The 144,179-nt window shown below is 45.3% G+C and overlaps 1 protein-coding gene across 2 annotated transcripts; it reads right to left on the reverse strand.

The window, feature by feature from the left end:
- Positions 1–6,655: 6,655 nt before the first annotated feature.
- LOC144672578 (beta-1,4 N-acetylgalactosaminyltransferase 1-like) lies at positions 6,656–92,751 on the reverse strand. 2 transcript variants are annotated; one of them, XM_078534379.1, is made up of 11 exons: positions 92,610–92,751; positions 59,201–59,416; positions 57,751–57,927; positions 56,282–56,388; positions 52,849–52,886; positions 45,723–45,903; positions 24,279–24,371; positions 20,879–21,066; positions 16,771–16,911; positions 9,561–9,798; positions 6,656–7,337 (listed from the first exon to the last, which is right to left on the reverse strand). In XM_078534379.1, the coding sequence occupies exons 1-11, from the start codon at positions 92,618–92,620 to the stop codon at positions 7,120–7,122; spliced, it is 1,608 nt and encodes a 535-aa protein (XP_078390505.1). In that variant the 5' UTR covers positions 92,621–92,751; the 3' UTR covers positions 6,656–7,119. The 2 variants fall into 2 exon arrangements, with proteins under 2 accessions (XP_078390505.1, XP_078390506.1); XM_078534380.1 differs by lacking the exon at positions 24,279–24,371.
- Positions 92,752–144,179: the final 51,428 nt, after the last annotated feature.

The raw sequence follows: 144,179 nt of genomic DNA on the forward strand, positions 1-144,179 counted from the left end.
AAGATCTCTGCATTTCTCAAATTCTGGCCACTTGCTTATCACCTCCCCTTCCCCCCGCGCCCATTCCTTTCTTCCTCATGTTTCCATCCAGCTTCCCCTTAAATGACTGCAAAGCACTTTGGGATGCAATGAGGTTCTTTTTCAAATGCAGCCATTTGTTGTAATCTGTATGGGTTTTAAGAAAGCATTTGACAAAGTGCCACATAAAAGGCTGGTTAACAAAATTGAGGCTCAAGGAATAGGAGAGCAAGTGTCAGCTTGGATAAAAAATTAGCCTAAGGACAGAAAACAGCAAGTCTTGGTAAATGGTTATGGGTAAATGGTTATTTTCAGACTGGAGGATGGTAGGCAGTGATGTTCCTTAAGGATCAGTGCTAGGACCACTACTTTGAAAAGACTTGTGTATTTGGAATATAGAGTATATTTCAAAAATTGCTGATGATATCAAACATGGAAGTGTGGCAAACAGTGAGGATGAGACCAAGAGGACAGAGGCTAGCAGAATGGGAAGACAAGTAGCAGATGGAATTTAATACAGAGAAGTGAGAGTTGATGCATTTTGACAGAATAGGGAGAGACAATATAGACTGAATGGCACAATTCTAAAGAATATGCAGGGACAGGGGGACCTGGTGGGTTCATGTGCATAGATCCTTGAGGGTGGCAGGATATATTGAGGGAGTAGTCACCACAGCATATGGGGTCTTGAGCCTCATAAATAGAGATATTGAGTACAGTTATGGTGAACCTTTATAAAGCTCTGGTTAGGCCACAACCACAGTATTGTGTCCAGTTCTGGTCGCCACACTTTAGGAAGGGTGCGAGGGTCCTTGAGACGGTGCAGAGGAGATTTACCAGAATGGTTCCAGGGATGGGGGGATTTTAGCTACAAGGTTAGGCTGGAGAAGCTGGGGTTGTTCTCCTTGGAGTAAAGGAGATTGAAGGGAGATTTGATTGAGGTGGACAAGATTATGACAGGTTTAGATAAGGTAGATAAAGAAAAGCTGTTCCCATTGTCATGCCCAGAAGACATGAAGGAAAATATATGTATATGTCTATATTGTCCTGACTGCTTTATAAAATTATTTTTAAAGAAAAACAAAGGCTTTACACTGACTGAAGCCTAACTACAGCGCACACAAAAAGAATTTCTAGCCTTCAGAAAACAGCAGGGACCTTGTTATCTCTAAAGAGGTACCAATACCCCCTGTGACTGCTGAAACCAAATTCTAAGGAAAAGCACAAAGACCCTTTACATTTCTAAGGCAGAGTTCTGGCCAACGGAGGTGATACGTCTGCGAGGACAAAGGAACCCTGAAATCTCTGTTAAACTTATTAACGGATGAAACATTAACCATCTCAAGAATCCACACCAGGAACATATATATTATATTTATGTAAGGAAGGGAAAGAGATGGGAGTTATGTTACATGCCCCCCGCCCCGGCCAAAGCTGCTGGAACCTGTAACATTGCCTTGTGGAGCTGAATGTAGGCAGTCAGCCCTTCCTCCAGCAACAGAACCAGAGCTCTGTCCAGGTTTAAATTGCCTGGCCCTCATTTACACTGTTTCTACTGGAACAGCTGAACTTCTGTACCAGTGCCTACTACAAACCTGATTCATCTCCACATGTTTCTCCCACTGTGGGAGTCAGCACTACTGGTAAAGTGGATTACCCCACAACAGTTTCAGCCCGCTAGACTCTGTGAAGGAATACACCATTGGACTTTTGATTCTTTGATTCTATAACAATAATTCTTGTTTTGTCTGTGGTCTTTGCCCTGTGCCTCTTTCCTTCCCTTATCCCTCCTTTATTGTGTGAATGTTTTTGAGTGTGTATAACATAAACTAACCCTCTGATTTTACCCTATCTCGAGTTTGCTGTGAGGTTATTAATAGAGGATTGCATCACTCCAAAAAAAAACTGAAGGGTTGGGGAAAACACACCACCACTTATAAAGGGAGAAATCAAAAATCAAAAACACCTTTCAGTTTACGGACAGGGAGTGGGTGGAGAAATCAGGGTTGTTTAAATTAAACCCCCTCCTGTCCATAACACCATTAACTGATGGTAGAAGGTCTAGAGACCACAGATTTAAGGTTTTGGGCAAGAGATACAAGGGAGGGGGGGTGGGATGTGAGGAAGAATGTTTTTTTTTTACACAGCGAGTGGTAGTGACCTGGAACTCGCTGCCCACGAGGAGGGTGGAAGTGGAGACAATGAATGATTTCAAAAGGAAATTGGATGGACAATTGAGAAAAATAAACTTGTAGGGCTAGGGGATAGAGTGGGGGAATGGGACTGACTGGGTTGCTCTATAGAGAGCCGGCAAGGACTCTAAGGGCCAAATATTCTGTGCCATAATGACTCTAGGAAATCAGATAATCTGTTTTTAGTGATATTGGCCAGCACATTGACAAAAACTCCCTGGACCTTTTCAAAATAGTACCATAGCATCTTTTACATCCACCTAAGAGGACAGACAAGGATTCAGTTTAGTGTCTCGTCTAAAAGAGAGCACCTCCAACAGTGCGGCACTCCGTCAGTCTTGCTCTGGTGTCAGTTTAGATTCTGTGCTCTGTCTCTGGAGTGGAACTTAACCCTAGAACTTTGTGACCCAGAGCCATAAGTGAGCCAACCCACTTATGTAAGCCAACTGAGCCACAGCTGACACTAGGGGAACAGAAGGCGGCCATGTGGCTTCTCAACACTGCTCAGCTTTTCAATTAGATCACAGCTGATCTGCAACTCAAGCCCATTTATCTATCTCTGGCCATTACCCTTTGATACCCTAACCTAATAAAAATCTATCACTCTCAAGTCTTGAAAGTTTCAATTGCTCAGCACCCACAGCCTTTTGGAGATCAAAGTTCCAGATTCCCTCAACCCTTTGTGTGAAGAAGTGCTTTTAGATTTCACCTCTGAATGGCCTGGTTCTAGTTTTACAGTTATACAGCCTTGTTCTGGACTCCCCTTCACCAGAGAAAATAAGTTTCTATCTGCTCAACAGAATCCTTTAACATTTTAAACACCTCAATGAGATCAGCCCTCATATTTCTAAACTCAAAAATAAAAATCAGAATCTATGCAACTGGGTCCTCATAATTTAACCCTTTAAGCCCTGGCATCATTCTGATGACTACGCACTGCACCACCCCCCTCCTAGTCAGATATGTCCTTTCAGAGGCATAGTGCCCAGAATCTATTGCAGAACTCCAGATGGGGTCAGACCAAGGCTCTATAAAACCAAAGCAACCCTTAGTATTCCACCCCTTGAGAGAAAGGTCAATATTCTGTTAACTTTTTTAATTGCTTTTTATACCTGTCCACTAACTTTTCGTGGTATAGAGGGACACCAAAATCTCTTTGGCTCCTCCATAGTTCCCAGTTTCCCACCAGTTAGAACATATTTGGATTTATCATTCTTGGATCCAAAGTGAATGATGTCATACTTACCCAACGCTGAACTTCACCTGCCACAGTTTTGCCCACTCACATGCCATTAATGCCCCTTTGTAACTCGCTGCTGCCTTCTACACAGCTTACCATGTCTCCGAACATGGTGTAGGTCATTCAGTGACAGGTCATTGAATCAACTGAAGCAGCAGAGGGTAGGAATTACCCAGCATATCGGTGAACGTGTTTAGGTGAAATTCTTGTGCTCACATTTTTAATAAAGTCATTACCATTATTTATTTTCAATTGTTACCCCTTAATAAGGAGCAAAGAAATCTTACTGCAGCTTGCTTAATGAGCTTGAAGGTAAGGGAATACTTTTCCACCGTCAGTACCAAACTTTCCTAGGTCACATGTGGGATGGAGAATTGTGTAGTAAGCTGCTCAATACTCTACTGAATGGCACAAGAGCACTCCCTACTGTGATCTTTCCATTTCTCACACCACTCTTCCCTGTGTCCTTGCTGAATATGATTGCCAAAATAGGGACAGCTTTCTGCTTTGGCTCACGGGGATTAGGAAGTAGTTTTTTTACGTTCATAGGACGTAGGTATTGTGCCAGTATTTATTGCCCATCCCCAATTGCCCTTGAGAAGGTGGTGGTGAGCTGCCTTCCTGAACCGCTGCAGTCCATGTGGTGTAGGTACACCCACAGTGCTGTTAGGGAGGGGAATTCCAGAATTTTGACCCAGCGACAGTGAAGGAACGGCGATATATTTCCAAGTCAGGATGGTGAGTGGCTTTGAGGGGAACTTGCAGGCGGTGGTGTTCCCATGTATCTGCTGCCCTTGTCCTTCTAGATGGTAGAAGTCATGGGTTTGGAAGGTGCTGTCGAAGGAGGCTTGGTGAGTTGCTGCAGTGCATCTTGTAGATGGTACACACTGCTGTTACTGTGCATCGGTGGTGGAGGGAGTGAATGTTTGTGGATGGGGTGCCAATCAAGCGGGCTGCTTTGTCCTGGATGGTGTCAAGCTTCTTGAGTGTTGTGGGAGCTGCACTCATCCAAGCAAGTGGAGAGTATTCCATCACACTCCTGACTTGTGCCTTGTAGATGGTGGACAGGCTTTGGGGAGTCAGGAGGTGAGTTACTTGCTGCAGGATTCCCAGCCTCTGACCTGCTCTTGTAGCCACAATATTTATATGGCTAGTCCAGTTCAGTTTCTGGTTAATGGTAACCCCCAGGATGTTGACAGTGGGGGATTCAGCGATGGTAAATGCCATTGAATGTCAAGGGACGATGGTTAGATTCTCTCTTGAAGATGGTCATTGCCTGGCATTTAAGTGATAAGTAACATTCATGCCACAGATCAGCCCAAGCCTTAATGTTGTCCAGGTCGTGCTACATGCAGACATAGATGGCTTCACTTTCTGAGGAGTTGCAAATTGTACTGAACATTACACAATCATCTGCAAAAATCCCCACTTCTGACCTTTGCGGTGACTGCCGAAAGCTCGTTTCATATAGAAGCCAGTAGAAAGGAGACTTTCATCTTATTAGTCTAAGCTGGATTTCAACCCAGATCCCAGGGGTGTGTGCTAAGCTATTACAACACCCAACATAGGTTGGCATATGCCATGTCTGTCACATCACACAGTTTTGCTCTGCAAGAACTATAGCAGGGGCATCCAGCCCACTTCTAGATCCACCAGTCACCTACTATTTGTTTTCTTACAACTGAGTTCTCATTGGCCTATTACTTGCATATCTTGGCCAATTGTAGCATGCTACCATATTAGTGCTGGCCTATCAAGTTCCAGCCCGTGGGTCAGAGGCCAATACTTTAGGTGGAACTTGATTAGGTCCAATCGGAGCAGGGCATTTAATAGCAGAGACCTGGTTATTGCCATTGGCGATGAATTATAGAACAGCTTTGGTCATATAAGTGGCAATAAACACAAAACCAACAGCATTTCTTTATACAGAAGCACATCTCCCTGTCCCTCAACAGCAAGGAAAAAAAACCTGGAAGAGTAAAATTAAACAAGAGAAATTTAACTAGCAACACAGGAGCCAACAAGATGAAGCTTTAATCCTTGTTTCCAAATGTCTCCATGGCTTTGGCCCTCCCTATCTTAGTAATCTCCTGCATCTCTACAACCCTCGAGAACTCGGTGCTTCACTAATTCTGGCCTCTTGAGCATCCTGATTTTAACTGTTCAACCACTGGTGGCCATGGCTTCAGATTCCTAGGCCCCAAGCAATGGAATTATCCCCCTCTGCCCACACACCGCTCTACCTCCTCTTTCTCTTTAAGACGGTCCTTAAAACCTACCTCTTTTCCCAAGCTTTTGGGCATCTGTCCCAATATCTCCTCACATGGTCTGATGTCAAATTCTTGTCTAATAATGCTCCTGTGAAGCACCTTGGAACACCCTAAAGGTGCTATATAAATACAAGCTATTGTTGTTTACCAACCATAGCCTGCAACCATCTCCCTCCTCCACCCTACTCCCAGTATACTTAGGGTATGACCCATGCCTACTCTGACATAGCTGGAGAAAGAAAAAATGACGTTTTCAGCAAAAAAGCTGAGTTAAAGCAGAGCTTGCAACTTGCCTTTGTAACTGAGGGTAAAAGACAGGTGAACAAGTCATAATCATTGGTAAATTGAATGTAAACAGCAAAACGAAAGTGGGTAAATAGGTACATTGCAAGCCTACTGAGGAGGACTGGAGACCTGCCTCTGGAGCAGGTGACAGGGTAGGCCAGTGTTGGTTAAAATTTCAAGATGCCAGCTGTACTCTGTTGTCCAGTCTCGAGTTCAGCCTTGACGCACTTGCAAGGCTTTTCAGACTTTCTATCCCAACAGCAAGAGGGCATGCTACAGCCGTTCCGGCCCATCTCTGCCATAAACGCCTTACAAAGCGCACTTACAGATGCACTGCCAAAGCCCTGTTGAATCATGTAACTATTTCACACCCAACACTCTTCTGTCTCGAGAGGTTTAACCCTGACCAAAAAACAGTCATGTTAAAGTGCAGCATTGACGTCAGCTGCCTTTGGGCTAGATTATTCGAAGGAATGACCTGATTTTAGGCTCAGTGAGTTAGTCACTTATTACAGGATGTTGAACCCTTGATTACAGTAGTAACTGGCCTTAATCACCGACACACTAAACAGTACGAAAAGGCAGCTTGATTATCAATTCACTGTAGTCGCCTAAGGAGCAAACGGGTCAAGATTATTGGGGTCAATTGTGTGGCTAGATTTGAACAAAGGAGGCAGACTTTTATTGCAGCTGAATCTGGGACAGGTAGAGTCTGGTTTGAGGTAACAAAGTGATTCACATGGCAGAATGTTACTGCTTCCCAGGGCTATTCCAAGTCTCTAAACCCAGAAAAGGTACTTGGGATGCAAATTCCTTTACAATTCAGCCTTTTAAAAGAGAATTCTCAGTTGCCTGGCTCTGGAATTCCATTTTTAGCAACCTTTATGGGTGGAGGATCATTTTAAATTCTAAACTCCCAGCTAATCTGAGAGTTCCCCATGAGGTGACTGTATGAGCAGCAGTTTCTGCTGTTATGTGAAATTCAGGCCCTAATCCTACACATTGAAGCATTTTACTTAACTCAATGAGTTCTCAGCTCTCTTAACTTTGGGCACGACATTATTTTTGGAGTTTCCTTCTTCCCCCTTTCTCAGTGCAGTCCTGTTTCTGTCCCTTAGTCCTTTATCATACACTTAAACCTGTTTTTCAAGTAAAAAAGCCCATGTTTCAGCCGGATGTTTGCCTCCGATGACTTGGGGTACCGGAATTCTTTGTAAGTTTTCTCGTTCTCATCGACGCTGCTCCAGGGCAGTTTGATCTTGGTGGCGTGGTCCACAGTGACATCGTCACAGGACCCAACGTGGAGAATGCCCAGGCCATCGATAAAAAACTCTGCCAAGAGAAAACACAAGATACAGCTGTTAGCCCAGCCTCAAGCCCAGCATCAGTAGAGTAACTCGCGTTGGGGGCGTGGGAAAGGCCAACTATTAAATAGTCTCTGGGCAGCAACAGGTCCCTCAAGGGGTCAGTGTGCCAATTTTACAAGGGCTGTCCTAAAGGTTGTTTGACAGGTTCAGCCGTTCCATTTTGTGGGCGCAGGAGTTAAAAATCAACCGGAAAAGGCCTTGGCCAGGATTTTACTTATGGTGGGCGGGCGCGGGGCCCATCGCCGCCCGTGATCGGCTGCATGCCGCCATTTTATGTGGGCCGGCCAATTAAGGCCCGCCCAATGTAACGCGCCGGTTCAGCGCTACCTGTGTGAGCGGGGGAGACGGAGGGAGAATCGGGGCCTGCACTTTTTCACGCATCTGCGTGAAAGAGCGCCGAAATCTCCCTGAGGCACGGAGCTGCCTCGGGGAGACTGAATAGATTATAAAACATTTCAATAAATGATGTGAAAATTGATTTAAACAGGTCCCCTCCTGTGACAGTGTCACATGAGTTGGGACATATTTGTGAAGGTGGGAAAATTAATTTATTGAAGTTATAAAAGATTCAGGGAACCTCATCCCGCCCGTGGATGAGGTTTCCTGAAAAACGCGAAGGCCGCTTGGGCTCTTCGCCTGCCCCCCGCCAACCTTAAGCCTAGACGGGCAGCATTCTGAGGTATTTTCGTTAATCCCTTAATGGACTTAATAGGCCGTAAATTTCCACGGGCACGCAGCTGACTCTGCCACGCGCCCGCCTAACGAAATATCACGATGACGGCGGGACGCACGGCCGATGTCATCGCGCGTCATTTTACGCATCGGCGTTTCGGGCCCACCCCCTCCCCCAACGCCGACCGGAAGATTCAGCCCCTTGTTTAGTTTATGACTAAGCAAGTTATTTTTTAATACCTTGAGCTTTTTTTTTGAAAAAAAGGATCTCAAAGTGACACTCTCCCTTTAACAGGTGCTGAGGGGAAGGCTGTCCCTTTAAGGGGAGGGCCAGTGGGTGGCAGGGAATCAGCCATGTTATCCACTCCTGATCATCATCTAGTGAACCCTGCTGGTGAGTGCATGCCAGAACAGGGCAGAATTGGCCTCAGCTGTAATTGCCCCAGTAAAATAACCTTTTGATACTCTAAAGACAGGCAGACGTGCATTTCTCTTGCATCTTTCATGATCCCAGACGTCCCAAACACATTTTACAGCCAATGAAGTATTTTAAAGTATACTGTAGTGCTGCAGCCAATCTGTGCACAGCAAGCTCCCACTAAACAGCAACAAAAAAGGTTGAAAGCTAAATGATGACCAGGACACCAGGGAGAACTCCCCTGAATAGTACTGTTGGGATCTTTTATGTACAGCTGAGGTAGATTGGTTTAAGATCTCATCTGATAGACAGCACCTCTCAACAGTACAGCACTCCCTTTTTTTTATATTTGTTCATGGGTGTCACTGGTGAGGCCAGTATTTATTGCCCATCCCTTGTGTTCAGAGGGCATTTAAGAGTCAACCAAGTTGATGTGGGTTTGAAGTCACATGTAGGCCAGACCAGGACATTAGTGATTTTTCGGGTATTTAATGACAATGAAATTTATTTAATTGAAAGTTCATCATCTGCCATGGTGGGATTTGAACCCAGGTTCCCCTCAGGGCATTAGCCCAGGTCTCTGGATTCCCAGTCCAGTGACAATTACCACTATGCCACCGCCTCCCCTCCCCTGAAGTATCAGCTCAGATTATGTTTGGGCTCACATATGACCACAGTATGCAAGACCTCTGGAACTGTATCCCAGCACACCTGGCCACATAAGGAGACACCAGGACAGGTGACCAAAAGCCTGGTCAAAGAGGTAGGTTTTAAGGAGCATCTTAAAAGAGGAGAGACGGAGAGGTTTAGGGAGGGAATTCCAGAGCGAAGGCACAGGTGCCGATAGTGGAATGAGCGAATATCGGGGATGCTCAAGGGGCCAGAACTGGAGGAACGCCAAGACTTGGGAGGGTTGTGGAGGAGGTTACAGAGATAGGGAGCGATTTGTGAAGGGTGAGAATTTTAAAACTGAAGCATTGCTAGATCAGGAGTGAATGTCAGTCAGCAAACACAAGCGGGATGGGTGAATGGGTTAAGACACAGGCAGTGGCTGGTTTCAATCTGCATTATCCATGTTCTATTAGCTCACTAGCTCACCTGAATGCGCCACCCTAGTCAGCCGGGGGTCAAACCCCACTCGCTGCACCTTGTCCGTGCGGGCCAGAAAGAAGTTGACCACGCCGTCTGTGACCACACAATTTGGAAAGCCCTGCAGGACGTGGTAGTGGCCCATGCGGGTGTGCAGGCAGTCGCCCTCCTCTCCTCCTCGCTCCACGCTAATTTGGTGACGGAAAGTGGTGGAAAACCCAGTTTTCTCTCGCACTGCCCCTCCAACCTGCAGTGGAACACAAGAGCTGCAGGCTAAAAGTCCAGACCGTTACAAAACTAAGCCAAAGGCCCAGTGCATAGAACGTGAAGCACGTCAACGTGAAAGAACAATGGATAGTTACAATAAAAACCCAAGTTACTATGATTAAGTTTACCTTTTCTAGTTGAGCAGTGATGCTAGGCTGCAAACGTTGCAAAATCAACACAATAAGACCAAGGAATCACGTGTGGCCCAGCTAGGAATACGTTTGCTGAAGCTGCCCTTAAACCTCGAAGGCATTCCGGACCAGCGACTCTTCATTGGGATTTTTTTTTTAAAACAAACGCCAATGCTTAAGGGTGGCATGCTACAGCTGGCAACCAATTGACTATGCCGCTGGGTGGCACTATGCTCCTCTGTGCTTCCTATTTTCCACAAGCTTTGCTTGTCCCACAGAACTTCACAGGGTGAAGAAGCGGGCATTGAGAGGGGGAGGGTAAGGAGTTTCGAGGAAAGCCGGTGGGGGGAAGGGTTGAAGAGGTGAGCTTTTAAGTGCTTTTGAAGACAGGGAGAGACACAGCGAAGGCAAAGTAGTGTTGACGGAGGTGTTAGAGGCTAGGAGTGTAACTACTGAAGGAACAGGAAAGAGGCAGCAGTTGAGAGTCAGAGGCACCAAGAATATAGCTGGGATGTAGGCCTAGAGAATATATCGCAAACCTGGTGGGCCAAAGTTGTGGAAGAGTTTGCAATGAATTTGGGCTGGGACCATGGAAGGCAATGGAGTGTGGCACAGGTTATGGGCATGCACAACTTAGTACAGGAGGGCTTAAGCAACAAAGTCTTAGATAGCTGGATGTTTTGGGTCAAGAGGGGTTGGCACAGATACAATGGGTTGACTGGCCTCTTTCTGTGTTGTTTATGATTCTACCATTCAAAGGGCATTTGAGAAATGACTCTTGAGGTAATGAAGACATGGATTAATGTTTCGACAATGCAGTGGGACCATGAGTGGCAATACATGGAGAAGGTGGGAAAGATCAACCATGTTGAAAATAGCAGAAAGGTCAAGGGGGCAAGATGGGGCAATGAGCCACAGCTACAGCTGCATGGTTGTCATGGATTACCAGTCAGGAGCTGGATGACGGGGCAACAATGATGTCAATAATGTCTTCAAGCACATTTGGAGGGAAAGAGCAAGTTAGAACTAGGGCTGTTGTTTGATAAAATGGGCAGGCTGAGGGTGCTTTTTTTTTTAACTGGGGCGATGAAGATGCTGAATTTGAAAAAGGGTTATCCAGAGGACATGGAGAGGCTGCTACTGTATCATGGGAACAAAAAGCAGAGGTTGGATAATCAGGAGTTAATTTGGAGGATTGGAAAGAGTTCAAGAAAACAGTGGGCCTCATGAAGGAGTTGAGTTTGATGCAGGCTACACAATATATAGTGAGAAACTACAGCTTTTAAAAGAGGAGTGAGTAGGTTGGGAGGAGTCAAGGGTAGAAAATAAAGGGGATGGAGGAGGCAGTTGAGCTAATGGTCTCAATTTTGGAACTCAACATTAATATGCTACTCTCATTTCGTATAGGATGAGGATGGAGGATGTATGGAAGCTCAGAGAATGTAGCTTATTATCGAGAGTGTTTGGTTGCTCTTGTCCTCCAGGACCACCCTGGCCAATAGGAGAATTTAGCTCACGGAAGGTGACACTGCTGGAGGTGGTTAAGCCAGATCTGACAACAGACAACCAGCTGGTACTACAGCCTGCGGCCTGAGCTCTGGTGCGTTGACAAGGATGTCAAAAGTAGAGGCAGCAAGTTGTGGAAAAGAGGTGTTAGTGCAGATAATAGGCCAGAGAACTAGGGGCAGTTTCGCCATTGGTGGAATGAATGCTGTAGAGCATTTGAAGAAAGCAGAGAGACGCAAGGTACAGTGGTAAGAAACAAAAAACATGAGGTCGGAGGAGGGATGGCAAAATAGCAATTTAATTAACAGGCTCAATTGTTAGATGGTTGATACTATCTTTTGAAGTCCATAATCCTGAGTGCTCCCTAGGGCTAAAGTGAGGGTCATCTCAGAATGACTGGGCAGGGTTCTAGAAGGGGAGGAGAGCAGCCAGTCATAGAGCTGCATCTGGAAGCCAAGGATACAGGAAAGGAAAAGCCTGAAGTTCTGTAACAGGTTAGGAAGCAGGTTTACAAGTCGGACTTCAGGGTAGTAATCTCTGGATTACTCCCCCAGGCACATAATAGAATTGGGAAGATTAGAAGGCTCAAATGGATAGAACTGGAGCATTTATTATTACATTTATTTACAGAGTTACACATTACAAGCATACACCTCCTAATCCAACAAACACAGTTTCAGTCTGTATCTGTGCACTCATCTGAATCCTCATTTAATGCCATCACCTGCATACAATTAAATACAATTAATATGCAATTAACAGATTCCTTTCTCACTTTTTAAAGAAATAAAAAGTTAATATTTGCAACTAAAATTTTAAAACAAATTAGATCAAAAACCTCCATATTCTCTACAAAGCATTACATTGGGATATATCCCTCCTCTAGGACCCCTAACAATTTCTTCATATACAGGTCTCCAAGGTAAGGAAGCCAAAACTGTAAACTGTACTCCAGGTGTGGTCCCACCAAGCCCAGTACAATTGTAGAAAGATCTTTTCACTCTCAGATGCCAATCCTTCTCCAATAAAAGGCTAACATTTCATTTGCCTTCCCAATTTCTAGCTGTAACTACATGTCGACTTTCTGTGATTCATGTACAAGGACAGCCAAATCGCTCAGAATGCCAATATTTTCCATTCTCTCGTCTTTTAACCAAGGAAGGGGAGAGCAGGGAAAACGAAACAAAAACAACTTGAGAGCAACTTTTGGAAATAGGAGTGGTAAATGTACAAATAAAAGTTGGTGTTGAAAGGATTCCATCCAGAGGGAATAAAAGGAAGTCAGGTATGAAAGATAAACAAAATCGGTTTATGATATTTTTAGGAAGGATAAGTAAGAAAGGATGAGGAGGAATGGGCACATTAGTGAAGGAGGGTATATCTGCTCTAGGAGAGAACTTGCCTTCACAGAGGTTCAGTATGAGGCTAAAAAAAATCAAATACATGTCCAAAAAATAATTGTTCAATTTGTGGGTGCACTACAGACTCCCTAAGTGAGGGAGGGAAAATGCGTCGACAGATCAGAGACGCAACGAGGAGTAACAAGATTGTTGTTGGAGATTTTAATTAGCTGCTCATTGATTGGGACAGGGAATTAATCGGGGGGGGGAGTGGAGGAAGGAATGGAACTCCTGCAATGTATGTGGACTCCTTCCTCAAGCAGTATGTCTATACGTTTATTATGGGAAAGGGATTGATCTTGCTCTGGGTGAAATATACAAGTTAAATGTGGGTAAGTAGATCGAAAAGGAGATAATTTTATGCATCAGAATGCCATGGGGAAATAGAGATTAGAAACAGGCTAAAACTGAGGAGCTCATCGGAGGCCCTATTGTGATAAATATAGAAAATGAGAAAACAGGTCAAGAAAGTAACCAAGGAAAGAAGAGAGGATAAGGAGAGAACCTCAAAGTATTAAAAAGAACAGAAAATAGTTGAACGTGAGGTAGGACCCCTGAGGGGGGAGGAGAGTGAATTAGTTGAGGATAAGTGGAAATTGGCAGGATATTTAACAAGTCCTTCACTTCAGTATGTGTAAAAGAGAAGGATATTGGGAGGAAGGGGAATCCTAAACCAGATGAAAACAAGATGACAGACGTTATAATAAAGAAGAGGAGAGTACGAGAGAAGTTTGTGAAGCTAATGGAATATATCCAAGGATCCTGAGGCAAATAGTGGAAGCCCGGGAAATGATATTTCAGGATTCTGTTGAGAGTGGATGTGTGGTGGAGAACTGGAGGATGACCAATATAATATCCAACTTCAGAAAGGGAGACAGAACAAACCCACATCATTGCAGACCAGTTTAAAATTAGCGGTCGGCAAAAACGTATCTATAATTAAACATAAAATGACTAAATACCTAGACGTAGAGAAAAGAATTAGAAGCAGCAAACACAAATTTCCACAAGGAAGATCGTGCTCGACAAATCCAGTAGATTCTTTGAGGAGGTGACAGGCGGGGAACATACAGATAATGTCGTGCACAGGAACTTTCAGAAAGTCTTCAACAAGGTACCACACAGGGAGACAATTGAGAATATGAAGAGATATGGAATTAGGGAGACAGTTAGCAAATTGGATTTATGAACTGGATAGAAGGGTAGAAGGGATGAAACAGAGAGTAGGAGTTAAGGGCAGTTTCTTAGGCTAGTTTACAGGGATAGCAGCAGTACACAGGGTTCTGTTCTGGAATTGTTTCAGTTCACTGGGTACATCAGTCACTTGGAAAAATGGCTAGAGAGAGGGGTGTTCAAATACACAGACAATATAGAAATATGAGCTACAGGAAATAATTCAAAGGACTGAAGGAAGCTGCAAGGGAATATAGATAAGATTATGGAATGGGAGAAAGCTGGCTGGTGTAGAAGAACAGAGATTTGGAGGTTCAGGTCGGCAAGAGATTAAACGCTCAAGTAGATAAGAACAAAAAAAATTAATATAGGTATTTTAAAAGCAAGAGATGTAGAATATAAAACGCAAGATGCAATGGTGAATCTATATAAATCTCAGACCACAGTTAGAGCACTGTGTGGCATTCTGGACTTTTAAAAAAATATTCATTCATGGGATGTGGGCGTCGCTGGCTAGGCCAGCATTTATTGCCCATCCCTAATTGCCCCTTGAGAAGGTGGTGGTGAGCTGCCTTCTTGAACCGCTGCAGTCCATGTGGTGTACGTACACCCACAGTGCTGTTAGGGAGGGAGTTCCAGGATTTTGACCCAGCGACAGTGAAGGAATGGCGATATATTTCCAAGTCAGGATGGTGAGTGGCTTGGAGGGGAACTTGCAGGTGGTGGTGTTCCCATGTATCTGCTGCCCCTGTCCTTCTAGATGGTAGAGATCGTGGGTTTGGAAGATGCTGTCTAACGAGCCTTGGTTGGGCTCTGCACAATAGGAAGATAGCTGAGGCAATAGAGAAGGTACATCATAGATGCTGCCAAGTATGAGGGAAATGCATATTGGAAGACAGACTTTGAAAACTGGGGCTGTTTCTTTAGAACAGAGCAAATTATTTGAGGATTGATAGGCACGTTTAAAAATATGAAGGGATGGGACGGAGTAAGTAGAAGCAGACAATTCTCAATGATTGAGAGGCTCTTGAATAAGGATTATTAGAGTAAAAGCAAAAGATTTAGAACCAAGAGGAAGAGAAACATTTTTCCACAGGAGTGCGAGGCTGTGTAACTCACCACCTGAAATAATAACTGAAGCAAAGACCATGCCAACATTTAAGAGTAGGTTAACTAGGGAATAGGGACATGGGATTAGGACTGCTCCTTGTGGGGAGGATTAGCACCAACACAACTGGTTAATCTGAACAGCCGGCTCCTATGTAATTCTATGCACGAGGTAAAATTGGTGAGGGCGTGAGAAACAGCCTTGCCGGCGAATGAGGCTTTCAAGGTAACTAAGTCTTGTTTAAAAGTGAGAATGAAAGGAGGCTGTGTGTCTGAGTAAAGGCATTTATATGAAAGTTGGGGAAGCAAGGTCGAGGGAGGGCAGAACAGAAGATATTTTTGTAACAAGAGAGGATGTTCAAGAGCGAGACTTTCAAATCGGCGATGGGTATGAGAACAGAGAAAGATTGAGGCATGGAGGAGCCACCACACTGATAAATGGTAGCATTGCTGGGGAACATGTTGGAAACATAGCCCAGCAGGGTGGTTTCTGAGGAGAGAGGAGTCGTCATTGATGGCGAGCCAGGTCACAGGTAGCAAGGATGAGACATGTTACAGGGGCAAACCAAAAAGGAACGGACAGGGGGTTTGCTGTGATGGGGATGGGAGGGTCAGAAGCATCAAAGGGATAGAGAGAGAAAGGGGTGGGAGGTTAACCTTTGAGGACCACAGCGCCTGGAGAGAGGTAGAAGGGAAGCTGCCTTTCTTCAGAGATACTCAATGGTAAATCCGGTGATCTTGTGCTTCTAGTGGAGAGCCACATTTGAAAAGCTGGAAAATCAACTGGGTGCTGCATTCCTGCCACTGACTGTTACACCCTTCAGTTCTATCTCCCCACTGAGAGCTTGTTGAATTTATCCTTTAGCATCCAACAGAAAGAAAGTCATTTATTTGCAGCTCTGAGCTTTGAAATGCTTCAGAAAGCTTGGGCCATAACTTCAAACTATTCTTGTCGCGTGTGGGGACCATGTGACGTGATCACTCATACACGTTGAAACCAAGCCACGATGATCTCCAGGGAGTTGGAAAGCAAGAGAACATGAGCGAGAAGACGCCAAGTTAGGACTGTAAAAGGCAAACGGTTGGCATGTATAACTAGCATTAGGATTCTATTACTGGATACAGTGAGGAAAAAGTCAGTAAGGTGACGAAGATCTCTCTGAGCAAACTTTAATATTATTATTTAATATAAAATGAACTTAGGTGGCAAATCAAAGCAGTGTTACACAGGCCTTTACTCTGTTCCAGTGATAGGATTCTTCCTACCCTGTCTAATTGGTATTTTACCCACATGATTGCACCCTCCATTAATTATGACAATAGGTATCTGTATCCAGGGAGTTTTTGTTAATGGAGCATTGGTTATGTGTGGTCCTAAACCATGCAGGTTAGAAGGGTCCCAGATGGACAGGAAATGGGAGGTCACCAGTAGATGCCACCTGGGTGACAAGACTTAGGACTTCACCAACAGTGCAATTGTGGGTGCATGAGACACGCGGTTTTGAAAGTGGAAGTCTACCAAAGGTGTAGTGATATAGAGCTACATGATCCAAATAACGTGATTTTACTATTAAAGGAAACAGAGCTCTGAACATTTTTTGCTAAGCTGCACTGTTGACAGTGCAGTCATCTTACCAAATCCAGGGTTGTTTTCTCCAAAATATTCACCAGCTTCTCAACCTTGGTGTTTGCGGTAAAAATGAAGTCATCATCGACCCAGAGGAGATATTTCGTTGTGACTTGGGAAATAGCCAGGTTCCGCCCAGCAAACCAACCCTGCAGAGATCAGAAATCCAGTTAGTTCCGAACAAACTCGTACCACCTAGAAATAAGACTCTTTATTACATCCCCTCTATCATGGAAAGGTTTGTTTTCAGGAGTTCCATTTCATTCCCCCCCTCCTCACTTATTTTGAATACTGGTTTAGCAATCAGTAACAGAAAGCTCGCCTGGTGGGAGTTGAAGGATATATTTTGGTTACTAGCGAGGAGTGGATCATTTTTATAGGGGGTCAGTCTGGTTGATTTGATGGGCTCGTCAAGCCTCCCTCTGACTGGCTTAAATTTCCTTTGATGCCTTTCTCTCAAATGTCAATTCAGCTCGGGTAGATTCGCTCATAGCGATTATAAATCGCTTTGCTTTTGACAGCCCTGTTCAGGGATGATGGCTGCCAAGGGAGCTGGTTTACAGAATATCACTAAGGAAATAATGCACGAGGAATGAGATCATTGTCTTGGTGAAGCCAAATACGGGCACTTAAAAGGAAGCAGGGTCTTGGGTCCTGCGGGCAGGGGGCGGGCCCGTTTGCCGGCGCGTAAAATGACGCACGGTGACGTCGGGCGGGCGTCCCGACATCACGGCGCGTCATTCCGCTTTTTAGTTCGGCGGGCGCGCACCGGAGTCGGCTGTATACCCACCGAACTGTCAAAGGCCTATTAAGGCCATTTAAATATCAATTAAAATACTTAACGGAGCTGCCCGTCCAACCTTAAGGTTGGCAGGCGGGCGAAGAGCCCAGGCGGCCTTCGCATTTTTCATGTAATCTCATCCATGGGTGGAGTAAGGTTTCCTGAAGTGTTTAAAAATTCAATAAAAATTTTCATTTAAGTTCACTGACATGTCCCAGCTCATGTGACACTATCACATGAGGGGACATGTCGTAAAAATGATTCTTTTTTCTTTATTTAAATTATTGATAATGAAACTAATCTCCCTGAGGCAGCTCCGTGCCTCAGGGAGATTTCTACACTCTTTCACGCGCTAGACCTGACTCTCCCTCCTCCCCCACCGCCCGCACAGGGAGCGCTCAGCGCTTCCGGGTGCACGTCACGCTGGGCGGGCCTTAATTAGCCCACCCACGTAAAATGGCAATGCCTGCCTGCGCCCGCTCCTGCTCAGCCTGCCCCCCCAACCCCCGGATGGGGAGAAAATTCTCCCCCCTAGAGACAGAAACTCATTTGCTCTCTTTTGTTCTTAACATCCAATACCATCAGGATAGGGAGAATGTTAGAACCCAGAAACTGAAAGCCCAATAAATGAGGACACATACATAATCATATGATAATCTCCAAGCGTTATCTACAACAATAACTTGCATTTATATAGCACCTTTAACGTAATAAGACATCCCAAGCCACTTCACAGGAGTGATCATCACACAATATTTGACTCGAGTCATATAAGGAGATATCAGAAGTGGTGACCAAAGGCTTGGTCAAAGTACTAGGTTTTAAGGGACATCTTAAAGGAAGAGAGAAAGGCAGGGGAGAGTCAGGGAGGGAATTCCAGAGGTGAGGACCTGGGCAGCTGAAGACATGGCCACCAATGGTGATTCAGTGAAAGTCAAGGAATGCGCAAGGAGCCAGAATTGGAGGGATTTTGTGGCAGTAAACCAGCCAATCACTTTACAGGCTCAGAGATTGACTAGAACTCCTCCCTCTGGTTCAGATGGAGGATCAGGCTTAGCTTTAGCATTCAAACAATTTATTTAACAAATCCAATTATGGATGGCATACATTTCCTACATTACAACAGTGACTAACTTCAGAAAGTACTTCATTGGCTGTAAAGCTCTTTTGAGGTATCTGGAAGAAAGTGCTATAAAAAATCCAAGTCTATCTTTTCATGGCTGTTCACAGAACTACAGATTTTGGGCTCTGGGATCCCTTGTGAAACTTGAGGTAGTTAGCTGTTAAGTTGGGGCACAAAAACAGAATAGGAAACACTGGGCTTTCTATTTGTATAATCCTTTAAAAGATTGTGCAAAAACAGCAGCATGTTAAAAATGAAACAAGCTGATTTGAATGCTTTCTCCCCCTCCCCAGTGATCCCCACCCAGCAACATCCCTCCTGCCATCACTCACTCTCTAGCCTGGGATCCAGCAACGATACTGGGCCCCGGGTGGGTGTAGTACTGACAGCAGCCACTCCTCCCTTGATGGCACTGCTGTTCAATAGAGCTGCTGGCCTCTGATTGGTTGACAGCTTTCATCAGGTGGGACTTATGCTCCTGGGGTCTTTGACCCTGGGGAATTCCCGCCGCTGCCCAGTTAAGTGCCTTCTCTAAAAGGGGTGACGTGGGGCTCTCCCGCTGACAGGCGAGACACCCAAGTCTACATTAAATACCGCCTAGTGTGTCCAGTTATGGGCACCACACTTTGGGAAGGATGTCAAAATTTTGGAGAGGGTACAGAGAGATTTACTAGAACAGTTCTGGGGATGAGGACTTACAGTTATGTGGGTAGACAGGGGAAGCTGGGTTTATTCTGCTTATCGCACAGAAGGTTAGGAGCAGATTTGATAGAAGTGCTTAAAATCATGAAGGGTTTAGATAGAGTGAATAAAGAGAAACGGTTTCCAATGGCTGTTAATCAGGGGATACAGATTTAAGGGGATTGGTAAAACAATAAAAAAGCATCATTAGGATAAACCTTCTTCTGCAACAAGTGGTTGTACGTTGGATTGCACTGCCTGATAGGGTGGTTGAAACAGATCTAACAGTCGCTTTCAAAAGGGAGTTGGACAAATACTTGAAGGGAAATAAATTGCAGGGATACAGGGAAAAAGCAAGGGAATACAATTAACTGGATTGCTGATTGACGGAGCCAGTGCACACTCGATGGGCTGACTGGTCTCCTCCTATGCGATGCTATTTTATGATTCTAGGCATGTGCAGATTTAGAACACTTCCGCACAGGAATGCCTTAAAGACACCTTCCAACTTAATGGTTAAACGCCTCAGTTTCGCAAATATTGTGCACGAGTCCCACCAGTAAATGAGCTGGTGATAATTGTACCTTATCTTGGGAAAGGGAATAGATTTTGACATCAGGGATTGCACAGAAAGCCTTTATACTGCCACTCCAATTTTTTTTAAGCTTATTTCTCAATTAATGAAAATGAAAGTTCAATAAACAAAAGCCACATACATAATCTCAAAGAATTGTGCTATTTATGGGAGAAGGATGAAATGAATCGCATTAAAAATTCAGAGATCCAGTTGCATGGAACAGTACTGTCTGGTTCAAACATAGCTATAGAATCTAGAACAATGCAGTTAACGGGTCTGTTTCTGGATGGATATGCTCAGAGCTGCCAATTTTGGGCTCTGTTAGTATTGGATTTTGAGCTTGAGCATATATCGGGCCTGACATTTTGTGAAGATCCCACCAGTCTTGCATTATAATTCTGGTGAAACTGAGGCACTAATTTCTCATTCCCACCATAGGGAAAACAGTGGAACACCGTTCTCAGCTTTCTTATAATATTAATAATATGCTTCCATTGTAAACGCATCTTATTCCCCTACATCTTTTTTCTTACACTTCACACCATCTCGGATCCTTCTCCTTCCTCCCATGCATCACTTCTCCCCCTAAGTTGGCAGGGTGGAAATTTGCCTCCCATCCTGCAACTGACCATTGGGAGTCAACATGACTTAGCTTCTGGTGTGTGGCTCCCTTGTGTGGGGACACTGAGATCAGGGAACTCAACTCATGGGGAATCGCAAGCACAAAAGTCATGCCTTGTGCTCTGTGCTACGGGTTGCTATTACCTCGATGCGTTGCACTGCAGAATCCATATAGACCTTTATTCTCCATTGCAATTCGTCAAAAACAGAAAGAGATACTGAGTTATTCATAAGTTACTCACTATCTCCCTCTGTTACCACATGTTACCACACAGCTACCGATTATCTTGTTTGGTTCTTTCCTCATTTAGAAAAAGAGAAACCATACTACACCTTCCCAAATGGCATGAAGTATTGCTCAATGAACGCTCCTTCAATCTTTTGTGGTTTGTCGCTGTCATCTGCGATTACAATGGTGACATTGGGGTAATACTTCCTAACGCTCGATATCAGCTCCCTCAGTTTGTCATATCTCAGAAACGTTTTGGTTGCTATAGTTACCAAGGCACTGATGTTATAGCCTAAAACACAGAACAGGTTGTGGTCAGCTTCCCTTTATATCTAGTGACTTATTTATACATATTGCACTCTCATCATCATGGGGCAGTAAATACTCCTGATCTGCCCCACAATCCTGAACATAGGAACAGAAAGAGGCCATTCAGTCCCTTGGGCCTGTTCCGCCATCCAATTCAATCATGACTAATTTGGACCATCTTTTCCTATCTAGTTGTTCTATGTGTCGATTGAGGTGTTCTGAAAATGTCCCTTAAAGAGGAAGTTGCACCTACAAATATTCGGTAATAAATGCAGGAGGTTTTACATCGCATTACTCAGTTTACACTGGGAAGACCATATTAGCCATTGCTGCAGGCTGTACCAACAGTCTGGCCTCTGTTGCCCTTGGCCTCGTCATGCGCTTCCCTGCATGGTACGTGTGCGATTGAGAACACTCAGTACAGAAAACCTGCATCCATCACTACCCAAATTGGCTTTGCAAGTGTGTCAGCTTAGCTTGGTTGGTAGCACTCCTGCCTCTGCCCGGGCGCAACATCGAAGCAGGCACGCCCAGTGCAGTACCGAGCGAGTGCCGCACTGTCAGAAGTGCCCCGTTTTGGGTGGGATGCTAAACAGAGGACCTGTCTGCCCTTTCAGGTGGCCATAAAAGATCCCATGGCACGAGATCGAAGAAGAGCAGGGGAGCTATCCCTGGCATCCTGGCCAATATTTACCCCTCAATCCACATCACAAGAACACATTATCAGTGTTCATATTGCTGTTTGTGGGATCTTACTGTGCACAAATTGGCTGCCGTGTTTCCCACATTGCAACAGTGACCACACTACAAAAATACTTCATTGGCTGTAAAGTACTTGGGACATCCACATCCTGAAGTTAGAGTCTTTCTTTCTAAGTTAAGCCCTATCCCATGATTTGGCACATAGCCACTGTGAGAGGTGCTGCCCTTCAGATGGATTGTTAAACTGCCTGTCCAGATCGAGCTTTAAAGAGAAGGTTGTAGGGTTTATATCCGTGAAGGATGAGATCAAATTAAAAATCCGGAGGAACTAAATGCGACACATCAGACATCATAAAATCTCCCAACATCTATTTATATAATGTATTGATGATTTGCCTCCAATGGCGGTCACTTTAAATTGGCTACTGCAAGTGCATTCTGGGTCAAAATCCTGGAACTCCCTCCCTAACAGCACTGTGGGTGTACCTACACCACATGGACTGCAGCGGTTCAAGAAGGCAGCTCACCACCACCTTCTCAAGGGGCAATAAATGCTGACCTTGCTCGCGATGCCCACAATCCAAGAACAAATTAAAAAAACAAATATTCTGAGAAATTCTCTCAGCTGTCTGTTCCACAGAAGTGGGAAAAGATGGAGGGATGTCTCTGTCATGCACACAGACGCTACTTTAGGTAAATTCAATGGAAATAAAAATCGGGAAAAGATGTAAAACAGGCTGCTGACTTGCTATTGCCCATTTTACACAATCGCAGAGCGCCAAAATCCACCCCCATGTTGTTTTTAAGTACTGCGGCAAATAGTGACGATGTCATTAAATTTGACTGTTTTACAGCAGATTTTGCATGTCAAGTGAAATACTGTGATTTATCTACAATCAGAAGGGGCCTACATTGTCCATTCATCCAACCCGCATTTTCAGGATACTATCGTTGGACATATTCCTGGAAGTTTGATCACATGACTTCCCACCTTTAACTGCCCAGCTCAGTCAAAGAGCACTTTTCTTACCATCTCCATGGTTTCTAGTAACTAATAAACAAAAGTGCTCAAAGAAAATGGGAAGGGGGGCGGAAATCAATTTTACTTCAATGCCCCAATGAATTTTCTCCTGGGCTTGTGCTCCTAGTGGTATCCTAGAAATGAATCTTCAATTCCTGGAGACTCCCTGGAGGGTTGGCAACCCTATAAATCGGTAGCAAAGAGTTGATTTCTTTTCACAGGATCCCGTTTCATAGGAAATTTGCAACATGTTTATTTAGCACAGTTGACCTACAAGATTTTTCTTCTGGTCAGCGAGTGTCTGGTGAGCACCTTGCTTTCTTGCATAAGAGCCCCCAAATCAAAGTTCTGAAACACCCACAGGGTCGAGTTTCCTGCATTGACTGGGAATGTTAACTTGGCTCAGGGAGGGGTAACACCTTTTGCCTCTGATTCAGAATGGTCGTGGGCTCCAGCCCTGTAGATCAGCACGTATTCTTGGCTGATGGCAAGTACTGTCTTTTAGGTGAGGCACCAAACTAAAAGGTCCTATCTTCCGGACCAGGTGGAGATTAAGGATCAAAGGAGTCGTCCTGGTGTCTCAGCCAACATTTCTCCTTCAACCAGCACCACCAAACAAAAAAAAAAAACAAGCAAACAGTGGTCAATCATCTTACTGCCGCTCGTGGGATCTTGCTATGCACAACGTGGCTGCCGAACGTGCCTGCGCAATGACAGTCGGTACCATTTGTCATACGAAGATTTTTGCAATGTTTCGGAGAGGCTTGGTACATTGCCACACAAAGGCAACCTTTCCCCTCGCCCGCAGGGACACCCGCTCCGCTGATCCCAGTGCGGAGTGGGTAAAGTGGGCAGAGGGTCCACTGGCACAGGATGCTTAGCAGCTGGTTACAGAAGGACTCTGGCAGGGGCCCGTCTGCCCAGAGGGCACATTGGCACTAGATGGCTGGAGGGTAACACACAGCAGCGAGTAGGGGGTCTGACACAGTGCGTGAGAAAGTTGGGGGCGGGGTAAGGGTAGGGGTGGGGAATAAAAAAGGTCTTCACAGGCCGCAACAGTGAGAACAAACATTGCAATGTTTCCTTTTTGTGCGCTTGTGTAAAATTGGCGCAGTTGCGTACGTGAAAAATCGGCATCATCCCATTAAGAAACCGTTTAACTCCATTTACGCCTTGCTGTACTTCCCACCCTGGGACACTGAACCATTGCAGCCTCTAGAACAGAGCCAACTGAAAGAAAAAGCACAGAATTCTACTGCAGGAATTCCAGAAAACACAAACACGCACACCCTTGCAAAACTACAGTAAAAATATTGGGGATCTCAGGTCATTTAGACACGGGGTTAAATGCTATACTTCACGCTCACTCCCGTTAAAGAGACAGCTCTAGTCTATGGAAGGTGCTTGTGGCTGGCCCAGTTGGTGGGATTTATATCGGAGATCTTCATTAATCCTGGATTAATAGCACTGACCTGGCTGGTCTCCGGAGCTGTATAGTTTTGGGATGGTGGCATGTCGGATTTTGATGACAAAAAAAGCCTGGTGTCCGTCTGTTTCGAGCTGCACTGGAAGATGTAAAATACACATACTGAGACCGGCAGGAGTTAACATGTTACATACTGGACGGCCATGGGAGCTGTTCTGTAGGCTCCACAACCCTCATAACCAGCCAGTCCTGAAATCGCACTTCTAACACTTGTTTATCCAAATGATTTACTTATTTATTTCTTTCTCATTTTTACCTCTGATCCTAGCTGGGGGTCGTGGGTTCCATAGCAACCGGTCGCCCTCTAGTTCTGTAGCCAAGTAGGGATTCTTCACACGTGACCCTGTACTATTCGCAGCCAGAAGAGGGGTGTCCCTAGACAAGGGTCAACAGTGGGAACCCTGATGGCCCTGACCCATGTCCCCGCCACGCCCTGCAACATCAGATTCTAGAGGTGGGCCAATTGATTACCACCTTTCCCACATCGTCTGCAATCCAGTTACTTTCCAAAGGGGAGGTCAGCTGAGCTCTTCCACCCAGGTGGTTTTCCCGGGGACTCTCCCGATCTGCTCCCATAATTTTGGGTGGCAGCTCGGCAAAACCCCCTGGAGAATCGGGCTCCAATTGGTTGCTTGAGCAGAGTCTCAGAGCATCTTCTGTCAAAGTTAGCCCCATCCCCAAATAAGGCACCAAGGCAGCCATCTTTTCAGATTTAAGGCTGCATACCATGACACCGCTATTCCCAGCCACAACAGAGATGTTTGGGTAATTCCCCCCACCCCCCGACAATCCCACCTGGAGACTGTACCGCTGTAAGTGGCGGGGTTCGATTTTACGCACATCGTTTGTATTATGGGACTATCCTTCACGGACTGCATTTTGCTGCGAGAATAATCCTGCTTTTATCGGGAGGCTTTGCTGTAGTTTGCTGCAGGTCACAGACACTCCAGCTGGGATTTTACAGGCTCCCCCCTCCCCACCTCCGGAAGCGGGCTGGGAAGTGGGCGGAAAACTGGATGGGATGGTGAGGGGTGCCATGTCTGCCGTCTTTCCACCACCACTGGGATTTTACCAGCAGTAGGGCAGGTGGCCAATGACATGTCAGCCTTTGGGCTAATTCAGGTCCTTAAGTGGCCTCTTCCCACCACCACTACTTTGCCAGTAGCAAGTTGGCACCTTGCCATGTGGGGAGACCACCAGGTATAGCCTGGCAGCTGCCTTATAGGCCCTTGATTTGGGGGTGGGGGGGGCATCCCTCTTTGGATGCCCCCCCCCAGCAGCAAGTGCCAGCTCTGCTGGAAGTGCCAGAAGACACCCCCTCACAACTCCCTCAGCACAGGGCCTGCTTGAGAGGCCCCGGTGAGTCCTGGCCCCACTTACCTGCACTCCCGGCCTTCTCCGTCAATGCCACTCCGGAGCCTGCTGCAGTCCCAGCAGTGGGCACCTCTCCCTCTAAATGGCTGGCAGCTCTTGGGGGGGTGGGAGATCCTTTCACAGGGGGAGCCATGAATAGGGGCAATTCTAAAGCTACTACCTTACAGCACATTGGGGGGTTGGGGGGAGGGGTGGGTTGGGGGAATTAGCGCATAGTTGAAAGCCTTCTTTGAACAGTAGAAAGGATCCCAGTATCTCAAGACTCTCCTTATAACAATAACATCCCACCCCTGGCATCCTCCTGATGAACTGACGCTGTAACCTTTCTCTATGCTTTCATGCCCTTTCCATCGTGAGGTACCACAAACTGCGTACAGCACTCTGACTGTGGACTAGCCACTGCCTCGTACAATTCTATCATTTCTTCCATGTTCTTGTACTCTTGTGCAAAATTCAGTCTTCCACAACTGGCAGAGGTGCGATTGCCCCAGACTTCCCGGTCGGTGAGCGGGGACACAGCCACCCTATAAAATCCAGGCCTCTGTTTGCCACAAGTCCTGCTCTAACCCCACTGGCTGACATTGCAACTCGCAGGTGCACACAGAGGTGTCAATACTCCATAAGCCGAAAGAGGATTTACAAGAAATTGGCAGCACTGTGGCCCTCCAGCGTACGGCATCGCAGAACAGATTGGTTTTTGCACCTGTCATTGCCAGTCTCAGTCTCTCTCTGTCAGAGAAAGGCATGGAACAAAGCCCAGGCCTATACCCTGGAGAGGAGATACTGAAAACAGAGGCTGAGCCACCCTGGTCTACTCTAATGAGCTCTGATAGCAGGGCCTAACCATAGCCTGACAGCAACCGTCTGCTCACCCTCACAACCAGTGTGGAGAATCGTAAAAGAGGGAAGATAGCGAGAGATAAGTGAAACAAAAGAAAGATCCAGCATCATTTTGTACTGAAGATCATAGATGCAAGGAACCATTTGCCAGATCCTGGACAATTCGGGAGTGGTCAGTCCACAAACACAAAACATCAGTTCACAAAAGTGTACACAAGCATTCTTAAATTTAGTAAATGCTGAGTGACTGATGCAACTCTGGTCTTCAGTCAGATAGAACCGTTCTTCCCCACCAGTGTGCGACTGGATGCTTAGGATCAAACGTGCACAGGCATACAAAATATTTGTAATATGTAGTGGCTTTGCACCTCATGTACTCTGTTTGTAGGGAGGGCACATTCCCTCGCAGAACACCATGGATGCCCAAGATGTTGACCTTGCATGGGCTTGCGTTCATTCATTAGCAGTGTAGCACAACCTTAATGTCTTGTATACACCGTCTCTCAGATTTGGCACATGACCCAGCATGCGGATGACAAAATTCCACCAAGTCAAATACGGTACATGACACAATAAACCAGTATACTCTTCTCTGCACCCCCCCGCCACCCCAAAACCACCCAGTCATTTCCCTAACTTCCCTAAGCATCTACCTTACAGCACATTGGGGAGGGGGGTTGGGAGAATAGTTGAAAGCCTTCTTTGAATAGTAGAAAGGATCCTGGTATCTCAATACTCTCCTCATAACGATAATTTCCCACCCCTGGCATCTTCCTGATGAACTGACGCTGTAGCCTTTCTCTATGCTTTAATGCCCTTTCCATCGTGAGGTACCACAAACTGCGTACAGCACTCTGACTGTGGACGAGCCACTGTCTCGTACAATTCTATCGTTTTTTCCATGTTCTTGTACTCTGTGTTACTCTTTATAAAACTCAACATGCTATTGCCCTTTTTTTTTTAATGGGTGTACTGATATACAAGTTAGCCTGCTCTGCCATTCAATAAGATTGTGGCTGATCCCCAACTTCAACTCCACTTTCCTGCCAAATCCCCGTATTCCATGATTCCCTTAAGAGTCCAAAAATCTATTTATCTCAGCCTTGAATATAGTCAATGGCGCAGCATCCACAACTCTCCCAGTAATAGACTAAGTGAGTTCCACAACTTTCTGAGTGAAGAAATTCCCCCTTTATTTCAGTCCTAGGTGATCGGCCTCTTATCCTGAGACTGTGCCCCCGTGTTCTAGATTCCCCAGCCAGGGGAAACAATCTCTCAGCATCCACCCTGTCAAACCCCTTCAGAGTCTTGTACCTTTCGATGAGATCACCTCTCATTGTTCTGAACTCCAGAGAATATAAAGCCAGTTTACTCAGCCTCTCATCATAGGACAACTGCACTGCCAATTTCAAGGAATTATGCCTTTGTGCTCCTACATTCTCATCAGCATTTTCCATTGAGTGTATACTTCCATTCCTTGGTTTTCTTCTACTATTCTCCATTAAACTGCATCTGCCATCTGTCTACCCATTTTTTCTAATCTGGCTGATCTCTCCTGCAGTCTTTTGCAGTCCTCAAGTGTTTAGAAAATCTTCCACTTGTATGTTGTTAGCAATGTTCTATTCCGCTCCCTTAGCCCAAGTCCAAACTCATCTCAGATACATATGAGAAAATGAACCCTCCACTGACCCATCAGACATATCACTGCAATCCAATCACTCCATGACTAAGTGGAGATGGTAGAGGCAATGGATGGGGTGAAAACAGGATATACTTGAAAGGCTGGCTATGCTTTGAGTGGATAAGTTGCCTGACCCAGAGAGTTTGCATTCCAGGTTGCTAAGGGCACTGGGGATGGAGATAACAGAAGGGCTTGCCATAAACTTCCATTTTTCCCTTGGTATGGTGGGAGGTGCCAGAGAATTGGAGAGTTGCAAACGTTATTCAAATAAGGACATTCCTAGTGACTACAGGCTAGTTAGTTTAACATCAGCGGTGGGCAACTTTTTGTAAACAATAATCAGCTAAAATAAATCAACAGGTTAACCCAAGAGGTTTGAATTAATTAAGGAGAGCCAGCACAAATTTGTAAAAAGGCAGATCATATTTGACTAATCTAATTGATTTTTTGATGAAGTAACAGTGAGGGTTGATGAATAGCATGTGGTGGATGTTAAGAAAGTGTTTGACAAAATACCACATAAAAGGCTGGTTAATGAAATTGAGCCTTACGGAATAGGAGAGTCAGTGTCAGCTTAGATAACAAATTGGCTTAAGGAAAAGAAACAGGGAGTCATATTAAATGGTTGTTTCTCAGACTGCAGGATGGTAGACAGTAGTGTTCTCCGAGGGTCAGGGCTGGGATCAATGTATTCAATAATCCAAGTAATTTATATATATCAAAAATAGCAGAGTAAAATTTGCCAGTGATACCAAACCTGGAGGAGGGCAATAGCGATAATACTACAAATCGCCTGCAACAGGACATAGATGGGCTAGCAGAATGGGAATGGCAGCTGGAATTTAATATAAAGTGTGAGGTGATGCATTTTGGCAGAAGGGATAGGGAGAGGCAATATAGACCGAATGGCACAATTCTAAAGAGTGTGCAGGGGCAGAGGGACCTGAGGGTACAGGGGCAGAGGGACCTGAGGGTACAGGGGCAGAGGGACCTGAGGGTACAGGGGCAGAGGGACCTGAGGGTGCAATGTGCATAGATCATTGAAGGTGCAGGACATATTGAAGGAGTAGTTAGCATGTGGAGTCTTGAACTTCATAAATAGAGGCATTGAGTACAAAAGCAGGGAAGTTATGCTGAACCTGTGTAAAATGTTGGTTAGGGTACAACTAGAGTATTGTGTCCAGTTCTGGCCGCCACACTTTAGGAAGGGTGTGAGGGTCCTTGAGACGGTGCAGAGGAGATTTACCAGAATGGTTCCAGGGATGGGGGGATTTTAGCTACAAGGTTAGGCTGGAGAAGCTGGGGTTGTTCTCCTCGGAGCAAAGGAGATTGAGGGGAGATTTGATAGAGGTGTACACGATTGTGACAGGTTTAGATAAGGTGGATAAAGAAAAGTGGTTTCCCATTAGCTGATGGTCCAAGAACTAGGGGGACACAGGTTTAAGGTTTTGAGCAAGAGATGTAGGGGGAAGGTAAGGAAGATTTTTTTTTTAAAAACACAGCAAGTGGTAGTGACCTGGAACTTGCAGAGCTATGGAGATAGAGAGGGGGGAATGGGACTGACTGGATTGCTCTACAGAGAGCCAGCATGGACTCAGCAGGATAAATTGCTTCCCTCTGTGCCAAAATGACTATGTTATGACTAAGTAATACCCAGTAATTATCTTCTTCCCATCTGTGCTGTTGCATTTCATGTCATCCCAAATCTCTCTAACAAGATTCCTGTGGTGCTTTTTAATCAAACAGCTTCTGAAAACCCGGGTTCACCCCAGCTACTGCCTGTCTACCCAATCGGATCACCTCCGCAAAGCAATGCTCCTGAAATGTGTCAGCAGTTGGTGGAAGTTTTTTTTAATTCATTCATGTGTGCCCATCCCTAATTGCCCTTGTTCAGAGGGCATTTAAGAGTGTGGCAGGAGTCACATGTAGGCCAGGCCAGGTAAGGACAGCAGATTTCCTTCCCTAAAAGACATCTGTGAACCAGATGGGTTTTTACGACAATCGACAATTTTTATTGTTTCAAATTCCACCATCTGCTGTGGTGGGATTCAAACCCGAATCCCCAGAGCATTACCCTGGGCCTCTGGAGTAATGGTCCAGTGACAATACCACTACGCCACCGCCTCCCATCTTTTTTTTTTAAACACAGCAAGCGGTAGTGTCCTGGAACTTGCAGAGCTACGGAGATAGAGCGGGGGGAATGGGACTGACTGGATTGCTCTACAGAGAGCCAGCATGGACTCAACAGGATAAATGGCCTCCTTCTGTGCCAAAATGACTATTTTGTACATCCCAATGCACAAAGTCAACATGGTTTTACGAAAGGGAAGTTGCGCTTGACAAATTTATTAGCGTTGTTTGAGGATGTAACTAGTTGTGTAGATAAAAGGGGAACCAGTGGGTGTAGTATTCCTAGTGCAAATCTAGGACGATTCCACCCCAAGTGCGGTAGCGAGTGGGAAAAAGAATGTTTTACCCGTTGGCCACAATGTTACACTGTATCATTCCAATCCCGCCTCATTAATCATGCATTCCCACTGGCAGGCGGCCTCTGACTTGCTTGCCACACCATCACCTCGCCGCTTTCTCATGCCAGGCACCATATTTAAACCACAGCCGCGCACACCCCTCTCAGTGCTCCCAGCCCAGGACTGCTGCACAGAAGACATGGCCCCGAAAGGCAAGAATAGTGCAGCCCCCCCGATTCAGTGACACATCCCTGGGACGCCTTCTGGATACCATCGATGCCCGCTGCGATGTCCTCTACCCCCGCTCTGGCCGCAGGAGGTCCAGTGTCACCACTCCGGCTTGGGAGGTGGTGGCAGAGGTGGTCAGTGCCAACGCTGCACAGAAGAGGTTGGCCATCCAATACAGATAGAGGATGAATGGTCTCATCCGTGCAGCCAGGGTAAGGCAACCATCTTATCACTCTAAACTCACCCACTCACAAGCCCATCACACACTCACTGGCATCTCACTCACTGCCAGCTCAAGGGACATCACCACTCACTCTCTCACACACACCCTCACATCTCCATCTGGCCTCATCTCCTCTGGAGGCTGCCTCCTCAGCCCTCACCATCCTGAGGCCACTTGTATAGATCAACATGTGCCCCCCACACACACCCTGGGATACCCTCCTTCCCCAGTACAGCCCTCGCCCTGCAGCTTCTTCCCTTGCCTGAGGCCACTTCTCCCCCTTCCCCAAGCAAGCCCTAGCCCTGCAGCCATTGAAAAGCCACCCCCGCCTTACGGCTGGTCTGGTAGGTAGAGACCTGGCCGTGTACCCCCCTAAAAGTGATGTGGAGCTGCCTGTGAAGCCTGGCGCTGATGACTGCGAGTGCTGCCCGAAGCAAGGCAGGGAAACAAACCTCGAAGTCCCGAGTGAAGTGCAGCTCACCAGGTGCACGTCGCTTATGTACAGTTGTGAAACACGTCAATGTGATTGTGCTCAGATGATCTAGCGAGGGGGGGATGATTCCGGTGAGCTGGGGTTATAATGATATGCAGATGTATTACAATGAGATTCCCGGCGTTCGATAGCAGGAAACACAGCCCGCCATTGACGGGCAGAGCGGATGACTGCAAACTGGTTTCACGACCTCCTGAAACCAATTTTTGGCCTTCTCGCCAAATTGTTCACTCACGTCCGCCAAACACGCCCGCCACTAACAGGCATGGAAAATTCCGCTCTTGGTCTTCCAAAAGGCATTTGATAAGATGCCACATAAAAGATTAATACGCAAGATGAGGGCTCATGGAATTGGGGTAATAATGGCAAGAGGATTGGTTAAGGGACAGGACGCAGAGAGGAGGGATAAACAAGGGATTTTCAAACTGGCAAACTGTAACCAGTGGAATGCCTCAAGGATCAGTACTGAGACCTCAGCTATTTACAATCTATATTAATGACAGACATAGAGACTGAGAGTAATGTATCCAAGTTTACTGACAACACAAAGCTTGGTGGGAAGGTAAGTTGTGAGGACTAAGAAGAGGAGAAATTTCTTCAGTCAAAGGGTTGTGAATCTTTGAAATTACTGGACCACACCTGGAATACTGTGTACAGTTTTGGTCTTCATATTTAAGGAAGGATATGCTTGAATTGGAGGCAGTACAATGAAGATTCACTAGATTGGTCCCTGGGATGAGGGGGTTGTCCTGTGGAAAGGCTGAGCAAATTGGGCTTATATTTTGAGAAGTTTAGAAGAATGAGAGGTGATCTGACTGTAAAATACAAGATTCTGAAGGGGTTTGACAGGGTAGATACTGAGAAGTTGTTTCCCCCTGACTGGGGAATCTAGAACATGGGGGCACGGTCTCAGGATAAGGGGCCGATCATTTAGGACTGAGATGAGGAGAAATTTCTTCACTCAAAGAGCTGGGAATCTTTGGAATTCTCTACCCCAGAGGGTTGTGGATGCTCCATCATTGAATATATTTAAGGCTGGGATAGACAGATTTTTGGTTTCTCAGGGAATTGAGGGATTATTGGGAATGGGCATGAAAGTGAAGTTGAGACAGAGGACGCTAACAACTAAACGCCACCTAGCTGGCTAGGACTGACGGGTCTTAGTCCAACAGAAAGACGTCTAAAGATTCCACAGACTTTGCATGAGCGTTGGTGTGGCTAACCAGGAACTTGAAGACTACAGAACATGTGTTTTTTTTTAATTTAATTCATGTAATCTCAATTAATCCATCTATGAGACATAGTGGTCCCTATTTTAACTCACTCAAAACCCATTCACTTCCAGAGAGTTAAAACTGGGCCCAGTGTACCCTTTCTGGTGAGGTGGATTCAAGTCCACAAGCTAACATCTAATGTAGTTGGTGTGAAATTCAAAAATACTTGCTGCAGGATAGACCTCCACAGGTGTTGCCTGCCCTTCCAAGTGTTTCCAGTGGTTCTGGATTTCTGGCAGCATCTCGCTTGATACCGATTGAGGAAGCAGTCCTTGATACATTCCGAAGAGCATTATTGACATGCATTACCTTTATTCCAACTTATCTTGGGTATTGTGTGTTACTTTGCTTGGGCCTTTTAAAATCTGCGTGTCTTTCTGTTGCATTGGTGGAGGTGTAACTGGGAGTTAGATTAACTAGGGGAGCTAAGAGTTATCATAGTAGTAATTTGTAAACCTATGGTATGTGCTTAAATCATTTTTTTCTATTTAATAAAAGGTTTAATTTAGTTTTGTAAGAAACCTGTAAGACTTGGTGGCCGCTTTTTTACTGAATTCAAAGCCTGATACTCGAAATAAATACAAATTGCAAAACAGTTGTGGTGGCTGCTTCAGGTTTCCCTCTGGGATTCGGGCAGCTTAGCATTTACCATCCGCCTGCCGTAACAATAGTGATATCATCTAGCTATTCGCCCACCATGTAGGAGTTGCTCTGATCATTCACCCTACTGGAAGCCAGTAAATGTGCGATAATGATCAGTAATATTAGGGCATCAAGTTTTCTCTATGGGCACAACCTGCAAGTTGAACCTGAAAACGCACCCAATGCCACCTCAATTATGCCCAAGCATCCTCCAATCTCATTACAATATGCCCAAATTATAATGGACAGAAATCCCAGAAATAATTGGGGTCCAAGGAAAGCTCACACCATATCTTGCTCCCTTGAATCTTCAAACTTAAGTTTCGCATCTTGTGACAGACTAATTTAAACAGCACTAATTTCTCCTCTTACCACCCAACCACAAACAGAAAAGGTTGTTTTGATTTGCTTCCCCAACCCCTCGGTTTTGGTGTGATTCCAGTTCTATTAATAACCCCACAGCAAACTTGAGATTGGAAGGGCTGAATTTTCCGCGGAGCGGGCGGGCGAGCATCCTGATGTCATCGCGCACCCGCGCGATATTTTGCTCGGCGGGCGCGCACAGGAGTCAGCAGCGCCCCCGTCGACAATTAACAGGCCTATGAAGGCCATTAGATAATTAAATGGAAATTTTCGCTGCCCGTCCAACCTTACAGTTGGCGGGCAGGCGAATCAGTTTGGTGGCCTTTGGATTTTTTAATGAAACCTCATCCGCGGGCAGGATGAGGTTTCCAACAGGAATTTTAAAAATATTTTAAATGTTGAAATGTCATTTATAACATGTCCCTGCTCATGTGACAGAGAGGACGTGTTTTTAACATTTGTAAGTTTTTTATTTTTGATTTTAAAAATCTTCAGCTCCCTGAGGCAGCTCTGTGCCTCAGGGAGCTTTAAGTGCGCAAACTTCCACGCTCGCACTCCTCCCGCCCCCACCCCGGCAACGCTCAGTGTTGTAGCGCTGGCCGTTAATTGGCCAACCAGCGTGAAATTGATGTCGGGGCCCGATTGCGGGCGGCGGTCAGCTTTGCGACCGCTCCCAGGCCCACCCTCCAGGCCCACCCGATGAGGTAAAAATCCTGCCCAAAGGGTTAGTTTATTTGCACGAACAAAATGCAGGAGTAGCAACATTGCCTCCTTTTCAGTATCCATATTTTACCGTATGAATGCAAAGCAAGATTTACAGTGCAGAGACCATAGAGAAACAAAACATTGTTTCACGTGGGTCCCAGAGTCCAGAATCAAAGTCCAATGAGGTATTCCTTCGCGGAGGTCAGTAGGCTGAAAACCGATGCTGGATAATTCACTTTTCTGGTTGTGTTGACTTCACACGATAAGACTGATTCATCCCTGCATGCCTGTCTTTTAGGTAGTGGTACAGAATTTCCAGCAGCGTAGATAGGGCCAGGTGTCCAACCTGGGTCAGAGCTCCTTGCCTGTGAAGCAACTAGTCAGGTGGTAAAAAAGCAGACTGAGACTTTGCAGTTCAGCAAGGCAATATTACTGGTTCCACAAGCCAGAGGTCCATGTCACATGGCTGCCACCCTCTCCACACCATATTTGACAATGGACGTGTATCCCTCATCTGGGTCCCCAAGATTGTTCAATCTCTCAACCACTAAGAATTGAAAGGAAGGTTGCGGAGCCCTTTGTCTTAGCAGACGAGCAGACTCCTGTTAATCAGCCTGGGTTATGAAATGCAGGTGACCTTTGTATAGCTCTCTTTGAATTTGGTCCGTGCAGCCCACAGTGGGGTTGTCAGTGGCTCTTCAGGGATAACGAGGTGAGAGTTTCCCCCGATACTGCCAAGTAGCTTCTTTTGTTTGGGGTCACAGACAGACATAGATTCAGCCATTTTAGGTCTTTGTCCAGTTTGAAATTCTGAAAGATAGCAATGAGCATACCTCTGTATATTTTCTAAAAAAAAAAATTATACAGCATGAGGTCTTAGTCCCGTACACTTCATTTAATCCTTATTCTTGCCCATCAGGCACAAAAACTTTAGGAACCTGCAATGGAGAGCTTTTCCAATGGATATTGCTTCCTGCAGCACCTGAAAATCTGGTCCCAACATTAAGAGGCCCCCGAAAAAGTTCAATTTAAGAACTAGTGTTTGAGAATCAGGGCAGGGGCGCGAGTCGTTGACCAAAAGAGAATGGTGATCATAATGCCTTCACTTTCAGGCCATAGTCCGCGCCATCTTTATTTGATGGGGGAACAATGGTTCTCGGGAGACAAAGGCCATCATGCAACATGGTGTGGACACCAAGCAACCAGTTCCAGACAGGGTAGAGCAGAGGTGGAACGAATCAAAAATACCACAAAGAAATACTTCATATGGCTAGACAACTTTACAAATGCATCCCCCAAGGTTCCCAGAGTAACTGTCCACTGCCTGCCCCATGACTTCACCTGAAAGAGACCTCAGCAACAATCAAGGTGGCAAAGCCATAGCACAGCAAGATGCCAATAAAGAATTAGCAATGGAGGCTTGTGCATCAGACACCAAACCCAAGTGTCAACCGAGGTGTAGACGGCTGCGCCATTTTTTTTAAAAACAGAAAGCACATGTACGAATGTACAGTATACAGATTTCCAAATCTTACCTGTTGCTATCTTATACTTGGCCACTGTTATATCTGAACTAATGATAAATATTCAGCACAATTCTCCAGCCAAATTCAGGGCATTTCTTTCCTCTTGTGCAGGGTACGCGTATTGCCAACTCAAATTGGCACATTGTTGCCCACTGGTGCTTTGTTGCAGGTGTGTGGCACCTAACCTACCACTTGAGAGGTTCTCTTGTGTATACAACACATACGCAGGGTCACCACGAGGTTACACTGGTTACCAACCGTAGAGCTCCGCCCTCTCACATCTGGCTCGGGCTAGCCACATCTGGGTGTTGCTCGTCTGCGTTTAGCCATCTCTTTTCAGCCTGGATCAATAGGCACCCATGGGGTGGGGATGGTCATCTGTCCCATTTCTTGTGTCCCTCCTCTCCCTCGCTCCTTGCAGATCTGCAGCTCCTAGACTGAACAGCTAGCTCTTTTCACTCCACAGCACCCAATTCTACTGCAATGTTGCTGAGTTAACACTCATGCTTGTTTGTTTCTCCCAGTGTGACTTCAGCTGCTCAGCTGTCTCTTGGTTCCTCTTTGCAGCTGGTTATGAGTAATGTTCCTTTCCAAGAGCCGGCTTGCTGTGTGCAAGATAAAGCCGCCTTTTTGGAGCCACAAACTGAAAATAATAGATCTCTGGCCCAAATGCATGTAAACTTTATTCTCCCTCCTGTCCTTTTCCCAGCTCCCACCACTTACCCCACCCCTAATACGCATATTCATGAAGTTGCCCTTCCCACAGCCATCCAATCCTTGATCAAGTCCCATCACCGCCCATTCGCCAATGGCAGCCTAATCCCTCCCCTGATAATATGCCCTCACTCCACGAAATTCCCTGTGCTCCCACACAAAAGCAGCCCCCTCCCTTGCCCAGTGCTGCCACACACCAAGGTACCTCTTACTCTTCTCTGCCACCTTCGTCTGGTCTCTCGGGCTTTCTAAAAAGTAAAACCTAAAATCGCCTACATTGTTCAACTAACTTTTCATAGCGATCAAAGCCATTTCATCCAATAATCGTACAAATTGAGCCTGCAGGATCACAAGCATTTGAGCCATACTCAGTCCGATCCAATCACTACAAATCAGTTTTATCTTACTATTGTACACTGCATGCAACAGGATAGGCACTAGTTAATATATTAAGTTTCATCTATATAGCATGTACCATCACACACTTTTTATAATGATTTTGTGTCATTATTAGTCATAAGCAAATTTATTCTACCACACTTAGGACTAATTTCCGGCTTTAGTTACCCCAAGCCCTCTTTTCCATTATTGAGATCTGCCAGGTTAACAGTAAATGATAAAAGCACTGAATTTGGTGCAAATAGTAACATTTTAATCAACGCTTCTATCAAGTGCAATCATTTACATTTTCCACCTCTCACACTCAGCTGTTTCCAGACGTAGGGCAATCTTAAAATGCGATCTCCAACATTCACCTCAAACAAACTGTGACAACTCCTTGCTTGAAAGAACACAAACTCTTTAACAAGGTTTGACTTTCCTTATAAAATAGCAGGTTCCCAAACTTAACACGTGCAGCACCATATGCAATCAATTATAGATGGATAGATAGAACGACCAGTGCTCATATAGCGCCTTCAACATCCCAAGGTGCTTCACAGGAGCATCATCCAACAAATTTGACACATAGCCACATAAGGAGATATCAGGACAGGTGACCAAAAATTTGGTCAAAGAGGTAGATTTTAAGGAGCATCTAAAAAGGACAGAAGCGGACAGGTTTAGGGAGGGAATTCCAGAGCTCAAGGCCTAGGCAGTTGAAGACATGTCTGAATCGTCCCATATAAAACATGCTTTTACATATATACAGAATGTGTCTAATACAAGTATGTGTGTGTGAGAAATTTATTATTTCCCAGAAATCCAATTGGTGAAGGATAGAACTGGAGCCAATCTTTGCGCACCTTTCTAAGCATTTATTTAGAGATACACATTCCAAATATACACCTCCTTATTCAACAGCCACAGTTTCAGCCTATTCTTATTTATGTGAACACAAATGAACCCCAGTTAATGCCCACCATCTACAAACAATTAATATACAAGTAGCAGATTTCCTTCTCTCTCTTTAGATAGAGTTTGTGTACGCTACCAACATTTTGAAACACATTTAAGGCCTCCATATTCTGTACAAAACATTACATTGCAAGATGCCCTTTCTCTAGGGCCGCAAAACAATTTCTTTGTACATGCATTTTTGTAAAACAGTTAATAACAACAACTGATATTTATATGGTACCTTTAATGTAATGAAACATCCAAAGGTGATTCACAGGAGCGATTATAAAACAAAATGACTCTGAGCCACATAAGGAGATATTAGGTCAGGTGACCAAACGCTTGGTCAAAGAGGTCGGTTTTAAGGAGTGTCTTAAAGGAGAAAAGTGAGGTAGAGAGGCGGAGAGGGGTAGGGAGGGAATTCCAGAGCTTGGGGTCCAGGCAGCTGAAGGCACATGAAGAAGCGATTGTAATTGGGAATGTACAAGAAGCCAGAATTAAACGAATGCAGAGATCTGAGGGCTGTGGTGTTGAAGGAGATTACAGGGATAGGGAGGGACAAGACCAAGGAGGGATCTCAAAACAAGGATGGAAATTTTAAAACCAAAACATGCTTGAGCAGGAACCAATGTAGGTCAGCGAGCACAGGGATGATAGGAGAACAGGACTTGCTACGAGTTAAGACACAGGCAGCAGAGTTTTGGATAACCCAGTTTATGGAGGGTAGAATGTGGGAGTCCAGTCAGGAAGTACTGGAATTGTCAAGTTTAGAGGGGATGAAGGCACGACTGAGGGTTTCAGCAGCAGGTGAGCTGAGACCAGGGTGAAGGCAAGCAACGTTACAGGAGGTGGAAATAGTCAATCTTCGCGATGGCACAAATAGGTCGGAAGCTCATCTTTGGATCGAGCATGGACACCAAAGTTGCGAAAAAACTGGCTTAATTTCCAACAATTTCTAGGGAGAGGGATGGAGTTGGTAGTTAGGGAATGGAGTTTGGAGTGGGGGTTGAAAACAATGGCTTCAGTCTTCCCAGTATTTAATTGGAGGAAATTTCTGCTCATCCAGGACTGGATGTCGGATAAGCAGTCTGATAATTTAGCACCAGCGGAGGAGTTGAGAGAGGTGGGGGTGAGGTCGAGCTGGGTGTCATCAGCGTACATGTGAAAACTAACACTGTGCTTTCGGATGGTGTCACTGAGGGACAGCATGTAGATGAGAAATAGGAGGGGACCAAGGATAGATCCTTGGGGGAACACCAGAGGTAACGGTGCAGGAGCAGGAAGAGAAGCCATTTCCAGTGATTCTCTGGCTCCGATTAGATGGATAAGAATGGAACCAGGTGAGAGCAGGTCCCACCCAGCTGGACGACAGTGGAGAGGTGTTGGAGGAGGATGGTGTGGTCAAACCGTGTCAAAGGCTGCAGACAGGTCGAGAAGGACGAGGAGGGAAAGTTTACCTGTGTCACAGTCACACAGGATGTCATTTGTGACTTTGATAAGAGACTGTTTCAGTATCAGGGGCAGAAACCTGATTGGAGGGATTCAAACACGGAGTTCCGGGAAAGGTGGAAAGGATATGGGGGGTGACAACATGTTCAAGGGCTTTGGAGAGGAAAGGGGGGTTGGAGATGGGACAGTAATTTGCAAGGATGGTTGGGGGGGTGGGGGGAGGTGGGGGGAGACCAGGAGTGGAACTTGAGTGGTCAGCAGTTTAGTGGGAATAGGGTTGAGGGAACAGGAGGGGGTCTCATGGACAAGATGAGCTTGGAGGGGGCATGAGGGGAGATAGGAAAGAAATTAGAGAAAGACTGAGTTGAGGGATAGGGCAGGGGGAGTATGATTGGAAGTTTGGCCAGTGGGCTAGTGGAAGGGAGTGACATGGCAGAGCCATCTCAGATCACCTCAGTTTGACAGACAAAGGAATCCAGGAGTTCCTCACACTTGTTGCTCAAGGTAAAGGCAGACTCGCATCCAGCCATTTAATTTTAGAGATTTCCTTTCTCTCCTGCACTTGTTTCAAAACAACATCAATCCATAACCTTATCTCCCTCACACTTTCTTGTAGTGTATACATTCTCCCACAATGAACGATTATCTAAATAACATTCAATGGGTATACTACCCACCTTGTACAGAATCTTATTTAAAATATTTGACAAAGAGAATCCCATGTCTACTGCCTCTGCAAGGGCCAGCATTTCAGCAGCTGAAGTACTTTTAACAACCCTTTTTATTTTCTTAGCTTCCCAATCTAAAAGGACAACATTTCCCATTTTCACCCATTTGAAATATTATGAAACAAGCTGCACTAAAATATCCATCAGGAAGATTAGAGTGAGAAACATCCCTAAAAATAAAATGTGACTAGTTTTGTGTTCTTTGGGTCACCTGAGGATGGGAACTTAAGTATGCATTTCTCCAGATTTAACTTCCTTAATGTTTGAATGCCCTTAAAGCATTCTCTACTATAGGGTATTTCATTGTAGTACTTAACTCCAATATATCAAAAACTAACTGGTCTACTCTGAGTGCCCAAGCAGTTCAACTGACAAATCAATGCTTCACAATTGCTCTGTCTTTCTTTAGCTATAACATCATCTTTCTGTGACCCACACAATAACCTGGATGGAAGTAACACTCTCGAAATAGGATTCTTGATTTAAAGTTATCTCAGGCCTATTTTGCTTAATATCTCAGCCAATATATTTTTTTAAAATTCCACAAGTCTGATTCCCAATTAAGCTCTTCTTTAATCTTAACACATTCCTAAAAATCCACAACCATTGGAAAACATCAATATCATGAAGATTCCTGAAAATTTTCCTTTACGATACCAATGAAATATTGTGCAACTGCTTTTATTGTCACCAAAACAGATCTTGCCAGTTTATTGGTAGCCAACAAAACTTCGTAGTCATGAGCACTTCTGCTTCTAGTTCTGTGGCCTTCATTTCGTTATCGAATCTTTTAAAGCTGCAGCCTCTACTTCCACTTTAACGTCTATCTGGATTGCTACTGCAGGAATCTCCTCATACTTTCGGAGGTTCTTTCTCTGGTACATGATCCTTTTCTGACCCGGGTCACTTCCGGACTTGTACATACACTGCACTTATTCTCCACCCTTTCACCCCTTTTTACCAATCCATGGACCTCCCTTCCTGGCCATCATCCTGAACATTCAACCAATGTTTAAATTTGCCAGTAGCTTTTCCTGCATGTCTCAGTTGTCACATTCCTCTATTCATTCGACCCTTCTGGGATATGTCCCCCCCCCATACCCACTCTGGGCAATGGGCCTGTGGATGTGATAGCTCTGTCCCACGTCTCATGAACACTCATATTATCACTATCCAGCCCTTGATCTTCCATATTCTGTTCCTCAGGACCTTCAACACAAAACACATGAGCATCTGAGGTACAAAGTGCCCCAATTACTTCCATCAACTGCTCAGAGTCAAGGTTTTTGTAATTAATTCTGATTAATGGTGAGGAATGAATCTCAACAGCTTGATTGCCATGTTTGGTAAGTACCGTCTCACCATCATGACCTATTATCTCAACCGGGCTTTTCCATTCCTTATGATCCTCTCTTTCATAATACACCAGAGATCCTGAATTAAATTCTGTCTCGAATGGCCTGGCATGGTGCCTCAGTGCTCTCCACAGTTTCTTGGCGATCTCAGCCTTGATCAAAGCCCTTCTTCCTTACATGTATTCAAATGTGTGCCAAATGTAGAACCTTCTAGAGCCAGGAAGACGATCACACAGCATAGAAGGCAATTTGGGATTTGTCAATTTGTCAACCTGCAGTTTGGCTGATCTGCTAAGATTTTATTGATCACCACATGATTCCTTTCACAGTGTCCATTTCTGAGAGGACTTTCAGCTGCAGTGTTCATGTCCATGATGTTCATGCTTCCCACATCTCTGAACTTGTAATTGGCAAATTCCCCTCCATTATCAGCCAGAAAATTAGCTGGTGGCACAAGCCTGGTCTCTGTCCATTTCTCCATTATTTTGTCTATATTGACCATTTTGTCCTTACTATACATCATCGTAGAAGGACTGAATCTGCTTGCCAGGTCTAGAAAATGAAGAATGGAAATATTTCTGTCTTTACCCCAATGCCTTTAGATCCATGGAAACCACCTCGTTAAAATTGTGTGGAAATGGAAGGCTTACAATAGGATGGGGCGAGGTCCTACAATACTTTTTGCAGATGTCATACTTTTCACTAATCTCTATTAGCCTGTATACTCCAACTATACCTGCATCCTTTAGCAGGATTTTTAACCCTTTACAAGTAGCATGAGCAAATTGTCTATGTAACATTATAGCAATTTGCTTTTTGCTAACTGATTCTGGTCACCTGATGTCACGATTACTTTTCTAAGACTCTCATGAGAAACATCAGGTTTTGTTAAGAGGATATGATATCATGACTGGGTGTACTGCAGATCCACTGGCTTGCCAAAAATAATTGCTTTCTCACGCTCCATCTCAAGTTGCATTTGTGCAATTTTTCACTGAAGCTTTACTCAACAGTGTAGCCCACTGCAGACTGCAGCAGTATTGATAAAATGGCTTACTCCAGCTATTTGGCAAGGAATTACAACTCTCTTTGGTGACTTCAGTATGTTGTCATCACCAAACCCTAAGGCAAGTAGAATTTTTATATCCCATAACCTTCCATTAATCCTCTCTACTTCATGAATCAAGATAACCTGTTGACCAATCCGTTGAAGAACAGGCACATGGTACTACACAGTTAAACAAGTCTGTGGCTAACACATTCACCACAGGGGTAAAATTCCTTGTGACAAGTACAATTCAGATTCATCATTATCTTCGTCCTCTTCCTCAGAATTCTCTTCATCATATGTCACTTCGAGGACCCTCTCACTTTGGGCAGTTCACTGCATTAATCACACCTGAAGCACCTATTCCCTGATCCTTGGGCACTCCTGGAATTCATCACCACATTATTGCTGTTACAATTCTGTCTTCTGTTGTAATAGCCAGATCTGCTAAAGGTGCTTTCGTTCTCATTCTGCCTGTCTTTAATCCTTCCGATGTATTAATGCCTGCATCTGGACTATGTCAAAATCTGGCAATCATTGAGTCTTCCATTCTTTGTGCCGCCACAGAAATGTCTCATTTGCTTCACTAAGGCTAAAGTAAATAACTGCTTCCCCCAGGACCTTTAAGGCAACAGACATCTGAGCTAACAGGGTCTCCCTCTCGGAGAGCTGAACACCGATTAGACCTAGTTGCCTGTCCATGCGAGACACGTTAGCACAATCCAGTAATTTAAAAGCTAATACCAACCCTCGGATCCCCAAATTGAATTGTCAATCTTTTGTAAAATCTGTTAAAGTCCATGACATCATCTTCTATGTAATTACCGGCTATTTTCCAAAATCTATTAAATTCTGACTATTCCTCATAGGCATTTGGCAAATCATCTTTCTTGTAAATTCGATTCAAGGACTCTAATAGAATGTACAAATCTTCATCTCTATCCAACTGACAGGCATCCAGCTCACAAAATAACTTACTTCTGATAGGAAGTGACAATGCCAAGGTCATGCCTTGTTTCTTCTTTGGTGGAAATGTAACCTGTGTCCACATATTCACTCCATTCTTCCATTGATCACACGGTTCAGACTCTGAGAACATCGGAGGGAAATCAGACCCCAACAATTTACAAAACAAAAACAGAATTACCTGGAAAAACTCAGCAGGTCTGGCAGCATCGGTGGAGAAGAAAAGAGTTGACGTTTCGAGTCCTCATGACCCTTCGGCAGAACAACAATTTACACTTGCTTTCGGCCATTTTCCACAATGGCCACTAGGATTTTAGCTGTCAGAAGAAAGATTTCTTAGTTTCCAACATTCACCTTTAGACAACCATTCGTTGCTACCATGTTTTTTTCCCCGAAAGCCAGGTGGCGAAGGATAGAACTGGTGCCAATCTTTACACACTTTTATAAGCATTTATTTACAGAGATACACATTCCAAACATGCACCTCCTAACCCAAGAACCAAAGCTTTAGTCTGATGGAACACAAGTAAACCCCCCATTAATGCCCACTGCCTGCACACAAGGAAACACAATTAAATACAATTAACACCACTTGCATTTCCTTGGCTCAAATTCCTTATGCATAAAGTGGTGATAAATCACAAACCAACAGGTAGGAATGTACCAATAAAACATGACGAAAGCAGCCAGATAACCTTCCAATAAGGAACTATGAAGGACACACAAAAACAAGTCACCACGCACAAACAATGAGTAGAACCTATCAATAAAGGAATGGAGTTTCAAACTAATCACTTCAAATATCTTTTGCAAATCCTTTTGGTCACCATTTAGGAGTCTCCACCGACCTTATTGGTGGAAATGTCATAACATAAAGTAATTGAAACATGACCAAATTTACTAGAGGTAATGAAACTTACCCAAATAACAACTGATAACAGTATTTGTCTGCAATGATGTTTTTCAGTGGGGACTGGTGATTATGCGAGAAGCCACAATCTGGAATCCAATAACCCCCGTCATTGTCAGCTGAGGAGACTCAAGGCAGCAGGCTACAGTTGCGCACTCATTTGTGCAGACAGCTTTCAGAAGTTTTTTTTAAGACTGACAGAGGGCTATTCACAATGTGGGCCATGATGTGCTTTTTTTTTTACAACCTTTCTCCTCCACTCTTATGCAACAGTGCAAAATCATTGAGAAACTTCCCCAACTGTTCTTGAGTGCAGTGAAAGTAGCTGGAATTGCATTTTCTTTTGGTATAAATGATCCTTCCTAAACTAGGTCAGGTGTATAAGATGGCCACTAATAAATCCAACAGGAAATTCAGGAAGAACTCTTACTCAAGGGTGTCGTTTGAAAATAGGAATTTGCTTCTGCAAGGAGTAGTTTGAGGTGAATAGCATAGATACACTGAAGGGGAAGCGAGATAAGCAGACGAGGGAGAGAGGAACTGAAGGATATGCAGATTGGGTTAGAAGTAGTAGAAACAGAGGCAGCTAGTGTGGAGCATGAATAATAACATGGACCACATGAACTTGTTTCTGGACTGTAAATTGTATAAGGTAAAGCACAGACTCTCCAACTGTTCTTGAAGTAATTTAGAAAGCAGAGACAAATCTAACACGCACCCATAACAGCTCAGACATTGTACCTTAAAAGCATTAAAAAGAAGAGAAAGATAGTCCCTTTTTACTTGTTATCTAACCTTGATATGCTGGCCTCTCTCTGAGGGCAAGAACCAAGGACTTATAAGCCATGATGATCTTCTATTTGACCTCAGAATCTGCCCACTTAAATCACTTCCCCACCTAATCAGCTCCCTTTAGGGGCAGGCCATATTAAACACAGCAGTTGTATCACAACCATGCTCCAGACTATAGTTTACTTGTATGTCACAGCAGGTAAACTAAGATACTGATAATCTCACTGGTCCTACATCCTTCCCTATGCTTTTATCTGCATAGCATCATAACTTAGCTCCCCCGTCATGTTACTGTGTGATCTAGATAATGTACCTGTATCAGCCGTGTTCGGGTTGAAGACAGTGTTGGTGTAAGTGACAAACTGGAGCTGACGGTTCAGGTTGTCCACTTGAGAGCTCGAGAGAGACAGGTGCATCTCCCCTTCACCTTTGAGCTTGACCCCATCGACCTCTGCCGCCACATCGAAGGTTCCCAAATTCGCTGTTAGATTGACCTAGAAAACAAGAGACCGACTGAATAAAGCGGATGCTGAGGCAAAGTGCATCTCAACGGCCTGCATGCCACGTCCCAGACTGGCACCCCGTGGGGTTAACTCCTGTGATTTGCCACAAGTTGAGCTCCTGGTCTTCACCGTGCCCCAGAGGAGGGGCTGAGACCCTTTCCCAGGGTCTTCTGTGAGCCTCTTGGAGATTCAAAGCAGTGACAATGGAAAGCTGGGAGGCCACATCCCCTCTCAAGCCGAGAACGATGCGAGGCAGGGTACCCAAGCAAAGGGAGAAGGGTAAAAAGTAGCTGTGTTTTGAGTCTGCCTGGGAGGGGTGGGGAGGTACGAGAGAATCGGGGTGCAGCAAATGTGACACCCTTATTCAACAAAGGGTATAAGGACTGTCCTAGTAACTACAAGCTAGTTAATTTAACATCAGTGATGGGTAAGGTTTTAGAAACAATACTCAGGGGGGAAAAAAAATCAATAGCTACTTGGAGAGGTTTGAGTTGATTAAGGAGAGCCAGCATGGATTTGTAAAAGCCAGATCGTGTTTGACTAACTTAATTGAGTTTTTGATGAAGTAACAGAGAAGGTTGATGAATGGAATACGATGGTTGTTGTCTATATGGATTTTAAGAAAAGTGTTTGACAAAGTGACACATAAAAGGCCGTTTAACAAAAGTGGGGCTCATGGAACAGGAGGGTCAGAGTCAACTTGGATAAAAAAAATTGGCTTCAGGACAGAAAACAACAAGTCGTGGTAGATGGTTGTTTTGCAGACTGGAGGAGGATGGTATACAGTGCCATTCCCCAAAGGTCAGCATTAGGACCACTGTTTTTTAACGTATATAAATTACTTGGATATTGGAGGCATGACAAACAGTGAGGATGATATCAACCGACTGCAACAGGAGGTAGACAGACCAGTAGCATGGGCAGAACGGGCAGATGGAATTTAATACAGAGAAGTGTGAGGTGATGCAGTTTGGCAGAAGGGATAAGAGGCAATATATAGTTAACAGACCAGTTTCTAAAGAGTGTGTAGGGACAGAAGAGCCTGGGGGTTTATGTGCATTGATCTTTGAAGAGGGCAGGACATATTGGGAGAGTGGTTAGTAAAGCATTTGGAATCTTGGGTTTTATAGAGGCGTTGAGGACAAAAGCTGGGGAGTTATGCTGAACATTTCTAAAGCCCCAGTTGGGCTACAACTAGAGTATCATGTCCTGTTGTGGCCACCACACTTTAGGAAGGATGTGAGGGTCCTTGAGAGGGTGCAGAGATTTACCAGAGTGGACCCAGGGATGGGGGGATTTTAGCTACAAGGTTAGGTTGGAGAAGCTGGGATTGTTCTCCTTGGAGCAAGGGAAATTGAGGGGAGATTTGATAGAGGAGTACAAGACAGGTTCAGATAAAGGTGGACAAAGAAAAGCTGTTCCCTTTGGCTGATGGTACAGGGACTACGCGATCCAGATTTAAGGTTTTGGGCAAGCGATGCGGGGGAATTTGAGCAAGACTTTTTTTTTAAAAAAACAGAGCAAGCGGTAATGACCTGGAACTTGCTGCCTACGAGGCTGGTGGAAGCAGAGATGTTCAATGTCTTAAAAGGAAATTGGATGAGCACTTAAGGGAAATAAACTTGCAAGGATATGGGGATAGAGTGGGGGGAATGGGACTGACTGGACTGCTCTACAGAGAGCTGGTATGGACTCAATGGGCTGAATGGCCTCATTCTGTGCCGTAATGGCTTTGTGACTTAAGGGAATCAAAGAGCCCCTCACCTCAAAAACGTCTCATATCCATTGGGCAAGAATGAGCGATTGGCTGAATCAGGGATTTGTCTGACTAATGTCATGAGGACATAAGAAATAGAAGCAGGAGGAGACCGTTCCAGCCCCTCGAGCCTACTACACTATTCAATATGATCATGGCTGATCTTCTGCCTCAACTCCACTTTCCCGCCCGCTCCCCATATCCCTTGATTCCCTGACACCCCAAAAATCTGTCCATCTTATCCTTGAGTATATTTGATGGAGCATCTGGGGTAGAGAAGTCCAAAGATTCAGAAAAGCTACGAGATTGAACAAAGTCAATAAACTCTCAGTAAAGAAAAGCTTTGTGCTTGGTTTTGACTTCAAATGGCTTGGATTCCGTTAACAAATAGAATCTTCGTTTGTGGAATATCACCTCATAATTTAACTGGCACAATTTCACACAAATCCAGCAGTATAACTACAACACAATTTAAAAAACCTCCTCAGGCCGCCTTCACTATTTAACATTTGGAAAATAGTTTGCTTATTTCACAGCCTTCCTAACAGCACTGTGGGTGTACCTACACCACATGGACTGCAGTGGTTCAAGAAGGCAGCTCACCACCACCTTCTCAAGGGGCAATTAGGGATGGGCAATAAATGCTGGCCCAGCCAGCGATGCCCACATCCTGTGAATGAATAAGTTTTTTAAAAAAAAACAGCGAACGCGGCAATTCAAAGAAACCTGTGCGGTTTGGGGTGCCTCATAAACACGTGATAAGATGAGAAATAAAGGTAAACTGTTTTTCTGGTTAGAACAGAGGCAAGTGTGCCACGAATTCTTCACAAGCAGTATAAAACTTAATGGAACTTCGCTGCACAGAACTCGGTGTTGCTAGACACAACTCACTGCCACCAGTTGAAGTCAGTGCTGTTAGGGGTTAATCGCACTGAACAGCTATCAGTCTCAAATGGGTACGTGCCAGTGCAGGTGTGGTGAGGCTAGCAGGGAGTAGAGGGCAAGTGAGAATTAGTAAAGTCAAGGGTGATTTATTCTAGAAGAACATAAAGGACGAACCACCAATGCAACATTTTTTTTTATATATACCTTGGGGGAAAAAAATAAAGTCACTGACTGAGATTTAAGCATTGAAATTACTGTTGCTGATATTGAGGCAATATCATTGCCACAACTTACATTTATGTAGCAACCTTTAATGTAGTAAAACATCCCAAAGACGCTTCACAGGGTCTGTGGACACCGAACCGCATAAGGAGATAGTGGATCAGATGACCATAGAGGTAGGGTTTAAGGACAGCCTTAAAGGATGAAAGTAAGGCAGAGAGGTGTAGGGAGGGAATTCCAGAGCTTGGGGTCTAGATAACTGAAGACACGGCCACTGATGGTGGCGCGATTAAATTAGAGGGTGCGTCACAAAACTATAATAATTTTCATATTATTATTGTGGTTTATTGCAAAGTAGGTTTATGAGCGTGAGTGTAGATGGTTCTGTCTGTGTGATTTAATTAAATAGAGTCAAATAGGCTGCAAACTCGAAATGATCAAAAGTAGTTAAGGATGAAAGACATTCGAAATGCTAAAAATTATCAAAAGAAGTTAAGGGTAAAACACATTTGAAATGCTAATGGGTAAACATGGATGAGGTCTTAGCATGCAGGGTGTGAAGGAAATTTGCATCTTCAGATAGTGAAGGAGTTGTTTGGGTTTCAAAGGGATGGTCGTGTGTTTACAGCTAACAAGATAAATAGGGCGAGAAGGAGAAACGAGGTGATGGAGGAATTTGAACACAAGGATGCAAATTCTAAAGTGGAGGTGTTGCCAGATCAGGAGCTCGTGTAGGTAAGTGAGTACAGAGGTGATGGGTGAGCAGAACCTGGTACAAATTCGGATAAGGGGAGCAGAGATTTAGATGCTCTCAAGTTTACAAAGAAGTGGGCTGCTCCTCTCTCTGCTCTTATCATGAAAGCACGAGCCCAATTGTAATAGAGCCCTCACGTGGCCTGTTTTCAGTCAAACATATCACCCTAATCCTTTCCTTCCACTGCCTGATTAACAGCTGGATTATCAGGAATATCGAGGATATTATTAGCAGTGAAAAACATCTGTAGCCACTCCACATACATACCAAAAGACTCTCAGTCCCAGCTATATTTTCCCAGTTGCCCAATAATACCTGTTGATGCAGCCATCTTTGAAGGTCAGCCCACCCACGTGTATACACAGCCTTTTCACGAATACCGGATATTTAAAACAATTTCTCAAGCAAAAAAAAATCTCAGTTCCTCTACTGGTTTGCTGGCAGCTTCTCCAACTCAAATTTGTTCGGCTAGAGAACCAATCTCGCCTCGTTGCCAGACTGTGATACCTTTGTAGGACAGAAAAGAGATTGCGTGCAGCACAAGTTCAAAGTACCCAAATAAAACTAATTTACACACATAAACGGCCACAAGAGGATGCTATTACTACTGCATACAATTGTAGAACAGCACCAGGTCGATCAAAGGTCAGTCGAGACCCATACGATCTGAAGCACAGGAAACATCCAATGGAAATTCGCAGGGCATGGTAGCCAAGTCGCGTCGATTGGAGCTCTGATTAACGTGGAGATTGACACACAGACATCAGTCAGCGTGGTTCCTGAATTGCTACACTGTCAAAAGTTGAGTCAGGATCAACCGGAGAGATGACACATAGAATTACAAAGTTGTGGAGGAGCAAAAATACCCACAACGAGAAGTGTGTTGGTTCCGTTCACGTACGAGGAGCAATGTGCAAAATTGCCCATCGTTGTAGGGAAGGGTGAAAAAACCAGCCTTATGAGGAAGAAACTGGCTAGCAGCACTCAAGTTAAATTGGAACGAGCTTTATCACATCAAAGCAAAATTCACAACACAAGACAACAAAGTACTCTCAGAGGTTTAGTGAAACCAGCAAACCGATTCAAGGATATGAGGCCAACGTATGAGTTCGGAGGAACACAGGCCAGTTCATTGCAGGCCTCGCCCAGCACCCTATGCTCCAAAACAGAAAGCAGAGCAAGAACTGAAAAGGCTCGAGACTGAGAACATTGGCCCAGATCTTCTGGTCTCCGGGTCGACCCAAGATGTGCGTTGGGACCCCGCGGAAGTCCTGATGCATTGACCGGCGAAGGAATTACCCGAGAAGTTGGAACTCCGATCGGCAATTCCCCTGCTGCCCAGGATCTTCCATGAAAGTCTCCAATTCCGATCTAGAGTCCAATGTACTTAACTGAATAGTTACCCAGAAAATGTCAAGAGAGAAAAATCCTAGTCTAGCTCTTGGGTAATTACAAAACTGACCATCCCAATCACTCATACTGACGCCCCCCCAACCCGACTACCCCTTCAACCCCCGAACAACCCCCTGACCCACCACTCAACTACCCTTCCAAATCAACTATCCCCGACCTGACCACTCCTCCCGACCCGACTACCCACCTACCCGCTTATGCACGCCCATCCTACCCATTCACCCACTCAACCATTCGCCAGCATTCTCACTGGACATTTAAACTTATCTGATGACAGCTAGTGCAGTAAAGAGGGGGTGCGTCCTGCCTTCCCCCCCGACTCTATAGTTCTCAGGGGGACGCTGCGCTCCACATTCCTGAAGAAGCCGGGCTCAAGAGGACCCGGCCAGGAACGTGGAGCTGTGCCAGGGTGCAGAGAAGTAGCCGGAATGGCAACCTGACGGTGACTGCCGCTTCATGGAAGATACAGGCCAATATGTCTACAGTCGAACAGAGTAATTGGGCTAGTCCCATAATGGTGGTGTAAAATATGTGGGGATTATAAGGCAATTGTAAATCAGGTACTGGAACATAATCCTGTCATAATTTTAAAGGCCTCTATTAGGTGACCCCTCAGCCTTCTCGTTTCTGAAGTGTTCCAGCTTGTTCAATATTCCCTGATAGGCATCACCTCAGTGACCGATTGTAAAGTCTCGGGTGGCTCTGATTTGCACCAGTGGATTTGATGGGCAGAGTGGGGCACAGGGCAGGACTCCATGGTGCTGGAGCCCTATTCACTGCTTTTATACTGCAAGACAGAAAGGCAGCCACTGATTTATCGGAGCCCGTCAGCAACTTTAAGAGCCATGAATAGCTTATTTCACAGCTTACGTTCTACTGGCCGTTGTGTGTGTTCTGCTTCGGGGGGCCCCGTTCAGTAACGTTTGTGGAGAGGTGCAGAAAGCAACAGAATGGCTAAATTTCCCGAGGTCCAAGGAGTCATAGACTGAGTGGCCAGATGTCCCCCACTCTTCAATCCTCTCACCCGTGTATTCCATGCCCTATAATGTCAAACCACCACCGAGTGACATTCCCGATACCCAAAAAGAAAAAAAATGAATCCCCCTTTACCCCTTCCACCATTTTCCTGCTTGAATTGCTGCCCAAACAAAAACAAACTAGGCTTGCATTTATATAGTGCCTTTCACATCTTCAGGATACCCTGAAGGGCTATCCATCCAATGAAGTGTTTTTGAGGTGTAGTCACTGCTGTAATATTGAAAATGCGACAGCCAATTTGCGCACAGCAAGCTCCCACAAACAGCAACATGAGATTGACCAGATAACCTGTTGTTTGTGACGTTGGTTTTGGGGTAAATATCGGCCAGGACACCGGGGAGAACTTCCCTGCTCTTCTTCAAAATAGTGCCACGGGATCCTTTACATCTACTTGAGCCGACAGATGGGGCCTTGGTTTAATGTCTAACCTGAAAGGCAGCACTTGTGACAGCACAGCACCCCCCATAGTACCGCAGTGGAGAGCCAGCCTTGATTTTTTACACCCAATTTAAACAAGAAATGCTGATGACATGAGTTGGGAGGGTGGGGAGAGGGGAAAGTGCTTAGAAGAAGCAATGGTGCTGGGGAGCAGATTGATCTCACAAGCCTACAGTGGACGTTATAAGATTGCTGAAGCAGCTTAGGTTAGTAATGGGTTAACACCACACAGGGGCTATTTTGCCCCTCAAATAGCACAGGTCAAGTAGGTTGCATACATATAGCCCTCTGTTATCGCATTACAGTATTCAACTGTTAAGACTTACAAAGAAACAAGTGACGGAACCTATTTTAATAAACAGTAGCCTCTGTGCAGAGTCAAATGAGAATATGTTCGACTATTTCGAGTGATTGGTTGTAAATATCTTACCCGATACAGTTTCCTAGATTGGGCTTGTAAACTTAAACCTGTAAAAAGGGAAGTGCAAAAATGTTAAGAGTAAAGTCGCATCTTGCTCCACATTCATTTCTTAAACATCTGTCCTTGGGAAGTGGGCAACGCTTGGGCTAGGCCACATTTATTGCCCATTCCTAGTTGAGGGCATCGAGAGCCAATCGTGTTGGTATGGGATTGGAGTCGTGTGTAGGCCAGACCGGGTAAGGATGGCAGCTTTCCTTCCCTGAAGGACATCGGTGAACCAGTTGGGTTTTTCTAAACAGTCCAACAGCCTCGAGACCACTTTTCCTGATTCCAGGAAAAGTCAATCAAATTCAAAATTCACAACCTGTTGTGGTGGGGTTCAAACTCTCAACCTCTTGGCACAAATCACAAGAAAATTACAGACAATAAAAACCACTCAACTCGTTTTATAGTCAAGTACCCGAACCACCATGAGCAATAAACATGCTGGTATTGTGCTAAAATTTGTGGAATTCATCAAATTATTTATTTCAAAAGGATCACGAGTATAATAACAACCTGAATTATTAGGCTCGAAACATTCGCTGCTCCCAAGCGATTAGTGAGTTTGATGCTTGTTAGTATTTCTCAGTTAGTCTTTAACACTCATGAAATTTTGTATCAGATCTCCAATCTCTATTAAACTGAATTCCACCTATTTCAGTAAAACATACCTTATCTTATACATCCGTGGCTCAGTGGTAACACTCTTGCCTCTGAGCCAGAAGGTTGTAGGTTCAAATCCCACTGCAGGACTTGAGTGCAAAATCTACACTGACGCTGCTGAGGGAGTGCTGCACAGTTGGATTGGCCGTCTTTCAGATAAGCTGTTAAACCTAGGTCCCCATCTGCCTTTGTATAAGATCCCATGGCACTATATTGAAGTAGGGCAGGAGAGTTCTCCCTGGCATCCTGGCCAATATTTATCCTTTGACCAATATCATGGAAAACAGATGACTTGGTCATAAGACCATAAGACATAGGAGCAGAAATTAGGCCATTTGGCCCATCGAGTCTGCTCTGCCATTCAATCATGGACCCTCTCCAGGGCCAGCACATCCTTCCTGAGATACGGGGTCCAAAATTGCTCACAATATTCTAAATGTGGTCTGACCAGAGCCTTATAAAGCCTCAGCAGCACATCCCTGCTTTTATATTCTAGTCCTCTCGAAATAAATGCCAACATTGCATTTGCCTTCCTAACTACCACATCAACCTGCAAGTTAACCTTAAGAGAATCCTGGACTAGGACTCCCAAGTCCCTTTGCACTCCAGATTTCTGAATTCTCTCCCCATTTAGAAAATAGTCTGTGCCTCTATTCTTCCTACCAAAGTGCATGACCTCACACTTGCCCACGTTGTATTCCATCTGCCACTTCTTTGCCCATTCTCCTAACCTGTCCAAATCCTTCTGCAGCCTCCCCGCCTCCTCAATACTACCTGTCCCTCCACCTATCTTTGTATCATCTGCAAACTTAGCCAGGATGCCCTCAGTTCCCTCATCTAGATCATTAATGTATAAAGTGAAAAGTTGCGGTCCCAACACTGACCCCTGCGGAACTCCACTAGTCACCGGCCGCCATCCTGAGAAGGACCCCCTTATCCCCACTCTCTGCCTCCTGCCAGACAGCCAATCTTCTATCCAAGCTAGTACCTTGCCTCTAACACCATGGGCTCTTATCTTACTGAGCAGCCTCCTGTGCGGCACCTTGTCAAAGGCCTTCTGGAAGTCCAAGTAGATAACATCCATTGGCTCTCCTTTGTCTAACCTACTCGTTACCTCCTCAAAGAATTCTAACAGATTTGTCAGGCATGAGCTCCCCTTGATGAAACCATGCTGACTTTGCCCTATTTTACCATGCACTTCCAAGTCATTATCACGTTTCAGTTTGTGGGAGCTTGCTGTGCACAAATTGGCTGCCGCATTTCCTACATTACAACAGTGACCACACTTCAAAAATAGTTCATCGGGCTGTAGAGCACTTTGGGACGGCCTTTGATCGTGAAAGGCGCTACAACAATGCAGGTTCTTTCTTTACATTTATCACAAAAATGGGAGAAGCGTACTCAGCTACAGCTCCAGGTGTTTTTAAATGGGAACAAAAACAAAAATACCTGGAAAAACTCAGCAGGTCTGACAGCATCTGCGGAGAGGAACACAGTTAACGTTTCGAGTCCGTATGACTCTTCAACAGAACTAGAAGAAGAGTCATTTGGACTCGAAACGTTAACTGTATCCCTCTCCGCAGATGCTGTCAGACCTGCTGAGTTTTTCCAGGTATTTTTGTTTTTGTTCTAGATTTCCAGCACCCGCACATTTTTGCTTTTATCTTAGTTTTTAAATGGGATCTGTCTTGTATATAACTCTTCATGGCAGGCTCCACAAGAAAGCTGTGCACTTTAACACATGCTCTATGGAATGGCACTAATCCAGTTCATTAAATAAATAATAGGGACTCCTGGGAAATGGCACAAACCTTCTCTAGTTATTAGGCGTGCAAGGAACAGGAGGGGGCCATTCAGCCCCTTGAGCCTGTTACACAGGAACAGGAGGGGGCCATTCAGCCCTTTGAGCCTGTTACACAGGAACTGGAGGGGGCCATTCAGCCCTTTGAGCCTGTTACACAGGAACAGGAGGGGGCCATTCAGCCCTTTGAGCCTGTTACACAGGAACAGGAGGGGGCCATTCAGCCCTTTGAGCCTGTTACACAGGAACAGGAGGCCATTCAGCCCCTTGAGCCTGTTACATAGGAACAGGAAGCAGTTCATTCAGCCCCTCGAGCCTGTTACACAGGAACAGGAGGCCATTCAGCCCCTTGAGCCTGTTACATAGGAACAGGAGGGGGCCATTCAGCCCTTTGAGCCTGTTACACAGGAACAGGAAGCAGCTCATTCAGCCCCTCGAGCCTGTTACACAGGAACAGGAGGCCGTTCAGCCCCTCGAGCCTGTTACATAGGAACCGGAAGAAGCTCATTCAGCCCCTTGAGCCTGTTACACAGGAACAGGAGGCCATTCAGCCCCTTGAGCCTGTTACATAGGAACAGGAGGCCATTCAGCCCCTTGAACCCATTACGCAGGAACGGGAAGAAGCCCATTCAGCCCCTTGAGCCTGTTACGTGGGAACAGAAAGAGGCACTACAGTTCTCTCGAGGCTGTTACACGGGAACAGGTGGAGGCCATTCAACCCCTTGGGCAGGTTATACAGGAACAGCAGGCGGCCATTCAGCCCCTCACACATATTCCATCATTCAGTAAGAACGTGACTGATGTGCACCTTAACTCCATTCATCCACTCAGTTCCATATACTTCAATACTCCTACCCAACAAAAATCTAGCAATCACAATCTCGAAGGTTATTATATATATATATATCTTTGTAACAGTCCGCATTAGTTCCTGACCTGGGATCACGATGGTTTTTAGGGGCCGCACTTGCAGCCCTTGCGTGGGGTACTCCAAAGGTGTGTTGGCTTTGGCAATGATCATCACATCAGCAGGGGAATGTGACCTGTGCAGAGATCAGAGAAAGCAACAGAGCAGGAGGCATTCAGAAAAAGAAAATTAACTTTATTTGTTGAATAATCCCAATCGAGGTGTAGCTGCAGACAAATTAAACACAAAAGGCCTGTTGGTGTTCGAGTGATCCAGTGTTACATCTCTACAACAAAGATGGGCGCAGCAGAGAACAACTGTGCATCGCTAAGATTACATGCACACCGCTATTTGAAAGTTGTGATAACCACTTCCGGTTCTCCGCTGAAACAGAAACGGAAAATGCTGGAAAAACTCAGCAGGTCTGGCAGCGTCTGTGGAGAGAAAGACAGAGTTAACGTTTCGAGTCCGTGTGACTCTTCTTCAGAGGAAGAGGACCCTTCTCTGAAGAAGAGTCATACAGACTCGAAACGTTAACTCTGTTTCTCTCTTCACAGGCGCTGCCAGACCTGCTGAGTTTTTCCAGCATTTTCTGTTTTTGTTTCAGATTTCCAGCATCCGCAGTGTTTTGCTTTTATTTCAGTTCTTCGCTACTGGACTGCCCCTGGTGGTGGGTAAAGTTGGGATGGTGCATTGCTTGGAATACTCCATTGCTTGGCTATATGGATCACTCCACCATTGGCGGCCACGCCCTCAGTTGCCAATTCCCCTAAGTCCTGTAATTCCCTCCCTAAACCTCTCCGCCTCGCTATGTCTCTCTCCTTCTTTAAAACGCTTCTTAAAACCTGCCTCTAGCTAAGCTTCTGGTCATCAGATCGAATATCCAAGTTGCTGTTATTGTGCGGCCAGTATGCCCACGGCCATGTAGGCTGGCAGCCTAGGCAACATTGACATGGTCACCTCTGGATGCCCTGGGGAGAAACCTGTTTCTCGATGCTTCCAAAATCAGTAGTGGGGCGGTCAACCAGGAGGTAAAGAAGTGGGGGCGTCATCGGCAACAGTTTGAGAGACTGCTGTGGTGTCGGGAGGAGCACTCCTACTTCACCCAGCAACACATTCAGTGAAATATACTTTTTGAAACCTACTTCTTTTTATTTTTGAGGGTAGCCTCTAGCAGTTCTATTAAAGGACCCCCAGTTAGATCACACGTCAATTTGGTTATCCTGAACACAGCAGGCCTGGCGCTCAACAGGTCCTGAAATAGGCGTTAACTCCATATTGATACTGGCTAGGGGCCTAGTGCCCGTCTCAGGCACAAGCCCTGGATGCCTATGCTGGAGCCTCTGTCAATATGGCAAGTCGGAATGGGCACTTTTGGTGTGGAACGAGCTTGTGCTGGCTGCCAGCCAGGACAGATGTTTACACACCCAATGCGTGCCTGGAAAACAGGTGTGGCATCAATGAATTCCGAGGCATTGGCACTTTCAGGACCATGTACCTCTGTAAAAAATGCTGGTACTCCTGCTCCCTTCTTTTCTTCAACTCCTCCCGTTCGACTTCTTTGAAGACCTGTTCAAACTGATGGACAGAAACCTGATGGAAAAGATGCTTGGTGAATGGCAGGTTTATCAAGGGCTCCTCTTTCTCACATCGGCAGCCATTCTTTGGAAGTAGCCTAAGGATAAAGAATTCTACATTACCAAAATTCGCTGGTGACTCAAAGGTAGGACACATCAGATTTCACATATTGGATACCTCATAACTCAAATTTTGGCTACCACTATCAGCTTGCGAAACCCAAGCTGCTCAAGGGCTCAAAATTAATTAGGGCAATCATTCGGAAATTTAATAATTTACATCTCTTCCGCAGTTACTGGAAGAAGGTTCTGTTCTGTTCTAATAGATCGCGTTGGTCCAATGAAAGACATTGAACATTTTCCCAGTGAGACGAAATGCTGAATTTCTGAATGCTATAAGGGTCCTAAGGGAAATGAGTTTTGGGACAGATGTGACCCAGTTCGACAATAGCTTCAACCTCAACCTCCCCTTGCTTTTTCTTTCCAATCACTTCAATTTTTTAAATATATTCTGGATGATTTATTAGGAAAGGATGGAAAATCATTGATATTTATATCCTTTCAAGACTAAAGTAAGAGCTGCCCTAACAGATATACAAGACACCATAAACTGATGCATGTGAGATAGAGGATGAGATGGAAGAAAATCAATCACAATATTTCTTTCCTCCTTCTACCCCAGCAGTACAGGAGCCAATATATCCAGAGGAATACCTATCTCGTTTTATATCCTTTCTTATAATCATCCATCCCATTGCCAACCAGATTTATCCAACTCCTTCTTGAAAGTGGGAATCATCACAGCCTTACTGGCTTTATGGGGTGGATTATACACAGAGGGCAGGATCCCCACAGCCCAGCATAACAGTCGGGGGGGTGAGCCCGCCTCCACTTAGCTGGCTCGCCCTGCTCTCATTTTTCGGGCGATGGCCCTTTAATTAGTATGAGGCGGGACTTCCATCCATCTCCAGGGGGACGTCCCACTTCAGAGTTTCCTGCCAATCAGACCTTACATCCTAATTCGGCCTGCTTGTGCTGTCGGCCTTGGGCAACCCAAGTCAGTTGCTCCAAATGATATCACCAGCTGTACTAGGTGTTTAAGGAAAACTAGGCATAACAAGACAGAAAGGAATAAGCTCACTTGCTGGACCTCCAAGGATCAAAGGGAAGATTAATTCTTTCAATGATTTGTAAGGTGCAAAACTGATTTCGTTTTTTTTTAAAACTAAAACATCTGGACAATAGATGATCAGAATCAAAGGTCAGTACTGTCAAGGAGGCTCTTGCTGGTGCATGAGTTACAGTGGAGCAAAGGCTGACCCACTAAAGGTACATAGCATCTATCACTGAAGCAGGGAAGAGGGGACTCACCCAGCCACTATCTCTTTCACTTTGAAGGATATGTGGGCATATTTCTCAGAAGGCTCCCAAAGTCCACGCTCCAGAATGTTCTCTGATATCCCAGGAATTCGATACGTCACATCCACCACGCGGTAAGGTTTCAGCGACCAGAAACAAAGGAAGAAAACTCCCAGAGGCAAAGTCACAAGCAAAAGGCAGCAAAGGGGCTTCCTGACTGGACGCATGCTAGGAGCAAGGGGAAAAAAAAAGTAATTCTTTTTATATTTTTAATGAGCTATTTCTTTGAAATGTCTTTACAAGTCAGTTAGCAAATTCTCTGGAGTTCACCTAACAATTGAATTTTGCATTGCAATGTCACCATTGGGCAGTTATTCAGTGAAAGTTGTGTAGGTTATTGAGGGGAAATGATAAAGAGCTCCATCAGTAACTCATTTGGCCCAGGGCAGTACTAAACTACTCAGGCCAGGCAGATACCAGGATTGATTCCCATTCTGTTCACGTTCAGTCATTAAGGGAAGAAGCATAGCGCAATTGACCTCATCACTCTTCACCATTTTGCTCACTTCTGCTAATATCTCTTTGTGACTCAACGTCAAGTTTGGTTTGATAGTCGCTCCTGTGAAGCGCTTTGGGATATTTTACTGCATTATATAAATGAAAATTGTAGCAGAATTCATTGCCGCAGCACCCCAGACTCTCAGTCTTAAACAGTGCCCGGGAAAGGAAGAGAAGTAGAAATCGAAGGGTGCTCCGATTTAAATGAAGCTGGGATTGGTTTCCTCAGAGAAGGCGGAGGAGAGATTTGGTAGAGGGGTTCAAAATCGTCTGGACAGAGTAGGTAGGGAGAAACTGTTCCCATTGGTGTAAGGCTCGAGAACCAGGGGGCACAGATTTAAGGGGATTAGTGAAAGAACCAAAGGCAACATGAGGAAAAACTTTTCCACCCAGCGAGCAGTTAGGATCTGGAACGCACTGCCTGAGAGTGTGGCAGAGGCAGATTCAATCAAGGCTTTCAAAAGGGAATTGGATCATTACCTGAAGGGGAAAAAAAATTGCAGGGCCTCAGGGAAAGGCAGGGGAGTGGAACTAGCAGAGTTGCTCTCACAGAGAGCTGGCATGGACACGATAGACTGAATGGCCTCCTTCTGTGCTGTAACCATTCTATGATTCTGATATGTTCTTACCAATGCAGGATCTGTGACACAGGAGAGAATAGGCACTCCACTGCAGTACCACCTCTGACTATCTCTATTTGTTTGGCTCTCAGTGGTGATTGTTGAAATAAATATGAAAGGAGCAGACAACTAGGTAGGTAGACCAGGCTTACATTACATTCATCATGCTCACAAAAGAACGTTTTCAGTAATTGCTATCTGCCTACTACACCTACAGTTTATGGGTGACAGGTCTTACAAAATAAAGCACATACAAAAACCACGATTGACAAATACTCATTTTTGAAAGCAGACCTGATGCTTGGATCATGAACTTTGTCAAGTACAGATGTACGAACGCACAACTGAGGAAACCACAAGTATGTTGCTCAAGTAGCTCATAACCAGTATAACCCGAGTGCCTGGGTCAATCGAGCTGCGACAAGTGCATTTCACCCAGAAATTGCATATTGCACAATGTTCAGCACCATTCGTAACTCCTCAGGTACTAATTAGTCCATGCCCGTGTGCGGCAAGACCTAGCCAACATTCAGGTTTGAGCTCATAAGTGGCAAGTAACATTTGTGCCACACAAGTGCCAGGTAATGACCTCATCTCCAACAAGAGAGAATCTAGCCATCACCCCTTGACATGCAATGGCATTACCATTGCTGAATCTTTTTTTAAAAATATTCGTTCATGGGATGTGGGCATCGCTGGCTGGGACAGCATTTATTACCCATCCCTAATTGCCCTTGAGAAGATGGTGGTGAGCTGCCTTCTTGAACCGCTGCAGTCCATGTGGTGTAGGTACACCCACAGTGCTGTTAGGGAGAGAGTTCCAGGATTTTGACCCAGCTACAGTGAAGGAACGGTGCCATAATTCCAAGTCAGGGTGGTGAGTGGCTTGGAGGGGAACTTCCATGTAGTGGTGTTCCCATGTGTCTGCTGCCCTTGTCCTTGGAGATGGTAGAGGTCGTGGGTTTGGAAGGTGCTGTCGAAGGAGCCTGCAGTGCATCTTGTAGATGGTACACACTGCTGCTACTGTGCGTCAGTGGTGCAGGGAGCGAATGTTTGTGGATAGGGTGTCAATCAAGTGGGCTGCTTTGTCCTGGATGGTGTGGAGCTTCTTGAGTGTTGTTGGAGCTGCACTCATCCAGGCAAGTGGGGAGTATTCCATCACACTCCTGACTTGTGCCTTGTTGACAAGCTTTGGGGAGTCAGGAGATGAGTTACTCGCCACAGGATTCCTAGCCTCTGACCAGCTCTTGTAGTCACAGTATTTATATGGCTGGTCCAGTTCAATTTCTGGTCAATGATAACCCCAGGATGTTGATAGTGGGGGACTCAGCGATGGTAATGCCATTGAATATCAAGGGACAATGGTTAGGTTCTCTCTTGTTGGAGATGGTCATTGTCTGGCACTTGTGTGGTACAAATGTTACTTGCCACTTATCAGCCCAAACCTGGATATTGTCCAGGTCTTGCTGCAATTGGACATGGACTGCTTCAGTATCTGAGGAGTCGTGAATGGTGCTCAACACTCTGCAATCAACAGTGAACATCCCCTCTTCTGAGCTTATGATGGAAGGAAGGTCATTGATGAAGCAGCTGAAGATGGTTGGGCCGAGGACACTACCCTGAGGAACTCCTGCAGTGATGTCCTGGAGCTGAGATGATTGACCTCCAACAACCACAACCATCTTCCTTTGTGCTGGGTATGACTCCAACCAGTGGCGTGTTTTCCCCCCCCGATTCACATTGACTCCAGTTTTGCTAAGGTTTCTTGAAGTTATACTCGGTCAAATGCTGCCTTGATATCAAGGGCAGTCACTCTCACCCACTATCAACATCCTGGGGGGTTACCATTGACCAGAAACTGAACTGGACTAGCCATATAAATACTGTGGCTACAAGAGCAGGTCAGAGGCTAGGAATCCTGCAGCGAGTAACTCATCCCCTGACTCCCCAAAGCCTATCCACCATCAACAAGGCACAAGTCAGGAGTGTGATGGAATACTCCCCACTTGCCTGGATGAGTGCAGCTCCAACAACACTCAGGAAGCTCGACACCATCCAAGAGAGCAGCTCACTTGATTGGAACCCCTTCCACCACCTTCAACATTCATTCCCTCCACCTCCTCTGCACAGTGGCAGCAGTGTGTGTACCATCTACAAGATGCACTGCAGCAACTCACCAAGGCTCCTTCAACAGCGCCTCAGCTCCTATGTTATGGATAATATAACCAGGTCTTCAATCCTTGGTGGATAGTTCCACTCAGCCCGCCACCACACTTGTCTGAACTAGTTCATTGTCTTCCTTAGTCCACTAGTGTTGCCACTTAACTGAGAGATGAGAGAAAAACCTTCCAAACTTTCCAATACTATCTCTTAAAGAGGCTTTGTGATGAAGCCCGTAGGGATAACTAAATTGTATCTCCTTTTCTCCCTCCCTCACCCAAAGGCTCTGACTGCTGCTATATTCATTAGTAATAAATAGCCCCACAGTTACCAGTAACCTTTTGGTTACTTGACCAAGTGTCCAAATTTTATGTGTCAGCCTACACAATGAGCAATCCACAACTGCAGCACAATTAATTGCACAATGATGGTTAGGCCTCAAGCAATGTTTTGTATTCATTTTTAATTGTTAAGCTTCAAATGTTCAAAAAAAAAATTGAGGATCAGGACAATTTAGCTAACAGCTGTCAAAACAGGTTTACAAATGCGATACTGTGGGGAAGGACTGGCTGTTCTTAAAGCAGCTTTATCTGGTTTCGCATTCAGGGTCACGTGACAAATTTGCATCCTAAATTGTCACTCTGATTCATCAGTGCCAGTCAAATTAGCTTTCCTAGTTTGTCGGTCCTCCAGCAGACCAGGCACCAGATGGTGGTCTGGCTATTCAGAATTGGAGCCAAGGGAATAAACTGCAATATCCCATTCTGCCTCATGCAGCATAGCTCCTGTTGACAGGAAGAGCAAAGGTGATTTTTAAGTGGTAGCTGGGATCCATGCAAGGGCTCATTCAGCACCAGGGATTGAACGTGGGCTCTGTTCAATATGGTTGAGGTAGAGGGCGAGGGTTGCCAACTCTGATGGGACTTGTGCCTGGAGATGGCATGAGCTACCAACCTCCAACCACCCTGCCCCCATTCTCCCGTCATTGGTCACCTTTTTTATTCCATCAACGATATTATTACTAGCAAATGTTAAAAAAAAAAAAAATATATGTCTCTTTCTCTTCAGGGTTGCTCACAGCAGTATCTTAGAGATTAATCTTCAACTTCTGCAGACTGCAGGACAATCCTGGAGGATTGGCAACTAGGCCTCAAGAAAAAAACTGACAAAATTCTGAAAAATAAAAGAATGTTATTTTTTAAACTAAATTTTAAATAAAAAAATGTCCCAGTTCCCCAGCAGCCTATAGATTGGCAGCTCAGTAGAAAGGGGAATAGGCCATTGGTCTCTTCAAGCCTGCTCCGCCATTCAATAAGATCAGGTCTGATTGTGGCCTTGACACCACTTTCTTGTCTGGCCCTCGATTCACTTGCCAATCAAAAATTTAACATTGTGGAAGAGAATTCCAAAGACTAACAACCCTTAGAGAAGAAATTCCTCCTCTTCTCCGTCTTAAACGGAAGGACCCCTTATTTTTAAACTGTGCCCCCCTAGTTCTAGATTCCCTCACAAGGGGAAACATTAGCTCACTATCTACCTTGTCAAGCCCGCTCAGAATATTATATGCTTCAATAGATCACCTCTCATTCTTCTGAACTCCAATGGATACAGGCCCAACCTGCTCAAACTTTCCTCATAAGACAAACCCCTTCATCTCAGGAATCAGCCCAGTGAACCTTTTCTGAACTGCTTCCGATGTAAGTCTCTCCCTTGTTAAGTAAGGAGACCAAAACTGTACACGGTGTTCCAGGCGTGGTCTCACCAATATCCTGTACAGTTGTAGCAAGACTTCCCTACTTTTGTACTCCGTTCCCCTTTAAATAAAGACCAACATTCCATTTGCCTTCCTAATTACTTGCTGTGCCTGTATGCTATCTTTGTGAGATTCATGTAGGACACCCACTCTGTACTGCTGCATTCTGCAGTCTCTCTCCATTTAAATAATCTGCTTTTCTATTCTTCCTTCCACAACCTCACATTTCCCCGCATTACACTCCATCTGCCAAATTTCTAACAACTTACTTAACCTATCTATATCCCTTTGCAGACCCTTTGTATCCTCCTCACAATTTGCTTTCCTATCTACATTTGTATCATCAGCAAATCTGGGTACCATACAGTTGGTCCATTCATCCAAGTCATTACTATAGATCACAAACAGTTGAGGCCCCAGCACTGATTCCCTGTGGCACTCTATTAGTTACAGTTTGCCAACCTGAAAATGACCCATTTATCCTGACCCTGCTTCCTGCTAGTTAGCCAACCCTCGATCCATGTTAACATATTACCACCAGCGCCATGAGTTCTTATCTTGTGCAGAGTAACCTTTTATGTTGCACCTTATTAAATGTCTTTTGGAAATCCAAATACGCTACATCTACTCGCCCCCCTTTAACCATTCTGCTCATTACATCAAGGAATTCCAATCAATTTGTCAATCACGATTTCGCTTTCAACCATGCTGATTCCGCCTGATTGTATTATTATTTTCTAAATGTCCTACTACCTACTTAATCCAATGACAGATATTAGACTAACTGACCGATAGTTTCCTGCTTTTGTCTCCCTCCTTTCTTGGCGGTGTTGCATTTATGGTTTTCCAATCCACTGGGACCTTCCGAGAATCTAGGAAATTTGGAAGACTGCAACCAACCAGCATCTGCTGTGCGCTAGAACCAGCCACCCTGATTTTAAGGGGCGGGGGCACCTGAGTTTTCAGTGTGTGAATGATCCCATGACTGGATACTTGGCCTGGGGAACAATCCCACCCATTGGACCTGCAAGCCAATCAAGGGCAACCAGAAAATCTAGATTCAACCAGTAAGTATGACAACTTAGATGGCACCCGGGAACTTGGCACCTAGCTAAATGAGAGAGAAGGGCAAAAGAGGGAGAAAATGGGACTGGGGTCGGGGGGAGGAACCCAGCTGTATTCTGATAAATCTGACATGCAAGTACAGCACCTAACAGTTTTAAAACGGGAGTTCCTGCAATGGTTCCGTTGTTAAGTGCACTTGTACCAGGTTCAATCCCTGGTCTATGCTGAAATGGTGGTTCTCAGCTGAGTCAGCAGATAGAATAGTACAATTGGCCTCAGGTTCCCAGCCTCCACCCATCACAGCCCACTTACTCCTGTTGGAATCGTTAGACAAGTGCAGGGTCGAGCGAGGCGCTAATGTCTTCAGGGGTCGGCTATTCTACCAACATTCAGAGCCTGAAATTGCAGAGTGGGCAAGGGCACAAAGCAGGTGGCAATGCACAATATACTAACCCAGAACTGGCACCCACCTCCGCTGGGAAATTACGATTGGAGGTCAGAGGCTGTTGCACAGATAAATCCACTTCCCTATCACCACATTTGGGAGAGGCTTTGGGGGCGTATCTAGAGGCACACTTGGGCTAGTGCAATACTAATAGACCCAGTTGGACCAGTGTAAGGAAGGCCTCAATAAAAATGGCCCTTACTGCTTCTTCAGACAACGTCTGGCAACTTTTTTCCTTTTTCTGTTCCTTCATGAGTCCTTTTTGGGTCTTGACTCTCAGGTCAGAGTGCTGCTCCAAGTTCCATTGGTAGAATGGGCAACCAGTGTCTCTGATGCACTCCTACAGGTGCACGCCATCCACCTCTCTTACAGAAATGACCTATTCGCTGAAATATAGGCCAGGATCAATGTGTGTATCTGCAAAAAGCCAGGATGCCAGCTCTGGTGGTGGAGAGGGTTTACTCCCCAGCGTCAGAGCCTCATTGCCTGGACTATAGGAAGGATGTGATTGCACTGGAGGGGGTGCAGAGGAGATTCACCAGGATGTTGCCTGGGATGAAACATTTAAGTTATGAAGAGAGGTTGGATAGACTTGGGTTGCTTTCGTTGGAGCAGAGAAGACTGAGGGGGCGACCTGATCAAGGTGTACAAGATTATGAGGGGCATGGTCAGGGTGGATAGGGAGCAGCTGTTCCCCTTAGTTGAAGGGTCAGTCACAAGGGGACATAAATTCAAGGTGAGGGGCAGGAGGTTTAGGGGGGATGTGAGGAAAAACTTTTTTACCCAGAGGGTGGTGACGGTCTGGAATGCGCTGCCTGGGAGGGTGGTGGAGGAAGGTTGCCTCACATCCTTTAAGAAGTACCTGGATGAGCACTTGGCACGTCATAACATTCAAGGCTATGGGCCAAGTGCTGGTAAATGGGATTAGGTAGGTAGGTCAGGTGTTTCTCACGTGTCGGTGCAGACTCGATGGGCCGAAGGGCCTCTTCTGCACTGTGTGATTCTGTGACTCACGTGTGAAGAATGGCTGGGACGAGGTACCAGAGTGCAATGTTGGTTTCACCTGGGGTTGGCTTCACTGGATTGGCTGCTGCTACTATTAAGTTCCACCAATTGGCTTCATCAAGGATTGACTTCATCTGGTGTTGGCTTCAATTCATATTGGCTTCAACCAGTGTTATTGTCATGTACAGTTGATGATAGCTCCTGTTGGCTTCATCTGGAGCTAGCTATACCTCCTGTTAGTTTCACCTCATGTTAGTTACCTTGAACATTGGCTGCCCTTGATATCAGTTACACGTAACACTGACTGCAACTACTGTTCATTTCAATTAGTTTTGGCTTCACCTTGTGTTAGTTTCACCGGAATTTGGCTTCTCCTATCATAGGCTTCATTAGTTTCACCTAGAGTCAGATTCACCTGGCATTAGCTCCAACCAGCATCGTCACCACATCCTGGTGACCTCACGAAGCACTGGCTTCACCCAGAGTTAGCTTTACCTAGTGATAGTTTCAGTTACCTCTAACATTACCTATTGTCATATGCACCCGGTGTCACCCTCCACAAACTTGGCATCTTTCAAAACTCTGCTGTATGCATCCCAACTCTCACCAAGCCCCCTTCACCCATCACCCGTGCTCACTGACCTACACTGGTTCTTGGTTAAGCAATGTCTTAAAATTCTCATCTTTGTTTTCAAACCCCTCAATGTCCTCGCCCCTCCCTATCTCAGTGATCTCCTCCAGCCCCGCACCCCTCCGAGATCTCTGCGCTCCTCTAATTCTGGTCGCTTGAGCATCACCAATTTTGATCGCTCCAACATTGGCGGCCGTGCCTTCACCTGCCTAGACCCTAAGCTCTCGAATTTTGACCAAGCTTTTGGACATCTGCCCTAATACCTCATGTGGCTGGGTGTCATATTTTGATGCATCACACCCACGTGAAACACCTTAGGACGTTTTATGTTAAAGGCACTACATAAATGCAAGATGGCTTCGCCCAGCATTAGCTCACTTCCACTTAGCCAAGTCCCAACTTAAATTTATCTAGTGGTGATTTTCCCTGGTATTAGCTTCATGTGGTCTGAACTTCAAAGAGTGATATCTCCCAATGGGGAACTTTATATTGCCCATTTATCAATTATTAATTTTCTCACAGCCGCCACAATTGTTTTGCATTCGTGGTTTATAACATAATCTGAACACCTCCCCGAAATAGGTTTTATGGAATCACTCCCAGCCGCCTGTTGGTTTTTACGAAGGAGAATGTAACAAGGTATGGAATGAGAAAAGGTAATCAAATGAACTCCATTGGCTGGACAAAACTGTCCTCCCGTTTGATATACTTGTGCGATACCCTTGATTCATCTCCACTACTAACAGTCACTGACTTGTAATCATCGCCACTTCACCACAGTGAAGACCAGTGGACTCACTTTCGGGATGTCCCCAAAGCATCCCTGAAGAGATCAAACATACATGTCACCTCCCTGGCTTGTGACTGACTAAAATGGAGAAGATTCACTCAGGAGGAGGACACCGAACACATCAAGTAGCTTCGTTGGGAATGTGCAGGGGTAAAGTCGAGGCGTTGGAGGGAGTGCACAAGCCTCCTGTTATGACGCGGCAGATGATGTGTGCTGGGTGGATCAAATTCATGAGGGAAACTTGATCACACGGTCACAATGGTTTTGCAATTTGTATTTATTTCGAGATGCGTGCCCTGAATTCAGTAGTAATGAGTACACCAAGACTCTCAAGATTTTTCACAAAATAAATTAAACATTTATTAACAAAAGAAAAGATTTCAAACACATACATAGGTCTACAAATTACTACTATAATAGCTCCTAAAACCCCTAATTAATCTGGCTCCCAGTTACACCCCTGTTAAGGCAACAGTAAAAAAAAAAAATAGATTTAACAGATCCAGGCAAGTCAACACATACTCTGGACAATAGAATTCAAAGTGGCTTTTCCCAGCTTCAGTTTCTGTAGACAGTAGCTTAATACACAAATACTGGAGACTTTTCACACTTCTGGTAGATCTTATAATGCCTCTCCTCTAACACATAGCTTCATTCTTCTTTATACATGTTTCTCCCTTTTAATGCAAATTCCATTGTTCCCATTTGTCAGTGGAACTTTGCCTTTCTCGTGATATAAATATTTTCATAGTGCTAATATTATCAGTAACCTTTGGGAAAAATAAACACACTGCTTGGCCTAGCTTATCTGGCCAGGTGTAACATCTTACCATCTCTTTGAAATTCAAACTCCCCTGATTTATCTAAAAATGCTAATTCTCCTCACCTCACATTCTAAAACTACAGCCATGTTTACGTATTTAGCATTTCAAACCTAGCTTCTTTTGATGAGTCAAAGCCTCCAGACCAGCTGTCTCCAACTCAATTAAATCCCACACACAGACAAACTATCCAAACCCCACTATTAACTTATCTTCACAATAAATCACAATAATGTTATGAGAATTATTATACATTCGTAACATCTCCAAGCAACTCATCTACCCAACCCTTCAAGCATCACTTGCCCCACATGTGGCAGAGTCTGCAGATCACGTATTGGATTTATCAGCCATCTCAGAACCCATTGTACCAGAATGGAAGCAAGTCATCCTCAATCCTGAGGAACTGCCTGGGACAGAAGAGAAAATACAGCTCGAAACATCCCCTCCGCACACAACCCGCATTTGGAAGGAGACTGTCTATGACAGTATTGTTGGTTGTCATTTCACACCCTCCATTGCACAGTTGCAATTTACAGCTCCTCCATACCACTTTCTTGGTTCTTGTGTCACGAATGCTGAACTGGTTTTAAAATGTCCCTTTAACTTCAAGTAAAACCGATCATTCTGAAAAAAGAGGGGTTGCAAATTCCTGGTAAACAGCTCAGTTCAGAGAAATGCCTATGTGATCTCAGGTTGCCATGGGGAGAGAAACTCAAATAGAAGCCCATTGAGATGTTGAGTGGCAGTTTTTAAATCACCTTTCACAGGAGCCCGCAGGACAGAGCAAAAGCTGCTACTGCGGAGAAGCAGGGAAAACTGGAGCAAGCCAGATGCTTTTAAAAATTCAGTTTCTGTTCAAAAGAAAGGAAACAAAAGAGCTCTTGAGGATTTAGGGAACGGGGTTCATCAAAGTGTGCCTTGCTGGTGATAATCAGATCTGGAAAACACAGGCAGAGTGGAGCAATTATCAAAAGGACGTTGGAAGTTTTGACCAGGCATGTTGGGGAGAGGTGAACCTTTGCTGGACAGCTGTGAATGACTTTGAGACCTTCTTTCAATGCTACATATATGTTAGAAGCATGGTGTAGAGTAAAAACTTTTTGGAAGGCATATTTTGGTTACATTAGTTAACACGTAATATACCTTTTTTAATTTGATATATCAGTTGCCTGTTATTTGGGTGGGGGGGTGGTGGGAGCAGGGAAAAGAAGAGAGGCAGCATCCAGTGTACCAGCTTCCAGACCCTGGCACTGTCTCTCTGGGCATGCAAGAGCTGATGGCCACCATTAGGTCAGCCATTCCACTGGTCAGCCAGGCCAGAGATCTAGGGCCCAGTGGAACGGTGACAGGGGAACTCATGCTGCCCAAGAACCTTGCTTCCGAGGCAAGCAGTGCCCGCCAGATCTCCAGCTGGCACCCTCACAGCACCAGCCAGGAGGTGGTGACACAAACTGTCCGGGAACAAGTTCCTGAGATACATCCAACAGCAACTCCCTTATCAGGAGCAAGCAGTCATGGTCACATGACACATTGGGTCTCATGATCTTTTATAGCCCCAGATGAGCAGCCAATTCTGATTGGAGACATTCCTGGAGGTTCAAGTCATGTGATACCTGGTCATATTACAATTGCAGCCATTTACAAATGCTACTGCACTCACTTTATAAAAATTGGGAACCCTGCAGTTGTGGTTTTGTTCACAGTTTCTTTCTTTGTAAATCTGTAGCAACTGGAGATGTTTTGACATTCGTACAAGTCAGCCCAAGTCATCCTGTAGTTCAACTGCTTTCACAAGGACCTCCCACCTAACTGCTTCCTTGCTTCACTCCAAAGAGGAGTCATTAAAACCTTTCCGCAGTAATCGTTTGAGACTAGAATCGAAAAACATGAAAACGGTGCGGCTTTAAATATTGGGCTGCTTTCCCATTGTGGCCCAACTTTGGATCGATTCCTTTGTCCTTCAAAACGATTTCTAATTTGCCTGAAAATGCAGTAGTTATTGTAAAATGGAAGGGAAGATCAGCTCATTTCATAAACCAGTTAGAGGATTAACATTTGTTTGAAACCAGATGTCTCAAAAATCACACAACTTCTCAAGAACTTCCGCAGTTCTCCCCCTCACGAGGGAAAAAGAACTTGTCCTCTTTCCTCCTTTGCAATTTAGAGAAGTACCTTCCATGACACCCTGTGCTGGCAATGCTGCTGCATTTGCGAGTGCTTCATGAAATATTACCATCAGGTAATGTGGGAACGGACTCCAAAAGAGATTCCTGATCCTCCCACTTTGAATGCTTCCCATACTGTCTGCACATTTTTCTTCCTTCCCCCCCCAGCCCCACTACCCAACCACTTCCAAAGCAAAATATGCTTTTAATGCAGACCAGCATTGCTTTACCACAAGCTGAAGGGAGAAGCCTTTTTATGTTTGCACCCAATTTCTCCGAAGTCTAAAAATACACTGAACGATCCTGTCCTTTATAGCGCAAGTTGAGAACTTCTTGTTATACTCTTTCAGAATAAGGCACCTCACGTCCAAACTGCAAGCTTTCATATGGTATTTAACATACGTGACACTTGCTGCCAGTCTGAATAATTTTACTATTCAGTTGTTTCAGCTTCTGGTAAACTGAAAACCATTTCCCAAAAGTGACAGATATATCAGCTATGTAGGACTAAACACACATACACAAAGGTCATTTTCCACTCTAAAGTGTTTGAAAGACGTGCAGCAATAGTCTCATTTGTCCTATTATTATGGTATAAATCAAGTTAGCCATGGTTAATCCATTCAGTGCTAGGGCAACTACAGGGGATGGGGTGGGGGGATCTATTTCCCTATTTCAAGCATCTGTTCCAACTGAGAAAAATAATGTGCTAATTGAAGATCATTAATTAAAAGTTCCTGCGATTTCAGAACTAAAGCATTCTCAGTGTTGCTTTTGATCATTTCAAAACATTAAGTGCGCAGTTTCCTCAACCTAGTAGAAACTTTGGACGGAATTTATTACCACAGCCTTGACTGAAATAACTCAAAAGTGCTGAATCGCTCCAGGGTAAACATCTGTTTCTGGCGCCTTTCCTGAGGTTTTGCTGTGGTATGCCCTTTGTTGTTAAAGGATGTAACATGAAGGGTTTGCTCCCCACGTTTATGTCTTGCACGTTCTGCATGCATGACAATAGCTTTTCTCCCTTCACAGTTAATGGAAATCATCTTCTTCTTAGGCAGTTCCTTCCGGATCGAGGATGACTTGTTTCCACCCCGGTTTGATGGGTTCTGAGGTGGCTGATTAGTCCAACGTGCGATCTGCAGACTCTGCCACATGTGAGGCAGGTGCTACTTGGAAGGATTGGGCTGATGAGTTGATGGGAGGTTTGAGCGCTCCTTCCGGTGCCTCGACTTCACCTCTGACGAACCCTCTCAATGTGTTCGGTGCCTTCCCGAGTGAACCTTCTCCATTTTGGGCGGTCAGAAGCCAGGGAGTCCCATGAGTCGATGGGGGTGCTTTGCGGACATCCATATTAAACGGTAGTGGCTGATAACGCAATATATATTCAGCCACAAATTCATCGATTTTGCAAAGCCAACTTTTATACGCGGGATGATCCTTACTCCAGTCTTCATTTTAAGTGCAATAGTTTTTTTTTTAAAGCAGTACCTTCAGAGCTACTAAGTTGTGAAGGGACGCCATGAATTCACCATTAAAGACTGCATTAGTGAAGTTGCCATTGCTCAGAAACAGGTTTAGTTTCTATGAGAAAGTGAAATTTCACTGACTTTACGATAGCTTTGCCATTATTCACTGTGCGTTCACCGGGCTGGTACTGCAAATGTCATATCAATGAAACAATGAAGAGATTTCCTCCACGGTTGCTTAGCTTGCTTTCAGCAGCATCAGTGTCCAGAAGATCAATCTTAACATTATAGGTTGCCAACGTGCAAAAAAACCTAAGGCAACCTTATAAAAGCAGACAGTAATTGCTCTGCAGTACTCTCACTGCAGGGAGATAATTTTTATTCCGTTCCAGAAATTGCAGATACTTCTGGCTCAGGTCCCTACAAAGACCCATTCGCAATATAGATCCTCCTGTCACCACATCAGACCCAGATTTCCTCTCCATCCTTCTGTGTGCTGGAACTGATCCAGCCACCCGCACTTGGCACGAGCACTCAGCACACCCAGCCACCCGTGCACAGCTGGCTATGTCCACTCTGCACACCCCAGCATGACTGGCAATATCCACATGGCAAGCCTAGATACTGGCACATCACAATACGGCCATACGCACACCTGGCACACCTATACACGTGCGCTTGGCACATCCAGGCGCACAGTCAGCATGCCCAGGCACCAGTTCCAGCTCGAGCAGAGCCCCCCCGCCACCTCCCAACCTAATAAACTTTCCACTCCCAGCGGCAAAGCTCAGGATACAAACCTTCGATGTCGGGAGACTCTGGTCGATACGGGGAGGGTTGGTAATCCTAGGATAGGAGAAAGGGAGGCCAACATAGGCACCTACGGGAAACAACGTGATGAAATCCACGATACCAAGGGTCGGGGGAGCAAGCTATTGTCTGCACTAACATAGAATCAGAGGAGGTTTACAACACAGAAAGAGGCCACTCGGCCCATCGTGTCTGCGTCGGCTGAAAAACGAGCCACCCAGCCCCATCCCACTTTCCAGCATTCGGTCCATAGCGCTGCAGCGAACGGCATTTGAGGTGCACACCCAGACACCTTTTAAATGGGTTGCGGGTTTCTGCCTCAACTACCCTTTCAGGCAGTGGGTTCCAGACCCCCCACAACCCTCTGAGTGAAAATATTTTTCCTCATCTCCCCTCTAATCTTTCTACTGATCACTTTAAATCTATTCCCCCTAGTCACTGACCTCTCTGATAAATTAAATCCCATCCACTCTATCCAGGCTCCTCACAATCTTGTACATCTCAATCAAATCTCCCCTCAGCCTCCTCTGTTCCAAGGAGAGCAACCCCAGCCTATCCAATCTCTCCTCATAGCTGCAATTTTCCAGTCCTGACAACATCCTCGTAAATCTCCTCTCTACCCTCTCTAATGCGATTACATCCTTTCTATAATGAGGTGACTTTGATTTCAAAGCCTGTATTCTTTTTTGAGACAGTCCCTAACTGAAAGAGAAACTAAAACTTCAGGTTCCTGGAAAAGGTGAGTCATATTGTTGGGTTCCTGGCTGCGATAGATTTCTGGGAGATTAGACTGTGACCTCAGGTTGCTAAGGAAGCAGAAGCATATTGCGAGATTTGTGCGTTTCTCCCCAGAGATCACATTTCAGCTGAACCTACAGACAGGCTGAAAAGGTGTGTGAGAGACAGCTGAAAAGTATGAAACCTGAAGACTGGGGCAGAATTGTTCGCTTGGCGTGAGGGCGCGTGCCCAACATGCTCGAGTGTAAAATAGCGCGCGATGACATCCGGTAAGCGTGTCAGGAAGATCTAATAATTCTCATAATGCTAATGGAATTTATTGTTAAGTAGAGTAATAGTGGAGCCTGTGTCTACATCTGTGTGTGCATGAGTGCGTGAGAGCGCGTGAGAGCGCGTGAGAGTGCGTGAGCGAGTGCATGCGTGTGTGCATGAGATTTAATTGAATTAAAGGCAGTGGGCCGGGAGGCTTTGATGATTTAGGAGATAAGCTAGGTTTGAAATGTTAAGTAGGTGGACACCGGGGTAAAGGCAACATTTGCATTTTTAGATAAACCAGACTAGATTGTTTTCAAAGGAGGGGTGAAATGTGTCACCTAGCCAGGTGAAGTTCAGAAACAGAGGGGGGGAGATTTTCCCCTCGTCGGGTGGGCCTGGGAACAGCCTCGGGACCGACCTCGATTTCACGTTGGCTGGCCAATTAGCAGCGAAAGACGCACTGAGAGCCTCAGCACTGCTGGGGCGGGAGGAGCGCGAGCGCTGAAGTGTGCGCATGCATGGGGGACCGCGCGCTGACAGCTCCCTGAAGGCACAGTGCTGCCTCAGGGAGCTGACGGATTTTAAATACAAAAATAAACTTTTTACATATGAGATAAACATGCCCCCACATGCCCACATGTGTTTCAGTCACATGAAGAGAGGCGTGTAAAAAAGGATGTTAAAAAATTTTTTCTTAGTAAGCGTGGGAAACCTCATCCCGCCCATGGAAGAGGTTTCGTTAAAAATGCAAAGGCCGCCTGGCCTATTCGCCCACCTGCCAACTGAACGGTTGAGCGGGCAGCGAGAAATGCAACTTAATTACTTAAGAGCCTTAATAGGCTTCTTAATCGTCAGCGGGCGTGCTGCTGCCTCTCATGCACACCCGCCAACCAAAAGGTTGCGAGAGTGCGTGATGACATCAGGTGAGCGTCCCAACATCATCATGCACTATTTCACTCCAGTTCGTGTCGGGGGTGCGCCCGCTCACAGGATAAAAAATTCTGCCCAGTCTGTTTATTTTTCCCCAAAGATTACTGATAAAATTTGTACTATGAGAGATTTTTATTATCAGAGAGGTAAAGTCCAAAGACATAGCGAAACAATGGGAATTTGCATTTAAAGGGGAAAATAAGTATAAAGAAGAGAAGGCTGTGTGTAAGGGGAGGCATTCTAAGATCTAAACAAGCATGAAAAGCCTCGAGCATCTAAGCCTCAAGCTGCTGTCTACAAAGAACGGGAGTTAAGGAAACTCAGTGAATTGCATTGTTCAGGGTACCGTGTTTCTTCGCCTGAGCCTTTTAAAATCTATGTGTCTTACTGTTGCCTTAACGAAAGTACAACTGGGAGTTAGATTAATTAAGAGATTTAGAAGTTATCATAGTAGTAATTTGTAGATCTATTTATGTATTAAAAATCATTTCTTCTATAATAAAGGTTTAATTTAGTTTTGTAAGAAACCTGTAAGACTTGGTGGTCTTATTACCACTCAATTCAAGGCACGCGCCTCGAAACGTATATGAATTGCAAAACAAGTTGTGGCAGTTGTTTCAAGTTTCCCTTTGGGATTTGAGCATCTCAGTATTGACCATCAGCTGTGCCATAACAGAGCACCCCGACGTCATCATGCACTCGCACGGTATTACGGTCGGCGAGCGCATGCTAAACTCGGAAGTGCACCCTCTGACAATTAGGAGGGCTATTAAGCCCATTAACAGCGCAATTAACTGGAATTTTTCACTGCCCGTCCAACGTTATGGTTGGCGAGTGGGCGAATCGGCCTTTGCATTTTTCAGGAAACCTCGTCCAAGGGCAGGATGAGGTTTCCGTCATTAAATTTAAAAATAACTGCACAGAATTTTTATAATGTCTATGCTCAGGTGCCTGCTTGTGTTGCATGGACATTTTTTTTTTACTGGATCTAAAAATCTTTATTTGATGCTTTTGCAGTCTTCAGCTCCCTGAGGCAGCTCTCTGCCTTCAGGGAGCAGTGAGCGCTCCACGTCCTCCCGCCCCCAACCCAGGCAGCGCTGATCATATCAGCACGCGCTTCACGCTGGCCGCTAATTGGCCCGCCAGCGAAAAATGGTGATCGGGGGCCGATTGTGGGTGGCCCGCCCTTTCCCAGCCGCTCCCAAGCCCGCCCACCGATCTCAAAATTCTGGCCTGGGTGTAGCAGCGGGGATAGTGAAATCGAGTTACTGCCCTGTGCTTCAGTTACTTTACCAGAGCTGGCCATGCGGTATACTGAGGTGCTACTGCACAGTCAGACGAAGGGGACTCTGGAGAGTTCCACAGCGTCAGGGCTGTCATGAGCTGTGTTCAGGAGGTTCTGCAGAGCTGAGCCCTTTTGATGACAGCCGTCTCTGTGGAACTTGGATGGAATAAAGCTGCAGTCGGAGGCGACTCAATGGCCAAACCCCTGTAAGAAGAAAAAGAGCTGAACTCTACCTGAGGAAGACAGAGTTTTGACGGGCTTTGTGGCTACACATGATGCCATATGTGCAAAGGGGACTGTCGTTCCGGCTATCTGAAGTGTAACTGATGGTTACTCTTGAATACAATTTGCCTGTTAATTCATGTTTAATTTATATTAATTTTGGTTTGATTATTAAAGCTATAAAAAGTGAAATCTTGTCCATTGGTTTCTTCCATTCGGGTCGTTTGGGAAGTTCGGTTCTTTTAGTTTAATCGGTCTCCACAGGGATCATAACAATATAGTATTAGGAGAGAGAGTCAGCTGGTTCCTGTCCACTTAGACTTTATTGTTATAAAGTAGAAGGTCACACTTTTTAAACAAAAAATTGAAGGGATAGAACCATAGAGAAGTTAGAACCATAGAAACAGCACAGGAGGCCATTCGGCCCATCTTGTCCATGCCAGCCCGAGGACGCCCAGGTGCCCTTTCCAATCCCGCCTTCCCGCACCCGGCCCATAGCCCTGCAGCTTAACAGAACCATAGGAAAATGTTGATGTTGGTATCACTGGCAAGGCCGGTTGTTGCCCTATACTAATTGCCCCTTGAGAAGGTGGTGGTGAGCTGCCTTCTTGAACCGCTGCAGTCCATGTGGTGTAGGTACACCCACAGTGCTGTTGGGGGCTTTCATATCGTTATTTGGGAATATAGGGAAGTTCTCCCCGGTGTCCTGCCCAATATTTATTCCTCGACCATCGCCAAACAAAAAAAAACGTCATTATCAGGTCATTAACTCGTTGATTTTTCGGCGGGGGGGGGGGGGTCTTGCAGTGTGCAAATTGACTGCCTCATTTGTTAACTGCCTCATTACAGTGGTTACGCTTTAAAAAAATGTTAATGTCTGAAGTGCTTTGGGGCATCCGGAGATTGTAAAAGGCAAGTTTTTCATTCATAGATCAAATTCCTGAACAGCAATCTAACGGCCAAGCCACAGTTGCTCATGGGTGTCACTGATTGCACGCAGCACCTTCAAAAGGCAGCAGTGCCACAATGACCCAATCTCACTGCTATCTTGCTGTGCTGCCAAAGTTAAACGAATGACCAGCTCTGTGGACACGTCACATATGTTCAGAAGGCTCCCTGGCTGATAATAAAGCTTTTGCTGCCTAAAACATCTGCTTCAAAAGTAAAAAAATGCTACACAATTATGACCTTAATAATCAGAGAGAGAGAGAGAGAGAGCAGTGCGGGCAAATGACCATGACTGCAGGTCTTCAGGTGGGAGAAGAGTTCCACGATTGCCACTTTTTTTCCTTAAGTAACTTGGCACTCTGTGACACATCTTCCATCTCAGTGTTTTAATCGTCCATCCACTCCTACTCCATCTCAAGCAGTGAAGTTCTCCCCAGTGTCCTGGACAAAATTTATGCCTCAACTGACATCACAGATACAGATTATCTGATCATTGTCATATTGCTGTCTGTGGCATATTGCCGTGCACTAATTGGCAGCAGTGTTTCCTACACTTCAAAAGTAATTGACTAGCTGCAAAGCACTTTTGGAGATCCAGCAGTCATGAACGGTGCTGTAGAAGTGCAAATCTCATCCTTTTAAAATTAACTGATGCTGTTTGTTGCCTTGCGATAGTGGATAAGGACAGCTGATGAGGGCTCTAACCGCACAGGATCAGCCCCAGAGAATGTGGAAGCTTAGCTACCTCCATTAGCGAGGATGCCTGCTGGACTAAGGTCAGGGGAATACAGGGGATGGCTGCAAGAACTGTAGGCTGTGTATTTTCACAGGTCACCATGGGCCATTGTTTGCACTGGCTCCAAACCATTTTGCCAATATAACAACTGTGCCCATACATTGAAGGTAATCCACTTTGGGGCATCTTGAGGAAGCGATTTGTAAATGTAAACTCACTCTTTCTCCTTGCTTAGGTTCTCCTGCACAGTGCCCATGCCACTTAGATTCAGAAGGATCATTCTCTTGCTGCTCAAAAATTGACATCAACAAAGAGGTTTGGACAACGAAGCAGTTTCCTGATATTGGTTTCTCATCTACCACCAAACTGGGTAAAGCTGCCTTCAATGCCTACTTATATCTTTGACCCATAGCAGCAGTGGCAGCTGTACTCAGAGATGGTGCCACGGTTACAGAGACCCGACTTAGAGAGGCACTGCTGCAGATGCCACTAGTGCTGCCACATGTCCAACGAAAGGCTGCAAGGCAGGCAGACATTGTTCAATGTCACCTGTCAGGTGGGAGATGGCACTGACAAACTGTTCACTGGGCTCCTCCAGACGACTCGTGCTATCTTCTCTAAAATGGTCAGAGCTGCCAGTGATTGGTCAATACATGAAGTGTTTCCAGCATCCACTGCCTCCATGCCCGCACCCCCCGCCAGGGCCTCCATGCCCGCACCCCCCGCCAGGGCCTCCATGCCCGCCGCCCCCCGCCAGGGCCTCCATGCCCGCCGCCCCCCGCCAGGGCCTCCATGCCCGCCGCCCCCCGCCAGGGCCTCCATGCCCGCCGCCCCCCGCCAGGGCCTCCATGCCCGCCGCCCCCCGCCAGGGCCTCCATGCCCGCCGCCCCCCGCCAGGGCCTCCATGCCCGCCGCCCCCCGCCAGGGCCTCCATGCCCGCCGCCCCCCGCCAGGGCCTCCATGCCCGCCGCCCCCCGCCAGGGCCTCCATGCCCGCCGCCCCCCGCCAGGGCCTCCATGCCCCCCGCCAGGGCCTCCATGCCCGCCGCCCCCCGCCAGGGCCTCCATGCCCGCCGCCCCCCGCCAGGGCCTCCATGCCCGCCGCCCCCCGCCAGGGCCTCCATGCCCGCCGCCCCCCGCCAGGGCCTCCATGCCCGCCGCCCCCCGCCAGGGCCTCCATGCCCGCCGCCCCCCGCCAGGGCCTCCACCTCTTGCAGCTGAGGAGAACATTTAAAAGCCTGGGTCTAAATGCTCTTAGTCATTTGCAGGAAGAAGCAAGTTACATTTATCCTGCTCCTCCTCATCACTCCTGCCCCATTCCTGTAAGTGACCTCTGACTCGCCCTGTATTTTATCCTCCTCCTCCATAAAAATACATCCAACATGGTGTGTCGCTCTATGCCTGACGTTTGAGATGGCAATTGCGCCGGGAAGTCTGGTACTGAGTGTCCTTCTGCTGTATCCCTGACATCCCCTTGTTTGATAAAGGGACTTGAATCAATACATAAATAGCATGTGCTCACCCACATTCATTGATAACATTGTGCCCAAGTTTTTGTGTTGCAGTCATACATGTCAAGGAAAGTTAATAATTATCAGCAGAGAAAAAGTAACGGAGAAACTTAAAATGCAACAAATCCCCAGGACCTGATGGCCTACCTACTACAGTCTAAAAAGGTAGCTGCAGAAGTAATGTATGCACTGGTTTCGATTTTCCAAAATTCCCTAGATTCTCGAACAGTTCCAGTGGATTAGAAGTTAGCAAATGTAACACCGTTATTCAAGAAAGGGAGAGAGAAAACAGGGAACTATAGGCCTGACATCAGTTGTCAGAAAAATGCTGGAATCTATTATTAACGAAGTCTTAACAATGCAATTAGAAAATCATAGTATTATCAGGCAGAGTCAACATGGTTTTACAAAAGGGAGATTGTATTTGACCATTTTATTTGCGATTTTTGACTATGTAACTAGTATGGTAGATTACATATGATTTATGGTGCAGAATCTGCCATTCGGCCCATCCAGTCCATGCCAGTGTTTATACTCCATTCGAGCTGCCTCCCATCTTTCCTCATCTAAATCTTCCACCGTAATCCTCTATTCCCTTTTCCCTCATATACTTGTCTAGCTTCCCCTTAAATATATCCATATTATTCACTACAACCACTCCCTGTGGTAGTGAGTTCCACATTCTCACCACTCTCTGGATAAAGAAGTTTCCTCTGAATTCCTTATTGGATTTCTTGGTGACTATCTTATACTGATGGCCGCTAGTTCTGCTCTTTCCCACAAGAGGAAACATTCTCTCTGTATCCACTCGATCAAAACCTTTCAGAATTTTGAAGACCTCCATTAGGTCACCCCTCAATCTTCTGTTTCCAAGAGAAAAGAGACCCAGCCTGTCAACCCTTTCCCGATACGTAAACCCACACATTTCTGGGATCATCCTTGTAAATCTTCTCTGCACTCTCTCCAGTGCCTCTAAATCCTTTTTATAATATGGCAACCAGAACTGCACACAAGACTGTGTGTGGTCTGACCAAGGTTCAGTACAGGTTTATCATAACTTCCCCGCTTTTTAAGAGGGATAGAAATAAAACCTAGTGTGTGATTTGCTTCTTTTATGGCCATGCTAACCTGTGGCGCAACTTTTAGTGATCGGTGTATTTGTACTCTGAGATCCCTTTGCTCCTCTACCCCATCTAGACTCACACCTTCCAAGTAATAAGTGACTTCTCTACTCTTCCTACAAAAATGTACTACCTCATATTCATCTGTGTTGAACTTCATTTGTCAATTATTTGCCCACTCTCCTGTAATTTGTTGCAGCCTTCCTCAGAATTGACTATCTCCCCCAATTTGGTGTCATCTGCAAATTTAGAATTGTATCTTTGCTTCCACAGTCCAAATCGTTAATGTAAATTGTGAACAGCAGCGATCCCAGTACTGATCCTTGTGGATCACCACTTCCCACCTTTTACCACTCTGAATAACTACCCTTCACTCCCACTCTCTGCTTTCTGTCTTGAAGCCAGTGAGCAATCCATTCTGCCACTTGTCCCCCTGACTCCACATTCTCTGGCCTTATCCATTAGTCTGTTATAGTGCACCTTATTGAAGACCTTTTGAAAATCCAGGTAAATTACATCTACAACATAACCATTGTTTACTCTCTGTTACCTCCTCAAAAATTTCAAAAAGGTTAGTCAAGCAAGCTTTTCCCTTTTGAAATCCATGCTGACTATTCGTTGTTATACCTCCAATTTCCAGATGTTCTTCTATTCTCTCCTTTAGTAAGGATTCCATTAATTTCCCTACCATTGATGTTAAGCTGACTGGTCTATAATTCCCTGGGCATGTTCTGCCCCCCTTCTTAAATATAGGAATTGCATCAGCTATCTGCCAGTCCTCTGACACTACACCTTTTTCTAACGAATTATTAAATATGAATAGTAATGCCTCTGCTATCTCTTCCCCAGATTCTTTTAAAATACATGGATGCAGTCCATCTGGACCAGGGGCCTCTTGGGAGTTTATTCAATACATCCTTTGTTTAAAAATTGTATTTCAATCGTAAATTCTATCTGTTCCATTTCCCTGGTAAATACCAAAGCAAAATAATTATTTAATATTTCTGATATTTCTCTCTTGATACCTGTGCTATTATTCTGTCTATCCCTTAATGATCATATTCCCATCACAGCCTTCCATTTTTTATTGATGTGCCTGTAAAACATTTTACTATTTTGTTTTATATACCTTGATAATTTAATTTCATGGCTCCTCTTTGCCTTCCCAATTGTTTTTTTGACTTCTCTCCAAATCTCTTTCTATTCTTTCTCAGGCTGTACTCTGCTGCCTGTGTATTTAATGTATGCCTCTTTCCTAACTCTCATCTGTTCCCTTATGTCTTTATTCACCCATGGAGTCTCGCTAGTATATAGTTTGTTCTTTCCTTTTAATGGAATATATTTTTCCTGCACTCTTTAGAGCATTGTTTTAAATGTTGTTCTAAATCATTGTTTGTCAATATTGTTGTCCATTTTATTTCCCCCAAGTTCTATTCTCAGCCCCTCAAAACTAGCGTTTCTCCAATCTTAACTTGGTTTTCATCTTATGCCTCTCTCCATCCTCACCTAAAAGCATATTATATTATGGTCACTCCCTACTTTTACTTCTCTTATTTGCTCTGGTTCATTCCCCATTACTAGATCCAATAGCCAATCTTCCCGTTGCAAATACTCTGTCTAGTAGTACTCCATCAAGCTGGGCTTCACGCTGCTTACTTCATGTGTAAGCAAAACCTCCTGGATTCATACTAGCTGGAATTCGAAAAAGCTTAAGTCAAGCCCTGTTGACTAGGGAACCAGTTCTAACTAGCCACCTAACTAACAAACGACGCAACTGCCCCTAACTGGCAAGTTGTTTACCACTGACCAAGGCTGAAAGAAACTACAAATTAAAGTTAAATTTTAAATACAAAACTTGACCAGATTTTAGAAATAGGTCAACCTTATATTCCCTCACTCAAATTCCGAGTTAATTGAGTCCTCTGTCTGGTAGTACTCCAAGAAGCTAGATTTTGTGCTACTGAAGAGAAGCCAGTACATGGCATGTGCTTGGATTTCCACAAGGCATTGGGTGACAGTGTAAAATGGGCAAATTTGAATTAACTGCGCGTTATACATTTCTTTCGATTCTCCGCTCCAATGGCTCGCAAGATTGGGGTGGTGTATAAAGGGGCAGCTAATTCGATACCGCACATTTTCTTCTATCACTCAATGTTAAATTGCCCTATCTGAAATTCCTTTCTTAGCTGTCCGAGCAGTGTGAACTGGTCATTCATGCGTTTCCTTCTTGATGAACTGCTTCCTGTTAATCCAGATATGCAAATATTCAAAGAAAAAATTCCCTCAGTCCAAAACCCATTAATCTGACAGCCAACCAATGTTGAAACACATGACTTCTAAGTTATGGCTCATCAGAGTAAATCTCCCTTCCATGGCCCACCCTCATATCTCATTATTCAGCACCCACCTCTTCCCTGCTTCAAAGCCTTTATGTCTCTCTTGCTTAGTGGGCTCCCTCTTTGTTCCTTCATCTACTGACATTGCCAGCCTCACTATCTTCTCTGACCTCAAATGGAACATCCACATTGCCTCCATTGCTGAAGTTGCATACAAAAAAAAATCCCTCTTTTGTGCCTAAGATTTCCTGTCCTTTCAACAGCCCTTAACTCTCTAGACAGCCCAATTCTGAGGAAAGCATAAATACTGTTCCCATATCTGAAAGGGGATCTACTATTACCTGTCTCTAAGCCTTGTACAGGGTTAAAGGAACAGCCATCTGATGTGTTCCTTCTCTAGCCTCCAATCTCTATTACTACTGTGTACAGTTTTGGTCTCCTTACTTAAGAAAGGATATAATTGCATGAGAAGGTTCACTCGGCTGATTCCTGGGTTATCTTATGAGAAGGAGTTGGACAGGCTGGACCTATATCCATTGGAGTTTAGAAGAATGAGATACGATCATATTGGAACATATAAGATCCTGAGGGGACTTGACAGGGTGGATGTTGTCCCTTGTGGGGGAGTCTAGAACTAAGGGATAAAGTTTAAAAATTAGGGGTTGCCCTTTTAAGACAGAGATGAGGAGAAATTTTCTCTCTCAGAAGGCTATTAGTCTATGGAATTCTCTTCCCCAGAGGGCAATGGAGGCAAGGTCATTGAATTAATTCAGGGGTGAGTTAGATAGATTTTTGATTGACAAGGGAGTTGAGGGTTATGGTGGGCAGGGGGCAGACAGGGATGTGCAGTTGAGGTTACAATCGGATTAGCCATGATCTTATCGAGTGGCGGAGCAGGCTCGAGAGGCCGAATGGCTACTCCTGCTCCTGATTCTTGTGTTCTCCCTTCTTTTGTGTCTCTCTCCATCTTGTCCACACAAGTACGGTCAATGCTTTTGTAAACTTCCCCCTTGTTCTGCTTCAGCTCCAAATACCCCATCCTACACACAATTACATTTGCAATACAGAAACAGGCCACTTGGACTAAGAGGTCTATGTTAGTATTTATGCTCCACACAAGCCTCCTCCCACCACCCCTTCTTCATCTAACGCCAACTTATTTCCCGTCTCTCTGCACCCTCAGTGATAAAATCATGTCACATCGTACCATCTCAATCTCTAATTCTTTCCCGGGACTGCAATCCGTGGAAGTCTTCACCTTCCTGCAGTCTCCATTTCCAACTACCACGTACTGTTGTTTTAAAAATCCAAGCTTGGTCCTCCCAACCACTACTACCTCATCATCTCTCCTAACTCTTATTGATCCTTGGCACTGGCCTCGGCCCTTTCACTGATGCTTTTCAACAGGCCAAAAATTGTTTTAACGTCCCTGCTTATCCCAAGAACAAAGGAACATATTGTTCAACAGCAAACAAGTGGATCACACATTTTACTGATGTATCCACTTCGTATTACTCATTGTCTATTCAATGTGCAGGCTGCGCACAGAAACAGGAACAGAAAGCAGCATTATGCAAATCGGACGTGAAGAATTGATAATGCGCAAATTCCATATTTTGACGATTTTGAGGTTCTTGCTGGCTAAGTGTTTTCGAATCATAGCATGGTTGGAGCACAGAAAGCGGCCATTCGGCCCACCATCTCTATGCAAGAGCAAATGAGCTAGTCCCACTCCCTGCCCTTTCCCTGTAGCCTTGCAATTTTTTTCCCCCTCTTCAGATGAATTATCCAATTCCCTTTTGAAAGACACTATTAAATCTAACACACTCCCAGGCAGCGCATGCCAGATCCTAACCACTTGCCACCCACTTTTATTCCATCTCTTTTTTGTCATGCATGTCCTTGCTTGTCAGTGAGCTAGACATGTCTCCTCGTAAATAATGTGAACGGATTTCTTGCAAGCTGTCATTTCCCTTTAAATCACAAGAGAGTTTAGTGCTTCGATTTCAATCCTTTTTTAAAAAAAAAGAACCTCATGTCACCCACTCTTTTAAACTAATAACAGCCTCTACTGTATACTCGAGCTCATTAATTAGACAGATGAATTGCCCGGTGCTTTCATCCTTATGCAGACTCTCGTTTTGACTCCAAATAATGGGAAAATGAGGAAACTTCTCTTGAAGCAAGAACTTGTGAGCCTCCTTTCCACCATTCAGTAAGAGCCTGGCTGATCGTCCTTCACAATTCCATTTTCTTGCTCAATCCCCACATCCCTTGATGTCCAAAACAACCAAAACAATCTCATTCTCAAATATACTCATCGACTGAGCATCCAGAGACCTCTGCATTGGAGAATTCAAAAGATTTTGCAGCGAATTTCTCCACACCTCTGTCTCTTATCCCGAGACTAATTACCCCTAGTCTTAGACCCTCCCAACCAGGGGAAACAGCCTCTTAGCATCTACTCTGTCAAGCCCTCTCAAAATTTTATATGTTTCAACCTGTGCATCACTGGGCTGTCCTGTCTCTGGAAAACTGTAGGTTTCTCCTCTTCCCCTCTCAATAAATCAGGGAAATTCCAGACCTGCCACAAAGCAGGTTTGTTCCATTTCAGGAAAGAGTACAGTAAAAAGAGAAGAAAAATCAAACAGTCTGAGCCTAAAAGTCCTTCAATTTACAGCAGTGTAATTAGTATTCAGATTATAAGTCTCTTTTAATCATGAACTATATTATCATACACTATATTAACGTGCAGATTGGATAGTGGATCTTTGACATCACTGCGAGTTTTCTCCCCATATAATGCTATTAGGGTCTGTCGCTCTGAAGAGGGGTCATACGGACTCAAAACGTTAACTTTATTTTTTTCCTCTCCCCACAGATGCTGCCAGACCTGCTGAGTTTTTCCAGCATTTTCTGTTTTTATTTCAGATTTCCAGCATCCGCAGTATTTTGCTTTTATACTGCTATCTGTTCTCGGTTACATCATCACTGTGGCGACGCCCATTTAACACATGGAAAATATCGTGAACTGAGCTTAACAAGCCGAGGGAATGGGACACTTTCCCACTGTCAGTATCAAACACTCCCAGGTCAGGTGCAGCATTGCTGTGAAGCTGATCCTTTATGATGCACCTTAGCTCATTTCACCAAGAGCCCCCAACCCTCAGCAAACAGAGCGAGCTTACATGCCATCAATCCTCAGCAGATCCAAACCCAGGACCTAGACGTGAGAAAAGAGTTTGCGAGAGCACTGCACCAACCAACCCCATCACGATGGAGAAAGGTTTCTTCGTTACAGTGTGCGTAACTAATTCATGAACCCAATTCCACGGTGAGTGTTTTCGATTCCGCCGCACACCATGTTTTATAAAACCACAGACTGAGATTTTGGGAAGTTCATGAATACAAACTATATCCCAGCACGGAGGTGGATTGACTAAGGCACAGACGGCACAGATATGAGTCAGTTCTTTAGGTCCTATCTATAAACACTGGGGTGTATATTGCTGGAAGAATAACAGTGAGTTACTGATACAAACCATTCTTAATGTGCCAATCAGCCAGCAAGTTCAGGGGAACAAGAGAGATGTTGTGAGTCACAAATCTCCAGAATTTGTCGGCCAATTTACACCCCTCTGTCTTCTGCCTCACACAAGTGGCATCTTGCTCTTAGTCTCTCTGTTATTTTTAAGAACTTTGCTGGAATTGTACATCGACTGCCCTTTAAACCCACTGCAGAAAATCAAGTCTGGTAATTAACAGCGTAAGTAACTCTTTAACAAAGCAATAATTGTCCATGCAATGCCAAACAACCTCTCTGGACAGGAAAGGCACAATTTATACAGTTCAATCTCATTCCTGTACATAGTAAATTGTTCTTAGAAGTGCAAGAAATTTCTCTGTCATCCCTCTGCCTCTTTCACAATCTTCAATTCTCATTGGTTAAGGAGAGAGACTGCTGGTCCTGTCATTCACCGAGGTTCCAGATGACCCCTTGCCTTTGCCACACTATTATTAACTCACACTTAAAAGTAAGCTGTGCCACAAAACATTTACAAGCTGAAGGGTGCAAATAAAAAGAGAGTCCACCTATTGAGATCCCCCACTCAAGCAGGAGTGAGCCATCTGTCCAACAAGGCTAATACCATGTGTGATAACAGAGGTTTATTTTATCAATTTTAATCTAGGTTATTACATGCAGAGGGCATTTTGGTACACGATAAATGAGAAAATTTGACCTTTTGTAAAGTGGCTTTCACCTCTCCCTAAAAGATTCTGTTCACCATCTTGAAAATCCCATGAAGTAGGAATCGAGCTAGAAATTCTAATCAGGTGCAGCCTCAACAACTTGACATTTTAACATTTAAAAATATAACTGTTAACTTCGACAGCCATACGGATTTTAAAAAATTAAAATAATTTGACACGGAGCGCAAAAATTCTGGTTCACTAACACTTCTGACACTCTTCATTCCCCAATAATGCACAGAAATGTTATTAATACAATTTTGCAGCCTACCATTAATAAGGCGGTCCTAACCATTTCAACTGCTGAATTTTCAATGCTTTTTTTTTTATAAATAGTTTCACTGCCAGTCAATCATAGGGCTGAGATTGTGACTTGCCTTGTGGCTAATGATCAACATATAGTCTTGCACTGTTTACTAAGGTTGCTCCTAGGGGAGTTGACTGAACAGGTTAGAATCATAGGCTCAGAGAATGGTTACAGCACAAAAAGAGGCCATTCCGCCCATCCACCTGTGCTGGCTCTCTGCAAGAGCAATGCAGCTAACCCCACACCTCCACTCTTTCCACAATGCCCTCCAATATTTATTCCCTTCAGATGCTTATCCAATTCCATTTTGAAAGCCACAATTGAAACTGCCTCCAACAACCAAATTATGCAAGTTAGAGACCATTGGCTAACAACATTTTTTGGATATTTCCTATGGCCAGCTGAGTAGTATAAATATATTTTATACACGGATAAAAAATATGCAGTACTGTACAAATAAGAACAGCACTAAAGGGTGCACAGAATGAGAAGAGGCAATTCTACTGAAGCTCACCCCTTCCACTGCCAATGTAGAACCTGCCCAATCCATTTATCACCTGTTGGAGAATTTTATATAAATACTATATGACCCACAAATGCAATGAAGAAAAACTGCAGCAATTATATTCATCATATCTCCCACTATTCAACCTTGACCAGAAAATTTCTGTAGAAGCCTCTAGCAGCACAGAAACCATTGCACCTCCTGGACTAAATTATCTCAACCTCTCTATCCCAAGAACCTTCAACACAATTCCCAACAAGGATTTTATCTGAAATCAGATTTCCAGTATCCAAAGGGTTTTATCCAGCTCCTTTTTTAAAGGAAGCAATCAGCTTCGACTATATACAAACTATTTGTCGGATCTCACTGCACCTATTCAATGCTAACTTCTCAAATATTTTCCTTTTATTTATTACATTGTCTCTCATCTCACTTTTAGCTAATTCAGGCTTTGCCTCGTCCCCAATAACCTTTTTTGTGAACGCTGAAGTGAAGGACTTGTTCGGTCTCCTTGTTAATTCCCATTTATCCTTGGATAATTCACTCTCCCCTCCCCTCAGGGATCCCACTTCACGTTCAACAATTCTCTGACTAATATCTATAGATTGCTTCACCGTTCTTTTTAACATTTGAGATTCTATCCTCATCCACTCTCCGAATTTTCCTTGAGCCTTTCTTAACTCCTTTATTTTCTCATTCCCTTATTTTTAACCTTTTTGTTACACGATTACACCTATATATGCCGTCTTGTTGAAGTTTAGTTTGTTTCTAATCCCTTTATTCATCCATGGAATTTTAAGCATGAAATAACCACCTTTTCAGACACAAAAACGAACTTATCTACAATGTTGTTCTCCCATTTTTACCAAATCCCCCTGTTGATTTACAGCTCGAAGTGCCAATTTTGCTTTCAAACCTAGCCAACTCACTTCTCATCTTTGTCAAATCCACCCGCCCTATTCCAATCTGGTCCCTTTGCTTTCTTATTAACTTGTTCCCTTTCTGTTCGGATATTAAACGTTATAGCTGTTACTCTCAAGGTGCTCACCCACATTTAACACACAGTACTGATAACCCAGAACTAAACCTCTTGCCTCGCAAGCATATGAACATACTGCTTGAGGAAAGAGCCCAACACATTGCTGGAATTCCATTCCTGCCCTTCCGGCTCCCCCATTTACTAGCACCCCGTCCCAATCAACAAGCAGGTAATTAAAAATCTCCGTTAACAACAATTTTGTTATTCCTACTCACCTCCCTGATCAATTTACATATTTCCCCTCAGTTAGGAAGTCTGTGGTACAATCCACTAATCGAACAATTCTTTTTTGTATTTCATTTCTAACCTTACTCTGAACCTTTTAGGAACATGGTTCTCTCAGACACCAGGCATGCCCCCTCCTTCATCAAAGTTCCAGTGTCAGTCGTGGCTCAGTGGACAGCATTCTCGCCTTAGAAGGTTCTGGGTTCAAATCCCACTCCAGACATTTGAGTACAAAAACCTAGGATGCAACTCCAATGCAGTACCAAGGAAACACTGCACTGTTGGAGGTGCCATCGTTCAGATGAGTCTCTCTGCTTTCTGAAGTGGATGTAAAAGATCCCAAAGCATTATTTTGAATAGCGGGGGAGTTCTCCCTGGTGTCCCTGGCCAATACCTTCCTCAACCAACATCAGGTTTAGTTCTCATTTGCAATGCAGACAAACCACACGATTCGTCAAAACCAGTACAGGGATCAACATCACAAAAATAGATCGCTGTTTGTGGCAGCTTGTTGAGCACAAACATGTCGCTGTGTTTCCTACATTACAACAGCGACTACACTTCCAAAGTACTTCATTAGCTGTAAATGCTTTGAGGCATCTCAAGGTCAAAAAAGGTGCTACCTAAATGCAAGCCTCTCCTCCTTTCCCCACTCCTCCTCTCTTAACCATTCTGTCCCTCCTAAAAGCATTACTGAACTAATGCATTTCTCTTCCAACCCTTCCTCATTTGCAGACGACTCTCTGTTCAGAAAATACAAGTTTAATGGCACTATGACATAATCAAAATCTAAGCCTTAACTGAACATCCTGAATGACTCGTTTAGTGAATGCTGTGTTCATAAGGCGAGGGTGCGAATATTGGGGGCGGGCGTGGAACACTTTCCCATTTCAGTGTCAGCGACAAGAGGTCAGATATGACGTAGTTAGGTGTTGTGTTAAAATTCCTTCTGATCTGTTCCAACAATGTATCAAAGTCTCAGCCTCCGGTCACCACACTTTAGGAAGGATGTGAGGGTCCTTGAGAGGGTGCAGAGGAGATTGACCAGAATGGTTCCAGGGATGGGAGATTTTAGCTACAAGGTTAGGCTGGAGAAGCTGGGGTTGTTCTCCTTGGAGTAAAGGAGATTGAGGGGAGATTTGATAGAGGTGTACAAGGTTATGACAGGTTTAGATGAGGTAGATAAATAAAAGCTGTTTCCATTAGCTGATGGTACAAGGACTAGGGGACATGGATTTAAGGTTCTGGGCAAGAGAGGTAAGGGAGATTTTTTTTTTTACACAGCGAGCAGTAATGGCCTGGAACTCATGAGGGTGGTGGAAGCAGAGACAATGAATGATTTCAAAAGGAAATTAGATGGGCACCTGAGGGAAATAAACTGGCAGGGTTATTACTCCAACAGCAGATGTTGCCCCCTCGTGCTGTCTGCTCAGCAACAAGCACTGAAAAGAAAAATATCCAGAGAAAAAAACACAAAGTAGAAGATTCCTAATAATTTCTAGCTCGTGTCCATACCCTAATACGCACCAAGTCCCATTCACCTGTCACTCCTGTGTTCGCTGACCTACATTAGCCCCCAGTCCAGTACGCCTTGCTTTTAAAATTCTCATCCTTGTTTTCCAATCCATCCATGGCGTTACTCCTGCCTATGTCCATAAACTCCTCCAGCCCTCCAAAATCTCTGCACTCCTCCAATTCCAGCATCCCTGATTTTAGTTACTCCACCATTGGTAACCATGCTTTCAGCTACCAAGGCCCTTTTGGAATTCCCTCCCTAAATCAATCTACCTCACTTTCCTCCTTTTAAGATGCTGTGGTGGTCATGAAAGGCGCTATATAAATACAAGTTTTTTTTTTAAAAAAAAAACCTACCTTATGTGATCTGGTGTCAAATTCTGTGTGATAACTGCTGTGAAGCACGTTGACGCGTTTAAGGTGCTGTATAAATGCAAGTTACGTTGGAAAGAGTTTTTTTCCCACCCCCACCCCCTCTGGAAGCACTTCGCCGTTTACAGCCTTTGCAGTTCTGACCAATGTTACATTCCAGCAAAGAGCTTAATGAAAATCACAAGCATCTCTTTAACTTCCCATTCTCAACATGCTGCCATCATGTTACCACGTGATGATATTGCAGACCACACAGTCTATCAGCATCCACCCCTCACCCCCCTATCAAACTCATTACTAATTTAAATATTGACATATCTGAGCTGTGCAAGGGTTTAAAATGATCATCGCTCTTTCTGCATAAGCAATAAATGCACAACGTTGTGGAATGCGATCCGATCCACTGAAGCTTAAATATATATATATATATATACACACACACACTCCGGCATTGCAATCTCACAATAGATCAGCAATCACATAAGGAACATTCTGCATTTGGGGTGAAGGCTGTGGACCGATTTGTACCCTCCCAGTATCACTGAATGAAACGTCCAATGCTGGGATTACCCCCCACCCCCCAAGGATATAATGGTTGCAAAGCCACACACAAAAATGCAGTCGAATTTTAAAAAAATTTCTATTGTCCCACCGTACAAATCATTTTGCAAGAAAATTAACAACGGGAAAAGAGGGGGGGGGGGGGGGCGGATTTCAAAAGGCTTCTTTGGTCTCAAGGATGGCATTTAAAAAATGAAAAGGAACAGAGGAGGTGACAGACCTGCTGTTTACAAACAGCTGGCGAATGCAATCGCTCTGGACTTGTCCTACCTGTTAAGCATTTAAATGCATGTCTTTCCCCCCTTCTCTCTCATTAAATGGACGGATGCATTCCACATTCTGATTTCTCCACAGCTTCCCAAATCTTTCCCGGTCAGTGATCGTGCGGCTGCTGCCGAGAGCTACAATTCACTCCCTCCAGTGGGATGGTTGCAGAATAGCAGAGAAAGGGGAGGGGAGAGGAGGAGAGAGAGAGAGAGGGAGCAATGCAATCACATCGCCCAATAATACAGAGAACCAAAACCCAGTTAATTCCTTAAGTCTTATTAATTAGTAAGTAACTTTAATAAGCACTAATTATCCTAGAATAGCACAGTGATTTTTTTTTGTCAATATTCATGTCTTTTTTTCATTCTAATTGCAATTCAGCTATCAGGTCAATCTGCTCCCCACATCACGAAAGGGTTTTGATAGAGCCCATTGGAAGAAACTGCTTCCAGTCGCCAGAGGTCACAGACTAAAGGCTGTTAGCAAGGGAACCAAAAGAGAGGCCAGCCACAGATGAGGATCCTGACAGTGGAGTCGCTCTTTGCTCTGTTGTTGCAATGGGACCGTGTGGTGACTGTGCATCTCTACAACCCCCCACGTCCCTGTCACCGATGTGCTTCCCCTTCCTCGCCAGGTACCTCGACAAGGTTGGGAGCTGCACCGAGGTTAAAGGCGCCTTTGGGATTTGGACCAGCAAACACCAGGTCGAGGTCACGCTCGATGGATGGGAAGGGAGCCATCCTCCACGCTCCCTCCAGCTTCGCAATCGGGGGAAGCCGCGGCTACCTTGTCTAAGCCGGGCAGCCCAAAATTTGTCGCTCCTGCGAAAATCTGGTCATGTGGCGGCCAACTGCAGAGCCGCCCTCTGCACCCTCTGCAAGGATTGCAAGCAAGGAAGGGCACCAGACAAAGGACTGCAAACAGATGAGGTGCTGCAACTGGTGTGGCAAGGCAGGGGAGAGGGTCAGGGGAGGGGAGGGGACCGCAGGGGAGTGGGGGCATCCTCCACCCACCAAGACCCCCAGCGAGCACAATGGGACAAAGGAGGACACAGGGAGAGACAAGACAAAGGAAAACATTGAGACAGCAGACGGCCAAACAACAGCACTGCCCCCTGAACCTCCCGCTCCTCAGCAGACTGGATCAATGGAGGAGGAACCAGCAGACGATCAACCAGGGGAGTGGAGGGCCGACAGCAGAATGGACGCCACGTCCAGACTCCTGAAGGAAAGAGTAAAGGATGCTAAGCTGCACATGGTCTTCAGCAACCCTGCAGACGGAGCGCAGCGTAGATACACCTGGTCGTGGCCAGACGGGTCCATCCGTTCCAGGATAGACTTCCTGTTTGTATCCCGTGCGTTCGCAGTCAGATCCACCGACGTCAAGCTGGTGTTCTTCTCTGACCACTGCCTCCTACTGGCCAACTGTCACTTAGAGGAAGACCAGAGGGGGACATGGAAGCTGAACGTGCAACTGCTGACCCCAGAGAACATTGAGGAACTCAAGAGAGATTACAAAGGTTGGAGAACCGTGAAACCCCTCTTTGAGTCCCTGACACACTGGTGGGAAGCGATCAAGGAGAACATCAAGGGGTTTCTCATCCTCAAAGATACTCAGAAAGCTAGAAAGGAACAGAGGGAAAAGTCCAGACTCCAGAAAAACATGCAGGATCTGCTCCGGCTGCAGTCGATGGGGGTCGACGTCAAGGAGGAACTCCAAGAGGTGAAGAGCAAGCAAGCCTCGCTCTTTGCCTCGGAGGCCTCCAAGATCATCTTCCATTCCAGAGTCCGCTCCGTGGATCAGGATGAGATGTGCTCACGTTTATTCTTCCAAAAGGTACACAGAGAGAGCTCTGTGATCAGCAGCCTGAAGGAAGAAGACAGCTCAGTAAAGTCATCGCAGTCCGACATTTTGAGGATCAGCAAATCCTTTTATGCCGGATTGTATGACGTGAAGCCCACAGACAGCACGGCCTCCCAGTCCTTCCTGTCCTCTATCACGGAGGTCTTAAACGACAGTACATGGGAGAGCCTGGACAAACTGCTAACTCCTGATGAACTGACTAAGGCCCTGGAGTCCTACAAGAAGAGTAAGACTCCCAGAAGCAACGGTTTACCGGCTGAGTTGTATTCGGCTCTGTGAGACTGGATGGGCCCAGACCTGCTAGAAGTGTATGAGAGTATGCTTCTGGCCGGCAACGTGTCAGAATCAATGAGGAAAGGCATTATCACCCTTGTCTACAAGCGGAAAGGGAGGAAATTAGAAATTGGCGACCCATTTCACTGTTGAATGCGGACTATAAGATTCTGTCCAAGGTCATCGCCAATCGGGTCAAGTCCGCTCTGGAATTGGTGATCCACCCTGACCAGACCTGCACTGTGCCGGGCAGGAAGATCTCTGACAGCCTCGCGCTACTCAGGGATATGATTGCCTATGTACAGGACAGGGGTGTGGATACCTGCCTCATCAGCTTGGATCAGGAGAAGGCCTTTGACAGAATATCGCACACCTACATGGTGGATGTGCTCTCCAAAATGGAGTTTGGGGAGTGAATTCGCAACAGGATCCAATTGCTCTATACTAACATCAGTAGCGCAGTCTCAATCAATGGGTGGGAATCAGATAGCTTTCCTATTAAATCTGGAGTCAGGCAGGACTGCCCTCTCTCCCCTGTCCTGTTTTTTTTTTGCATGAAACTCTTTATTGAGTCCATCAGGGAGGATCCGGGCATGAGGAGTGACGATCCCAGGCAGTGGAGGCACTCAGGTCAAAGCCTCCCTGTACATGGACGATGTCACCGTCTTCTGCTCGGATCCGCTGTCAGTGCGCAGACTGATCCACATCTGCGACCAGTTTGAACTGGCCTCGGGAGCCAAGGTAAATCGTGGGAAGAGCGAGGCCATGTTCTTTGGGAACTGGTCTGACTGATCCTTTGTCCCCTTCACCGTCAGGGCTGACGGCCTGAAGGTGCTGGGGATATGGTTCGGAGGGACCAGGGCATGCGTTAGAAACTGGAAGGAGCGAGTGTCTATGGTGAAAAGGAAACTGGGCATGTGGGAACGACGCTCCCTCTCCATTGCGGGTAAGAACCTGGTCATCAGGTGTGAGGCACTCTCGCTATTGCTGTATGTGGCACAGGTCTGGCCTATTCCAGACTCCTGCGCGATGGCGATCACCTGAGCCATCTTTCACTTTATCTGGAGATCGAAAATGGATCGTGTTTGCAGGGACGCGATGTACAAGCCTCTAGATAAAGGGGGAAGAAACGTGCCCAACATTGCCCTCATCCTGATGGCCACCTTTGTGTGTGGCTGCATCAAGCGGTGCGTAGACCCTCAGTACGCAAACACCAAGTGTCACTACGTGCTGAGGTTCTACCTGTCCCCGGTGTTGCGAAGGATGGGTCTGGCCACGCTGCCGCGGAACGCTCCAAGTAGTTGGACCGTGCCGTACCACCTGTCCCTCGTGGAAAAATTTATACAGAAAAACACCTTTGACCACAAGTCCATCAGGCAGTGGTCAGCACGTAACGTCCTAGAGGCCCTGAGGGAAAAGGAGAGGGTGGATCCTGTGGGATGGTTCCCCGAGCAGACTGTCAGTCATTTGGCAGAATGCCTCATGGCCAGAACTTTCCAACAAGCATCAAGACGTAGCTTGGCTGGTGGTGAGAAAGGCCCTCCCCGTCAGATCCTTCCTACACACCAAGAGTCTCACCCCCTCTGCACGTTGCCCTTGAGGTGGCTGTGGTGGGGAAGAGACCGTTGTTCACCTCCTTGTGGAATGTGCCTTTGCAAAGAAGGTCTGGAGAGAGATGCAGTGGTTGCTGTCGAGGTTCATCCCGAGCAGTTCTGTGACACAGGACTCTGTGCTGTACGGGCTGTTCCCAGGGACACACATCGAGACAAACATCAACTGCAGCTGGAGGATCATCAACTCGGTGAAAGACGCTCTTTAATCTGCCCGAAACTTGTTGGTCTTCCAGTGCAAAGAGTTGTCCCCGACCTAGTGGTGCAGACTGGCACATTCCAAGGTCCAGGACTACGTGCTGAGGGATGCACTAAAGCTTGGGGCAGCCGCCGCAAAGGCGCAATGGGGAAAGGTCACTATCTAAGACCTTTCTGCCATAGTGCACCGAGGGGCTGGGAATTGTATAGACCCCTCGGGCTGTATGACTCACAAGGAATTTATGTCGCAAATACTAAATGTATCATAATTGTATTGAAGCACCTCAGAGTGCAGCATGATCTATGTAGATAACTTGAATCCCACTGCACTGTCTGACTGTCTGTAATGACAATATTGAGATGTCTATAATGTTCGTTGATTGTATTGAAGCACCTCATGATCCATGTGTAAAAGTCGGATCTGATTGCACTTTTTTGTGATGGCCATTTAGAAATGTTTTGTAATGTTCTTTCAGATATTTTATGAATAAAATATATTTTTCCAAAAAAAAGTTAGCAAGGGAACCAGAAAAAGATGAGGAGAATTTTTGAGAGTTGCAATGATCTGGAAAGTGCTGCCTGAAAGGATGGTACAAGCCAATTCAATGGTGATTTTTAAATGGATTGGATAAATCACAGAATGGTTACAGCACATAAAGAGGACATTCAGCTTGCTGTGTCTATGCCGGCTCTGCTAAAGAGTAATTTACCTACTTGAAAGGGAAAATGTGTAGGGCTATGGGGTAAACGCAGGGGAATGGGATTAATTGGATAGCTCTTACAAAGAGGCAGCACAAACAGTGGGCTGAATGGCCTCTTTCTGCGCTATACCATTCTAGCTCCAGTTTGATACATTTCCATAATTACTCCTGTAGCGAGGAAGTTGTGGGTAATAAGTACACTTCCTCTATTTGTAGAGCTCCATTTGCGGTTGAAAGTCTTTTCAAGCTGTCATTGGTCATATAAACCTAGACGGTACTAGGTTATTAATGAGGATAGAGTTGCTAACCCCCTTCCCCAAGGATTGGAGTTTCCAGGAATTCGAGCTTAATCTCATGGACACTGATGCACACAAAATCATAGGGGTGTTTAAAAACAAGCATGTGATTTTTCAATTTTTTTTCAAACACTTCCATTTGTTGTTGTACAAGTATTGGAGGTGGGTGGGGAGGGAAGGCTTACCAATCGGAGGTGGGAGGTCATGCGATGAAACCTCCAGGAATATGTCTGCTCTGAGCTACGAACCCGGCATAGGACGGTCACAGTTAAGCTCAGTCCTAAGCTTTCTCCAATCCCCATACACGTGCAGACACTTTCTGTCGATGTGACGCCAACAGAAGTTTAGCAGCGGCAGATGCTGTAAAGATAGAGAGAGCGGGATTTTTTGATGGCCTGTGTGTGAGAGGCTCAAGGGAAATTGGGCTCTGCCTCACTGAAAAGCATTGGCGGTGAGGTGAGCTCCAGGCGCCAGTCTTGCCTTCCAGTGGCAGCTCACAGGCTGCCGAGTCGAGGTGACAGAGAAGCAAAGCAATCGTGGATGGACTGTCAACTCGGGATAAACCTCAGAGGCCCAGTTCTGAGACTGATGCCATTTCTGGCACCATGCACAGAGCAATTCTGCTTTCTGAGCCCTGGTGACTCGTGGAGTCTTTCGAGAGCCAAGCAGTCCGCAAAGTCTGTTGGCTGTCGGGGAAGAGGGACAGTAGTGCCTCGCACTTGTTAAAACTGCTGTCTACCCTTGGGTGCGTGGTGCCTCTACAACCATTTTTCTTGCCTTTTAATTGGTCCCTTGATTTGTTAACTTAGTCTATTTGGTTGTGCCCAAAAGTGTTACAGCCATTTTCAGCAGAACTTCCAATTATCAGTGGTCCTAAGCACTGTTGCGGCTTCCTTTGGGAGTGTTCTAACTGGTGCTGTAGATGCTGTTGCCTCCAAGGTTGTCAACTGTGATTAAATGTACTCCTGGAGGTTCGATCATCCTCCCTCCAGCCATTATTCAGCCGACACATCCATTCTTGTGATTTACTGCCTTCCTACACTCGTGACCCATTTTTTATTTTATTCATGGGATGTGAGGACAGCATTTATTGCCCATTCCCAATTGCCCTTGTTCAGAGGGCATTTAAGAGCCAACCATATTGTTGTGGTCCTGGACATGCAGTCCAGGCAGCAGATTTCATTCCCTAAAGGGCATTCATGAGCTAGATGGGTTTTTACAACAACCAGCAATGGTTTCATGGTTATCATCAGACTTTTTAATTCCAGATTTTTATTGAATTCAAATTTCACCACCTGCTGTGGTGGGCAGGTCCCCAGAGCATTACCCTGGGTCCCTGGAATGCTTATCCAGTGATAATATCACTATGCCGCCACCTCACCAGTTAATTGGGCAATGCTTGGCTATAAGTCAAACAGCCTTTTCCCCCCTCCATTTTCAATACTTTTCCATCCGGTAATATTCAAATAAATTGACAAAAAGTACTATCCTTTTTTTAACGTCCAGATGATTGTTCTTCAGTTCCTGGAGACTCCAGGCCAATTGTGAAGGGTTGGCAACCACAATGGCCTCCAATGTCCACAAGCTTTGCCTGCCTGGATTCACCGTGTTGGAGAATCAGCAGGACAGGCGGTATCACATGGGATGTCAAGGTGGAAGCAAAATACTGCAGATGCTGGAACTCTGAAATAAAAATAGAAAATGCAGCAGGTCAGGCCATATCCATGGAGAGAGAGGCAGAGTTCAACTTTCAGGTCGATAATCATTCATCAGATATTCTGAAGAAAGGCCATTGATGACCTGAAGCATTAACTTTTGTTTTTCTTGCCGTGGAACATCAAGAACCTTGGGTCCTGCTCACATAGGGAATGTCCCACAGTGCTGGCTGCAGCATCAGGACTAGGCACTCTTACCCTCCTCCTCCACCGTGCCGCTCCCTCCCCACCTTTACAGCCACATAACCTTCTGGGAGAGGAAGAGAAAAGGAGAGAAAAAGAATTGGGTCACTAAGAGAAAAAAGAAGTCGGAAAATTCTTCCCTGACCTCCTTAGGCTATTGAATCCAGTCCAGGAGATCACACAGACCAAGTGTTATCTGTAAAAACACTGACCTTCGATAAGATGCAATCTCTGCCCCAGTCAAGAACCCTCTTGAAGAACCCAGTTCCGTCTTGAAGGTAATGTAGAGATTCAGCAGCTGGCAATGTATTCCAGACGCTCGCTACTGTCTGGGGAATGAAGAGCCATCTTACACCCAGTCTATTCCTACCCTTACACCATTTAAGCTTTGTAAAAGGAGAGGGCTGCCTTTCACAGTGAGTGAACAACAGTGCCACCCTGCTGCCCCACTCAAATGACCCATGCAGAGGCAGAAAGAAGGCAAGGGAAGGTGGTCAACACCAGATGAGAGGCAGAAACAACAGCAGCAGGGGCAGCTTATGACCCAGCAGACAGGAGATAACAGACCTCCTGCACCCCAAGAAGTATTGAATGACACCCATTAGCCAACCATCTCATTTCATTCCCCCACAGGCATAACACCCAGAAAGGGCACCAGATTAGGTCAGAGGAGCTGCACAGCACACACAGCTACAAAAGGGATGCAGGGTTTGAATTATTAACTTACAGGACAGCAAGCGCAGCGAGGTCAATAGGTTCTTTGTCGGCCTTTCTACTTTGTGCAGAATGCTCATTTTTTTCTGGGGTAGATTTCTGCCTCAGGAGATGAAATGCGCGTGTGTGGCAGATGAGGTCAAGCTGGCTTGTAATATTGGAACATGGAATGGACCGGGATGGGACGTTGCCATTTTCTTTTGCATCCATGATGTAGTGCATTCTGGGAAAGACAGCATGACGCTGCTCTACACTTAGCCTCTGCAATCCATTCTCCACAAAAGGCAAGGACTTAGTGGGGCAGTGCGGTCCTTTGACGATTTCACATTTGAATCCATCCCAGAGTGATTATTTGAAAAACCTTTTTTTGTGCCGGTTGCCATGCAGGGTCTGATGTGAAACAAATTCGTTTTACAGTGAACTTGAGTCTCCGCCGCAAACTAATTCAACTCTGCCTCCAAAGCAACAGTGGCTAAACTCTGAAATGACTTCATTGGCTGTGAAAACGCTTTGCGATGTCCTGAGAGGTACGGTCACAATGCAAACTCTTTCCTTCCTTAAATGCCAACCTCGAGCAGAGAGGCCTCAAGAATGGCTAAAATGGAAAATGGTAGATTTTGGACTGGAACAGTGGAGTTGGGAGCTGGTGTGGGGAGCTTTATTCCACAGGATAGAATTCCCACGGCGTGGATGAAAAAATCGGAATTGCTGTGCCTGCAGTTTCCTGACACACTCTTGCGGCAGACTCATTGTGGCCCGCATGGATCAGAGCCCATCAGAGAAACTTGATTATACACAGTCAATTTTAAATTTCCATCTTGTTTATAATCAGATATATTCCCTTTTAAGAAGGATTTAGTTCTGCCTCAACAGGCCAATTGATTTAAGTGAGTTAAAATGTAATGTAAGTTAAACACAGAAAAATAATAAATGATGGTTATCACAAACTAGGGAGTGGTCTTTCTCTACTGGCAAGACTGCAGTTCCAAAATGCCTAAACAGTTATTAACAGAGCAGTGTCTGTCAGTACATGTGATACCATATTGTTGCCAGTGAAGATCTCAAAGAAGGATGACCCACTTCTTTGGCTCTTACAGGCCACCAAGGCAATCTAGAAGCACTAGGATGCAGTATACTGAAAGAGAAAGCAAGACAAACAGAGAGCGAGGAAGAGAGAGAGAGAAAGGGACAGAGAGAGACTGAGGGAAGAACAGACAAATAAACAGAAGGCACAGGAAAAATAGAGAAAGACAGCGAGGGGGAGAGAGACAGAAGAAGGGTGTTGGAGAGAGAGATAGAGACAGCAAAACGGAGGCAGATGGAGAGAGAGAACAGAAAACTGAATGAATAACAAAATTGAAAAGAAAACAGGGTATAAAAGTCTGTCAAGTCAAAGGTTGAACGTGGGGATAATACACGCATACACAAAAAATACAACATAAAAAGAGATATTTTAGGTGCAGATAGGCCCTTGAGATAAGCTAGAATTAAAAGTAGGATAAAGAAAATATTTTAAACACTCAAAAACCCTTATCTATCATTGAACTGACCTCAAGGCACGTGTCTTCAGCTCATGATGTCAAAGGGGGCATGGCTTCACTGGATTTGGGCCCTCGCCGCTAGGCCTCTCCACTCACCTCACTGACGGATCCACCCCGCAGCTGGGAGAACAAGTTCCCGCTGCAGCCTATGAAAATGTAGTTTTAAACGCAGTCAGTGGCATACGCCTCTTCTTTACCACTGACCACGAGCTCCGGGCCATTAAACCAAGGCTCTGTCTGCCCTCTCAGGGGTTGACATAAAAAATCCCGCGGTGCAAATTTGAAGAGCAGGCGAGTTGTACCCCAGCATCCTGTGGTCAATATTTATCACTAAAAACAGATAGCTGTTTGTGGGAACTTGCTGTGCACAAATTGGCTGCCACGTTTCCTATATCATAACATGCCCACACTTCAAACAGTACTCCATTGGCTGTGAGGCAGTTTGGGACATCATGAAAGGCACTATGAAAATGTAAGTCTGTCTCTCTCTTTGGTCATGAGCAGAGGTATGCTGAGACTGCATCTTAAAATGGCCAAGTTTGAAAATCGCCATTTCCCGTTGCCATTTGTGCTGAGGTGAGACAGGGGACAGTTCACGGTCGGCGGGTGGAAAGGGCAGCCCGTGTTGGGCAATGCGCTTGAAATGGTGGGCTGGCGCAGCAGTAAAGCTGAAACCAAGCCAAAGGGCACAACTCTGGATCCAATCTAAAGGAATAAGCAATTGTCCAGAGTCAAGAGATGGAAATGAGCCAAGAACCAGGACTCGTCACTTCAAGTGGTCAACTTGGGGCGTTTCAAAGCTGCTTCTGGGCGTTGCAGGATTGTATTTTGCTCCAACTTTTAAAAGCGCACACTATCCCACCTTCGCACCCAAAATGCATGTTATTGGAATTTGAGACAACAAGGATGGCCCCCACTCCCAAATTACCACTCCAGTGAGGCGTGTGCCAAGGAGCAGGAGAAGCCTTGTGCCCAACCAGCACAGTACATCAGAAAACACACATGAGCTGCATGAACAACAATGCCCATTTTCTATTCCTAGCACCTCAATAATGGCCTTTTGGCAGGCGCCCTTGGAATAATACCCAACAGTCCTGTGCCTTTAGGAAGAGAGAAGGTAACTGGCAAAGGAAGAAAAAAAAATGAAGTGAAGTCATGATTTGGTGACATCAGGCTTGGGTTTTATTAGAGCCTAAAATGAGTTGACAATTGTGAGAAACTCCCCTGGTGTTGTTATTATGAGGACGTGCTTTTTTAAAAAGGTACAATTTCTAATTTTTCATTTTCCAGCTGGATTTAAAAAAAGACTAAAACCCTCTAAAGACAATGGAGACTGCCCAGACAGCTGCAATATACAGCTTGCATTCCACCAAGTGGGATGGGAAAAAGAGACACTCAACCCCCTGGGGAGTGTGAAAGACCCCTCCCCTGTTGGCTTTGCGCTATCCGGAAATGTTTTAATGTTTCTGAGACGAGACATGAAAATGCAATTACGTGCTCTAAAACAATGACTGCAGCAGACATGGGCTAATAGAATTCCTCTGGAATATACAGCCAGCAGGGTACTTTAAGGGGCTGTTTAAGGATTAGAAGGGGTCATCTATCACATGGATGACATCCTGATCCATGGATCCACTACATCGGAGCATGATGCCGAAGTGGGAGCAGTGTTGCAATGCTTGCAAGAAGCAGGACTAACTTTTAATAGTAAATGTGAGTTCTCACAAGCAACCATTCAATTTCTGGTACACATCATTTACACATCGAGGCTGATCCTTCACCTTGCAATATCACGGAGCTTCAACGATTGATGTGAATGGTCAATCAAGTAGGGAAGATCTTACCTAATCTGGCCCATGCTGCGACAATTGCTTAGGCAAGACTAAGCATAGTGTTGGGAACAAAATCAACAAGTTTTGTTCAAAAGGATAAAAGGGATGCTCATTTCACTTGGCATATTAGCTCACTTTGATCCAAAACTGCCTATGATAGTTGCTACAGATGCACCATAGATTGGGCGAGGAGCAGTACTCTTTCAAATTCAGAGAGACGGTAAACGGAGACCAGGGTACTACTCATCTCGATCACTGACTGAAACGGAGCAAAGATACGCCATAATTGAAAAAGAAGCATTAGCAGCTACATGGGCCTGTGAGAATTTTTCCGACTACGTCTTAGGCCTAAAGTTTGCCATTGAGACCGACCACAAGCCATTGGTTATGTTATTAACTACTAAAGAATTAGCAAAGATGCCGCCAAGAGTCCAGAGATTTCATTTGAGATCGATGAGATTCGATGCCACAACCGAATATGACCAAGGAAAATGACAAACTACAGTGGACACATTGTCATGCATTCATGATGAGAGATTGGTCATACCAAGAGTCCTCAGACTTGAGATCCTTCAGATAATATACCAGGAACAGCTGGGCATTACACAAGTGTTGTGCTAGAGCGCAAAATTCTGCTTGGCAACCAGGGATCACAAAATCATTAGAAGAAATGATTTCAAACTGCATCATCTGTGCAATCCATTGCCAGGAACAGAGAACCATTGATGGTATCCTCATTTCCATCCAGACTGTAGGAACATCTTGGAATGGATCTTTTGAGCTCAAAGGGAAGACGTTCCTCATAGTTGTCGACTATTACTCTAGAAGGGTTGAGGTTCAGTATCTACATGGTCCCACCTTGGAACCTGTCATTATGTTACCAAAAGAAATTTTGCCATGCTCGGCATTCCAGGCAGAGTCATTTCAGACAACGCCCTACAGTTTGCCAACGAATGTTTTAAGCAGTTCGCAGAAGCCTATGGATTTGTCCACACGCCAACCTCGCCCAAGTACCCGCAAGCTAATAGGGAGGCTGAACGAGGAGTAAGGACAGTAAAGACTTTGTTGGAGAAAAATTATATCAATTTGGCACTGTTAAACTACTGTTCCACACCACTTCAAAATGGTCTGGCTCTGTCCAAACTTCGAATGGGAAGACGACTGTGGACTCAACTTCCTGTTCTTCCGCACATGCTTATGCCATGCCTCAAAGCAGCAGAAATAGAGAGAGTAAGGGAGAAGGAGGATGAGTATCATGCAAATCAAATGAAAAACTATAATCAATGCAATAGAGTGCATAACTTACCAGAACTCCAGGCAGGGGATTCAGTATGGATTTGTGCCCAAAATCACAAAGGCCGGGTTTGGTAAAAAACACTACATCCACGATCTTATCTCATGGAGACTGAAAATCGAGTAGTGAGAAGAAACAGAAGCACACTTGTATCTACAAGAAGACAGCTACCCAGGAGATCAGGAAGATAACTGGAACAGTGAGCTGGTTGTCTCTGATGATTTACAAACTAGTCTACTGAGTTCAAGAGAGAACATGGACAATTTGAACCCTATACATCCTCCGAGGGAGCTGAGAACAAGTTTGGGGAGATTTTGGTGAAACAATGGTTATCTCTGTGAACCAGAGATGAAGGCAAAGACTTTGAGGAGAGATGTAGTATAATAAAAATAACATATTGAATAGAGTCAGAGACTAGGGGGGAGATTTGGTGTACAGGGTTAATGTTAAATATATAAATAAACAGTCTACATCATCAGTGATGTAAGATCACATGACCACAGAGTATGTTTATGCTGAGAGCAAGTTCTATGTGAAGCCTCATGCTGGGCCTTGTCCTCTATGTAGTTAGGATGTTTCATAAAAATTATTATTTACTAACAGCTTTACCTCCAGCAGTCTCTATCGATCCTAACCGAGGACAACTGACGCTAAAACCCACACCGATGATAACAGAGGCTCCACTGTGTGAGATTTCCAGAAGTGTATTTTTGACTTCGACTTGCAAGCAATATGAAAGCGTTCACCGAGCCAGGAGGACTTTGCTCGGTAGATGTGGCCAGACATCCTCCTGTGGGCCATTCAAACCAGAAATGGGACTATGTGAGGAATCAGGATGTGATCAATATTCATGATCTGATGTCTACTCCATATTCACTGGGCCTGCAACAGGGCAGTGGCACTCCAGGCATTCCAAATGTGTTGTCAAGATGATTTCAGTGATGTCAGTTGGAGTGGTGATCTGTGGGCAGGTCTCCTCCTCAATATCACTGCATTTCTCACTGTCTAGACCTGTGTAGACCATAACCAAGAACAGGGATTTCTGTCAGCATTCTAGGGGAAGGAGTTCCACTGCAACCTCTGTAGAACAGAATTGGAAGTGTGTTCTTTATAAACAGGCCAATGATGTCAGTACAGCTGGTGCACAAACGAAATCTTCCCTTTTGTTTACTTCTGCTGATCCAACTCAGATGGTGTAGGAGTTGATATGGTAGATACTATATTCCCCAGTGGGGGAGTCCAACACAAGGGGACATAGCTTTGCAATTAGAGCCAGGCCATTCGGGGTGATGTCAGGAAGAGCTTCTTCACACAAAGGGCAATTGAAATCTGAAGCTCTCCCTGAAAATGCTATTGAGGCTGGGGGTCAATTGAAAAATTTAAACTTGAGATTTATAGGTTTGTGTCAGGCAAGTGTAATAAGAGTTATGGAACGAAGGGGGGGGTTGATGAAGTTAAAATACAGGTCAGCCATGATTTGGTTGAATGGGAGAACAGTGTTGAGGAGTTGAATGACCTATGTTGTATATTGGTTTTGACTGGTTAACGAACGGTTACGGAGACATAGGTATTTTTAAACAATAACTGATTTTTTGTATGAACTTAACTATTTACAGATATACCAGACTGCAGGTATTATTACTCAGTCTAAGCAATGAGCCTTCTCCTTCTAGACTCCTAGTCAAGTGACTCTCTTTTACATCATCATGTGGGTGGTACTGTTTCTCCAGTCCCACATATTAACTCTTTCATCCCTGAACACCCTAATACTATGTCTCCCCTCAAGTCTTTGCCCATATATATTTACATTTATATTTACATATTATCTCTTCTCCCCCCAAGTCTCTGACTTTGTAGGTTTAAGTGGTCTGGAGGTTTAATGACTCCCCCTGATCGTGTTCTTGTGAGGCCTGGAAGATCGGTAGCCTCCCTTTGGACCTCTTTGTTTTGACTTGTCTGGTCTTCGGTAAGAGTTGCAGTATCTGGTGCATTGTCAGTTTGACTCTCAACATCTGGTTCTTCCAAATGTATAATGGAAGTTTCTCCTTGAGGAATGAGGATAAGATTTCTCCTGTTCCTTCTTAACTTGCCTTCTGGGGTATGTATCAAGTAAGACTGTTGTTGATCACTATCCCTTTGGATGATGTTGCCTTCTCTGCCGTGGTCTCTTATCTATCCTTGTCTCCTTTGTTCAGGCTGGGCATGTTTGCGGTACGACACCTTCTATTGTAAGTGGAAGCTTGTTGTCTTCTGTAGGACTGTTCACGGTCCTGAAACTTCTGATAGTTCCGGATTGCTAACCCTGCGATTAATTTCTTGGGCATCAAGGAAAGCTGAGTGCAAAGCTTTCTGCGCATCAGCAGTTCAGACGGTGCAAATCCACATTGCAGCGGAGTAGACCTGTGTTGTAAGGGTGGCCAAGTCGCTACTGTTGATGGAGTTGATCTGCAGACACTTCCTGGGTGGAAACATTAAGTTTATTTACAATATACTCAGCAGCAACTACACGTGTGCTTCCAACTCCAACTCTGTCTCTACGCTGTCTGCTAGAAGGAGCCTGTGCTACTCTCCTATTGGTTACTACAGATCATGTGATCTCTCTTTAACAAGTATTATTCTTAAAGGTACATTACACACTAAACAAAACCATAATTACTACAACCTGTATGTTAAAAGTGCCATTGGAAAACCCTACTTCTTCTTCAAGAGGATTTCTTTTAGTACAGATACCCCTTTCTACCTCGTCGTTGGATTGAGGATACCTCGGGGAACTGGTGAGGTGTTGGAACCCGTAGTTCTTAGCGAAATGAGTGAGGTAGTCATGAACGAATTGTGGGCTGCTGCCGTGGTCCAGAATACCAATGTGTTGTGAAGACTTCTTTCAACGACCTAATGACCGACTCTGTGGTCATTGTGTGTAAATGCTTCACCTTGATCTGCCTGGAGAAATAGTCAACAATGAGGAGGAAGGACTTGTCGTTGTATATGAATAGATCCGTTCCCAGATGTTCCCGTGATCTGGTAGGGAACTGGGTGGGGATAAGGGGCTCCTTCTGGACTGACTTTTGCAGCAGGCACACCTGGTAGTGTGGCATCATCTCTTCAATTGCTCTTGATATTCCCGGCCACCACACTGCAGACTGGGCTCCTGCTCTGCATTTTGTGACGCCCATGCGACCCTAGTAGATTCGTTGCAGAATCTCTGGTCGCAGCGAGACGGGAATGACCAGCCGCTCATCGTACGCCAGTAGATCATCAATTATGGTGAAGTATTTCCATTGCTCAAAGTATATTTTGATGATCATCCCACTGTGACCAACCTTGCATGCAGTACTGATGGATGTGGATGCAGTCTTCATCCTGTATCTGCTTTTGGAGATTCTATTGTAGCTATTTGGAACTTGCTGGCAATTGTGTTACCACAAACTGGGAATAGGACTCGACCTCGTCGACTAGACTAACACCCTGTGTTGTGGGATGGTCAACAGTGGCCCTGGACAATGTGTCTGCAGCCGTCTGCAGCTTGGCCTGGATATACACTGTCTTGTAAATGAGCGCATTAGTCGCAAGTGGAATCACTGGATTTTGGAGGAATTCCAGCGAGTTCCTTTTCATCCAGTAATGAGACTAACGGTTTGTGGTCCATCTCGATGACTACTTTCAGCCTGATGATATAGTCAGAGAATTTCTCACAAACCCACATGACTGCGAGAGCCTCTTTCTCTGTAACTTGCGTACCCCATTTCTGTGTCCGATAGCACCCGAGAAGCATAATAGACTGGCTGACGGTACCCATCCTGTTGCTCTTGAAACAGGAGTGGCCACTAGTCCTGTAGACGAGGCATCCGCTGCGATTGTGGTCGGCAGGGATGGGCTGTAGTTGGCCAGGATATCTGGTGACAGCAGCATGTGTTTAATCTGATGGAATGCTTGCTGCTGGTGTGCATTCCAATACCATGCTTGGGCCTTCTTCAATGGGTATCTCATTGTCTCTGTGACTTCTGCTCGGTTCGGCAGGAATTTTGCCAGCTGATCTCCCAGTTTTGCCCCCTCTCCCGGTTCTGGTGGGGGGTCGGTGGTGAGACCAGTACAAACTGGACGGGTTACACCTGGGCAGAACCGAGACTGATGTCCTGGGGGAATATTTGCTCGAGTGGTTGGGAAGAGTTTAAACTAAAATGGCAGGGGGAAGGGAACCTATGCAAGGAGTCAGAGGAGGGGGAATCAAGGACAAGAACAAAAGACAGAAAGGGGAATAAGAAAAGTGATAGGCAGAGAAATCAAGGGCAAGAATCAAACAGGGCCTCAGTGAAAAATAGTGGGAATGGGACAAGTAATGTTAAAAAGACAAAGCCTTAAGGCTTCGTGCCTTAACACGAGGAGCATTCGCAATAAAGTGGATGAATTAACCGCGCAAATAGATGGGATTGAAGACTGATACATCCCCGGGGCCTGATAATCTACATCCCAGAATACTTAAGGAAGTGGCCCTAGAAATAGTGGATGCATTGGTGGTCATCTTCTGAGATTCTATAGACTCTGGAAAAGTTTCTACAGATTGGAGGGTAGCTAATGTAACCCCACTATTTAAAAAGGGAGGTAGAGAGAAAACACGGAATTATAGACCAGTCAGCCTGATGTCGGTAGTGGGGAAAATTCTAGAGTCCATTATAAAAGATTTAATAGCTGAGCACTTGGAAAACAGTGATAGAATCGGACAGAGTCAGCATGGATTTACAGAAGCGAAATCATGCTTGGTAAATCTACTGGAATTTTTCGAGGATGTAACTAGTAGAGTTGATGAGGGGGAGCCAGTGGATGTGGTTTATTTTGGCTTTCAGAAGGCTTTCGACAAAGTCCCACATAAGAGATTGGCGTGTAAAATTAAAGCGCATGAGATTGGGGGTAGTGTATTGAGATGGATAGAAAACTGGTTGGCAGACAGGAAACAAAGAGTAGGAATAAATGGGTCTTTTTCCAAATGGCAGACAGTGACTAGTGAGGTACCGCAGGGATCGGTGCTGGGACCCCAGCTATTCACAATATATATTAATGGTTTAGATGAGGGAATTATATGTAATATCTCCAAATTTGCAGATGACACAAAGCTGGGTGGGAGGGTGAGCTGTGAGGAGGATGCAAAGATGCTTCAGTGTGATTTGGACAAGATGAGTGAGTGGGCAAATGCATGGCAGATGCAGTATAATGTGGATAAATGTGAGGTCATCCACTTTGGTAGCAAAAACAGGAAGGCAGATTATTATCTGAATGGCTATAAATTGAGAGAGGGGAATGTGCAATGAGACCTGGGTGTCCTTGTACACCAGTCGCTGAAGGTAAGCATGCAGGTGCAGCAGGCGGTAAAAAAGGCAAATGGTATGTTGGCCTTCATAGTGAGAGGATTCGAGTACAGGAGCAGAGATGTCTTGCTGCAATTATACAGGGCCTTGGTGAGACCACACCTGAAATATTGTGTGCAGTTTTGGTCTCCTTATCTGAGGAAGGATGTACTTGCTATAGAGGGAGTGCAGCGAAGGTTTACCAGACTGATTCCTGGGATGGAGGGACTGACATATGAGGAGAGATTGAGTCGGTTAGGATTATATTCGCTGGAGTTCAGAAGAATGAGGGGGGATCTCATAGAAACCTATAAAATTCTAACAGGACTAGACGGGGTAGATGCAGGAAGGATGTTCCCGATGGTGGGGGAGTCCAGAACCAGGGGTCACAGTCTGAGGATATGGGGTAGACCATTTAGGACTGGGATGAGGAGAAATTTCTTCACCCAGAGAGTGGTGAGCCTGTGGAATGCACTACCACAGAAAGTAGTTGAGGCCAAAACATTGTATGTTTTCAAGGAGTTAGATATCGCTCTTGGGGCAAAAGGGATCAAAGGGAGAAAGCGGGAGCAGGCTATTGAGTTGGATGATCAGCCATGATCATAATGAATGGCGGAGCAGGCTCGAAGGGCCGAATGGCCTACTCCTGTTCCTATTTTTCTCTGTTCCTATGTTTACCATTTCAAGGATTCGTTGAAGATCTGGAAAGAATGGGGCAGGGTTGGAAATTTGCTGATGGCCCTTGTTTTTCGTGGGTCTGCTATTATGCCTTTGCTGCTCACAGTGTTTCCCAAAAATCGGATGGCCGTTTCGAGAATTCATGCTTATCGTTAAATGTCAGTCCTGCTTCCTGCAAGTGGTTCAAGAGGGATTTAAGTCTCATGTTGTGTTCTTCGACAGTTACTCCATGGACAAGGACACCGCCCGTGTGGAAGATTACACCTTTTAGCCTTGCAAGATGGTAGACATTGTTTGCTGAAAAATTTTTGGGTGCCGAGGTTATGCCAAACGGCAAACGATTAAAGCAAAATCTGCCAAATGGAGTAATAAAGGTTGTCAGTAATTTAGATTTTTCATCCTACGGTACCTGCCAAAAGCCACTGTTGGCATCGGGTTTCGAGAACATTGTACTCTTGGAGAGTTTGGTCAAGCTGTCATCGACTGAGGCCATTGGCTGGATTTGCCTCACCACAGCCTTGTTGAGTTGAGTCAGGTCGACACAAATGCAAAGGGAGCCGTCTGGTTTAGGAACCGGAACCATTCCGGAGCACTGTGCTGTCGGCTTTATGATGAGGGAGATGATTCCCATCTTAGTCATCCCGTCAAGTTGCAGTTGGACCTGTTTCATGAGTGAATGTGATATCCTCCTCTGTGCGAAAAGACACACAGGTTTGGCATTCTTCTCAGCGCTATGCTGCATTCAGTCTTCAGCCGCCCCAGCTCAGTGAATACGTTTGGAAAATCCTGTGCAAATTCGGACCCAAATCCTTGCTGAAATGAAAACAAAATGCTGGAAATACTCGGCAGGTCTGGCAGCATCTGTGGAGACAGGAACAGTTAATATTTCGAGTCCGTGTGACTCTTCATCAGACCTTTCTTCCAGATCCTTGTTGGTTGATGATCTGGATCTTTTGGATGAGGTTGAGGTTGATGCAGGCTTTTCGAATCAGAAGAAAGAATTCCTGATTATGAAGGGCATATAATGTTTCCCGTTTCTGTTTGTTCTGATATTGGAACATTGTTTGCAATGTACCTTTGACCTGGAGCTTGATTCCCCCTGGGCTATATAACTGGGCTGTAGATGGCTTCAGGCATTGTTTTACTCGCCACGGTTCTTTATCGGACAGGACTGTGACGCTTGCTCCTGTATCCAATTTGAAATTAGTGATGTGTCCATTGACACAAATGCCTGCATTCCAGAAAGTATATCTTGGATCTTTGATCTCTCCTAGGAGGCATTATTGGTTCTCTTTTTGGAGACACTCCTCTATTTCATTAATGGCCTTGTGTGCACAGATTCTCTTGTGATCCTCCGTGCGTCTGGAGATTTTAGTCCTGCACATCTTTCCAAAGTGTCCAAATATTTTACAGTGAAAGCATCCTGCTGTGCTTGGAGGCCTGTGAGGCTTTTTGGTGCCACAGTGCTGGCATGGCTTACTGGCATCTTGAGCTTTTGTTCCATAAGGTCTTTTTTTGCCCTGGCAATCTTTCAGTTAATAAGCTGTACCACCATTGGGGGTTTTCTGAACCATGGTTTGTCGCACACCACCACCCCGCCCCCCCGCCCCTTAATCCTTAATATGGCTCTATTTTGTTTATGAACCTCTGATTGTCTGACTAACTGTATGGCAGTAGGTCAGAAAGTGTGTCATCTCTGTTCCTTAATCATGTGGTGTTACATCATCATTACACCAGCATCATGTGCTTCTGATGTTGATGCTTTATTCTACATCTCCCCCCAAGTCTTTATCCCAATGATATACACCCTCCTACATCTCCCCCCCAAAGTCCCAGACCTCACAGGGTCAGTCTCTGAGGTGCCTTGACCGATCTCCCTGATCTTGTCTGATCTCTTTCTGAGGTCGAGGACATTCCGCACTCTCCCTTCTGTCCATGTGAGTGTCCTTCTCCTGGGTGACTGTAGAGCTTTGCCTTGTTCCTTCTTCTTTATCTCAGTCAGGACCTGAGTCATAAGCCCAAGTTCCTATTGGCTTTCTTTCCAAGGATATTAAGGCTCTGCAGTTTTTCCTGGTCTGTCTCAATCCTGCACAATCTCGGTTGTGAAGCTCTTTTGATTATTATGCCTTCTTTTAGTTGGCCTTGTACCCATACTCTCTCCCGAGGCTGCAGCACTGATTAGTCTTGTGCTCTGCCTGAAGTTGAAATTGCAAGCCTGCTTGTTTCTCTGTTCTTCCTCAAGCTATTTTACCCTCTTGTGGCCGTTCAAGGTAATATTAGGTTTTAATTTCTGTTTCAGAGCTGGAAGTTGTATTCTCAATCTCCTTCCCATGAACGACTCTGATGGTGAGAAACCATTTTGTCGCAGTGAAGTAACTCGGAAGAGCTAAGTTAAGATCCCCATTCCTCTTCATCAAGTCTGTGATGGTCCGTATGCCTCTCTCAGCTTCTCCATTTGCCTGAGGATAATGAGGTGAATTGGTTATGTGAATGAATCTGTATTCCTTCACAAAATTTTGGAATAATTCATTAGTAAATTACAGACCATTGTCCGACACCACAATGCCTGAATGCCATGTGTTGCATAAGTTCTCTTTGGTGATTTAATTACTTATTGCACTGTGATACTGTGCAATCTGTTCACTTCAATCCACCTTGAGCAGTAATCGATGTCAATAAGGGATACCCTACCTTTCAAATCAAATACACCCATTCCCACAGCCTTGATGGAAAAGCAGAAGGTGAGAGTGGTTTGTTTTTCTCTTGGCTGTTTCCTGCACACCTAAGACAATTGGAAATCATTTCTTCTATTGAACAAGTAATGCCTGGCCACCAGACTGATTGATTGCTGGGCTTTTACTAGACGTTTTGCTATTCCTAAGTGACCTTGGTGAAGCCTTTGGAGAATATCAAGCCAAAGTGTTCTCAGAATGACTATTCTGTTATTAAAAACTAGGGTATCAGCAATGATTTTGAGGTGCTTTCTCTTTTCAAGGTACTGCTGGAGTACTGGATTGTTAGGAGTATAGTCCGTCCATCTTTCTAAACAGTGTTTTCTTCTCTGGACACATTCGTCACTTGCTGCTACGCTTGTTTTATCTCTAACTTCTTTTCAGTAGCTGGTAGGCGTTGAGTAATGAGACATGTATATGCTTCCACCTCCTTGATGAAATGCAAATCCTCTAGATTGGTTCCCTCAACTGGTATCCTTGATAGCGCATCTGCTGTCATCTGGTACTTACTGTGAACGTACTCTGTGATGGAGTCATATCTCATTCATCTTAATCTGAATCGTTGGATTCTAGGCGACATTTTCATAATCTCATTTGTGTTCAGAAGAGTGACTAGTGGCTTATGGTCTGTTTCAATTTTGAACCGCAATCCCATCATGTAGTCCGAGAATTTTTCGCATTCCCACATTGTTGCCAATGTTTCCTTTTCAATTGTAGCATATCTTTTCTCTGCATCTGTGAGTGAACTTGAGGCTTAGTGAACAGCTCTACAGTACATTTACCATCTCTCTCTGTTCTTGAAATAATACTGCACCCAGACAGTGCATCTGTTGCTACAATGGTCAGTAGTTCTGGGTTGTAATGTGCTAAAATTTCAGAGGAAATTAAAAGATTTTTGATTTTCTCGGAAGTATGTTGCTGGTCTACAACAGCGCCACTGTTGACCTTGCACCAACAGCTGTCTCAAAGGCTCATTGACCTCTGCCAAATTTGGTTGACCATCCCGAGTTATCTCTAAAGCTCAGCAATGTTCCTGGGTTGTGGAAACTCTCTGATTACCTTTGTTTTTTGGGGGTCAACTGTTATTCCAGAGGCTTGTGCAATGTGATGTAGAAATTTAATCATGGGTTTGGAGAGCTCACATTCCTCATTCAATGTTAGGCCTGCATCCTCTAAGGCTCTCAGGACTGTTTTAACCCCACAGTCATACTCTTCTCTTGTGGAGCTATGTACAAGTATGTCATCCATATGGTATATTACACCTTCCGTGACTTCTAGGGCTTGAGACATTGTTCTCTGGAAAATTTCAGGAGAGGATGCCATTCTGAATGATAATCTAGTAAAGGAATAACGACTGAATTGTGTTATAAAAGTGGTCAACAATCCGGATTCTTTGTCCAGAGGCAACTGCCAAAATCCACTGTTTGCACCTAATTTGGTGAATAGAGTACCCTTGGCTAGTTTAGCAAGATTCTCATCCATTGAAGCCATTGTCTGTATCTCACATTTCATTGATTACTTGAATTAAATCCACACAGATTCTAATTAAGCCATTTGGGACCATGACCGTACCTGAACACCATTTTGTTGTACTCGTAGTTGTGGCCGAGTGGTTAAGGCGATGGGTTTGAAATCCATTGGGATCTTCCCACGTAGGTTTGAATCTTGCTGACTACGTTTCCTCATTGTTCCCGATTTCAACTAGAACACCATTTTGTTGGCATGGTTACTGGTGAGGTAACTGCTTGCTATAGCATGTTCTCAATTTCACCCTTGACTTTGTTCAAGAGTGAAAGAGTAACTTGGTGTAAAGAAGCAAATTTGTTTAGCATCATCTCTGAGGGTGATATGGTACTCAGTCTTTAGTCTTCCCAAGCTTGGAAATAATCTTGGAAATTTATTCCTGAATGTATTGCTGTAATGCTCATCAGCAACTTCATCAACTTTATAGATTAGCTTCAATTTTAAGCATGCCTTTCTGCTTAGAAGTGTGAGGTCATACATTTAGGGAGGTCAAACAGTTACAGGCATTACAAAATAAATGGGAATATACTAAGAGGGGTAGATGAAGTGAGAGATCTTGGCGTACAAGTACACAGGTCCCTGAAGGCAGCAGTTCAAGTAGACAAGGTTGTAAAGAAGGCATATGGAATGCTCTCCTTCATTAGCAGAGCTATAGAATATAAAAGTAAGGATATAATGTTAGAATTGTATAAAACACTGGTGAGGCCACAACTGGAGGATTATGTGCAGTTCTGGTCACCACGTTACAGGAAGGACGTAATAGCTCTGGAGAGAGTGCAGAGGAGGTTTACAAGAATGTTGCCAGGGTTAGAAAAGAGTAGCTATGAGGAGAGATTGGATAGGTTGGGGTTATTTTCCTTAGAACAAAGAAGGCTGAGAGGTGACTTGATTGAGGTGTACAAAATTGTGAGGGGAATAGATAGATTAGGACAGGATAAAATTGTTTCCCTTGGTGGAGAATTCTAGAACCAGGGGACAGAGATTCAAGATAAGTGGCAGAAGGTGTAGGGGGGGCATGAGAAAGAACTTTTTTACGCAGAGGGTAGTGGGTATTTGGAATTCACTGCCCAAGTTGGTGGTAGAGGCAGAAACTTTAAACTCTTTTAAAAAGTACCTGGATCTGCACCTTAAGTGCTGTAAGCTGCAGGGCTATGGGCCGGGTGCAGGAAGGTGGAATTAGAAAGGGCACCTGGGTGTCCTTGGGCTGGCATGGACAAGATGGGCCGAATGGCCTCCTTCTGTGCTGTAACTTTTCTATGGCTCTATTGTTCTAATAAAAAAGCCTTTTGATTCTGGATGACATACAGAGGTTAAATGATTTCCCTAGCTTTGTACTTCAATTTTGCCTTGTGTTTGTCTATAACTTTCACTGTAGTCCTACTTGGACCCTGTAACTTGATAGATGAAGACTAGTGTAATGTGCTTAAGCCATTTTACTTCATCAGATAAGGCAGAAACTTCTGCCCCTGTTTCTAATTTAAACTCTGTGGGGTGTCCATCCACTTCATGTTTAACACTCCAGTTTTTCATTTCACTTACTACCCATAGGAAAGTTATGTCCTTTCTCTGTGGTTCTTCCACTTTTATGTGGTTTGGCTCTAATATTTTTTCATTCCTTTTGCAGGTTTTCAGCATTTTAGATCAGCAGACAGTTTTAAAATGCCCTATTTTTCCACAGTTGTGACGCTCTGCTCCCTATGTTGGGCATTCTTCCCACTTGTGCAGTTTTTACCCATCACACCAAGAGCGTTTCAAGATGGCGGTCGGTGCACTTATCCCTGTTTTCACGGGCTTCTGCTTTGGTGCGCTTTCCCTCTTATGGCCTACATACTGAATGGCCTTACCCATTCTTTTCCATGGGACTTCACCATTTCCGCTCTATTTTGTTTTCTGAGCTCAGTTTCTCACAATTTGTACTGCCTTGGCTAGCGTTAAGTCCTCTCTCATCTGCAAGAGATCTGATAGAGCTTCATCTAAGACCCCAACTACTATTCGATCATTATTCAATTCATCGCTCAGTATTCCATATTTGCAATTTTCTGCCAGCTTGTACAGATCATTGATGAACAAATCCATTTTCTCACTTGGTCTTGGTTTTTGCTTGTTAAATTTTACCCTTTCTATAATTAAATCTTTGCCAACATTGAAATATAAATCAAATGCTTACAGGACTTCTTCATAAGAAGTTGAAGTCTCATCGACTTCCTGCCTCGCTATTATGCCATCAGCAATAGCTCCAGCTGCATAGAGTAATGTGCTGACTGATCATTTGTTCTTTTTTTGTACAAACCAGAAGTAGTTCTATATCTGGAAAACCTCTTCTCCAGTTGTCCAGTGCTGAGCCTGTTGTCAGCCTTCAGTGCTCTGGAATGGTTCTGGGAGTGGCAGTGTGGATTTCATGTTTGTACCAAGCCCTGGAATAGTTGTTGCTTCAACTGGTGCTGCTTGTTGATTCTGGTCTGTGGTCATTGCTGCCCGGACTCTGGGTCTGTCTCTCAGATGCAACAGCGATGCTCCAATTTGGTGAGTTTTAAAGCTGTTCCTGTCAGACTTCTTTTAAGGATCTCTTGACTGCCAGGTCTGTAGCTGCTTCTTGGAGTTTTCTGGGTCTTTTACTCTTTGTCCGCTGCCACCATGTTTCATCATGTGTTTGGGTATAGACAGGGTTCTTCGGGGCTTGTCTATTCTCCCGAACTAAGCTGCTTGAGGCTGTGAAAGTGGGATTTCCAGCATCTGCAGTTTTTTGTTTTTATATCTGCTTGAGGCTGCAGTTTGTCAAAACCATTACTCTTTATTTACAGCTACTGTGCGCATATTGGGACCTCTGCACGAGGTTGGAACTTCTGCCCCCTCCAGATCTCTGTTACTCAGTCATGTGGTGTTAAATCATCGTTACATCAGCATCATGTGCTTCTGATGTTAACCGTTTACAGGGGCGGGTGCACTACTGGTGTAAGCAGAAAATCAAAATTGAAAGAGATTGGGAAGAATTAAAGGGGAGTGTCAAAATCATTTCAATCCAATTTTGATTGGGAAATTGCAAGCCTTACAGGGCTGTTACTGTTATTTGAAAGAAGTGTGTTAATGCCAAAAAGAGTCACATAAAATCATTAATTTCACTTACCTTTTGCCACAGTCCTGTATCACGGAGCCGCTTCTCATTCAATGCTTTCTCATATATCTATATCCATAAAATATAGATATATATAAATTCCAGTGCTTTATGTTTGACAGTGACAGCAATTCCCAAAGGATACAAGACAGCGCGAGAGAGCGGCTGAGAGATCAGAACCAGCACAAGTGCGGGGAAGTTTCAAAAAGTGATGTCAGCACAAAGGTAAGAGCTGATTGGTGAGTAGTGGGTAAGTGTTTTTCTCCAGTTTTTTTCTCCAGTTTTTCTCCAGTTTAAAATAGATTAAGCTAAGGAAAGGTAAGGGTTCTAGTTTTTATCTAAAGTATGTAAATAATTTAAGGTTTTTTTTACTATATTTAACTTAAAGTAAGGGGTTTTTTTTCAACTAAAGGCATGGCAGGGCAGCTCAGTCCCGTGTTATGTGCCGCCTGCAACATGTGGGAAATCCTAGACGCTCCTTGCGCTCTAACTGACCACGTGTGCAGGAAGTGCCACCAGCTGCAGCTACTTGAGCCCCGAGTTTCGGAGCTTGAGCAGCAGCTGGAGGCACTGAGGTGCATCCACAAGGCTGAGAGTTTCATCGATAGCACGTTTTTAGATGTGGTCACCCCACAGCTTATGGAAGTGCAGACAGAGAGGGAATGGGTGACCATCAGTCAGAAGAAAGGTGTCAGGCAGGTAGTCAGGGAATCCCCAGGGTGCATCTCGCTCGAGAACTGTTTTTCTGTGTTGGAAAACGGTGAGAGTGACGGTTCCTCTCTGGAGTGCAGCCACGCTCATGGCACTGTGAGTGGCTCAGCTGCACAGTGGGGGAGGGAAAAGAGGGGAAGAGCAATAGTGGTAGGAGACTCGATAATAAAGGGAACAGATAGGCGTTTCTGTGGCCATAGACATGACTCCAGGATGGTATGTTGCCTCCCTAGTGACAGGGTCAAGATGTCACTGAATGGCTGCAGGGCATTCTAAAGGGGGAGGGTAAACAGACAGAGATCATGGTACATATTGGTACCAACGACATAGGTAGAAAGAGGGATGAGGTTCTGCAAGCAGAATTTAGGGACCCAGGAAGCAGATTAAAAAACAGGACCTCAAAGGTAGTAATCTCTGGATTACTTCCGGTGCCACATGCTAGTGAGTATAGAAATAGGAGGTTAGTCCAGATGAATGCGTGGCTGGAGTGATGGTGCAGGAGGGAGGGCTTTAGATTTCTGGGACATTGGGACCGTTTCTGGGGGCGGTGGGACCTGTACAAGGCGATGGGTTGCATCTTAACCAGAATGGCACCACCATCCTTGCGGGGAGGTTTGCTAGTGCTGTTGGGGAGGGTTTAAACTAACCTGGCAGGAGGATGGGATCCTGAGAGGCAGTTCAGCAGGGGGAGATGCACAGCCAAAATTGGGAGAGGGCAAGTGAGTCTGGAATGCATAGAAATTATTGGCCAGTTAAGGCACAAGGGAGTTTGGCACGGTTGGATGGTATTTATTTTAATGCAAGGAGTCTGACGAAAAAGGCAGATGAGTTGCGGGCACAAATTAGCACGTGGAAGTATGATGTCATTGCTGTCACAGAGACATGGTTGAGAGAGGGGCAGGATTGGCAGCTCAATATTCGAGGATACAGGGTCTTCAGACGAGACAGGGTAGGAGGTAAAAGAGGAGGGGGTATTGCAATATTGATCAAGGAATCAATTACAGCAGTAAGGAGGGATGATATCTTAGAAGGCTCCTCAAATGAAGCCATATGGGTAGAACTTAAAAACAAAAAATGAGCAATCACATTGCTGGGAGTGTACTATAGGCCCCCAAACAGTCAGAGAGAAATAGAAGAGCAGATATGTAGGCAGATTTCAGAGAGGTGTAAAAATAATAGGGTAGTAATAGTGGGGGATTTCAACTTCCCCAACATTAACTGGGTTAGTCACAGTGTGATAGGTATAGAGGGAGCAGAATTCTTAAAATGCATCCAGGAGAGCTTTTTAAACCAGTACGTAGAAGGTCCTACAAGAGAGGGGGCAGTCCTGGACTTAATTTTAGAGAATTAAGCCGGGCAAGTGGCAGAGGTATCAGTGGGGGAGCATTTTGCAGATAGTGATCATAACTCCGTTAGATTCAATGTTGTTATGAAAAAGGACAAGGAAGGGCTAGAAATCAGAGTTCTAAATTGGGGGAAGGCCAATTTTAATAAGATCAGATATGATTTGGCCAGAGTGGACTAGGAGCAGCTACTTTTAGGTAAATCTGCGTCAGAGCAGTGGGACTCATTCAAGAAGGAAATAGGCAGAGTACAGGGCCAACATATTCCAGTAAAGACAAAGGGTGGGACCAACAAATCCAGGGAATCCTGGATGTCGAGGGATATACATGATTGGACAAAGAGAAAAAGGGAGGCTTATGGCAGATACCGAGGGCTCAAAACAGCAGAAGCCCTAGAGGAGTATAGAATGTGTAGGGGGAAATTTAAAAAGGAAATTAGGAGAGCAAAAAGGGGGCATGAAAAAGCATTGGCAGGTAAAATAAAGGAAAATCCAAAGTTATTTTACAAGTACATTAAGAGTAAGAGGATAACTAGGGAAAGAGTAGAGCCCATTAAGGACCATAGTGGTAATTTGTGTGTGGAGCCGGAAGACGTAGGTAGGATTCTAAATCAATACTTTGTGTCAGTGTTCACAAGTGAGAGGGACGATGTGGGAATGGAAATCAGGCAAAAGGACTGTGATATAATTAAAGAAATTAGCATAGAAAGGGAGGAGGTTCTAAGTGGTCTGGCAGGCTTAAAAGTAGATAAATCTCCAGGCCCAGATGAAATGTATCCCAGGCTGTTGAGTGAGGCAAGGGAGGAGATAACAGGGGCGCTGGCAATAATTTTCAATACCTCTCGGCCACAGGAGAGATGCCAGAGGACTGGAGGACAGCCAATGTGGTACTGTTATTCAAGAAGGGAGGAAGGGATAAACCAGGAAAATACAGGCCAGTCAGCCTAACCTCAGTGGTGGGGAAACTATTGGACGCAATTCTGAGGGACAGAATTAATCTACACTTGGAGAGGTAGGGATTAATCAAGGACAGTCAGCATGGTTTTGTTAAGGGGAGGTCATGTCTCACCAATTTGATTGAATTTTTCGAAGAGGTGACCAGGTGTGCAGATGAGGGCAATGCATTTGACGTAGTCTACTTGGACTTCAGCAAGGCTTTTGATAAGGTCCCGCATGGGAGACTGAGAACGAAGGTAAGAGCCCATGGGATCCAAGACAATTTGGCAAATTGGATCCAGAATTGGCTGAGTGGCAGGAAGCAGAGGGTGATGGTCGAGGGGCGTTTTTGTGACTGGATGCTTGTGTCCAGTGGGGTTCCACAGGGATCAGTGTTGGGTCCCTTGCTGTTTGTGGTATATATAAATGATTTAGACTTGAATGTAGGAGGGTTGATCAGTAAGTTCGCGGATGACACAAAAATTGGTGGAGTGGTGAATAGCGAGGAGGATAGCCTTAGATTGCAGAAGGGTATAGATGGGCTGGTCAGATGGGCTGATCAGTGGCAAATAGAATTTAATCAGGATAAGTGTGAGGTGATGGACTTGGGCAGGACAAACAAGGCACGGGGATACACGGTGAATGGTTGGACCTGGGAAGTACCGAGGATCAGAGGGACCTTGGTGTGCATGTCTACCGGTCCCTTAAGGTAGCGGGATAGGTAGATAAGGTGGTTAAGAAGGCAAATGGGACACTTGCCTTTATTAGCCGAGGCATAGAATATAAGAACAAGGAGGTTATGCTGGAACTGTATAAAACGCTGGTTAGGCCACAGCTAGAGTCTTGCGTGCAGTTCTGGAATCCGCATTATAGGAAGGATGTGATTGCACTAGAGAGAGTGCAGAGGAGATTTACCAGGATGTTGCCTGGGCTGGAGAGTTTTAGGTATGAGGAGAGATTGGATAGACTGGGGTTATTTTCCCTGGAGCAGAGGAGATTGAGGGGGGACATGATTGAGGTGTATAAAATTATGAGGGGCATAGGTAGGGTAGACAGGAAGGAACTTTTCCCCTTGGTGGAGGGATCAATAACCAGGGGGCATAGATTTAAGGTAAGGGGCAGGAGGTTTAGAGGGGATGTGAAGAAGAATTTTTTCACCCAGAGGGTGGTGGGAATCTGGAACTCACTGCCTGAAAGGGTGGTAGAGGCAGAAACTCTCATAACTTTTAAGAAGTATTTGGATGTGCACTTGCGATGCCATGGCACACAAGGCTATGGGCCTAGTGCTGGAAAATGGGATTAGAATAGTTAGGTACTTGTTTGACCGGCGCAGGCTTGATGGGCCGAAGGGCCTTTTTCTGTGCTGTAGATCTCTATGACTCTATGGCTCTTTGACAAGTGAGGCTGCAAAATAAAAGTCAGTTGTGTGTAACTACAAAGGAAATGAGACAGATGCACAGAAAAGACAGGGGCAAAAGCAAGTAAGCAAATGAAGCTCATGCAAGTGAGCAAACAGTGGCTGTCTTTGGACCAGCCCATCTTTGAAACGTTGCACTTCAAAAACCAGTGCCAGACATGTTGTAAACCTTTCAAATATAATTTGAAAAAAAGAAATGTGTTCACAGTAAAATAATTGTGTTAGCATAATAACAGCTTTGACTGGTGTAAACATTCCCAGAAGAGGCCAAACATGTGGGCCACACTTAAAACTTGGCGGTGGCATTGCAGAGAGCACTTGCAGGAAACTGTCTAATTCTTCCAAGTGCCTCCCACTCGAATATGGAAGAGCCTAAAACAAGAACTAGAACAAAAACAAGAATTATTGATAATACGTTAGTGATTTTGAGTCTTCTGTGCCGGATAGCACACGAAGCAACCTGCTTTTTCCATTGCTGTTATTATATTTTTGAATGGCTATTACTGAACTGCAATATTTCTTCCTGGCCTCCCATGCTAGCTGATATTGTAAATGATCCCCTCTCCTAAGACACTGCCCCTTGCTTTCCGTTCTGCCATCATCAACCCCCCCACCCTCAGAAAAACCTACCCTTGACCTTGCAAACTACCGTCCCGTATCCAACCTCCCTTTCCTCTCCAGGATGCTTGGGAGTGTCATTCCCTCCCAAATCTGTGCCCACCTTTCCTGCAGCTCCTTGCTTAAATCCCTACGATCAGGTGTCCGTCCCCTGCCACAACACTGAAATGGCCCTTATCAAAGTCACAAATTGCATCTTTTGGGATTGTGACCATGGTAAGCTATCCCTCCTTATCCTACTCGATCTGTCTGCAACCTTTGACACAGTTGACTGCACCTCCAATGCCTGTCCTCCATCATCCTGTTGGGAGAGACTGTATTCACCTTATCTATCTAATCATATCCAGAGAATCATCAGTAAAGGCTTCTCTTCCCGCTCCTGCACCTTTACGTCTGGTGTCCCCCAAGGATCTATCCTTGGGTCCCTCCTATTTCTCATCTACATGCTGCCCTTCAGCAACATCATCCAAAGGTACAGCATGAGGTTCCATTGGTATGCTGAAGACACCAAGATCTACCTCTCCGCCACCTCTCTGGACCCCTCCACTACCTATGCATTGTCAGACTGCTTATCTGACATCCAGTTCTGGATGAACCACAATTTCCTTCAACTAAGTGTTGGGAAAGTTGAAATTCGGCCGCTGTGAAAAATTCCTTCCCTGAGCTACTGACTCTATTCCTCTCCCTGTTTGAAACCTTGGCATCCGATTTGTTTCTGAGCTAAACTTCTGACCCCATACCCTCTCCATCACAAAGACTGCCTACTTCCACCTCTCTAAGATTGCCAATGCCGCCCCTGCCTTAGTTCTTCAGCTGCTGAAACCCTCATCCATGCTTTTGTTATCTTTACTCGACTATTTCAATGCTCTACTGGCTCATCTTCCACCCTCCAGAAAATTGAGCTTGTCTAAAACTCTAGTGCCTGTATCATAGCGCTCACTGAGTCCCATTGACTCATTATCCCTGTCTTTGCTGATCTGGGTTGACTCCCAGTCCACCGATGCCTCAGTTTTAAATCTGTCATCCTCATGTTCAAATCCCTTTATAGTCTTACTTTCCTTATCTGTCCCTACAGCCCTCCAAGGAGTCTGCATTCCTCCAACTCTGGCCTCTTGTACATCCTCCACTCCCTTTGCCTCATCATTGGTGGCCATGTCATTCACAGCCATTTGGCCCCTAAGTTCTGGAACTGCCTTCCATAGGAACATGGGAACAGGAGTTGACCATTTAGCCCCTCGAGCCTATTCCATCATTCAGTTGAGATTATGGTGGATCTGCAACCTTGCTCCACCTTCGCCCCATATCCATTAATACCTTTGGATCACAGAAATCGATCTCAGATTTAAAAAGTACAATTGATCTAGCATCAATTGCTATTTGCGGAAGAGATTCCAAACATTTACCACCCTTTGTGTGTAGAAGTATTTACTAATTTCACTCCTGAAGGCTCCAATTCTCAGACTAGGACCCTGGTCATAGATTCCCCAACTAGCTGAAATAGTTCCTCTCTATCTATTCTATCTGACCCCCTTAACATCTAGAAAACTTTGATCAAATCACCCCTTATGTTCTTAAATTCCAGGGAATAGGACCCCACTTTATACAATCTCTCTTCATAATTTAACCCTTGGAGTCCAGGGATCTTTCTGGTAAATCTACGCTGCTCTCCCTCCAAGGCCAGTATATCCTTCCCATGGCGTGGTGTCAAGAACTGCTCACAGTAATCCAGGTGTGATCTAACCAGAACTTTGTATAAGTGAAGCATGAATTCTACCACCTTGTATTCTATTGCCCTAGACATAAACCTGCCAGTTAGAGTACCTGCCCATCATCCCTATTCTCTGTCTCCTGCCACTCGGCCAATTTCCTGACCAAGTCAATAATTTGCTTTCAATCCCATGAGCTTCAGCTTTAGCTAAGTCTCTCATGAGGAACTTTATCAAATGCCGTCTGGACGAACATATAAATAACAGACATAGACATTCCCCTGTCCACTTTAGTCACCTATTTTAAAATATTCAATCAGGTTCATCAGACATGACCTGCTCTTTACAAATCCATGCTGATTCTCTCTGGCTGAACATTGACAAAATGTCAGTCACCCTGGCCGTTATTATAGACTAGCATTTTCCTGACAACAGATTTTAGGCTAACTGGTTTATAGTTTCCTGCTTTGCCACTCTCACCTTTCTTAAATAATGGAATGACGTGCAATTTTCCAATCTAAAGGAATGGTTCCTGAGTCAAGAGAGCTTTGGGAGATTATAGTTAGGGCATCTGCTATGTCCTCACCTGCTTCCTTTGAAACCCATGGATGGAAACCAGTGCCATTGTTTCCTTCATTACTGTTATTTGCTTATATTAATTTTGGTGAGTCTCTGTCCCTACTTCAATGGGCTGCATATTACAGGGTGGGTGGGGGCAGACAGCTGAATACCCCCCATTACCCCTTCGGAGGGAAAGTTGGCAGGAAGCCAACTCGCTCCATGCCAGCCCACCCTGCAGCCATAACACGCTGCGGTGGGCTAAATTGACAGAGTGTAGGACTTCCGCCCTTCATTGGGGAGGAAATCCCACTCTCGGGAGCTGCCAGCTAATCCGATTGGCCAGCAGTCCTGACAGCGCCAATATCTCAGTAACGAGTGCTGCCGGGACTGCCACCAATCCCAAGAAGAAGGCCCAATGGATCCTGGAGTGAGGTAAGTCCAGGATGTTGGGCAGGGAGGGTTCGGCCAGTTTAGGGAAGGGGGTGGGGGCAGTGGGTTCTGAAGAACAGGCAGGTAGGAAGAAAGGTGGGGGGGGTACTATCTTAGGGGGCTGCCCCCCCAATGCACAAAGGGCACCCCCACCCCAGAAGATAGTACCCCCTCCCTTCCTGCCCTTTTAAAAACTTATTTACAAAAATGGCCTACCCACTCCTGCCCGTCTGCCCATGTTAACTGTAGTATGGCATGGGCAGCATATTATCGGGATCAATTGGCCTGTTAACAAGCTCAGTTGACCCTTGATTATTTATTTAAATATGGCGGGCAGGGTGCCAATTTTGGCGCCCGCTCACCTATAATGTTATGAGGGTGAGCTCAGGGGTGGGCAGGAAGGTGTTGGGGTGGGCAACTTCCCTATTTTGCATGCCCCCCCACACCAAAAACATGCCCAGTGGGGGCACATAATTAGCCCGATATTAGTTTCCTTGGGATGTCTGGTATGCTGAACTCTTCCTCTGTTGTAAATACTGATGTAAAGCAATTATTCAGCATGCCCAACATTTCCTTATTTTCTTTGACAATGTCACTGTTATCCATTATTAAGGAGCCCATATTGCTCCTGACCACCCTTTATTCCTGATATTAAGGTCTTGTGTTGATTTTGATTTCCTTTGCAAGTTTCTTTTCATACATCCTTTTGTAGCTCTTACAGACTGTTTTATTATCAATTGCTGCTTTATGTTCCTTCCCATATGCCAGAAGCTGTGCGACTTTTTGCATTTTTTGTATAGCTAGTTTTAGTTTTAGGGGTCTAAATTTGTTCTGTATCACATTCAATTCTTATTTGAACACACCACACCACCACCCCGCTGATCTGCGGTCTTACCGAACAACAGATTTGCCCAGTTTATTATGGACAGTCTCTGTCTCATCATAATGAAATCGGCATTGCCTAAGTCTAGAATCTTAGTTATGGTATCTAAAAAAAACCAGAAAATGCTGGAAATACTCAGCAGGTCAGGCAGCATCTGTGGAGAGAGAAACAGAGTTAACGTTTCAGCTTGATGGCTCATCATCAGACGCACCAATATTTTATCATGCAGTATTTAACTTTCGTTCTTGAATCTTAGGGTGGGATTTAATAAGAAGAGCGTGGCTCTCAATGGCGGGACAGGAAGTGGGTGCCACTTGTGTCAGGAGCCGCAGCACACGCAATCACAATGCAAATTTGAAGTCCCGTGCGGTGGGTACCTTTCCCACGTGCAATCACCTGGCAGGGGATCCCTCATCAACTTCCGATGCAGGGGCCACAACGAGGGGTGGTGGTCGAATAAAAAAAATTGAGAAGGATTGAGGGCACAATGGTGGCATGGGCGCTGAGACACTGTTATGCTATGCACACGTATATTTATATCACAACATATGTTCACTTGACTACTGTGTGCATTATGTGCATTTATTTGGATGTCCTCCTTCGAAGGGCATATTGCATTATCATGCTTCATGTTTGGCATTTGTGCTGAGTGAAAGGGACTAGGGACACCTAACCTGTGTGGGCAACAAAGTGGCAATGTGTTAGAGATCACTCTTTATTGGATCCTAATGTGTGTGGAGTGATTTGCACTGGGTCTGCACTGGAGTGCTGCTTTGGGTTGCATTAGAGTGCTTCAGTTGGAGTTTGGTGAGAGAGGGAGTTTGCTGAATACAGAAGGAGGGATCCTTTCATTTTCTACCTTCCGCAGTAAGAAGAGTGGCAGCCTTGGTAAGTAGGACCTGGTAATTTTTTTATCCTGTCCTTAATATTATCTAAACTAGAGAAAGTAAAAATAAAGGGAGTAATTTAAGGGGCAGGGCAGCTCGCCCAAGTGGAATGCTCCTCCTGTGCATTGTGGGAAGTCAGAGACACTTCCAGTGTCCAGGGTGATCACGTGTGCAGGAAGTGTCTCCAGCTGCAGCTACTCCAAATCTGCATTTTGGAGCTGGAGCTCCAGCTGGAGTCACTGTGGAGCATCCACAAGGATGTGATCTTCGTGGATAGCATGTACAGTGAGGTGGTCACACCGCAGGTAAAGATTGCATGGACAGAAAGGGAATGGATGACTACCAGACAGAGTAAGAGCACTAGACAAGTAGTGCAGGAGTTCCCTGGGTCCATCTCCCCCTCAACAGATCTTTGGTTTTGGATACTGTTGGGGGAGATGGATTCTCGGGTAAATACAGCAAGAACCAAGTCTGTGGCACCACAAGTAGCTCAGCTGCACGGGGGGAGAAAAGAGTGGGAGAGCAATTGTGATAAGGGATTCTATTGTAAGGGGAACAGATAGACGTTTCTGTGGCCACACATGTGACACCAGGATGGTATGTTGCCTTCCTGGTGCCAGGGTCAAGGGTGTCACTGAGCAGCTGCAGAGCATTCTGAAGGGGGAGGGTGAACAGCCAGAGGTCATGGTCCGTACCAACAACATAGCGAAAAAGAGGGATGAGGTCCTGAAAGCAGAATATAGGGAGCTAGGAAATAAATTAAAAAACAGGACCTCAAAGGTAGTAATCTCAGGATAACTCCCAGTGCCGTGTGCTAGCGAGATCAGGAATAGGAGAATAGACCAGATGAATGCGTGGCTGGAGAGATGGTGTAGGAGGGAGGGATTTAGATTCCTGAGGCATTGGGACCGATTCTGGGGAAGATGGGACCTGTACAAGCTGGACGGGCTGCACCCCAGCAGGACTGGGGCCAATATCCTCACAGGGGTATACTGGACTTAAACTGGACTGGAAGGGGAATGGGAACCTGAGCAGAGAGACACGAGAGGGGAACAAAGATAGGAATGAAAGACAGAGAAAAGTGGAAGGCAGAGGAAGCAAATGCTAGCAGAAATAAGGCCATAGTACAAAACAAGATGTGTAAAAAGACAAGTCTAAAGGCACTGTATCTGAATGCATGGAGCATTTGCAATAAGGTAGACAAATTAACAGCGTAAATAGAGGTAAACGGGTACAATATGATTGCGATTATGGAGACATGGCTGCAGGGTGACCAAGGCTGGGAACTGAATATCCAAGGGTACCCAATATTTAGGATGGACAGGGAAAAAGGAAAAGGAGGTGGTGTGTCGTTGTTAGTTAAAATGGTGAGCGACAGGGAGGTCTGGATAATGCTTGCGGACAGACCGAAGGTGTTCCGCAAAGCAGTCACCCAGTCTGCGTTTGGTCTCTCCAGTGTAGAGGAAACCGCATTGGGAGCAGCGAATGCAGTAGACTAAATTGAGGGAAGTGCAAGTGAAATGCTGCTTCACTTGAAAGGAGTGTTTGGGCCCTTGGACGGTGAGGAGGGGGGAAGTAAAGAGGCAGGTGTTGCACCTTCTGCGATTGCATGTGAAGGTGGCGTGGGAAGGGGATGAGGTGTTGGGGGTGATGGAGGAGTGGACAAGGGTGTCCCAGAGGGTACGGTCCCTATGGAAAGCTGACAGGCGGATTGAGGGGAAGATGTGTTTGGTGGTGACATCATGCTGGAGTTGGCGGAAATGGCGGAGGATGATCCTTTGAACGCAGAGGCTGGAGGGGTGAAAACTGAGGACAAGGGGGACCCTATCATGGTTCTAGGAGGGAGAGGAAGGTGTGAGGTCAGAGGCGTGGGAGATGGGTCGGGCATGGTTGAGGGCCCTGTCAACCACCATGGGCGGGAAACCTCGGTTAAGGAGGAAGGAAGACATGTCAGAGGAACTGTTTTGGAAGGTAGCATCATCAGAACAGATGCGACGGAGGTGAAGGAACTGAGAGAATGGGATGGAGTCCCTACAGGAAGCGGGGTGTGAGAAGCTGTAGTCGAGTTAGCTGTGGGAGTCGGTGGGCTTGTAATAAATATTGGTGGACAGCCTATCACCAGAAATGGAGACAGAGAGGTCAAGGAAGGGGATGGAAGTGTTGGAGATGGACCATGTGAAAATGATGGAGGGGTGGAAATTGGAAGCAAAATTGACAAATTTTTCCAGGTCCAGACGAGAGCATGAAGCAGCACCAAAATAGTCATCAATGTACCGGAGAAAGAGTTGTGGGAGGGGGCCTGAGTAGGACTGGAACAAGGAATGTTCCACATACCCCATAAAGAGACAGGCATAGCTGGGGCCCATGCAGGTACCCATAGCCACACCTTTTATTTGGAGGAAGTGAGACAAGTTAAAGGAGAAATTGTTCAGTGAGAGAACTAGTTCAGCCAGACGGAGGAGAGTAGTGGTGGATGGGGATTGTTCGGGTCTCTGTTCAAGGAAGAAGCGGAGAGCCCTCAGACTATCCTGGCGGGGGATGGAGGTGTTGAGGGATTGGACGTCCATGGTGAAGAGGAGGCGGTTGTGGCCAGGGAACTGGAAATTGTTGATATGACGTAGGGCATCAGAGGAATCACGAACGTAGGTGGGAAGAGACTAGACAAGGGGAGAGAGAAGGGAGTCAAGATAACGAGAAATGAGTTCCGTGGGGCAGGAACAGGACTCCAAAACTCTTTGCTCCTCAACAGTTCCTTGCTTCTCACCTTTTACAAAAAATACTGTTGATCTATCGTTCTTGGGTACAAAGTGGATGATCTCATACTTTCCAACATTGAACTCTCTCTACCACAGTTTTGATTACTTAATCTATCAATGTCCCTTTGCAACTCTCTGCTCCCAGTTACACAACTTGTTATGCCACTTAGTCACTTAGTGTAATCAGAAAACATAAATATACAGCTCTCTATTGCTTTGTGGAATCATTGATAAATGCAGTGAAAAGCTGAGGCCCTAGTAAAGATCTCTGGGTGGACTCCACCAGTCATATCTTGTCAATTTGAAAAGGTACCCATTATCCCAACCATATGTTTCTTACCCTCAAGTCAATAAGTTGCCCCCAATTCCATGCATGCTCATTTTTGTTAACTGTATTTCTTATATGGAACCTTTTCAAAAACCTTCAGGAAGCCTCTATAAGTAACATCCTGTAGGTAGCCCCTTATCTACCATGTTATGGGAATAAGGCAGGGGAGTGGGACTGGGCGGAATGCTCTTTCAGAGAGCCAGTGAAGACTCGATGGACCAAATGGCCTCCTTCTGCACTGCAAAGACACTGTGATACTACTGTGATCTTATGAGGAAAGGCTGAACAGGTTAGGCCTACACTCATTAAAGTTTACAAGAATGAGAAGTGATCTTATTGAAACATATAAGATCCTAAGGGACTTGACAGGGTAGATACTGGGAGGATGTTTCTTCTTGTGGGAGAGACTAGAACTAGGGGACACAGTTTAAGAATAGGAGGTCTACCCTTTAAGACAGAGATAAGGAGAATTTTTTTCTCTCAAAGGGTTGTTAGTGTGTGGAATTCTCTTCCCCAGAAAGTAGTGGAGTCTGGGTCATTGAATATAACCAAGGCTGAGCCAAACAGATTTTTGATAGACAAGGGGCATGGTTATGAGGGGCAGATGGCAAAGTGGAATTGAGACTGCAACCAGATCAGCCATGATCTTATTGAATGGCGGAGCGGGCTCAAAGGGCTGAATAACCTACTTCTGCTCCTAAGTCCAATGTTCCTATGACACTAACACTGTGACCCTGCAGCTGGGGCCCATCCATTTCCACTCTCCCTCTGTCACCCTCGAGCTTTGTTTCATCTCCCTTGACCCTCCCAATATTACCCTGCTGTTACCCCCTCCCCCCCCTCAATCATCCTGAAGCATCCAACTTTTGCCTGCCTTCACTTTCCCCCCGACCCTCCCTCAAAGACCATTGACCTGCTCTCCTTGCATCTGGACCTGCCCTGCTTCAAACTCAAGGTCCTTTCCCTGACTGTTGACCTGTCACGTGTGGTGCAGCTCCAACACACAGGAGGAGACCCACTGCAATGATGGACCCCGCCCTATAGGCCGGAGCCTGGCTCCTTTCAGACAGCTCTCCTGTCGCCAAACGTGCCAGTGCCTTGCTGTGCTGCCACTTGAGGACCCGAGCGCAAGCACCACCCTCTTGCCAGCCCAACTGCTGCACCATTTGAGAACCCGGGCACCACACTCTCCACCCCCTGGCTGGTCCTTTCCACTGTCTTCCCCTCGTAACATCCTCTGTGCTGCTGAGTTAGGCAAGGTCAAAATCTCACCTCTGGCCCAAAGATCGGACAACCTTACCCGGTGCACGCCTTTAAGCGGGCAGGAAACAGGAGGCACAAGTTTCCCTGCACCACTGACTTCAGCTTGAAGGTAGGGCTGAATTTGGTGTGATTCCCAATAAATGAGTATGCATGTCACGCAAATGAATGGTAAATGCATGTTGAACACTCTGCAAATGACTCACTGCCCACTTTATCTCACAAACTCACCCCGACGTTTGGAAACTGAGATTTTGGCACCTGCCCCACCCATCACTCTTATAGGTGCCATTAAATATCACCTTAGCTACCATTTCACATTTCTCCCTGGCAAACAATACGTTGACCTTGATCACATTGTGATCGCTATTGGACAAATGTTCATGAACTGTTAGGATGTTAACTAAATCTGGCTCATTACTAAATTTAATATGGCATGCCCCTCCCCTTGTCAGTTTTAGGACACATTGTTGCAGAAAACTATCTTGAACACTGGGAATTCGAGCCACTGCTAAATTGGTTAAGGGCTTTTTTAGGCAGCACCAGCAGTTGCCTGAAATGAGCAGTGACCTCAGTTGAAAAGAGGCTCTGGCGCTAATTTCGGACCTGAACTCCTGAATTTCGGTGCCGTTGTTCGGGCTCATGACATGCTTGGCTATGCTGCAAGGCAATGAGAAAAAGAGTAGCGTTTCCTCCATCTAGCAGAATGGTATGGTCTTGGCTGCAAAAGATTGCAAAGTAGGGCTTTTTCATCCAAAGCCCATTCGCACCCACCTGCAGCATTATTGTCGTCATAATCCTAGGTTGCATGATGGTTATGAAAGTTCCTGACCCACCTTTAAGGGTGGCTTATGATCTGGTAAAACTAGTTTGGGTCAGACAAGACTTGATAGTTTTTAAACGTTTGTAATTGTAAGCTCATTGGCTCCGATTGTGATGGCATTGAAGAGGTCAAATACAAGGAGCAGTTGTTCCAGAGGTCTTGTCTCACAAACATTCCAACCCATGCTGTGGTCTTGGCTCACTGTCAACGTATATCCAGGAATATGATATTTTGATGTTTTATTATCATCGGCAATGTAAGTCTCTTGTAGCACAAGAACATATGGCAGAACTTTGCCCTTGGCGGGGGTGCTCGGCAGAGGCGGGCAGGGTCGGTCAGGAAGCCGACTGCCGTCCGCGATCGGCACAGCACCGCGATTTTACACGGGCGGGCTAATTAAGGCTCACGCCGTGTGGAAAGCGAGTGGCAGCGCTCAGCACTGCCCGTGCGGGAGCGGGGAGGAGTGCAAGCGGGTCTAGCGCGAGCTTTGCGCAAGCGTGCGAAAGAGCGCTTCAATCTCCCTGAGGCACGGAGCTGCCTCAGGGAGATGAAGCCTTGCTTGAAAAAACAGCTGAACAAAATAATAATGCCATAAAACGTGTCCTCTCATGTGACTCTGTCACGTGAGCAGGGGCATGTTTTTAATTCAAGTTTAAAATTTTTATTTGCTTTAGGAAACCTCATTCCGCCCATGGATGAGGCTTCTTAAAAAATGCAAAGGCCGCTTGGCCTTTTCGCCTGCCCATCATCAACTGTTGGGTTGAACGGGCAGTGAAAAATTCAGTTCAATTGTTAACTTAATGGCCTTAATAGGCCTTTTAATTGTCGGTTGGCGCGCTGCTGGCTCTGGCGCGCTCCCGCTGACCGAATTATCGCGAGAGTGCGCGTTGATGTTGGCACACTTGGCTGACGTCAACACTCTTTATTTCACATTCGAGCGTGCCGGGAGCGTGGCTGCACACTGAGGGAAAAATCCTGCCCATAATCTTTTTTTTTGCAAAAATATATTTTATTCATAAATATCTGAAAGAACATTACAAAATATTTCCAAATGGTCATCACCAAAAGTGCAATAATATTCACATTTCCCACATGGATCGTGTTGCATCCTGATCTATGCGCATATACACCCAGGTCTTTCTGCTCCTGCACCCCCTTCAAAACTTCAGCCCTTATTTTATATTGTTTGTCCATGTTCTTCCAACCAAAATTCATCATCTCACACTTCTCCGCATTGAACTTCATCTGCCACCTATCTGCCCACTCCACCAACTTGTCTATGTCCTTTTTGAAGTTCCACACTGTCCTCCTTATAGTTCAAATGCTCACAAGCTTTGTATCATCCACAAACTTTGAAATTGTCCGCTGCACACCAAGATCTAGATCATTAATATATATCAGGAAAAGCAAGGGTCCCAATATCGACCCCTGGGGAACTTCACTATAAACCTTCCTCCAGCCTGAAAAATATCCATTGACCATTACTCTCTGCTTCCTATTTATCAGCCAGTTTTATATCCACGTTGCTACTGCCCCTTTTATCCCATGAGCAATAAATTTTCTCTCAAGTCTGTTGTGTGGCACTGTATCAAATACCTTTTGAAAGTCCATGTACACCACATCAACAGCATTACCCTCATCGACCTTTCCTGTTACCTCTTCAAAGAACTCCAGCACGTTAGTTAAATACGATTTTCCCTTTGGAGGGAAGGCAGCCCTGCCTGACTCCAGATTTAATCAGAAAGCTTTCTGATTCCCACTCATTGATTGAAACTGCGCTTCTGATGTTTGTGTAGAGCAATTGGATCCAATTGCAGATTCCCTTCCCAAACCCCATTTTGGGGAGCACGTCCATCATGTAGGTGCGTGATACTCTGTCAAAGGCCTTCTCCTAGTCCAGGCTGATGAGGCAGGTGTCCACACCCCTGTCCTGCACATAGGCAACCGTATCCCTGAGCAGCGCGAGGCTGTCAGAGATCTTCCTGCCCGGCACAGTGCAGGTCTGGTCAGGGTGGATCACCAACTCCAGAGCAGACTTGACCTGATTGGCGATGACCTTGGACAGAATCTTACAGTCCATATTCAACAGTGAAATGGGTCACCAATTTCTAATTTCCTCCCTTTCCCCCTTCTGCTTGTAGACGAGGGTGATGATGCTTTTCCTCATGGATTCTGACATGCTGCCAGCCAGGAGCATACTCTCGTACACTTCTAGCAGGTCTGGGCCGCTCCAGTCTCACAGAGTCGAATACAACTCAGCCGATAAACCGTTGCTTCTGGGAGTTTTACTCTTCTCGAAGGACTCCAGGGCCTTAGTCAGTTCGTCAGGAGTTAGCGGTTTGTCCAGACTCTCCCGTGTACTGTCGTCTAAGACCTCCGTGATAGAGGACAGGAAGGACTGGGAGGCCGTGCTGTCTGTGGGCTTCAAAATGTCAGACTGCGATGACTTTACTGAGCCGTCTTCTTCCTTCAGGCTGCTGATCACAGAGCTCTCTCTGTGTACCTTTTGGAAGAAGAAACGTGAGCACGTCTCATCCTGCTCCACGGAGCGGACTCTGGAACGGAAGATGATCTTGGAGGCCTCCGAGGCAAAGAGCGAGGCTTGCTTGCTCTTCACCTTGATATCGACCCCCATCGACTGCAGCCGGAGCAGGTTCTGCATGTTTTTCTAGAGTCTGGACCTTTCCCTCTGTTCCTTTCTAGCTTTCTGAGCACCTTTGTGGATGAAAGACCTCTTGATGTTTTCCTTGATCGCTTCCCACCAGTGTGTCAGGGACTCAAAGAGGGGTTTCATGGTTCTCCAACCTTTGTAATCCCTCTTGAGTTCCTTAATGTTCTCTGGGGTCAGCAGTTGCACGTTCAGCTTCCATGCCCCCCTGCCCACCCTCTGGTCTTCCTGTAAGTGGCAGTCAGCCAGTAGGAGGCGGTGATCAGAGAAGTTATTTTTTTTTTTGGAAAAATATACTTTGTTCATAAACTATCTGAAAGAACATTACAAAGCATTTCTATATTTCTTTAGTTCTGATGAAGAGTCATCCGGACTCGAAACGTTAACTGTGTTCCTCTCCGCAGATGCTGTTAGACCTGCTGAGTTTTTCCAGCTATTTTTGTTTTTGTTACAAAACATTTCTAAATGGGCATCACAAAAAGTGCAATCATATTCAACTTTTACACATGGATCACGAGGTGCTTCAGTACAATCAATGAACATTACAGACATTTCAATATTGTCAGAATTACCTGGAAAAACTCAGCAGGTCTGGCAGCATCGGTGGAGAAGAAATCAGTTGACGTTTCGAGTCCTCATGACCCTTCCGAAGGGTCGTGAGGACTCGAAACGTCAACTGATTTCTTCTCCACCGATGCTGCCAGACCTGCTGAGTTTTTCCAGGTAATTCTGTTTTTGTTTTGGATTTCCAGCATCCGCAGTAGCTTTTAGCTTTTTGTTTTTATCAATATTGTCAGTACAGACAGTCAGACAGTGCAATGGGATAGGAGTTTTCGACATACATCATGTTGCACTCTGAAGTGCTTCAATACAATTGTGATACATTTAGTGTTCACTACATACATTCATTGTGAGCTGTACAGCCCGAGGGGTCTATACAATTCCCAGCCCCTCAGTGTAGTCTGGCAGAAAGGTCTTAGACAGCGACCCTTCCCCATTGTGCCTTTGCGGAGGCTGCCCCAAGCTTTAGTGCGTCCCTCAGCACGTAGTCCTGGACCTTGGAATGTGCCAGTCTGCAACACTCGGACAGGGACAACTCCTTGCACAGGAAAACCAACAAGATTCGGGCAGATCAAAGAGCATCTTTCACCGAGTTGATGATCCTCCAGCAGCAGTTGATGTTTGTCTCGGTGTGTGTCCCTGGGAACAGCCCGTAGAGCACAGAGTCCTGTGTCACAGAACTGCTCTGGATGAACCTCGACAAAAACTATTGCATCTCTCTCTCCAGACCTTCTTTGCAAAGGCACATTCCAGAAGTTGTTCATATAAACAACTTAGTCATCTGCATCTTACAGATGAGAGGCCTTCTACATTAAGTGACAGACACATAGGGATTTATGCCTCTTGTTTGATGTTGGACTCAACAAGAACCACATTGGTTAGGAATGTCGGGTGTGTTGCTCATTCAGTGACAACTCAGGTGAGGCTTTTTAATAACTCAGATATATTTTTATGTTACAGTTGTTATGTGTAATCAGAATGTCTGGATTTAAATCCAGGAACAGATGCAGGTTTTCAGGTTGCCAGTATTTGCATATCAAAGGGTTTTACTGGAATTTAGTAGGCTCTCTGATACATAGACTCCCCAAACCATATGGTTCAGAGATCAATCCCTGGTGCTGTTTGTTACTAAACCCATCTGCCACGGCTGCAAGGTGTGCTTTGCAAGTAGGCTCATTAACACTTTTGATTATGATCTTACTGTGTTTGTTTGTTGGGTAATGAGATTCTATCGGGTAAATTCATCAGTCCCACTCTCATAGCTGGGAGCCATGCTTAAAGGGAGTGTGGTTCGGACAATCACTGCTATAGGGTTGTAACCTGCTCTGGCCCGAGTGTTGTGGGCTTGGTTGAGTTGATGCTTATAATTTAATGATTGGAATTTTGCTCCATATGAGGGCCAACTTGGCTCAGTTGGTAGCACTTTCACTTTTCAGTCAAACCGCACTCCAGAGCATGAGTATATAATCCAATGGAGGACACCAGTACAGTCCCGAGAGAGTACTAGATTTTCTTACCATTTCTGGTAAGATGTTAACCTATAGCTCTAGACGGATGTTCTGGCAGTCCAGTTGGGCTGAAAAGATCCCCCCAGTCGGGAGTTTTTTTTTGATCTCCTTGTTAAAATTCCTCCCTCAACCAATGCCAACAAAACAGATTACACCCAGCACAGATATGGGGTTCACAAGACTTGGCTTGAACCAACCTGTATTTAAGCTCTGTGTCCTGTGAGGAAGCGAGCATAGTGTAGAGTAATTTAGTGAGATGGGCTGGGAATTCAGGAATTATGGAAATCGCCAGTTCCCCGCTCACTTCATGCTGCACACGAGACTCCCAATTTGTTGGACCCTTGGCTGTGGTCTCATACAGAATATACAGGAGCCTCATTAGGCAGTCAAATTGATTTTCGAATGAAAAATAATTACTTCCCACTATTTCTTTGTCTTTGCACACAGTTTCTGGCCAGCATTAAATTAATGCATAGATAATATCTGTGAAAATCCAGCAAGGCTATTGAAAGGCACCTGTTGAATTTTTCCTGCCATTCTATTGCGAGATGGAGTGGTTGCTTTCGGTGTGTCCCCACCACAGGATTTCACACATGACGGCTTTCCAGGACGTTGAGGTGGCACCTGAGCTAGGCTATCTGCATTCTCAATTATTCAATCAACTATATCCTCAGTCTGGCGACGGCCAAAGAGAACTGCCTTCTCAGGTTGAGTAGGAAGGTAAAAGCAAAATACTGCAGATGCTGGAAATCTGAAACAAAAACAGAAATTTCTGGAAAAGCTCAGCAGGTCTGGCAGCATCTGTGGAGAGAAAGAGTTGACCTTTCGAGTCCAGATGATTCTTCTTCAGAACAGTTCTGAAGAAGAGTCATCTGGACTCGAAACGTTAACTCTTTCTCTCCACAGATGCTGCCAGACCTGCTGAGCTTTTCCAGCAATTTTTGAGTAGGAAGGTAGTTATTACAAAGCTATACCACCATCTGCAAGGAGACCTGCAGCCAAGCACCTTAGGAATGGCAATGCCAGTGGCAGTCAACAGCATCTCTGCCCTTTTCTTTTATGCCTCTATCTCTTTATAGCGTGGGGTTTAAGCACATGGACTGCATGAAGGTTAAAAAAAAACAAGGTTTGTTTATTCCACTGACATCAAAACTGTATAAACTTTCAAGGGAAAGCGTAACTCCAAGAAACAAACTATTTACAGAGAATATTCACCACTTATGGTCCAGATCTCTGTCCTAGACAGGGCCTCGGCACCTCAATGCAGTCACTCACCAGGCTTGTTCTGCTCCCCAGCTCTTGGCTGATGTCCTGCTCTGTCTCTCTCTCTCTCTCACTCTCTCTCTCATGTGGCTTCTCAGACTCTGAGGTGCTGCCAGTCAGTCTATCAGTTTCCAATTCCCTTCCTGGCTCCTTAACCACCCTCGGGGGAGGCCCACTACATTTTTGTGGAGCAACATAAAAACGAGAGGTATTCTGCCACATTTGCTATCTGCATGCATCTCAAACAGGTGACTGATAGTTGAGTGGGAGAACCATTTCCATCTCATTTCTCACTGAATACTAACAGCGTCCTGACATGATTGGCCAGTGTCACTGCCATAGAATCAGATTCAAGAATGAGAAACAGAAGAAGGCCATTTGTCTTATTATGCCTATACCAGCTCTTTGTTAGAGCTATCAGATAAATTCCACTTCCCGTTATCGCTAATGCAAAAGCAAGATACTGCAGATTATTGCTGAAAAAAAGAGACATGTCGAAGCTTTTCACCTTGCACTCATCAGGACACTTTGCAAGAATACCAATATAAGGGGAAAACAACAATTTATACTGCATGTAAGGAGAGTGCTGGTTGGTTGGCAAGTCCACTTGTTACTGTTTTCCCCTTATATTGCTATTCTTGCGAAGTGTCCTGGTGTAAAATGAAAAGCTTTGACATGTCTCTTTTTCAGCAATACTCAAGTTCTGTGCTACCAAACGACTATACTGCAGATTCTGGAAATCTGAAATATAAACAGAAAATGCTGGCAGCATCTGGCAGAGAGAGAAATGGAGTTAAGGTTTTGGGTCGATGACCCTTCATCAGAACTGAGGAAAGATATTTGAACAAATCGGGAGTGTGGAGGGCGCAGAGTGGAGAACAAAAAGGAAGGTCTGTGTGAGGGCTGAGGGCAGGAGAGATTAAATAACAAAAGGTTTTGTGGCAATGGGTAAAGTAAAGAAATTAAAAATACGTATGTCCTGATGGGGTGGGAATGGCTGGACAGCAGCTGTCTGAATGTAAAGTGAACAAATAAAGAAAAAAAGAGACAAAATGGAGGCAGATGTTATGATCTAAAATCGTTGTACCAAGTTGAAAGATGAGGTGCTGTTCCTTGAAATTGCTTTCAACTTCATTGAAACAATGTACAGGCCAAGGATAGGGAGGTCGGAGTGGGAGCAAGGTGGAAAATTAAAATGACAGGTAACAGGAAGCTCGGGGTCGTGCTGGTGGACTGAATGGAGGTGTTCCACAAAGCAGTCACCCAGTCACATTTGGTCTCCTGAGTGTACAGGAGGCCACACCATGAGAAGTAGCAGTGGTGCAGTGGTACTGTCGCTGGGCTAGTAATCCAGTGTCCCTCTGGGGACCCGGGTTTGGCAGATGGTGAAATTTGAATTCAATAAAAGTCTAAACCATTGCCGATTGCCGTAAAAACTCATTTGGTTCAATAATGCCCTTTAGGGAAGGAAATCTGCCATCCTTACCCAGTCTGGCCTACATGTGACTCCAGACTCACAGCAATGTGGTTGACTCTTAAATGCCCTCTAAAATGGCCTAGCAAGCTACTCAGTTGTAATAAACTGCTAAAAAGTCTCAAAGGAATGAAATTAGACGGCAATGGCAAACTCAGCCCTGTTGACACTGCAAAGTCCTCCTTACTAACATCTGGGGGCTTGTGCCAAAATTGGGGGAGCTGTCCCACAGACTAGTCAAGCAACAGCCTGACATAGTCATACTCGCAGAATCATGCTTTATAGACAATGTCCCAGACACCACCATCACCATCCCTGGGTATGTCCTGGAGGCACAGTGGTATACCGTCGGAGGGAGTTGCCCTAAGAGTCCTCAATATCGACTCCGGACCCCATGAAGTCTCAGCAAAAAACTTCCTGTTGATTACCATGTACAATACTCCTCCATGTTGAACACTACTTGGAGGAAGCACTGAGGGTGGCAAGGGCACAGAATTTCCTCTGGGTGGGGGACTTCAATGTCCATCACCAAGAGTAGTTCAGTAGCACCACTACTGACCGAGCTGGTTGCATCCTAAAGGACACAGCTACTAGACTGAGTCTGCAGCAGATGGAGACTGAACCTACAAGAGGGAAAAAACATACTTGACCTCATCCTCACCAAACTGCCTGCCACAAAGGGGCATTTGTGGACCAGATGAGATGCATCTGCGGCACCCTTTAGTCCATGACAGTATCGGTAGGAGTGACCACCGCACAGTCCTTGTGGAGACAAAGTCTTGTCTTCACATTGAGAATACCCTCCATTGTGTTGTGTGGCACTACCATCGTGCTAAATGGATTTCGAAGAGATTTAGCAACTCAAGACTGGCCAACCATGAGGCGCTGTGGGCCATCAGCAGCAGCAGAATTGTACTCAACCATAATCTGTAACCTCATGTCCTGGCATATCCCCCACTCTGCCATTACCAACAAGCCAGGGGATCAATGCTGGTTCAATGAAGAGTGCAGGATGTTATGCCAGGAGCAACACCAGGCATACCTAAAGATGTGTTGTCAACCTGGTGAAACTACAACACAGGACTACTTGCGTGCCAAACAGCATAAGCAGCAAGTGATAGACAGAGCTAAGCAATTCCACAACCAACGGATCATATCTAAGCTCTGCAGTCCTGCCACATCCAGTCGTGAATGGTGGTGGACAATTAAACAACTTGCTGGAGGAGGAGGCTCCACAAATATCCCTGTCTTCAATGATAGGGGAGCCCGGCATATCAGTGCAAAAGATAAGGCTGAAGAATTCGCAACAATCTTCAGCCAGAAGTGCCGTGTAGATGATCCATCTCAGACTCCTCCGGAGGTACCCAGCATCACAGATGCCAGTCTCCAGCCAATTCAATTCACTTCACATGATATCAAGAAACAGCTGAAGGCACTGGATACTACAAAGGCTATGAGCCCTGACAATTTTCCGCAATAGTACTGAAGACTTGTGCTCCAGAACTTGCCGCGCCCCTAGTCAAGCTGTTCCAGTACAGCTACAACGATGGCATAGTGGTAATCCAGAGACCCAGGATAATGCTCTGGAGACCTGGGTTCTAATCCCGCCATGGCAGATGGTGGAATTTGAATTCAATAAAAATCTGGAATTAAAAGAAAAATGATGACCATTGCTGATTATTGTAAAAACCCATCTGGTTCGCTTTAGGGAAGGAAATCTGCCATCCTTACCTGGTCTGGCCTACATGTGACTCCAGACCCACAGCAACGTGGTTGACTCTTAAGCGCCCTCTGAATAAGTGCAATTAGGGATGGGCAATGCCCACATCCCATGAATGAATTAAAAAAAAAATCTACCCAGCAATGTGGAAAATTACCCAGCTATGTCCTGCACACAGAATGCCGGAAAAATCCAACCCAGCCAATTAGCACCCCATCAGTCTACTCTTGATCATCAGTAAAGTAGTGGAAGGGGTCATCAACAGTGCTATCAAGCAGCACTTTCTTAGCAATGACCTTCTCATGGACACTCAGTTTGGGTTCCGCCAGGGCCACTCAGCTCCTGACCTCATTACAGCCTTGGTTCAAACATGGACAAAAGAGCTGAACTCTTGAGGTGAGGCGAGAGTGACTGCCCTTGACATCACGGCAATATTTGACCGAGTGCGGCATCAAGGAGCCTTAGCAAAACTGGAGTCAATAGATGTCAGGGGGAAACTTCTCTGATAGTTGGAGTCATACCTAGCACAAAGGAGCTCTGAAGAAGGGTCATAGAGATTCAAAATGTTAACTCTGTTTCTCTCTCCGCAGATGCTGTCAGACCTGCTGAGTTTTTCCAACATTTTCTGTTTTTGTTTCCTCAGATACTGAAGCATTCCATGTCCAAATGCAGCAAGGCCTGGACAATATCCAGGCTTGGGCTGACAAGTGGCAAGAAACATCTGCACCACACAAGTGCCAGGCAATGACCATCTCCAACAAGAGAGAATCTAGCCATCACCCCTTGACATTCAATGGCATTACCATCGCTGAATCCCCCACTATCAACATCCTGGGAGTTACCATTGACCAGAAACTGAACTGGACTAGCCATATAAATACTGTGCCTACAAGAGCAGGTCAGAGGCTAGGAATCCTGCAGTGAGTAACTCACCTCCTGACTCCCCAAAGCCTGTCCACCATACACAAAGCACAAGTCAGGAGTGTGATAGAATACTCCCCACTTGCCTAGATGAGTGCAGCTCCAACAACACTCAAGAAGCTCGACACCATCCAGGACAAAGCAGCCCCGCTTGATTGGCACCACATCCACAAACATTCACTCCCTCCACCACCGACACACAGTAGCAGCAGTGTGTGCCATCTACAAGATGCACTGCAGCAACTCACCAAGACTCCTTGGACAGCACCTTCCAAACCCACGACCACTACCATCTAGAAGGACAAGGGCAGCAGGCATATGGGAACACCACCACCTGGAAGTTCCCCTTCAAGTCACTCACCATCTTGACTTGGAAATAAATCACCGTTCCTTCATTGTCACTGGGTCAAAATCCTGGAACTCCCTCCCTAACAGCACTGTGGGTGTACCTACACCACATGGACTGCAGCGGTTCAAGAAGGCAGCTCACCACTACCTTCTCAAGGGCAAGTAGGGATGGGCAATAAATAAAATGCTGGCCCAGCCAGCGAAGCCCACATCCCATGAATGAATAAAAGAAAGAGTGACTACGGTATACCAAATTGAAAGAAGCACAAGTAAATCACTGTGTCACCTGGAAAATTTGAGAAGGCATTGCATCTTCTGCAGTTGCTTGGGAAGGTGCCGTAGGAAAGGGAGAAATGTTGGGTGGATTGAGGAGTGGACTAGGGTGTTGTGGAGGGAATGGTCCCTTCTTTATGCTGAAAGGGGAGGGAAAGAAGATGTGTTTGGTGGAGGCATCACACTGGAGGTGGCAGAAAATGGCAGAGGATGATCCATTGAATGTGTAGGCTGCTGGGGTGGAAGGTGAGGACAAGGAGAAGCCTGTCATGGTTGAGGGAGGGAGGGGAAGGGGTGAGGGCAGAAGTGCGTGAAATAAATCAGACACAGCGGAGGGCCCTGTGAAGCATGCTGGTGGACGGGGGGTGGTGGTGAAATCCTCATTGTGGAAAAAGGAAGACATATTGTTTGGCACAATGGTGGGTGAATACCCAGAGGCCTGTAACTTTGTCAGAGTGAATTAGGTCATTGAACCTCTTCCTGCATTGAGTCCAGTTTCCACGCACCATTTGTCTGTCAGCTATCTCCATCTAGGCCTACTTAGTCTGGGTGGTTGGCTTGCCTCCTGTCACCTT

Source organism: Cetorhinus maximus, chromosome X, assembly GCF_964194155.1.
Source record: "Cetorhinus maximus chromosome X, sCetMax3.hap1.1, whole genome shotgun sequence".
NCBI lineage: Eukaryota > Metazoa > Chordata > Chondrichthyes > Lamniformes > Cetorhinidae > Cetorhinus > Cetorhinus maximus.

What these genes read in the sequence shown, in the direction of transcription:
- LOC144672578 (XM_078534379.1), bottom strand. An exon ending in AAAAACCATCGTGATCCCAG is followed by an intron (nt 52,887 to 56,281) that starts GTCAGGAACTAA and finishes CCCTTTTTACAG; the next exon opens with GTTTAAGTTTACAAGCCCAA. An exon ending in AATCTAGGAAACTGTATCGG is followed by an intron (nt 45,904 to 52,848) that starts GTAAGATATTTA and finishes CTTGTTTTCTAG; the next exon opens with GTCAATCTAACAGCGAATTT.